Source organism: Glycine max, chromosome 8 (genome assembly GCF_000004515.6).
Source record: "Glycine max cultivar Williams 82 chromosome 8, Glycine_max_v4.0, whole genome shotgun sequence".
Lineage (NCBI taxonomy): Eukaryota > Viridiplantae > Streptophyta > Magnoliopsida > Fabales > Fabaceae > Glycine > Glycine max.
In genome coordinates, this window is record NC_038244.2 from 8,673,877 (window position 1) to 8,811,047 (window position 137,171).

The 137,171-nt window shown below is 32.5% G+C and overlaps 20 protein-coding genes, 9 non-coding genes and 1 pseudogene across 35 annotated transcripts in view; 18 read left to right on the forward strand and 12 right to left on the reverse strand.

Moving 5' to 3' along the window:
- Positions 1-2,071: 2,071 nt before the first annotated feature.
- On the reverse strand, positions 2,072-8,927 carry LOC100795756 (DEAD-box ATP-dependent RNA helicase 37). The gene is made up of 7 exons (XM_003531184.5): positions 8,768-8,927; positions 7,456-8,391; positions 7,275-7,358; positions 5,917-6,159; positions 5,276-5,443; positions 4,632-4,745; positions 2,072-3,064 (listed from the first exon to the last, which is right to left on the reverse strand). Exons 2-7 carry the CDS (start codon positions 8,212-8,214, stop codon positions 2,573-2,575), a joined length of 1,860 nt encoding a protein of 619 aa, XP_003531232.1. The 5' UTR covers positions 8,215-8,391; positions 8,768-8,927; the 3' UTR covers positions 2,072-2,572.
- Positions 8,928-10,931: 2,004 nt separating this feature from the next.
- Positions 10,932-15,075, forward strand: LOC100781261 (pentatricopeptide repeat-containing protein At4g32450, mitochondrial). 2 transcript variants are annotated; one of them, XR_003267856.2, is made up of 4 exons: positions 10,932-11,013; positions 11,490-13,516; positions 14,258-14,559; positions 14,679-15,075. XR_003267856.2 is itself a non-coding variant. In XM_003532698.4 (3 exons), exon 2 carries the CDS (start codon positions 11,510-11,512, stop codon positions 13,502-13,504), a length of 1,995 nt encoding a protein of 664 aa, XP_003532746.1. In that variant the 5' UTR covers positions 10,932-11,013; positions 11,490-11,509; the 3' UTR covers positions 13,505-13,516; positions 14,679-15,075. The 2 variants fall into 2 exon arrangements, 1 of the variants encoding a protein (XP_003532746.1); XM_003532698.4 differs by lacking the exon at positions 14,258-14,559.
- Positions 15,076-17,232: 2,157 nt separating this feature from the next.
- LOC100798408 (serine/threonine-protein phosphatase PP2A catalytic subunit) lies at positions 17,233-23,729 on the forward strand. Its single transcript, XM_003531189.5, has 11 exons — positions 17,233-17,539; positions 19,266-19,322; positions 19,604-19,687; positions 20,100-20,171; positions 20,853-20,924; positions 21,288-21,328; positions 21,542-21,608; positions 22,625-22,816; positions 22,905-22,994; positions 23,072-23,179; positions 23,276-23,729. Exons 1-11 carry the CDS (start codon positions 17,453-17,455, stop codon positions 23,339-23,341), a joined length of 936 nt encoding a protein of 311 aa, XP_003531237.1. The 5' UTR covers positions 17,233-17,452; the 3' UTR covers positions 23,342-23,729.
- Positions 23,730-25,489: 1,760 nt separating this feature from the next.
- Positions 25,490-28,945, reverse strand: LOC100781807 (uncharacterized). The gene is made up of 3 exons (XM_003532699.5): positions 28,578-28,945; positions 26,790-27,173; positions 25,490-26,242 (listed from the first exon to the last, which is right to left on the reverse strand). Exons 1-3 carry the CDS (start codon positions 28,747-28,749, stop codon positions 25,533-25,535), a joined length of 1,266 nt encoding a protein of 421 aa, XP_003532747.1. The 5' UTR covers positions 28,750-28,945; the 3' UTR covers positions 25,490-25,532.
- Positions 28,821-28,892, forward strand: TRNAG-UCC (transfer RNA glycine (anticodon UCC)). Its single transcript has one exon. It is a non-coding gene; the product is annotated as a tRNA-Gly (tRNA).
- Positions 28,946-32,276: 3,331 nt separating the features above from the next.
- LOC100798938 (probable polyamine transporter At3g13620) lies at positions 32,277-34,229 on the forward strand. Its single transcript, XM_006585096.4, has one exon. The coding sequence runs from the start codon at positions 32,624-32,626 to the stop codon at positions 34,073-34,075; it is 1,452 nt and encodes a 483-aa protein (XP_006585159.1). The 5' UTR covers positions 32,277-32,623; the 3' UTR covers positions 34,076-34,229.
- Positions 34,230-36,731: 2,502 nt separating this feature from the next.
- LOC100799460 (translation initiation factor eIF-2B subunit gamma) lies at positions 36,732-40,584 on the forward strand. Its single transcript, XM_003531191.4, has 13 exons — positions 36,732-36,990; positions 37,069-37,164; positions 37,246-37,323; positions 37,886-37,966; positions 38,049-38,268; positions 38,349-38,407; positions 38,732-38,781; positions 38,868-38,955; positions 39,048-39,308; positions 39,416-39,508; positions 39,610-39,714; positions 39,892-40,008; positions 40,087-40,584. The coding sequence occupies exons 1-13, from the start codon at positions 36,925-36,927 to the stop codon at positions 40,150-40,152; spliced, it is 1,380 nt and encodes a 459-aa protein (XP_003531239.1). The 5' UTR covers positions 36,732-36,924; the 3' UTR covers positions 40,153-40,584.
- A 2,192-nt stretch (positions 40,585-42,776) lies between these two features.
- Positions 42,777-51,273, reverse strand: LOC100799992 (probable acyl-activating enzyme 18, peroxisomal). The gene is made up of 14 exons (XM_003531192.5): positions 50,793-51,273; positions 50,586-50,715; positions 50,241-50,503; positions 49,639-49,840; positions 48,360-48,400; positions 47,371-47,499; positions 47,152-47,225; positions 46,855-47,075; positions 46,373-46,467; positions 46,085-46,301; positions 45,464-45,589; positions 44,874-44,972; positions 43,210-43,416; positions 42,777-43,015 (listed from the first exon to the last, which is right to left on the reverse strand). The coding sequence occupies exons 1-14, from the start codon at positions 51,059-51,061 to the stop codon at positions 42,902-42,904; spliced, it is 2,187 nt and encodes a 728-aa protein (XP_003531240.1). The 5' UTR covers positions 51,062-51,273; the 3' UTR covers positions 42,777-42,901.
- Positions 51,274-52,357: 1,084 nt separating this feature from the next.
- COP10 (constitutive photomorphogenesis protein 10) lies at positions 52,358-54,847 on the reverse strand. The gene is made up of 4 exons (NM_001249342.3): positions 54,591-54,847; positions 54,429-54,502; positions 53,430-53,577; positions 52,358-52,657 (listed from the first exon to the last, which is right to left on the reverse strand). The coding sequence occupies exons 1-4, from the start codon at positions 54,799-54,801 to the stop codon at positions 52,560-52,562; spliced, it is 531 nt and encodes a 176-aa protein (NP_001236271.2). The 5' UTR covers positions 54,802-54,847; the 3' UTR covers positions 52,358-52,559.
- A 2,477-nt stretch (positions 54,848-57,324) lies between these two features.
- LOC100804964 (uncharacterized) lies at positions 57,325-58,791 on the reverse strand. The gene is made up of 3 exons (XM_003531201.5): positions 58,604-58,791; positions 58,346-58,516; positions 57,325-57,766 (listed from the first exon to the last, which is right to left on the reverse strand). The coding sequence occupies exons 1-3, from the start codon at positions 58,715-58,717 to the stop codon at positions 57,683-57,685; spliced, it is 369 nt and encodes a 122-aa protein (XP_003531249.1). The 5' UTR covers positions 58,718-58,791; the 3' UTR covers positions 57,325-57,682.
- An 800-nt stretch (positions 58,792-59,591) lies between these two features.
- Positions 59,592-63,682, reverse strand: LOC100802135 (glucan endo-1,3-beta-glucosidase 4). Its single transcript, XM_003531195.5, has 5 exons — positions 63,297-63,682; positions 62,761-62,911; positions 60,656-61,903; positions 60,021-60,048; positions 59,592-59,920 (listed from the first exon to the last, which is right to left on the reverse strand). The coding sequence occupies exons 2-5, from the start codon at positions 62,825-62,827 to the stop codon at positions 59,773-59,775; spliced, it is 1,491 nt and encodes a 496-aa protein (XP_003531243.1). The 5' UTR covers positions 62,828-62,911; positions 63,297-63,682; the 3' UTR covers positions 59,592-59,772.
- Positions 63,683-66,574: 2,892 nt separating this feature from the next.
- Positions 66,575-68,823, forward strand: LOC100803186 (60S ribosomal protein L32-1). Its single transcript, XM_006585097.4, has 3 exons — positions 66,575-66,835; positions 68,208-68,389; positions 68,474-68,823. Exons 1-3 carry the CDS (start codon positions 66,746-66,748, stop codon positions 68,601-68,603), a joined length of 402 nt encoding a protein of 133 aa, XP_006585160.1. The 5' UTR covers positions 66,575-66,745; the 3' UTR covers positions 68,604-68,823.
- LOC113002479 (small nucleolar RNA U31b) lies at positions 67,024-67,106 on the forward strand. The gene has a single exon (XR_003268039.1). It is a non-coding gene; the product is annotated as a small nucleolar RNA U31b (small nucleolar RNA).
- Positions 67,218-67,294, forward strand: LOC113002481 (uncharacterized; annotated as a pseudogene).
- Positions 67,410-67,488, forward strand: LOC113002480 (small nucleolar RNA U31b). Its single transcript, XR_003268040.1, has one exon. It is a non-coding gene; the product is annotated as a small nucleolar RNA U31b (small nucleolar RNA).
- Positions 67,621-67,697, forward strand: LOC113002459 (small nucleolar RNA Z195/SNORD33/SNORD32 family). The gene has a single exon (XR_003268021.1). It is a non-coding gene; the product is annotated as a small nucleolar RNA Z195/SNORD33/SNORD32 family (small nucleolar RNA).
- Positions 68,024-68,107, forward strand: LOC113002462 (small nucleolar RNA Z196/R39/R59 family). The gene has a single exon (XR_003268023.1). It is a non-coding gene; the product is annotated as a small nucleolar RNA Z196/R39/R59 family (small nucleolar RNA).
- Positions 68,824-69,764: 941 nt separating the features above from the next.
- LOC100802667 (60S ribosomal protein L32-1-like) lies at positions 69,765-71,827 on the forward strand. Its single transcript, NM_001255379.2, is given in 3 exon segments — positions 69,765-69,883; positions 71,227-71,408; positions 71,495-71,827. Coding segments are annotated over 3 exon segments (402 nt in total). The 5' UTR covers positions 69,765-69,793; the 3' UTR covers positions 71,625-71,827.
- Positions 70,065-70,147, forward strand: LOC113002478 (small nucleolar RNA U31b). Its single transcript, XR_003268038.1, has one exon. It is a non-coding gene; the product is annotated as a small nucleolar RNA U31b (small nucleolar RNA).
- On the forward strand, positions 70,431-70,510 carry LOC113002482 (small nucleolar RNA U31b). Its single transcript, XR_003268041.1, has one exon. It is a non-coding gene; the product is annotated as a small nucleolar RNA U31b (small nucleolar RNA).
- LOC113002460 (small nucleolar RNA Z195/SNORD33/SNORD32 family) lies at positions 70,640-70,716 on the forward strand. The gene has a single exon (XR_003268022.1). It is a non-coding gene; the product is annotated as a small nucleolar RNA Z195/SNORD33/SNORD32 family (small nucleolar RNA).
- LOC113002463 (small nucleolar RNA Z196/R39/R59 family) lies at positions 71,043-71,126 on the forward strand. The gene has a single exon (XR_003268024.1). It is a non-coding gene; the product is annotated as a small nucleolar RNA Z196/R39/R59 family (small nucleolar RNA).
- Positions 71,828-72,487: 660 nt separating the features above from the next.
- On the reverse strand, positions 72,488-74,559 carry LOC100801063 (uncharacterized). Its single transcript, XM_003531194.5, has one exon. The coding sequence runs from the start codon at positions 74,370-74,372 to the stop codon at positions 72,645-72,647; it is 1,728 nt and encodes a 575-aa protein (XP_003531242.1). The 5' UTR covers positions 74,373-74,559; the 3' UTR covers positions 72,488-72,644.
- Positions 74,560-75,436: 877 nt separating this feature from the next.
- Positions 75,437-76,960, reverse strand: LOC102669508 (protochlorophyllide-dependent translocon component 52, chloroplastic). The gene is made up of 3 exons (XM_026129394.2): positions 76,940-76,960; positions 76,633-76,811; positions 75,437-75,835 (listed from the first exon to the last, which is right to left on the reverse strand). The coding sequence occupies exons 1-3, from the start codon at positions 76,958-76,960 to the stop codon at positions 75,580-75,582; spliced, it is 456 nt and encodes a 151-aa protein (XP_025985179.2). The 3' UTR covers positions 75,437-75,579.
- A 2,803-nt stretch (positions 76,961-79,763) lies between these two features.
- Positions 79,764-85,577, reverse strand: LOC100800521 (protochlorophyllide-dependent translocon component 52, chloroplastic). The gene is made up of 7 exons (XM_003531193.5): positions 84,948-85,577; positions 83,546-83,733; positions 83,137-83,222; positions 82,706-82,872; positions 82,424-82,612; positions 81,279-81,466; positions 79,764-80,225 (listed from the first exon to the last, which is right to left on the reverse strand). Exons 1-7 carry the CDS (start codon positions 85,467-85,469, stop codon positions 79,970-79,972), a joined length of 1,596 nt encoding a protein of 531 aa, XP_003531241.1. The 5' UTR covers positions 85,470-85,577; the 3' UTR covers positions 79,764-79,969.
- A 298-nt stretch (positions 85,578-85,875) lies between these two features.
- Positions 85,876-90,995, forward strand: LOC100801610 (probable hexosyltransferase MUCI70). Of its 2 annotated transcripts, XM_014778883.2 has the most exons (8): positions 85,876-86,352; positions 86,770-86,876; positions 87,026-87,205; positions 88,202-88,270; positions 88,365-88,564; positions 88,683-89,098; positions 89,986-90,170; positions 90,607-90,995. In XM_014778883.2, exons 2-8 carry the CDS (start codon positions 86,798-86,800, stop codon positions 90,972-90,974), a joined length of 1,497 nt encoding a protein of 498 aa, XP_014634369.2. In that variant the 5' UTR covers positions 85,876-86,352; positions 86,770-86,797; the 3' UTR covers positions 90,975-90,995. The 2 variants fall into 2 exon arrangements, with proteins under 2 accessions (XP_014634369.2, XP_014634370.2); XM_014778884.2 differs by lacking the exons at positions 85,876-86,352; positions 86,770-86,876 and adding an exon at positions 87,440-87,752 and having other exon boundaries at positions 87,064-87,205.
- A 1,567-nt stretch (positions 90,996-92,562) lies between these two features.
- LOC100804071 (uncharacterized) lies at positions 92,563-95,078 on the reverse strand. Of its 4 annotated transcripts, none has more exons than XM_041018106.1 (2): positions 94,916-95,078; positions 92,563-93,859 (listed from the first exon to the last, which is right to left on the reverse strand). In XM_041018106.1, exon 2 carries the CDS (start codon positions 93,808-93,810, stop codon positions 92,698-92,700), a length of 1,113 nt encoding a protein of 370 aa, XP_040874040.1. In that variant the 5' UTR covers positions 93,811-93,859; positions 94,916-95,078; the 3' UTR covers positions 92,563-92,697. The 4 variants fall into 4 exon arrangements, with proteins under 4 accessions (XP_040874040.1, XP_006585161.1, XP_014634371.1 ...); XM_006585098.4 differs by having other exon boundaries at positions 92,563-93,925; XM_014778885.3 differs by having other exon boundaries at positions 92,563-93,938.
- Positions 95,079-97,788: 2,710 nt separating this feature from the next.
- On the reverse strand, positions 97,789-102,017 carry LOC100782887 (IQ domain-containing protein IQM2). The gene is made up of 9 exons (XM_003532701.5): positions 101,702-102,017; positions 100,384-100,903; positions 100,183-100,297; positions 99,961-100,026; positions 99,769-99,857; positions 99,582-99,669; positions 99,242-99,478; positions 99,002-99,103; positions 97,789-98,873 (listed from the first exon to the last, which is right to left on the reverse strand). The coding sequence occupies exons 2-9, from the start codon at positions 100,857-100,859 to the stop codon at positions 98,061-98,063; spliced, it is 1,986 nt and encodes a 661-aa protein (XP_003532749.1). The 5' UTR covers positions 100,860-100,903; positions 101,702-102,017; the 3' UTR covers positions 97,789-98,060.
- Positions 102,018-121,845: 19,828 nt separating this feature from the next.
- On the reverse strand, positions 121,846-127,169 carry LOC100808506 (peptidyl-tRNA hydrolase, mitochondrial-like). 2 transcript variants are annotated; one of them, XM_006584533.4, is made up of 9 exons: positions 127,008-127,169; positions 126,809-126,924; positions 126,477-126,561; positions 126,312-126,379; positions 125,161-125,211; positions 124,994-125,067; positions 122,837-122,895; positions 122,674-122,750; positions 121,846-122,144 (listed from the first exon to the last, which is right to left on the reverse strand). In XM_006584533.4, exons 2-9 carry the CDS (start codon positions 126,914-126,916, stop codon positions 122,010-122,012), a joined length of 657 nt encoding a protein of 218 aa, XP_006584596.1. In that variant the 5' UTR covers positions 126,917-126,924; positions 127,008-127,169; the 3' UTR covers positions 121,846-122,009.
- A 1,786-nt stretch (positions 127,170-128,955) lies between these two features.
- LOC100805849 (importin-5) overlaps positions 128,956-137,171 on the forward strand; it is an 8,900-nt gene continuing 684 nt past the window's right edge. Inside the window, exons 1-19 of the mRNA XM_003531203.5 lie at positions 128,956-130,357; positions 130,544-130,747; positions 131,070-131,174; positions 131,290-131,355; positions 131,440-131,604; positions 131,701-131,775; positions 131,861-132,015; positions 132,345-132,480; positions 132,579-132,648; positions 132,769-132,896; positions 133,206-133,262; positions 134,155-134,340; positions 134,465-134,557; positions 135,419-135,504; positions 135,603-135,669; positions 135,752-135,818; positions 135,892-136,028; positions 136,182-136,273; positions 136,370-136,436. Of these exons, the coding sequence (XP_003531251.1) occupies positions 129,134-130,357; positions 130,544-130,747; positions 131,070-131,174; positions 131,290-131,355; positions 131,440-131,604; positions 131,701-131,775; positions 131,861-132,015; positions 132,345-132,480; positions 132,579-132,648; positions 132,769-132,896; positions 133,206-133,262; positions 134,155-134,340; positions 134,465-134,557; positions 135,419-135,504; positions 135,603-135,669; positions 135,752-135,818; positions 135,892-136,028; positions 136,182-136,273; positions 136,370-136,436 (3,180 nt within the window). The 5' untranslated portion in view covers positions 128,956-129,133. The remainder of the gene's footprint in view (positions 130,358-130,543; positions 130,748-131,069; positions 131,175-131,289; positions 131,356-131,439; positions 131,605-131,700; positions 131,776-131,860; positions 132,016-132,344; positions 132,481-132,578; positions 132,649-132,768; positions 132,897-133,205; positions 133,263-134,154; positions 134,341-134,464; positions 134,558-135,418; positions 135,505-135,602; positions 135,670-135,751; positions 135,819-135,891; positions 136,029-136,181; positions 136,274-136,369; positions 136,437-137,171) is intronic.

The window sequence follows — 137,171 nt, forward strand, 5'->3', positions numbered from 1 at the left end:
TTTTAATTAATTCACGCCCCTTAAAAATAATAATTATAACATTAAATATGTTAATTATTTGTACAATTATTTCAAAATTACCTTTTTATTCTCTTTCTATATCTATTTACTTATTTCTCATCAATGTTTTAAGAAAGAATAATTAAGTATGAATATGTAAGAAAAAAATAATTAACGCATTTAAAAATTAGAAAAAGATCTTATAAAAAGTAACAAACAATTTTTTTAAAAAGGAAAAAAAATATCTAAGTTTATCTGAATTTAGAATTTTAATTAAAGTTTACTATTAAGTGTATAGATTAATTAACATGCAACTTAATGAATTATCTCAACTTTAAATTTTGAATATAAATTTATGTTATTAAACACTCATTAAGAAATTTTACCTCTCATCATGATCTTACTCAATTCTAACAACACTATCTTCTGTAAAAAGTTTTAAGTTTGGTTAATTTAGTTTTGAAAAATAGGATAAATCTAAGAACTGAACTAATAAAGATATTTAGTTTATTCAGTTCAAGTTAGACCCAATTGCATAAGAATTCGAGCCAATGTAACTAATTACACACATATAATAAAAAAGGTTGTTTTAATTCTGGTTAATTCAGTTTCAAAAAATATAAGTCTAAGAATTGAACTAATTTAATCCATTCAGCTCCAGTTGGACCCAGCCGTGTAAAAAAGAGACAATTTTATATATTCGGACTGAGTCGTTAGGCTGACAAAATTTAATGAACACTCCTAATTGAGGGGGATTTGAATTTAAATTATCACTTCAAAAGGTTACAACATAAGTAGTAAATATCATGGTAGCTTCCCCCAAAGTGATTCTTGTTATCCCTATTCAATGTTTATAAAAATTTAAAAAATGATATTTTGATCAGTGTGTTGCATAGGATATATATTTATGTGTATATAATTATAGTTAAAATTTATAATAAATAAATATTTTGAATTTACAATAAATAATTTAAGTTATGGTATAAGTTTATTTATAAATTTAAATTGATATATGGTTGAGAAAATCAAATATACAAATAAAGATTAAAAAAATTGTAAAGTGCACCGCGTAAGAAAAAATGAAAGGGATCGTGGAAAATATTTGAGAAAGTGAAAAAAGTGAGTGTAACACTCTCCGAACTAGGGATTGTAATTTATAATGAGTATAAATATATGTTATCATAAAATTACTTGGATTAAGAGATGTATATTGAAATTGGGATAGAATTTCATGTGAACTTTTCTTTTCCACACGTCTAAGGTTCAATAAGGAAGACAAGCCCTGCCTTAGTAGACTTACTGACTTAGATTAGAATAGAACTTTCTACTTATGAAGAATTATTGACTATTATAGGTCTCCTATAGTAATCACATCCACAAGTCTATAAATAAGGGTCCCGTTCTATACGTAATTTTTCTCCACTCAAGTACCTTTCTATTTTAATCGGAATTATTGGCTTGATCATCAATTTTGGGATACATGGTCGGTCCACTTCTTTAACAACCTCAAGCTATCTAGAATAGACAAGACAAAACTAATCCGACTTTATAATAAATGTAGCCTTTGAAATACAAATAAATAGTTGGCCGAACACCTAAAATGAATTCATAATGTCAAACTGGAGGGAAAAGAACCTCTATTATTTGTTTTTGTTTGTATATAGAAAAATATTACACCGAGGGTGAATGATCAAACTTGGAAACCATTCGGAGCAAAGGTTCTTTAGTTAGAAATATCAAAAGCAAAATCTCGCGAAGAATACATAAAATTACCACAGATACACTCAGAGAACATAAGGAACTGTGCTACTATTAGTGACTACATTAGGTGTGGTGGGATACACACAAAAATAAAGACAGGCATATTCCTTTCTAAACTCGTATAATTAAGAAAAAAAGGGAAAGTATGAGTGAAAACATTATTTGATAATAATGTGGCACACGCCCTGTTGTGCAACGTAATAAGATAACCTTTGCCCTTGGTCTATGTTAATCTCTCACTAAATATATAGAATTCAAACATAATGAACATGTTTCCATACTAGTCACAAGGCATAAAAAGTCTGCTCAATTGAAATCATCGGCGGGAACCTTTTGTTCATTTCAGCCACCACTATAATATTACAAAAACCTTTGCCCAACAAAGTGGGGAAATATTAAATTTCAACATAAATTGGTTGAAACTGGAAAGAGCATGCTTTGAGAGAGAAGTCAGAAAACCATGATCGGCTATAACAAAAAGCTCGATTTCTCCCCTTGCACAATCTACAACCAGTCCCACCAAAATTATCACCCAAAATGAAGGGTATAAAAAGTTGTCGATAAGAAACTCCTAATATGTTAGTAATCACCAATACCTACCATCATTACACAACCTTTATTGATGTGGCTACTAGACCACATACACAAACCCATTCCCCACAATGATTAGCACTGTAAAATAGTACAAAATGATGTGGCTTGAAACACAAGTAAATTGAAGATCATAAAAACCCGAGGGGAGAAAAATCATCCTGTAGGCGTATCCACACCTATACCTAAGATGGTATGTAATGCTATGAAAAGAAGAAAGTCAATCCCAAGCACTAGTGACCCCAGGACCATACCCTCCACCAGCATACCCACCAGAGCCTCCATATCCACCACCACTGCTGTTTCCCGCACTGTAGTAATCAGAAGAACCTCTACTGAAAGAGCCCTCTCTTCGAAAGTCACGACTACCAAATCGACCGCCTGATCGCCGGTTCCTGCCTCCACCAAAAGAAGATCGAGCAGCATACCGTGAGAGCCAAGCAGGTACTTCTTGATTTGCTTCTTGCATCAGTTCTGATAAAGCTCTAGCTAGCGATGAATTGTTATCATTAAAGAATGCAGTTGCAAGACCTTTCTTTCCAGCTCGCCCTGTTCTTCCAATTCGGTGTACATAATCATCAATGTCATTTGGCAGGTCAAAGTTGACCACATGAGCAACATGGGGAATATCAAGACCACGTGCAGCAACATCGGTGGCAACCAATATGGGGGTGTTGCCACTTTTAAATGACCTCAAGGCTAATTCTCTTTCCTGCGGGTATTTCAGAATTGATGAGCACAGTAAGACAAACAAGTATATCCATAACCAATAATATTGGTGCAGTTCAAAACCAGCAAAAAAATTAGTAAATGCTATGAAGTAAAAGGGTTTAATATGAGGGTAGCAAGTTCAATAGCAATTTCTTAACACTAAACTACCAAGCAAAAATGATGCAAGAATCCAGGACCATGACCCTATTAATGAAAAAACCTGGGAAAAATAAATAATATATAAGAATATATGTAAGCTCCAGGTCCAAACAAACAAACCAATAATAAGTTAATAACATCAGAGAATGACCGCAAAAGATGTGCCCAAAAAAAGGATGCAGAAGAAAACAGTCATTTTAAACCTAATAATATTGCCTGTAACCAAAAACAATTCTTTTTTAGAAATAACCACTTGATAGCGGTTCTAGACTTCTAGTCCTGAAATGTTTGACTTGCAAATCTTGCAAGGCTCAAGATTCTGTGTTTTGTATTAGAGTGGTAGGAATGAAGTAAACAGAAAATTGGAATTCAATAAAATTGCAGCAGAACAATAACAAAATAGTTTCTTCCATTAATGCAATGGTGTTTCAAGTCATCTCTAAATAAAACCCAAATAAAATGCTCAATCCAACTTTATTAGCTATAGAAACTTCTTGTCCTCTGTTCAGGTAAAAGTAACTTCACATTCTAATCTTCTTTTTGTTCTGATTTCTCTCATTTTCTCTTGCTTCTCTGTTAATATAGTTTTCCTTCTCCACTATTATGCTAAGGGCGTTTTTTATTCTGTTGCTTAAAAATTTAAGGATTGGTTGCTAAAATAAATAATTACTTTAAAGACACTTTTTCTCCCTCAATTTTAAGCAACTGACGCTTAAATGAGGTAGGAGCCACTTAAGAACATACAATGGAGAGCACAAATACAAATGCTCTATAAGAGGCACAAAACATGCTCTTTTCTTGGCATAATATAACCACTGTTCATCCGTTACATTTTAATGAGAATTTTGTTTTTGTCAGATATATTAGCTCTTTTTTTAAGTGAGAGATTACAAATCTTAATTTGTGCAGAATTTGTTAAACCAAAGGTAACGGTTTGAGAGATGGCAGTTGTGAGAGTGAAAAGAATTATTAAAAAAAAGAGTCCATACTCATTCAGGGAATATGCAATTCATTTCAAATGGCAAAGAACTGTGACTACAAACTACAGTCAACGGCAATCCAGGAAAGTAAAATGTTGCATCGGTTTGAGAGATTGTGAGAGTAAAAAGAATTATTAAACAAAGAGTTCATACTCATTCAGGGAACATGCGATTCATTTCAAATGGCAAAGAATTGTGACTACAAACAAAAAGTCAATGGCAATATGGGAAAGAGATATGTGGTCAAAAAGGGGGAATTTGGGAGTCTATAAAATGTTTCATATTTTTAATTTAATTATTAACAATAATACACACAATTTTTCACATAGCACTATAGCACTCTTATGTTATACGTCAATCATCATAGACATATGACAACCCATTACAACAAGTGCTGTTTACTATTAAACATTTGTGCAATAGACTAACCTGCTGTGACCTGTCACCATGAATAGTAGTTGCTGGAAAACCATTAAGACACAACCAATGTTCCAGCGAATCAGCTCCCTTCTTAGTCTCCACAAAAACTAAAGTTAAAGCTTGCTGAAAAAAAAAATATACGCATGAAATAATTAAAACTAAATCAGCTCCCTTCTTAGTCTCCACAATATGAGAGAATAAAATACATTATCTACACTATAAATCCCCCATACAAACTGAAATTCCAATGTAACTATGCAAAGGCATTACCTGACAGAGTTCAAAATAATTAAAACACCATAATCCACACATTGACCTAAAATGTCAATACAAACAAGTGCATGCATGTTGCTCAGAATCAGTTTAGACTGTCCTGTAGATATTTCTTTACAAAAACTATGATTGGCAATTTTTGAGAGAGCTGGGTATTCCCTAAAGTCCTTGGACAAGTTTTCTTACTACTACCTTTGTTGGTTTTGGTAGAGGGTAAAGAAGCTAAATTTTTTGCCAATAAGCCATCTATGCTACACTTTGAGGTAGACTGTCAAAGCGTAATTCTCGTATCTATAAGGAGAATTCAATGGATGAGCAAATTCTTGACGTTCATTTAGTCTCTAATATCACTTGTAATAAGTTTTATGTAAGTGAAGTACCTTTCCTTGTACACCATTTGCCCTCTGTGCATGAAGAAGGTCCATTAGGTGACTTCTCTTGTCAGACTCTTGAACATACTCAACTCTTTGGACAATTAAATCAGTACTTGAACCCACTCTTCCAACAGCAAGGAAAATATAATTTGAAAGGAAATCAGAAGCCAATCTCTGCATATCAACCAGAAATCATAAGAGGTCTGAAAAGTTATAATATACACAACAATTAGGTATTCATGCATTGTTTGTTTATACCTCTCAAGGCACTTATCATCTCAAATAAAATTAAAAACAACCAAATTACATTATTCTAAAGGCACTCTTTCTGAAATAGAAGAGGAGGGAGATTAACAGCAAGACCCCTTAGATACAAGTATGTGATTCACAGATACACAAAGAAAATGCATATCAGAGCAATGAAAACCTATGCTATAAAGTAAAACACATCTCCCTAAGTGCATAGACTTCCAACCAGCACTAAAAGGAGTCCAAAATATATGCAGACCCTAGACAATGGGGCAACAAAGGAGGGGGGAAGCAAACCAAACTGCACCATGAAATAGGAAAAATAGCAAAATTAAGAAACACATTCTTAACTAAAATCATATGCCAGATGAAAGCATATTTTACAGACTATATCAAACCTGTATCTCTTTTGGAAATGTTGCACTGAACAACATAGTCTGTCTGGCACCTGGTGGAGGCATGTCCATTTGCTCTACAATCTTCCTTATTTGTGGCTCAAAACCCATATCCAGCATCCGATCTGCCTCATCTAATGCCAGATATCGAATCATCTGCAGTGAAACTCTAGCTCTCTCCAGCAAATCTACCAGTCTTCCAGGAGTTGCAACAAGAATGTCCACCCCTCTTTCAAGATCCCGCAGCTAGAGAAAATATAAGTTGTTAGGGTAAGGGTATATACCAAAACCTAAAAGTTCTTACTGATCATTTAAAGAAATTTGATGGGTCAATCTAGATTCCATATTCGACCCATTAAGTAAAATTTGCAACAGGATAGAATCTACAAGAGAATGAATCTACAGTGATAAGTTTGAGACTCATTAATTACAAGGTGCAGCACCTCCAGCAAATGTACTACAATATAATATATAACCACAAAGTTCTTGACCAACCAATACCCACACAGAAATGCAAAACTTCTCAAGTACAGAATTGCAGCATTATCGGAAGATTGAAATCATGAAAATCCAAACACTACTGAAGCTCGAAAAGGATGTAACAAAATTTCACACCATGGCTCATTATGAAACCATGAGACTATGTATGCTTCCAAACATGTGCATACATTATTTTTTTTTCTCCACTCGGACTACCCACACAACACATGCTTCACATATGCTGTGGTCCCTAGTATTTTCATGCTGCTTGCATTCATCATTCAAGGTGCGGCGGTTCCCTACCTCTTATTCTGGTATTTAATTGCCGTTGTTATATCTATATTTTGTTGTTTTGCCTTGCACGTTGACTCTGATGTGTGCTCTGGCTATGTGTGCTGAAAGAGTGAAAAATGAGTGCAACAAATAAAGAGGTTGTTACCTGAAGCCACTGTGTAAGTGTCCCTTGCATCTCCCTGCTTTATTTTGACTGTAATGTGTTGAATTGTTTATAGTTTCTTTACTTTCAATGCCAATATATATATATATGCTTATAATCTTCTGTCAAAATGCTTCTAAATCTATGTATTTTATGACTTTGTTAACTATATAAAACATTTCTAATTATTATCATGAATCTGACAATTAATTATACAGATCAGAAAACGAGTCTTCTGATTCAAATCCCTATTTGACAACCATAATTATCAAACTTGGATCTCAAATTGAACTAACTTTGTTTGGTAATTTGAAACAAGGTGTGTACACGCCAGAGAGAGAAAGAGCTATAAAATTGAAACATCTATCAAGAATATCATGCCATGGACTCATAAAAAGTTGTGGGAGAAACAAAGTAAAAAGAAACAAAGATAAAAGGAAAAAACCTGCTGGTTTATTGGTGCTCCACCATATGCAACAACTACCCTAACCCCAGTTTGGTATGAAAACTTCCTAGCCTCTTCATGTATCTGAAACCAAATTACAACATTTCAAATATATTTTCATTGCAGAACAACGTCCAATTAAAACCATACCATAAATACAAGGTTAATGTAACTAACTCACTTGCATTGATAACTCCCTCGTTGGAGAAAGAACAAGCGCAAGCGGATACACTGTACGCACCCCACGAGGTGGCCTCTGCACAGGTTGGCCCCTCATGATTCCACTGATAATCGGGAAGCAGAATGCAGCTGTCTTTCCAGAACCAGTCTGCGCACAAGCCATCAAATCCCGTCCAGCTAGAGATATCGGTATGGCATGCCGCTGAACAGGTGTTGGCTTCACATATTTGCACCTTCTTATATTCTGATTAAGTGCTTCACCCAAATCAATCTCTGCAAACGTATTCACAGGTGGGGGCACATTGTCACCACTGGTCTCCACTGGAATGTCTTCATATGCATCAAAATTTATTCCTGTATTCTCCTGCTCACTGAATGCCTCTTCAGCGTTATCCTCTTCTTCAAAGGGATTGACTTCCCGCTCCCTGCCACGATCCCATCCACCACTTTTGTTTCCCCATCCACCTGTACGTCCACCACCACCACCATACCCAGGACGATAATCATTTCTGGGTGCAGCATAACGGGATCCAGAATTACCAGCACCAGAACTAGAGCCAGCACCAGAAGAAGGGCCACTATATGCTGGAGCAGGGGCAGGGGATTCTGCTGCTGGCTGACGGTTCCTCAGATGAGGAGGTACATAAACAGGTCGCGTGGGAGCTAAAGTGCTACCAGTTCCCACATTGTCAGCAGAAGAACCAGGACCTGCATTTTCGGCTGCAGAATTTGCAGCCAAATCAGCCCATGAAGTTCGCATAGTCAATCACAAATTCTCGTAGTCAACAGTTGTCCGCAAAATTCAAAGGGAAAACCCCTCCTTTCCAGAATCAGGATAGCAGCTTTACAAGTAGCCTCCAATTAAAAAAATAAAACAAAAAAACTGCTGAAACAGATAAATACTCTTCAAAACGAACAAAATTGCTTAGAAGCAGCCCTGCAAAGCAACGAATTCCGATCAATAACCGTTGCAAACATATTTACATCACGATATCACATAAAGCAGAAGCCGATTAGCAGAACACATCAAACACAATCGACAAAGTCACAAAAATGCAAAAGCACAAACTTAACAAACGAGAAGAACAAAACAATGGATGAGTTAAAACGAAGTTCATTCTCCTCGAAATCTCAAATAGAATATAGCATAAGCAAAATGGCGAACCAAACACAATGTCTTTGAAAGACAAATACGAAAACAACCGAAACGAGCAAAAAACACCATAGCCGAAGCAACGAAGAAAGAATGATAGTAATAGTAATAAGGGCACGCAGATTGCAGATAGATAGAGAGAGAAGAGCGATGGATGCACCTGAGTCGTATTGGGAAGGTAAAACCCTAAAACGGTGAGAGCAGTGAGAAATGAAGAAGATCGAGAAACCCTAATTTTTGGTTTGGTTGCAGAAAGAGAAAGAGAGGAGAAGGCGCCTTCAAAGGTTAGAAACAACAAAATATCTTTTCTCTCTTTTGTAATGTTTTTCTTCCTCTTCTCAAAACTTGAAATTCAAAATAGAATAAATATATTTAATTTAAAAATAAATGGTATATAAACTCACATTGTAGAAAAAATAAAATTTAACATTATCCCTTTCTTTCAATTATCTATTAACATATAAATCTATATATCTATAACTATCTATACTAATATAATTACTAATAATAAACGAAATATCTCATTTTGGTGTTCATATTTTTTAAACAATTTTACCCTCCTTCAGTTTATTCTCTTCTTAACAGATGTCCCTCTGTAATTTTATCCTTTCTTTTCTTACTTTTTTTTTTATACTTCTGAACCTTTTTTTCTTCTTTTCCTTTTTTATTTATAAGACATGAGAGTCTTTTTTCTCCTACTCTGTAACTACTAATAATAAACTGATAAAGACAACTAATATTTTTGGTGTACGCATTTCTTATTCTTAAATTACCCTTCAAAATATATAATTGTTTTCATTTCCTTCATAAATCTCTATAACTATTAATAAAAATAATTATCCTTTTTTATGTAAATATTTCTTATTTCTAAATTATCCTTCAATATTTATAACTACTTTCAATTCCTTCCTTAGACCTTCAAAATGTAACTATTGTTATCAGTACATTCTTCAACTTCTTTTTTTTTTCTTTTCACTTGAAAAATACAGAGGCACAAAGTATCTTTTTTTCAACTAGTATATATAAAGGGGTTAAGATATTTTTTGTATCCACATTTATCTTCATATTTTATCGTTATAATTACCTTTTAAAATCTTTTTGGCTTAATTATAAATTTTATCATCAAAGTTTTTAATTTTTGTGTATTTTATCACCATTGACGAAAGATGAATGATTTTAACTTTTTGATATCGGTTGTAATTATAATTAATTTAGAAAAGTAATTTTTTGTAAAAATTTAGAAAAGTAACTTTTTACATCATTTTGTTACTAATGTGATGCTAAACTACACAAAAATAAAAAATATGAATGATAAAATTTGCAAAATGTCAAAAGTTTGATGGTAAAATTTGTGGGGAAAAAAAAAACTTGAGTGATAAAATCTACAAAATTACAAAAGTTGAGTGATAAAATTTGCAAAAAAAAATTACAAAATAATGAAAGTTTGGTAACAAAATTTATAATAACCCATATTTGTTTATAAGCACTTAGGAAAAGTGTGGCAGGAGTAATTACACTACATATTAATCCAAAATCTTAAGGCTTTTATGAATATTTCTTTCACCTATATAGTGTTCAACATACTTATTTCTATATGATGTGGGACCTCACATCATACTTCTACTCGAAGAATATGTCTTCGTTGGAAGTGCTACACAGTTATAACTTTTTCTACTCTCTTGACCCATGGATAACATGTCCTAAAATGATATAAAAGATCTTCACAATTCATTGAATTTGGGACATATTGATTATAGGTTTGAGTTAGTTGTTACTGTTTTGTTTCGATTTGAGGCATTGTATCTTTGTTGTTTTTGTGTCTATTTTTGTTATGTGTTAATTCTGATCTTGTAATGGCTTTAGTTGCTTGAGAAGATTTAGTCCCAACAAAATTGAGTGCGCCCTCTCATGGAAACGTTAATGAGATGCATGTTATAAGTTGTTCATATCTGGAACATAAAGGACAAATCATTTATAAAATGAAGGAATTATGAATAAGAGTAATTCAAATTCCTCATCCAAACACAAGGTAAAGGCTTTCAGATTAGGCAATCCATAATAGGCTAGAAAGGCTACCGGATTACTTAGTCTGGAAAAGCAAGCACACTTATGAATCACATGATCCAGAAGTCCAAAAATAAAGTTAAAATTTAAAAGCTCTAGACGGGGTATTTTTGGAAACGGGTAAATTTTAAAATCTAAGGGGGTGCAGGAAGCAACAGTCGAGTTTGTCAGTTGGGTTTTTTGGATCGGGTTGCGTGACCCAGTTTGGCCCAAAAGTGACTTAATCCAAATATTTTGCCCTAACACGATTACACGAGTCGTTTTCTGATTCTCCTACATCCTCACAAAGATGCAAACCGAGCACTCTTCTCTCGTTTCTCAGCTGCTCCCTTATTGTGATTTGTGAGTGCTCTGTATCTGTATCTGTAACTGTACCATACTGTTGCTGATAAGAATATAATATGATAGAACTTGGTATCTGACTATCTGCTAAGTTTTTGGTACTTTGTTCTTTAGTCAACTTAGACTTTTTGGTAATGAATTTGTTATGCTAGTAAAGTCCTAGAAGCTTTCTGTGGCATCATTTTGTGAAATAGAAAATTTATTTTGCTGCATCTTAGGGGGATAAATTTAGAGAGATAGACTTGTAGAGAAATTTTTGGAACAACTCTGATCTCCTGGTTTATAATCACAAGCATCAATTTGCATTCAGTGTGAACATTGCTTTTGTTTTGTTTGTTAAATTTAAACCCCTTTCTAACTTTCATCAGTTCAGAATAATGTTTTGCCCAAAATTGTTGTTTTCAGTTGATACCCTCCCCTCCAATGTCTTACATTTTTCGCTGATTTTATTTTATTTCCAATTTGTCTTTCCTCAGATTATGTTAAGTCCCAAATAATGTCTTCTAAGAGAGCCTCATCAGTTACAGTTAGTTGTCTTTTGAAGTTGTGCAAAGGATGTTGCTCACACAAAGGCCTTAGTACATTGAGTGCTGTTAGTACTGCTGCTGAAAGGACAGATTTACAGTTTTCTGGTGGTTATCAAAATGATGATTCTTCAGGTTACCAGCAAAATCGTGTTGGGTTTTATCTGGAAAGCCAAAATAAGGCTGATTCTTATGAGCTTTTGAACAAGCAAAGACCTGATTATGTTTCCCAAGCAAATGCAGGGCAAAATTCTTATGGAGCTGGTCAGATTGCAGATGGAGGTCATATAAATGTGACCCGAAATGTTCACAATAATTTGGTGGGTCACAATGGAAGTGTCAATGGGTACTTTGGTCAAGGCGACATGAAAATGCAACAAAAAGTTGGGGCAGGTGTTGATAATGCATGGGGCTCTGGGATGCATGCAAATCCATTTGTTGAGAAACATGATTGGACACAGGAACCTGGACAAGGGATGCAGTCTCCCAATGCATATAGTTCACCTGGGCCTTTAGAGTCACAGGGAAATCTTAGAGGGGACCTAAATCAAAACATTGATCATTTTCAGCAGCCACAAAATGTTCATTACAAAGGGAGTCATGAAATGCGTCCACAGTACCCAGGTTATGGACAGTCTCAGCAGAGTCTAAAAGATGGTCAATATTTGCCAAATTTGAATACTGCACAAAGATCAGTGGTTGGCTCTCATCTATCAAGTAATGCAAATCCTGATGGCGAATCAGCCAAAGCATCTAATGATAGTCCATATAGAGGTACACTTGAGGAATTAGATAATTTCTGCATTGAGGGTAACGTGAAGGAAGCAGTTGAAGTTTTGGAATTGCTGGAAAAACTAGATATTCCTGTGGATTTGCCCCGATATTTGCAATTAATGCACCAATGTGGGGAGAATAAGTCTCTTGAAGAGGCAAAAAATGTACACAGGCATGCTTTACAACATCTGTCACCTCTCCAAGTCAGCACATATAATAGAATTTTGGAGATGTATTTAGAATGTGGTTCTGTAGATGATGCTCTCAACATTTTCAACAATATGCCAGAGCGCAATTTGACTACTTGGGATACTATGATAACACAGCTTGCTAAGAATGGGTTTGCCGAAGATTCAATTGATCTATTTACTCAATTCAAAAACTTGGGACTGAAACCTGATGGGCAGATGTTCATTGGAGTTCTATTTGCATGTGGTATGCTGGGAGATATTGACGAGGGAATGCAGCACTTTGAATCCATGAACAAGGATTACGGCATTGTACCATCTATGACTCATTTTGTCAGTGTAGTAGACATGATTGGCAGCATTGGGCATCTGGATGAAGCCTTTGAGTTCATTGAAAAGATGCCAATGAAGCCAAGTGCTGATATATGGGAGACTTTGATGAATCTCTGTAGAGTTCATGGGAACACTGGGCTGGGGGATTGTTGTGCTGAACTAGTTGAGCAGCTAGATTCTTCTTGTTTAAATGAGCAATCAAAGGCTGGTCTTGTACCTGTAAAAGCCTCAGATTTGACAAAAGAGAAAGAAAAAAGGACTTTGACAAACAAAAATCTTCTTGAAGTAAGGAGTCGAGTCCGTGAATATCGAGCAGGAGATACTTTTCATCCTGAAAGTGATAAGATATATGCCCTGCTTAGAGGTTTAAAGTCACAAATGAAAGAAGCTGGCTATGTTCCGGAGACAAAATTTGTGTTGCATGACATAGATCAGGAAGGCAAAGAAGAAGCTCTTCTTGCCCACAGCGAGAGACTTGCTATTGCTTATGGTCTCCTTAACAGCCCTGCTCGCGCTCCGATGAGGGTAATTAAGAACCTCCGTGTTTGTGGTGATTGCCATACAGCACTGAAGATTATTTCTAAGCTTGTAGGCAGAGAACTCATTATTCGAGATGCGAAAAGGTTCCACCATTTTAACGATGGACTATGCTCCTGCAGGGATTATTGGTGAACATGAACTTAGGTACTTCCTGCCTCTTAATTTTTTATATTTCCCTTGTTATTTGATTGGTAGCTAATGAATTTATTGGAACTGAAATGTCTGCAATTTGTGTGAGCAAAATTTTATACTTCAGAAGTAGTTAAGCTCAACTTACATGAAACAAATCTTCCTTATTTGTTTGTTGTTCAATATAGTGTGCTTAGTTTTTAGAGTATGTACCATGTGCAAATACAATGAGTTTTGCCAGTAAAACTCCAGCCTAGAGGTACTTTATTGCAACTATACTTTTTCTAAGCTGACTAAATTGTTAGTCATAAGGAAGGCTATGATTTATTAATACAGAAGAGTGAAAGACTTAAAACTGTCAGTTTGTTAACATTACAACTCCTAATGCTTTAGTAAAAGCAGAGAGTGCATGACAGATACATCTCCAATTGGTGCTTAATATATCCTTATTCTAATGTTGCTTTCTAAAAGAGATGAAAATGGGATTTCCATTTTCACTTCTAGGAGTTGCAATTTCATATTTGGGCTTATGAATTTATGATAGAAAATTGAGCAGAGGCCAATGTGAATTGGTTTGAACAAATGTGAAGTATTGCGTCCTGATTCTGGATCCTTTCCCTTTTTTTTCTCTTAAGAATAGGGCAGTGTTATGATTTAAGAGAGAAATATACTAATAGTGTCTATGTATGACTGGTGGACTGTTGCATGGGTGATGGTCTGTCCCTTAACCATACAATTCCTGTCTCTCTCATATAGGACACTCTGTATCTTGGGGAAAATGAAAGAATATAAATCCTTGAATCCCTTGTGCGAAACACTTGTCAAAGGGACTGTTCAATTGGCCATAGGACATGGAATAATCATTCAGCCTCGTCCTGACCCATCATTTGAATTCCGGGCAAATGCTTGATAACTCCATATTGTTTTACCTGGGGTGAAACAAACCTTTCTGGTGTAATATACTTACAAAGTCTTGTTTGAGGGCATTGAAAGCTTTGTGCAATATTTGCGGCGTTGAGCATATTATCTGTTTGCCATTTTACAACATGAATATGATGGTAATGTGGATTTCTATGATGCTTTTTTTAACCTTTTATCTTATTTGGCCTTTGATATTTTTGTCAATTGTGTCATGAAGCAAAATTAAGGTAAGCCTCACAACAATCTTGTTATGCAGATGTATCCTGATTCCTGACTACCAGATGGATTGAATAGAATGGCTGTTGGTAAGTAACCCCTCAAGCCAGCAGATAGGGAAATTGTTCATATATCTCCCGGTCATTAAATTAAAATTGATCTTTATATCCACGAGGAGATTGGAATTTTGTTTAACCAGGCTCTTCCACACTAATAAATCAAGCAGTGGGACGTGCATTCAGGTTGCAGAGGCATTATTCATTGAGTAGTTTTATATAATTGGTTGTTGTAGCTTCCATATAAGATATAAATTATTATTGTCACTCCAGGCAAGGGAAAAGCTTATGTAGTTAATAGACAACATTTTTTTTGAAAGGCAGTTCATAGACAACATTGACATTCAATGGTATAATTTCAGACAACTTTTTTGGATGTCAGAACCTAGTCATTTACCACAATCTTAAAATCCAAATCATCTGAGTTATAGTCTAAACTTGTTTGCCTTTCATTCTTTCTTGCCTCTTCTGTGTCAAAGTTCTTGCTGGTGTTCATAATTGGACGTTTCCTTCTTGCATATATGTGTGTGTTGGCAGTTTGAGTTTTGATATGGCTTGCCAAGTGGGAGATAGCTGTCTTGTTGTTTTTGGTGCGTAGGGAACTAGGGATTTGTAGGTCAAAACTAGTACTTGGGTACTAGTCTACTTGCTGATTAAAAAAAGGGTACTTATCTACTCCTCTTTTTGGTGTTGAGCAAGAGATTCAGCTCCCTGCGGAAGCTTTGTTGGAGCATTTAGGATGCTTCGGTGGTGGGGTGCCCCTTTCGTAATAGTTAATGTTTGTGATAACGAATTGAATAGGTAATGGATAAGATGTACTTTAATGAGGACATTGACACAATCACGTGTGACTGTTGTCTTAGCAACATACAAACTCGCTTTAGGCATGGGAGCAGGGCCAGGAAATTATTTTAGGTCCAATGAAAGGCTTATGCTAGGCTTTTCAAGGGAGAGGGAGACGGGATAACAAGAAAATGGAAAAACAGTGAAGCGCGTATCAAGTGATTGAATTATTGTATTGGCAATTCATGTCTCACAACTCATACTAAGCTTTCCAAAAATACTGATATAGGAGAAGAAAAAAATAAAATTCATTTCTTCAAAAGTTAAAATTAACTTGTGCACAAGTTAATTAATTTGTAAAAACTTTTCGTATTAGTTCTTTCAAAAACTATCGTTTACTTGTGCATAGGCTGATGGTGGTGCGGAACACCTGATGGAAACCGATTTTGAGATCCAAGTTGGAATTGGAAGAGATGACAATTTTTTAGTGCTTTTTAAAAATAAAATATAGTGATGTTTTTCAATCATTATTATTTTAAAATTTAAAATTTTGACAATATTAACAAAACACTAACTTTGTTCACAGAGGAAGCAAATATGGTTTTAAAATTTAATGGATCAAAATGAAAAAATTATGACATTTAGCTTTAAAAAAAACAAGGTAAATATTACGAGTTCACTTTTGACTTTTTTTTATATCCCCATCTTATTTAAATAACTTAAAAATAGTAAAAAAATCCTTTTTATTTTTACAAATATCTTGTGTGTGACTTAAGTTTTCGATATAAATTTAAAAATTCATTTTTCATTTTTAAAATATAAATTTTAGTTACATGTTTTAAGTGTTCTCGGTGATTATTTTCCGTTAAAATAAAAATTATTTAATAATATACTTTTATATTATAAATTAGAATATAAACTCAAAGAGAAAATTTCTTATTAGTTTCACTCTCAATTAGATATTTTAATATTTCTTTATGTGTTTTTCATATGCTAACTACATAATTAGCCAAAATAATTGTATCTCAAATTTCAACTATTTTAAGTTATCCTCGTGTCATCTTTCCATGTATATTTGATCTTTTGTTGTCCATTTCAATTTATCTTTCACAAAAAAAATACTTTATTACAAAATTTAATAGTAAAATAATAACTTTATCATAATTTAAATTACTTATTATACATCTAAAATATAATTTACATATTTAAAAATATTTATTAATATAAATTTTAATTTAAAAACAAAAAAGTATAAAAAACCTGCTCCTAAAGTTACATTTTAAAACAACTTTACAATTTTGGCTTAATGACATTTTTTACCTTTAATTTTTTATTTTTTTATTTTATCCCAACAACAATTTGACATATTTTACCTCAAATTTTTAACAAATTTAGAGATTTTATCCTCATTTTTTTTACTTTTAATATAATTTCATTTTTTTAAAAAAAATTGGCCAATTTTGCATTTAGTTTTTTATTTTTTTGATAAATTTTACCTTCAATCTTTATGTTTATTAATAAAAAATGACTGACGATAAAATTTATAATTTTTTTAAAAGTTGGAATAAAATATACGAAATTAAAAAATTAGAAGTAAAATTTATCCAAAATAAAAAAAATGGAGGTTAAAAATGCAAAAGGCTACAATTTTTAAAATCCAAAGCTCAACACATCCACCTAGTCCCAATATCGTTGTTGAGCATGAGTGTTAATTGTTGGTAATTTCAATTTTGCCCCCGAAAAAGAAGTGGTTATCGAACAAAATGAGCATAGCGAAGCCTCCTAAACGCTTTGGTTTCTTCACCACCACCACCCTTCTTTCTCTCTCTCTCTTTCTAAAAACCAGAAACAACAAACACAAACCGAAAAGGCGAAAGGGGTTTTCCGAGTGAGATCTAGGGTTTCCATCGATTCGGAGAGAGGATATTGATCGAACGACCTCAGCGAGCAAGGACAGGAGGTGGAGTACTAGATCATGGATTCGGTGCCTTCGAATTCGCATGGAAACCTCGATGAGCAGATTTCTCAGCTCATGCAGTGCAAACCCTTGTCCGAGCAAGAGGTAACGTTGTTCCCGAAACCGCTTCATCTCGCTCCGTTTTATTCCTTTCGTTATTAAGAAATGCGATGCGCGGATCGGGAAAATCTCTTGTTATTTGTCATCGGTTTTGGCTTTTTGCTCCAACTGCTTCTCGCGCATCGATCCGTGGCTTGTTGTATCGAAAATTGAATCAGTTCCTCTTTTTTGTGAAATCTGGTTTCTCTCGGAATTGGAATGGCGACTGGAGTGCGCGTTTGTTCGAATATTCCGTTAGATTTGCGGAATTCGTGGTAGCGATTCTAGTTTTCTTTTTTTTTTTTAAATTATTTTACATTGATTCTGAGTATATCATGTTATTGTGGTTTTTTAGTTTTAGACCTATTTCAATTGGTCGCAATTAATTATGCTTTTCTGCATTTAAGGCGTGGATATTTTAGATTGTTAACATTGACCGAGGATTATTTGAGGAGGAGGAATATATTTCCTTCTCTATGCTTGAGTGTGGTGTGTTGGTAAGGGTTTTATGATGAATTATATGATTTGTACGTTAATTTTTTATACGATAACTTGTTACCTGCCTTATTTGGGAGGGCAGTAAGTACTATGGAATGGATACTCCCTGTTAAGTCTGCAAGTTAGGAGCTATTGTTTGCTATGGAGTGTTGTTTATGAGTTATGAGTCTATGCTTATTGCTTAAGGAGGGGTTAGTTTTCTTTTTTGTCCCTAGTTGGTTGGCATTGGTTTTTGAAGTAATTTAGGCAGAGTTTTCGGTCTTGAGTCAGGAATACAGCTCTGACATTACATACGTTGGATGATGTTTGTCTTATTTTGGTACTTACGAAAAGCGGTTATTTGCACGTGTTAATAATTAATAAGTAATAAGTAAGAATATGGAAGGAGTCAGCAAAGCTGAAGGGAAATATTAAAAACTTCCGGTTCCTTGAATGCACTTGTTAATAATTAATAAGTAATAAGTAAGAATTCCGTGCTACTTTCTCCTACTGCCTATCTTGTAAAGCATCTGTATTCGTCAAGTTAAACATTTCCAATTAGTTTCACTTTCTTTCTGTTATTTGCACGTGTCATCGTATTTGATCGGTGGGATTCAGGGAGTTCAAAGAAAGTTCTACCTAGGTTTTTGTGGGTTCAGATCAATTTTCCTTTTTAGCAGAGTAAGTTACTAGTGGCAACCTGCGCTGCTTTTGTGGTGATGTGGGGCAGAGGATCCTATGACCACTTTAATGCTGCTGTTTTTTGTTTATTGTTTCTCACAGATCACAGCTGAGGTAGCGGTCTTTCACAGAAAAAATCACACCTATAGAATTCACAACAATGAACAGGATAAATCCTTGTTTTTTCTCTACCCTTCTAATTATGGCCATTGATTTTTTTTATTTTAGTTTTTATTTATTTTACAGTTTAAACTCTTTGCTGAATCAGAGGGATTTATGGTTGAAAACTTTGAATCTCTACATCCATTAAAATAAAAAAACCCAGCATTCCCACCCTCCGTTCACAATTCAGTGTTCTTTTGATGCGTTTTCCAGGTTTCTAACTAACACTTAAAAGCCCAAACCATAGTTGTCAATAGTGTGTGATTATTGTGAGACATTGTGTCATGGCCCTTGGCCGCTACAGAAAAGAATTAGTCTTCTTTCTGGAAATAGCCTTGCCATTGAGATAGTGTTGTGATTCTTTTTGATTTAGCAATCCAACTCTGATTTCACTTTGCACTTGTGTGTACAGGTAAGGGTCTTGTGTGATAAGGCAAAAGAGATTTTGATGGAAGAGAGCAATGTACAGGTGAGTCTGTGTGTATTTTTTATCATTTATGTTAGCCTGTTTATATTTGTGCTTTTCAGTGTAGGATTTTTTTAAATTGGTTCATATTTCACCAACATTGTTTGCATCAAGCCCCTTTTCCCTCTCAATTTGTGGCCTTTATCTATTAAGGAGGTCTTATTATCCACCCTTTATATTGGTTTTTACTTTGTTTAATATGTTTATTTGTAGGGCTTTAACTCATGATGATTTTGAATGACTGAGAAAACTAAAGACATTATTTCATTTGCCAATAATTGCAGCCTGTGAAAAGTCCTGTTACAATTTGTGGTGATATTCATGGGCAATTCCATGATCTTGCAGAGCTTTTTCGCATTGGAGGGAAGGTATTCTTTATGATTGACGTTTTTACATTCAACATGTATTAATTAAATTTGTGACACGTTGACTACATAGATTTATATGTATGAAATATGTAGTACTTGGAAAACCAGGAAATTCCATGCTCCTTAGTGTTGTATTGTGAAATTAGGTTTGGCCTACTTCTTATTTCATAGCAGAAAGTCTAATTTTTAATTGAGAAACAAACTGCAGTGTTTATTGCCAATCAGTTACATAGTCTCTCATTGTCTTATTTCAAATTTGAGAACTAATGTGCTATGTGCTTATTTTATTCTTGATTGAAACCATTATTTTTTAGCATCTCATCCTTGCATATTTAAATATTTTTTTGCTTCTAGTTGAAATATGGAACCTCTTTGTTAAATACTGATTCTTGTTACCTTTTTTTGTTGGTAGTGTCCAGATACAAATTACTTGTTTATGGGAGATTATGTTGATCGTGGCTATTATTCTGTCGAAACTGTTACGGTAAATATGAAATATTTTACTTAATTATTTTTTTGGTATTCAACTTGGTTCTGAAAATGTTTTTATTTTATTTATTTTTTACAAGTCATCATGGGATTATTTGGTTTGGATGTTCTAGTGAAATCTTATAGGTCTTAGACTAATTGACCAAGCTTGAATTATATGTTTTTTTATCAGTGATTTAATATCTGTTTAGTGGATTAGAAAATTACTTAGTTTATCAGTAGTAGTTTTTTACCTCAAAATTTCTGTTTTCTGGACCATAATTCTAATATTCCTTTCTGTGTCATACTCCTACAGTGAGAATGATTCACTACTATTCATGCTATGTGCCATGTGGGGGTTATTGGAATTATTGGGTGCCACTATTAAACTTTTCGTGGTTGTGCACTGTGCTATCCAAAATAAAAAGCACCATGATTTTGTATGTGTAAATCATGCATTATGTCTGTAGTATAAGTGGGATACCATTGTAATACGCCGACATATAAGTAAACATTGCGGAGCAAAAAAAAATTAAATTAAACATTAACATGCAGAGATGTGTATGACATTCAAACTGAGTTTGAGGTACAAGTTGATAATGCTATTTTTTAATTGCGTATTTTAGATTGTGTATATTTTGCTTCCATATGGTATTTGTTTTGTAACATTTTTGGTGCTAATTAAGTCATAATGCAGCTTTTGGTTGCCCTTAAAGTGCGTTATCGTCAGCGTATTACTATTCTGAGGGGAAATCATGAAAGTCGCCAGGTCTGTTCTTTTTTAAATCATGACCTTCCTGTTAGTAGTGGATTATAGATTAGATTAGATTTAAAATCCTATTTTGGTAATCGGAGGCATGGTCATTTGGTCAGTATCAGTTGAGTTTTGACAGATTTTTTCTTATCAATATGCTACCCGTAAGTTCATATTGCTGCAATGTTGCCAATCAAATGCTTTCACACATCCAGATGAAAGAAATTCTGTAGTATTTTGGGAACCAAATAAGCTTGTATTAAAAAATGATACCATTGATTTGATAAAGTAGTTGGAGTTTGACTTAATTGTTTGTTCAGTTGTTTTTGTATGCTTTAGCTTTGAATGATAATGGCTGATCTTACCTATCTGTTGCAGATTACTCAAGTTTATGGGTTTTATGATGAGTGCCTGCGGAAGTAAGTACCTGCTAAGTTCATGGCTGAGGATAAGCAATTATAAATTGCAAAATGATACCAAATTAATTTTGACTGAAAGTTGATCTGGAATTCATATTATTTTGCTTTTCTTTTCCATTTTTAATCCTTTATATATATTTTGCTTCTTTTTATAACTTTCATTCTTGAAGTTGTGCAATCCTATATTGGTGAATATTTTTATTTCATTTGCAGGTATGGTAGTGCTAATGTTTGGAAGATCTTTACCGATTTGTTTGACTACTTTCCGTTGACAGCATTGGTTAGTATACTATTACATAATTTTTGGAAAGGATTGTGGGATATTTTGTTAGATTGTCATTTTTCTCAGGTCCAAGGTAGTTTGTTCAATTCAATGATCCTGGGCACCCTTATTATGCTGGCTTGCATTTAAGATTACACCATGGTGGAATTGGCTGCTATCGCTGTGCTGTATTGTGGAATCTGTTGGAGCAGATGACCCTATTTCCACCTGATTGGGAACCATTTCAGATGACCTGGTGAATGAAAAACTGAATGTTGCCAACTGAGATTCTAGGTCTAGTTGACCAATTTCGGAAAGAAAAAAACCTTGAAGTTTCATCTCATGTGACATCAATTCAATCCAATTTTTCTAACTATTCAATCTTGTTCAAACTCATCTAGTCCTGTCTGTTATTTGATCTCATTTCAAAGTCATGTCTTTATCTGTTTTGGAGCTTTCTTTTGAAGTTCTTTGCTCTGTTTGTGTTCTAGTTGGCTGGAGCATCCTTCTGATCTATTTGTGCTCTGCCTGCTATGTGGAAGCCATGGCTGTCTGAAGAAGCTTGCATTTTTTTGTTTCTGGAACCTAAGAAATGAGGATCTTTGGACTGAAATTTTATGTTCCGTCTCCTTCAGCATCTTATATTTTTATAATTACTATCAATATAAAAGTAGATTGAAACATTAATAATTTTTAATAACAGAAATATGAATTTATATGCTATTATGCTCTCACACATATATTAAGAATTTTGTATGATCTTATGATCCTTGCTAAGGTTCCATGATTTATGATCTTTAGCCCTTCCTGATCCTAAGCAGGATCTTGATTTAATGACCTTGTCTAGTTCCATGTGCATTTTGTCCTTGGTACTTCGAATTCAATATGCTTCTTTTTTAGCTGTGTCTAGTGTAATTGTGTCTCTTCTTTTTTATTAAGCTTCGTGATATGCTGCTCAATCAAATGCATTTCACTGGATTTCTAGTTTTTCAATAATTGAGTATTGCTAAAGTGTGATATGTTAACTTTCATAGGTTGAATCTGAAATATTTTGTCTTCATGGTGGGTTGTCGCCATCTATTGAAACCCTGGATAACATACGTAATTTTGATCGCGTACAAGAAGTTCCTCATGAGGGACCCATGTGTGATCTTCTATGGTCTGATCCAGATGATCGTTGTGGTTGGGGCATCTCTCCTAGAGGTGCTGGATATACCTTTGGCCAGGTAGTCCTGTTTGTTATGTATCAAGCTTGTATTGTTTTCATCTGTCACCATTACTTTTTTTTATTGCTTATGCAACTTGCTTTTGTAGGACATATCTGAGCAATTTAACCATACCAATAACTTGAAGCTGATTGCTAGAGCTCACCAGCTGGTTATGGAAGGATATAACTGGGGACATGTAAATACTTGATATCATTTTGTTTGTTCTTATATTCATTTGTTGTGGTAAATGGTTGATTTATAGTCCTGTTGCAGGATCAAAAGGTGGTTACTATATTTAGTGCACCTAACTATTGTTATCGTTGTGGGAATATGGCATCAATTCTTGAGGTTGATGACTGCAAAGGACACACATTCATTCAGGTTGAGCTTCCTTCTTTTCGTCATCTACTCAAGTAATATGTTGGATCTTAACTCTTTTCTAGTCTTTTGTACATATATTAATTTTTTTAATCTCAGTTTGAGCCAGCTCCAAGGAGGGGAGAGCCAGATGTAACCAGGAGAACGCCTGATTACTTCCTATGATACTATTTTGGTTGAGTTGCTGTTACCAGCACAGCAACCAATGCCATGCAGTAATGTGCAAGCTCATCTACTTGTCCAAATCAGAGCCATGAATCATATTGATACTTATATTTTTGAAGTTAGGCTTCGCTGGATGTGTTATTTAGTTGAATTATAACTGAATCTTTCCAAGAGGAAGCTGAGCAGCAGGCGATGCAATTGTGGGCATGTGTATCATTCCAGCTTGCAATGTATCAATTTAATGTTTTTTCCCCATTTTTTCCTTTTCTATTTTTTGCAACTCTCTTGACCTTTCTTTTCTCAATTTAGGATTATTGTTAAGGGGGTGGGTTTCTGTAGATGGATAATGCTTTTAACATATCTTTTAATGGTGTTTTATGATTTTTTACCCGTCTTGTGAGAATTATATTCTAATAGGTAGTCTTGTTTTTACATGAAATGTCGTTTCATTTTCCAATTATTTAGAGTGTGATGGAGGCATCTGTGATGAGTTTAAGGTAATATGATTGATAAGGATGTTCTTTCTCCGCTAACCTTAGTGAAAATTAAATGAGTTTTTCTAACTACTTAATGACTTGATAAATTTTATATTTAAGTTAATATGATCTGTTCTTAATTAACTAAATGCCGCCATTATCGTATTTTGGCAGATATTTCATATTTTCTACTCAGTCAATGAATAATAATTTGGGCCTTGCAATTTGTAACTGTTCAATTTCAGTATGGATCTCAGATGTATGTTGCTGTGATTTTGCAGATATATCATACTTCCTACTCGGTCAATAAATAATTATTTGCTGTCCTCTGCAACATTTTATTGACTTTTTTTGGTACACTGGGAAAAGTTTTTTATTCACTGTTCAATTTCAGAATGGATTTCTCATTGGTTGCAAGTCTATTTTCAGAAACTGTTGGAGAATGAGGTTGAGATGGGTGGACGCACTGTTATTGAATGATGAAATTGAATCCAGACACTGGTCATGTGGGAGATCTAGAATAAGCTAGAGATTACATCAGATGTTCGTCAAGTTGTCAGAATCGTTGTCTCGTATCGCATAGCACACATGCAAATCCTAAGCAGCTAACTATACGATCTTTACTGTTCATGAGATGATTCATTAATTGGTTTGAGAGAATGTAATGGGTAATACTCAATGCTCATCCCATTTTTTGGGTGGATGTGTGTAGTAAGAAAAGTGAGAGAAGAAAAACGAAAAGTGGAGAAAAAATAATAAATGGTGTGAAAATAATAAATGTAATAAATCCATTTTGGGATAGAATTGTGATCAGAGATAGAGATAGGAAGAAAAGAGATGGAAAGTGAGTATATATTTATGATAATTCCGTTGTTTCCTTCATTTAAGCTCCCATAAATATAATGCTGAAACAGGATTGATCGTCCACTAAAGCAGAAGACAGATCTTTAGTAGTCCTTGGTGAGCTCACTTGGGTCAATTGCTTGCTGATTTTGGGTTTCATGTTTCCGGCCACATACATTATTGCCTCAAAACCAGCTTTTCATGAGCGAATGAATCCCAGAACTTATTGCCATTTTGTTTGTAAAATTTAGATAGCAGCAGATGTTATTAAATTGGTTCATGTTCATACGCCTACACAGTTGGTTGATTTTCTAACCGAACCTTTGCCTTTATCGCTGTTATGAATTCATATCCACGATGGATCTTCAGAATCTCTTCTCCCCATCTTGAGTGGGAGTATTAGCATAACTGTAATCAGTTATCTACTTTCAGTCACTAGGAAGTTCGTTATATTAGCATAAGCTGCATTTTTAAAATTTGTCTCACCCACATGTAATGGTTGTACCCATATTTCATTTGTACTTGTGTTTCCTTAATTGTTATTGGTATTTAAACTGAAATTTAACCGACTTTTTTAAGAAAAGAGAAATGGAAGAAATAAAATTCTCCCTCCATTAGAGAAAAAAAAACTAATGGAAAGAGATTTCAAGACCTTCATTTCTCTTCTCCATCCCTTCAAACTCCTTAACCGAATAAAATAAACAATTTTTATCAAAATCTCATTCCCCTTTTCCATTCCTTTCCAGCCAAAGAGTACGTAAGAAACACTTAAAATGAGCACTATACAACTATAATGGTCACGGTATTGATAATTGTAAGTTACACCTGGTTTAAAAATTAAACCACTTCACAAACGACAAAAAAGTACAATGTTACATATCACTTGGTAACTTTGGACCTAGTGTAATAGGCTTAAATGCAGCTAACACCACAGAAACTTTACATGCAAGAAATCCCATCATTCCAACTATGAGATCTTTTGGTGTTAGCATCAGTTCAAGATCTCCAGAGCTATATCTTGATGCAATTACAGCCAAGCCTATAGCCAATGCCACACTTGCTATTGGACCCTTCACTCCTCTGAACAGTGCATCAGTTCTTCCCTTGTCATTGGTGATTAATTCTGAAGCTGGCAATTCATCCACAGATCTCTGCAATAGTAGCAGATACAAGAAGCCTCCAATCCCACCAATCAAGAAAGCAATCCCAGCATTTTCCCCAGCTGAGAGGGAAGCAACTGATGTACCGAATAGTGTCAACATAGCATCATAAAATAACAATGAGAACTTCAAATCTGCATATTCCTTCATGCTCTCTTCATTTGAGATCTTAGGACTTGAGAACAAGGTAGGGTCATTAAGTCCTTTGTTGAAGATGCTTATGGGATCAATCCCTTCCAGCTCAGTCACAAGGCTAGGTCTTAATTCCAACATGGACAGATCAGTTCCCTCACCAAGCAACACATCATCAATCTGAAAGTCATACTGGAAGCCAGTGTAACTTGTTACCCCATCTTCCAGTCCTGATGGTTTCCCTTCACAGCTAATAACCATTAAGGATACACTTCCTAGGCGCCACTGACCTGACCTTAGAGACAGAAGAAGGGTGTTGTTAGAAAGTCTAGGTTTAAACAGATAAATATGGGATGAACTCATGATTGTACCAACAATTAGTTCTTCATGTTTCACAGAGAGCATATATTGGTTGCATAATGGTTTTAAAAACTGGAATTTGAGTCTAAGAAGCCAGAAGAAATATAACAGTATACTGGCTTCCTAGCTAAGAATGCAGAAGGGATATTTTTTCCTCGGTACCTAAAAACAAGTTTGTCGGCAGGAGTGTTAATAACTCATTCTCTAATACACTTTATTCTACTGGTTAAAAATTATTAGAAACTACAAAATCACGAGTAAGACTTGTCAAATAAGAAGCCAAACCTACAAATTTTATGATTTCTAATAAATTTCAACTAATGATAGTGTATTAAAAAAAGTGTTAGGGAGTATATTGTTAGCATTTCACTTGTGGGTAGACAAGCTTGTTAATCAAGGCACTTCAAAATTGTAGGCCAGGGATGATGTCTATGAACATTTTAATCACTCGAAAACAAATAAACAATAATAATATACCTGATTCAACACTGACCCAAAGAGCCTCAAGTCGTGCAATTTTAGGACCCTCAAAAATGAATTCATCTAAAGAACCTCTTTGGAAATGAAGCATGTCAATATTAGTCATATCCCCTGATTCTGTAGAACGACCCATCATCAAACTCACAGGGATCCTTTGCAATATAGAATTTCCGTTTTCATCTATCAAGCATAGTAGAAGTCCAGCACTTAAGTCACTAATAGCTGAGCCATAAGCGTTGCTTGTAACTAACTTGACCCTAAATAAAGATTTGGATCCATCCTCCTTCAAAGATGACGAAATGTTTTCTACTGATGTATTTGTATACACTTTCACTTCAGAGGCTGGCAAGAGATGTGAAGGCCTAGCATAGCTCTGAAAATCTGTGGCAGGAACATCAGAGATTGATGAATAAACTAAAATATTATTCAACATCGATCACAAGTACTTCTTTAGAACATTAGTGACCAAATTGTCTACCTTAGTGGTCTTCATTGAAATGGTCTACAAGCTACACAATTAACAAATGATTTTCCTTATCGAAAGATGTGTTATTACATCATAACCCTTTCACTTACCCCCTTTCATCCCAAATTAAGGGTAAAAAAATAGAGAAACATTGCATGTGAAGAGAAAAGAAATTACTCGGGTCTACGTTTCAAATAAAGAAGTGCCTGACAAATAACATATATTAAAGTTAGTTGGCAGATAATCAATGGAACTACCTTTGAGGCTTTGATCAATCCCATAAATTAGAAAAGGGAAGTACTTTTTGGTCCAAAAAATGTGGAAAGCAATCCATGTTACTACTACCAGTCATTGGACACAACAAATACTAAACTGATTAGTTTTGCCAATTTAATAGAAGCTGGTTGAATCAAGCTTCATGTATGCATGACTCAATTTAAAGCTAAAAAAGAAATTAACTACAAAATTTTGAAATTTTACATAAATTACCATGTAGATACAGAAATCGGATGAAGCCAACACACTTACACAACCAAAAATCAACCAATTAGCTACATTGCCATAATCTTTTCCACTAAAATACCTTGCAAGTTGCAATGACAATTGCAGCATTAAAAATGTGAAGGATTTGATTAATAATACTTCACCCCACTAAAGCAAATGACGCAACTATATAATAATTGACTGTGAAGTCTGTGATCAAAAAATAATAATTGACTGTGAAGTCAGATCAAAATTAATAATTGATTGTGATCATTGATTCATTTAAAGTAGGGACTGCTGGCCAGATAGATGCATATCCATTTAAAGAGTAAACCGTATATTAACAACCAGCATGTACTTCATAACTGGAATAAATCCTCTCATTAGATTTTTGTACGACAAAACTATAAAAAAAATTACATTCGATTCTCCTAACTTTAGTGCAACAAGTCAATAGTTACAATCATCAATTGAGAAATTTAAAGATTAGATGATGATAAAATATTCAAATATATAATAAATAAGGAAATTATTTTAATCTTAACCGTTGATTTTCTAAGAGAAAATCATTGCTTTTGTCTATGCATGAAGTGAATCCACCAATTTAAAGGAGCAAAATCTTAAAAATTGTATTTCCATAAGTATTAAAACGATAAGATGCAATTAAAATCCGTTAAAAATTATATATATTATTAACAGAGAGGTACAGAGAATATCATCCCTTCCCATCATCTATCAATATCTAACCAAACCAAAATCGAAATTCATTTGGATGAAGCTAAAAGTTAAAAGTTTAGATTTTTAATAAATTTCTACAGAAATTGTTACGTGGGTACCTTGAAAATCAGAAGGAGAGAGTTTGGCTCGAACAGCAAAGCGTAAATTTCTGTTTTGGGTGGGAACCCTTCTTGTAGCTGAAGGTATCACAGTCCTCACAGGAATTCCCTCCATGCCTCTATACTCCAATTCAGGAATTGCAATGCAGTTTAGGCACGCAACTACAGACATTTGAATCCATGAGATAATCAAAGAGATAGTTATATTGTAATTATAAAATAAAGAGATCTCGTATGCAAGAAGCGTTTGTAGTCCAACGGTTAGGATAATTGCCTTCCAAGCAATAGACCCGGGTTCGACTCCCGGCAAACGCAATCTTTTTACTTGTTTATTTTCGTTCTTCCAAACAAGTATGAAATATATCTAATTGCATTTTTTTTTAAGTTTTAATGTTATATATTGATAAATTCAACAAAGCCACAACACCCCTACCCATAATTTGAATTCTCAAATAGCATTTCATTTGTTTACCCTCTTGTCAATTATCACTTATGTTATAGCACCTTGTGTGTGTTTGGTTAGGGGTGCATTCACTTAATAACTTACTTATGGAAGTCCTAAACGTTGGGAAAGTGCTAATGTGATGAACTTGGAATTGGAAATGGGAAGCATGTTACGTGTCTGAAAAGGGTATTAGGCACCGACTAAAGGCAATTATAGGTCAACTACTCTAAGAACCCAATAAAGGGATGGGGATGAAGTTGTACCTATCAATTAATTTGAGAAATAAGAAAACATTAATTGCCTCAAAGAAACTACGTGTATTGTATAAACCATTTTATTTAATTGTTTATGTCCAAATTATTTCAATTATACTATATTTTTTATTAGTATTAAATTTAATGTATAATACCTCCAAATAAAAATGTATAAATTAAACTTATATATAGAACACGTCTTGAATTTTCCTTTTAATTAAAATTATAATCAAAATATTTTTGATGAATTGTTGAACAATTTTAAATGTGAAATTAATCCATTCAAACATACTTTCAATTTTATTAAGTATGTTTGGAATGATTAATTTTACATTTAGTTGATAGATATCGTGTTTTTTTTATTAATATTATTGTGACTTTTTTTTTGTATTGACAATTGTATAATTAAAAAGCATAGTAAATAAGACTTTTAAATTAATTATTATGAAATTAAAAAATTTATCATCACAAATTATAATTAAATGTTAATGTATTTTTTAATTTATATATTAACATATGGACTATTTATTGTATTATTACTTCTTTTATTAATTCTAGCGTAACATATTTGATTAAGAATCTAAGATTGTGTTAGAAAAAAAGTAATACTTGTCTAAATTTTCTATAAAAAAATTAAAAATACATTCAAACCTTATTATCATACAATCAAATATATAAATTAATTGGTATGGGTTTTTTTTATTTGATAATGTATTTAAATTTAAATCCAAAATATACAGTCACATTAAATGTACATGTAATAGTAAAAAAATTATTATTATTATTATCATCATTATACCGTACGAACTAAGTTGTTATCGATCGAGATTATCTAGAATTAACAGAGATCTCATTCATTAATATTGCTTATTCGATGATAAAAAAATATTGTATGAATATAGTTCAATAAATTTGATGCATTATTTTTTATATAACAAAATTTGTTGCATTATGTAACAACACCACGCAGAGCTGCAGTATAATTTTAAACTCAAGATTTCGATCCGTCGCTATCACTATTCTGTATAGTTGCTATCACTCGTTATGATATTCCCTTCCTCAATCATATTAATATTACCCTCTTACACGTTAAGTTTTAAATATATTTTACACTTTTAACACAATAAATATTTTTCCCTCTTGTTTAATACTTATCATAAAAGATAATAAAATGATATAGTAAAAACATTTTCAACGTGAGTGCTTTGTAAGTTGTTTAACAAATTTTTATCATTGAAACAAATGACTTCATAATGTATTCCTGTAGTGAGTTATTTGTATAAGTAATTATTATTTAATTTATTCTTACCAAATAAATAATTATTTTTGATTAAAAAAATTAATCTGACTCAAGTTAAACATTTATTCTATCAACTTTAATATTGAAATAAATTTTTAAGTGAAAATTTTAAATCTATGTAACATTATAAGGTTCATAACTTTTAGATAAACAACTCATTTATCTAAAAGTTAGACAAATATTACTTAAAATAATTTATCTAAATAAGAGTACTTACATTAGTTATTTAACTTTAATTAATGTTGTGTAATTTTTTTTTCTCACGAGAATACATGATAAACATTGCTTATATGATCAACAATCATTATTTAACAAATTTATATCATAAATATAATATTTTTTAAACATTGTAAAAACTATAAAATTAAGTTAATTATTCATTTCAACTACCTTAGTATTAGAGTATATATCTTATAAAATGTTTAAATTTATGTAAAATTATAAAATTCATAAAATTATGATAAATAATTCATCTAAATAAATTATATATTATAGATATTCTAAGAGGATTTAACATTACTCTTTATCATCACGTACTCTACATTATCAACATATTTAAAATTATAAAATAATGTTAGTATTACAAGATAAAGTTTTTTTTTATGCTGTTACAAGATAAAGTTTATAAATATGTACATTGTAAACTTTTTATGATATGTTTTAAATTGTAACTCTATTTTTATTTGAATAATCATATAGTTTTTTATTATCCTGGTAGTAATTTTATTAATTAAATAAAAACAACTATTAAGATTATATATATATTTGAGACATTTAGTGTTTTATATTTTTATTGATACTTGCTTTATTAACTCGAAACAAATAAAAGAATAGCTTGACAAAAACCGTCGTGATCATTCTCATTAAATTAATAAAGTCTTTTGCGTCAAAAACCAAAACAAAACAAAAAAAATAATTATCCAAAGAAGTGGTGATATGTCTGCAAAGATTTGGATGACTTTTCCGTTAAGGGACAAGGTCTGTACGCAATAACCTTAAGGGCATATACTACATATTAAATTAATATATTTAGAGGGAAAATATTAACTCCATTACATTTGATTCAATGTTCAAACCTAAATATGAACGTAGTTTATTTTGAACTCGAATTCGTGGGTTCAACTAAAAAAATTAAATATTGGAAATTGATGTGATTTATAGAAATAAAATAAATGTTATATATGATTTTTTTTTTTACACATATGAAATTTTGTTATTAAATAATATTACTCTAAAGTCTTTATAACTTGAGTCCACAAACTATTTAATCTTGAAAAACTAAGGACAAACAAAGCACATGACGGAGAACATAACATGATAACATTATCATTGACAATCACATGAGAAGCTTCCTCAATTGGCACACTTGCTTTTCCTCCTCCCCCACTTAACCATTGTAAAGCACACACCAAACAAATTAGCCTAAAATCCGACAGATTTCAACAATGTGAATTCCCAAATTCAGTGGATTCACAATTAAACACTGAAATATTTAATTATAATGACATGAATCAAGCAAATCAGTTGACATACACCATCACATGATTCACGGTTGGGTGAATTTTAGGTGTTATTAAAAATTATAAAAAAAAAAGTATAGAAATATAGAATATAAAAAAAAAACATTGAAACATTTATCATTTAAACACAAAATAGAATTAAAATTATTTATCTTTAAACAATCAGAACAACTTGACAGAGAAAATCATTTCTTCGATTTTTATTTTTGATGAATATTTCTTCGGTTGTTACATAAAATTTTTTATTCAACAAAAATAAAAATGTTCAACGAAATGGAAGGCTATAATTAAGACTTCCCTACAAGTGCGGGACCAGCAATTAGAGTACACGTCAAGATATTATGTAGTTGGATCATTCTTACAAGCATAATATAAAAACGTGTTTGTGAGACATACGCAAAGGAAACAGCAGCATGTGACCTTTTAAAAAAATATATCATATTTTCTATTTCAACCCTTTGATTGGTATCTTCATCTTATAACTGTACTTTTCTTGTTGAATTCAATCATTCATTCAATAACCCAACATGGAGGATTCTCCTCTCTACTCTTCAACTCCAAGTTCCCAGCAACAACATCTTCTAAACCACCATAGAGAAGAGTCAGAGACAGAACAACAACATGGTTCCAACACCAAACAACACAAGAAGCTAGCTCTTCTCCCTTTGGTTTTTCTGATCTATTTTGAGGTTGCTGGAGGCCCCTATGGTGAAGAGGCTGCAGTGGGAGCTGCAGGCCCTCTAATAGCCATCCTTGGCTTTGTGATTTTCCCTTTCATTTGGAGCATTCCAGAGGCACTTCTCACTGCTGAATTGGCCACAACTTTCCCTGGCAATGGTGGGTTTGTGATATGGGCCAATGAAGCCTTTGGACCCTTCTGGGGCTCCCTCATGGGCTTCTGGAAGTTCTTCAGTGGAGTCATCAACTTAGCCTCATACCCGGTTCTATGCATAGATTATCTCAAACTGGTGATCCCAATTTTATCTTCTGGCTTCCCTCGTTTTGTGTCTATTTCTCTCTCCACTTGTGTCTTGTCCTTTTTGAACTATTCTGGTTTGGCTATAGTGGGTTATACTGCAGTTGTTCTTGGTGTTGTTTCACTTTTGCCTTTTGTGTTGTTGTCTTTGTTTTCCTTGCCCAAAATTGACCCCAGCAAATGGCTAAGTTTTGGTCAAGAGGGTGTGGAGAAGGATTGGACACTGTACTTCAACACCATCTTTTGGAACTTGAACTTTTGGGACAGTGCTAGTACTCTAGCTGGTGAAGTTGAGGAGCCACATAAGACTTTCCCAAAGGCCTTGTTATCTGCAGGGTTGCTTACTTGTTTGGGATACATAATTCCCTTGTTGGCTACCACTGGGGCTATGCCACTTGATCAACAAAGTTGGGTTGGTGGGTATTTTGCACATGTTGCTGGGGTCATTGCTGGGAATTGGTTGAAAATTTGGATGGAAATTGGTGCTGTTTTGTCAATAATTGGGTTGTTTGAAGCCCAACTAAGCAGTGCTGCATATCAGCTTCTTGGTATGGCTGATTTGGGATTCATACCAAGAATTTTTGGTGAAAGGTCTAAGTGGTTTAACACTCCTTGGATGGCCATTTTGATCTCAACAGTTGTAGCACTCGGCATGAGTTTCTTGACCTTCACAGAGATCATATCTACTGTGAATTTCTTGTACAGTTTGGGGATGCTTTTGGAGTTTGCAGCTTTCCTAAGGTTGAGGAGGAAATTCCCTGCTTTGAAAAGGCCATTTCAGGTTCCATTGGGGTTCTTTGGTTTAATCATAATGTGCTTGGTACCATCAATTCTTTTGGTGTATGTGATGACTGTTGCTTCCAAAATTGTGTATGTGGCTAGTGCCTTCTTGACCTTTCTTGGGATTGCTTTATATTATTTCATGAATCTTTCTAAGTCTAGGAAGTGGCTTGAATTCAGCCGTGTGGGAGATAAATTGGGTGAAGATGATTATGTTTTGTAGAAGTTGGGTATGGTTGCTATTTTTAATGGAATCTTTGTCAAACGTACTTGTTTGGGGAACAAGAATCTTGTTTTTATTTTTTCTGCTGGAGAAATTGGATTCTCCTCAGTCATTATGTTTTAAAGTATAAATTGTAATGCAAATGTCTTGATGACGATGTTGATTCCCTAAACAATTAGCAAAATATTGTCTTTTTCTTTGGGTAGCATAAAGCATTGTCTTTTAGTTGCAATTGCTATGCTTATTTTATTTCAAATTGGCATTTCTAGATCCAATCTTGTATGTTACGAAATTAAAAAGGTTAGGAATATCTGATTAAAGAATTGATGTCCCTTCCACTTTCAAGGGAATCAAATTCTTCCCCTGAGATCACTTCAAAGGGAAGATAAGAATCAATGGCTAAAGTGTGCGTATCTATATTATGTAGACCCCTTACTTCAAAAATAAATCTTGCAAATTTATATCATTTAATAATTTATTTAAATTTTTCTTTTAAAAAATACTTTATTTTAAATATAAATATAATAAAATTTACCATTAAATATTTCGTATTGGCTTAAGCATGAAAATTTTAAATTAAAATGAATATTTTATAATTGACATTTATTTATATTTTAAAAATATTATATATTAAATAAAAATAATTAATGAAGTATCAAATAATTCTTAAATTGCGTAAAAAAATGTAAACATAATTACATAATAATATACTTAATGCAATAATTTATTATTTGTGATAAATTAAACAATTCAGGATATACCAAAAAAGAAAAAACAAATGAGTCAGTCATTTTGTCCTTTTTTTGTTTTTTTTTTGTTTTATGGTGTACGCACGAAATGCCTATTTGTGACGCTTAACTGCTTCCTCAAGTGGGACCGGTGGTAGGGCCCCGGTACTGATGGTATTAACTGTTAAAGCGTAAATATATATAGAATGTGGACAATATCATTACACCACTAAAACGAACGTTGCGAAATATCTAACGTGTATATATATCTTTAATTTTTTTAGGCAAATATTTAAAGTTTTTTTTCATTATATCAACGATTTATAAAAACTTACACAACATATTTAATCTACCGAATTAGACTATTTTCATATTTAAAGTTATTAATATAATGTTTATATAAATATTGAATGTATTATTTATTGTATGAAATAAATACAATACATGATTAATTTTAATAATATTATGAAATATAATAAATTTAATTAAATTTAATAAATATAAATATACTTCTTAAATATATGTATCTGTATACAGTTCATATATCCTAAAAATATATTATTAAATAAAATTAATTATTACTAAATTTAATACATAAATATATATACTAAAATATAAATTATTTTTTTATTGATTTTTAAAAATTATAGTATAAATATAATTAAAAAAACTTAAATATGTTGTTATTCTTTTAAAAATGAATTAATTTTTTTTATCCTTCAAAGTTAAAATTAACATTTTTAATTCTTATAATTTGAAAATAAAATGTTTTAATCTCTATTTATATGAAACAAAAGTATTTTAATCAAACTATTTTATAAGTCAGAAAGTAGCTTATAAACCATTAAAATATGTTACCAAACATATTGAATAGAAAAATTGTAAAATAGGGAGAAGCACGACATATTATGTGTTGTCCCAAACAAATATGATTATAATTTACAATTCCTTCTGGTATCCAATTGAATTTGGAATATGGAATATCATAATAATGATAGAACTGGGATGCATTTTTTTATATTCTTTAAAATGAAAAAAATCTTGAAATCTGGGTCGAATTTTTCAATTCATTTCCATTTTGAGATTATAATTTAGATTCTATTTGTTTATTTTGTTGCAAATTCCTTCATTGGAAGTTGAATATAAAATTCTATTTTATTTATTCCTCTTTTCATAATAGGTATTTCATACACGAAATTAGTTAAAATTTCATGTAATTCAGTATTAAAGAATAGAAATTCCAATATTACTAAATTGATTCATGTGATTTGATGAAGAATGACAGCAAATCGGTGGAATATTTTTCAAGAAAATTCATTGGAAAAATTGAAAATGCTTATCCTGGAGACACATCGAATAAGTTGGACATTATCCTAAAGATCTATTTGTGACATGTAATAATTATTTTAAAGATAAGTTTAATAAAATTAATTGCATTTAATGATCATTTTAAAATTAGTATAACATAGGGTTATTTTTTCTCCACCATTCAATATTATTTATTTATTAAATTATAGTTAAAGTGGGTCAAATCATCAAATTTATAAGTCATTTTTATTTATTTTTTAAATAAATAATTATTATTTCAATTATATAATTCTAATTATTCTAAATTGTTGACACATCATTTAAACATGGATGAAATGAGAATTTTGAAAACTAGGAAGAGAAAGAGAACAACAACAATTATTGGTCCAATTATATATCACTATAATTATTCTATATTGTTGACACCAAACAAGAAAGAAATGAGAATTTTGAAAATTGGAAAGAGAAAGAAAACAACAGGAGATATCAATTTTTTTCTTAAAAATGATTTGAAAGAAGACAAATGATTTTTTATATTTTTCTTGTAATTTTATACTTTTCGCATATTTTATTTTTTAATCTAATTAAGTACTAAAACGAAAAAAAAAACTAAACAAAATGGAGCGACCCATAGTGTGTTCGTGATATAAACTAAAAGGAAGGTGAATCTCAGAGGCGTGTTTGGCTTTGGGGTTGGGGTTGCGAATGAAGGAGTGAGAGCGAGTGCTGTATAGAATCCCATATTTGATTAGGGAAATTAAAACAGAAAACAGAACCCTTCGAAAACCCAAAACCCTGTTTGGCGTCGCGGCCATGGATTTCCAAGTGGTCGTTCTCGGCGGTGGCCTTTCCAAGAAGCTCCTCCCTCTCGTTTCTCAGGTTTCGAACTCGAATGCTTCAAACCAAACAAATTTTGATGCTATTCTATTATTCTGAAGCGCTTATTTCTGTTTGCAGGAGCTTCCGAACGCGTTGCTTCCGGTGGCGAATCGCCCCGTTCTCTCCTACGTTCTCGAGTACTTGGAGCTTAGCAACCTCAAAGATCTCATTGTGGTAATTTCATTTTTTTGCAATCTTTTAGATGTTATTGGAGAGGGTAAATGGTGAATTAGTAAATGAATTTTTTAACTGTAGGTGGTTGAAGGCGAAGAAGCGGTTCTTCATGTTGGGGCTTGGATTTCGGGGGCTTATGCTGATCGCCTCCACGTTGAGGTAATCACTTTTTGGATATTAGAAAATTTAACAAACATGATTCCTTGCCTCTATATATGTCTCACTAGTGACCACAAGCATAAGGATATGTAGGTTTTATTTGGATACACTTAAGTAAGTTATAGGAGGAAAAAAAAAAGAATGAATTAGCATGGGTGGATAAACTTTTCAATAAGCACTTTTAGAGAAGAAAATAAGAAGGTAAAGTGAATTAAAAAAATGCTCATGCATAAATTAAAATAAGCTTTTAAAGAAGCAAAATGGGAGAGCTTCTGTAAATTAGCTTATGCATAAGAGGATTTTTTTAACTCATGCAAACAGGGTCTTAAACTTTTTCCATGAGTTAAAGTAAGCTTATGTACTTCAACTTTTATAGAAGCTCTCCCATCTAAATTCTTCAGAAGTTGAGATGCTTTAAGCTTATTTTAACTTGTGGAAGAAGTTTGATTCGTTTTGCTTTTTATTTTCTTCTAAAGTTGATTTAAAGGGTCTTATTTAGTTTGTACTTTAAAGTACTGATACTGTGTCCAAAGGTGATGATTTCTGTTTAAATTTTTTCCAGGTTGCTGCAGTTCCTGAGGATGTGGGGACAGCGGGTGCAATTCGGGCCATTTCGCATCACCTAACAGCTAAAGACATTTTGGTGGTTTATCCCCCCCTCCCCTGCTCCTGAACCCTGTGATTTAAATAATGTTGTTCTTTATGGTTGTGTTGATTTTCTGCAGGTTGTCAGTGGTGATCTTGTTACCGATGTTCCACTTGGTGCTGTTGCAGCTACTCATAGACGGCATGATGCAGTTGTCACTGCTATGCTTTGCTCTGCTCCTGTAAGTGGACCTTCGGAGTCAGTATCCTCTGGTGGGAAAGACAAAATCAAGAAACCTGGCCGTTATGATTTGATAGGGCTGGACCCCACAAAACAGTTTTTAGTTCACATAGCAACTGGTTAGTTATCTAGCTTTCCCTTGTATATGGCATTTTGTTGTTGTATGTGTGCTCATGTGGAATCTTTCAACTCTTTTCAGGAGCAGAAGTTGAAAAAGATCTTCGAATTCAGAAGAGCATGCTCCCTGCAGTTGGCCAGGTACTTTTTCTTTCATGTTTCTGAACCTTCCTAGTTTGTTCCTCCTGCCTATAATTTCTCTAATGTTACGAGTTTTCACACTTCTAGTGTGAGATATAAGTGTCTATACCAACTTTACTATTGGAGGTATTTTCTGTTTGTGATTTGTGTAGAGATGGAAATTGGTCATTGTGCTTTCAGTGTAAGAAAAATGTTTAATCTGTCAATCTTAAAGAAATAGCATTTTCTGTGAAAATATGAATTGTTCATCTGAATAATAGAAAATTAAATGCAAGACTTCTGCAATTTCTTATTTCTCTTTGTTGTTATTTGTCCTTCATGTAGATAGAAATAAGAGCTGATCTAATGGACGCCCACTTGTATGCATTCAAAAGGTACATTCATTTACTTTTTAACTTTCTCCTTTATTCGTAGTCTTGAATTACTCATGTTTGTATCCTGAAACAAACTTTTCTTGCAGATCAGTTCTACAAGAAGTTCTAGATCAGAAGAGTGCATTTCATAGCTTAAAGCATGATGTATTGCCATATCTAGTCCGGAGCCAACTGGTTAGTTGTTAAAGGTTTTTGCAGAGATAGGCTAGGGAATGTTATACTTTTAAGGATTCTAACCTTGTTCATATTTTCTAAATGAGAGTTAGAAATCAGAAGTATTATTAAATGGTATGCCACAAGCAGAAGAAAACGGAACTGAAAAGGTTATTTCTCAAAGCAATCAACAAATGCTATCTCAAATACTCGCTAATGCATCTGAACCAATCTTTCATCTACGAAATGCACTGGGTCCTCATGGTTCTACTTCTGATCGAAGAACCCACAAATGTTGTGTGTATATTGCTGGAAGCAGCAAGTACTGTGCTCGCTTAAATTCTATACAAGCATACAGTGACATAAACCGAGATGTGAGTTAGTTATTGTTATGGCCTTTATTAGGCACTTGCTATTGCCTTACAATTTTTCTTTGGGTATAGTTCTGGTTGCTTAGGCGATTTATTTTTTACTGTGACAGGTGACAGGAGAGGCTAGTCACTTATCAGGGTATTCCTTCTCTGCTCAAAACAACATTATCCATCCTTCTGCAGAGCTTGGGGCAAAAACAACTGTGAGTTACATAAGTTGTGCGGTCTGATATACAGTTTCGGGAGCATTATTTTAGTTCTTCCCATTTTTAAGTTTATATAAATAGTTGTGATTTGTTTTTAGGTTGGACCACATTGTATACTGGGGGAAGGTTCACAGATGGGTGACAAATGCAGTGTGAAACGATCTGTCATTGGCCGTCATTGTCGGATAGGTCCCAATGTTAAGGTGGGATGATATATTATTTTTACAATTTAACAGGAAGTTACTTTTTGGTCTTTTGATTTATCTGTAACACTATGATCTCCAAACCTCGATGATTGGTCAGCAACACTGACCTGAAGAGTTGTATTCAATAATGTTAATACTACCAAGTTTTCTTTTGACTTGCTTTTATGCATGCAGGTTGTCAATTCAGTAGTTATGAATCATGTTACTATTGGAGAATCTTGTTCAATCCAAGGTTCTATTATCTGCAGCAATGTACAGCTCCAAGAACGTGCCATCCTAAAAGATTGCCAAGTAATTTGTTTCACCTCTTTGTGGCAATTTTTCATGATTGTAATTTGAATTGGAATGTAACATTGCCTGTCTTGGCAGGTTGGAGCAGGTTTTGTGGTCACTGCTGGTAGTGAGTGCAAGGGGGAGGTCTTGGCTAAGAAATGAATCTGGAATGTGAAAATGGAGGCTGGGGAAATACATAGCAAAATGACTTCTATTCTGCTTGATCATTGCTTGGAGCAAATTTTGTGCTTTTTGCTGTCAGCAGTTACAATTTGGTGATGTTAGCAGAAGGAGCAACGAAGAAATTCTAATACTTCCAATTTATATGCATGCCCTTTGCAGTTTCTTGCAATTTGTTTGAAAATGGCTGCAATCGGTGTTGAATATTCATTTGTGTAAATGACTACCAATTGCTTCCCTTTCATCACAATTTTCTGCCATATGTTACAAGGGACTTTCGGTTGGTATCTTGCTGCTGTGCTAAAGCGGTATAATCCAGCGCCATCAGTTTTGTATTCGAGCAAATGTAGTACTATTGGCGTATCTCGTTTGGGCTTTTTGTTTGAGATCTAGTGATAATAATGTTTACTTGAATTTGATGCTTGCTTTGTAAGTAATTCGTTTAAGCTCACTTTTTTCCTCCCTATTTTTGCGAGGGAGGGGTAGTTCTCAAAGCTTGGTAGCGTCAACCAGTTGAGCATGTGATGTGTGCGAGTGTTGCAATTACAGAAAATTGTCTCTAGAGAATTGCGAGTCTCATTGAAGCCATTTTTACACACATTTTTTTATTAGTAAAAGTCGACATATACATTTTGGTTTTGCTAATATATATCTTCCTTTTCTTCAAGAGTACCCTTATAATACCTGTTTTAGATTGCTTTCACTGCAAACTGGAGCTTAGCAAAAGGGACAAATTGAATAAATTGTTATAACACGAAACAAATATTTTTAATTTTTTTTTACATTCGAATATAATTTTTAAAAAGGGATTTTTAGATAAAAGACTTAATTTTTCTATAGTAAAATTATATTAAAAAGATAAATTTATCTTTAGGAGTATTTAAAATATTCAATTGTTGGAGAAAAAAATAAAAAAAATACTAAGAATCCAGTAGAAAATAATAATTTATTAACTTTTAATCATAGGTTTTAATTGTTTTTGTGATGAAAAAGTTATTTTTTTAAAAAATAATTTCAGATTATAATCTAAATATCTTACCAAATTTCAATCACATAATACAGTACTTCTGTACTAGAACAAATTTTTACATGCAAAAAGGCGTTTATTCCCTTGAAAAGAAATCAGCATTTCTAAATACACAATTTTTTTTTTACTTTAACTTTAATTAAAAATTCTTAAAAATACATTACACTAGTTTAGGATGTGAGAAATTTTATACATAAGACACGCTCATCGTTACTTGGACACATCATAAATAAATAGACATTAGTAGCCAATCTTTATTTAGGAAAAAGAGTTAAATTAATTTATGAAATATATAGCATTGATCATTATTCTTTGACCGAATTAATTCCTAAGTCTAGAATTTGCGGAATTATTTTTAACCAATTTTTGATTGGGGTATAAAAATTTCGAAAAGAAAAGTCTTTTCATGATTGAGATTGACAATTAAAATCACTACCAATTCAAATTAAGGGACCGTGCTCCGATTCAAATTAACATCACCTCTGTCACCTTGGGCTGTGTTTTTTCTATGTTGGACTATCAGATTTGCTCTCTTCCTTTGGACTCTTTGTTGACGTTCATGGTTGTGGTTATCTTTGGTATTATTTTTGGCAATTCTATAATTCTTTTCGGTCTAGCATATCATGGGGCAAAAGACAATAGGTTGTAAGATGATTTCGACTTTTAATATCAGTTTTAGTTATAATTGAGATAAAGAGAAATGATTTTTATATCGGTTAGAATTATAACTAATATCAAAGTTAAAATCTTTCATTTCAGCGAATAATTTCGAACTACACTAGTTTGATATATAATTTTACAACAGTCCCTAGTTTGATAAATAGAAAGAAGTCTTTTTTAGGTCCTACCATGTGATGCAGCATTGTGCATATGGTCAGATGGTGGTTGCTTTACTCTCGAAAGTAAGGGTGCGCCTTTAATTTCTATTATAAAAAAACTGTTCTTAGCTTTCAAAATGCAACTAAACAAAGTTGCTCACAAAATTGGTGGAGGGTAGTGCAAGCACACAGCAAAGTGTGGAATGGGGAGAGACGTTAAACAAAATGAAAATTGAAGAAGACATGAAACATTTCTCAGCTATTTCTATTTTTTGGTTTTTAAAACACTTGTTTTGAAAACAAATTTCAAACTTTAATAGATTTTAAATAAGAAAAATATTAACGAGTAAAATGAGTAGTGCAAAATTGTTTTAGAAGAGAATCAAATATGTCCATGCCCTGAAGTTTCTAGTTTTCCGGAATGCATTTAATATACTGCAAAAAATAAAATTCAACGCATCTACCTAAATACTGGCTCGATCATCCCTCGATATTGTCAGTATATAGTCAAAACTCAAAATATCCATATCAACCTTCTTTCTAGTTTTTAAAATTTGTTAATTATTTTATTCTTTAGTTTTTTAAATCTTCTCTTTAACTCTTAATTTACAAAAATATATTCATTTTAGAATAAATAATGTATGTATTGATGGTATAAAGAATTTTATATTATCATTCAATCATGTAGTCATATTATAAATTTATTATTTTTTTAGCAAAAGTCATAATCAATCATAAATGATAATAAACAATGTTACGACTTCATAAAGTGAAGCATTTCCCACTAATATCAAATGTTCACCATTTGATTACACGCCAAAGAGGCAAAGACCTCACCCAGTATAAATGTATTATAGATATAGGGAATGGACTGAATTTATAGTTACTAAAGTCTGCTCTGAATTGATAGCTCACGCTTCATTTGATCTCTCAAAACTCTCCTTAGTAATTTGTTGGAAGCTGTTCGGGGAAAATCGGGCACAATTTTAACAAGGCTCACCTGTAAAGTAACAAAATGAGTTGTGAACATCAAACCAGTAACTTCCTCATCACAAGTCAGGTTAATTTTTGCATAAAAATTTCAATTTCCCTTCAAACTCTAAATTTCATGAATTTTTAAGTCACTAACTTATTGCTTTTGACAATGTATTCAATTCAAAATCGTAATTGCTTACAATGAACAAAGGGTCATACCTTAAACAAAGGATTAAGGTTGCTTTGAATGGCTTTACTGAATTTCCTCTTTAGAGTTTCTGCATTGGAATTGTATCCTTTCTTTAAAACTGCAAATATAACCAGTTGTTCCGGGCCTCCATTTGCAGGAGCAACACTGATTGCAGCTGTCTCCAAAATGCCTTCGTCGGCCCTATCACAGACACGCTCAATTTCTACAGAACTTGTCTGCATATCAGAAACAGAATTTTCAAAGTTAAAAGAACAGTGAGACCATAGATGTCAAGATAGAAATTTATGAATTTCTGATGAATCCATGACCAGTTACAAGTACCTTCCATTCTTATTAATTTATTCAGGACATTGACATGGAAAGATATAGAATTCTTACACCATGTTTATCTAGAAGAATAGCTTTTAGAAGCTTCATCTCCTATCAGAGTAGAACTGGGAGTGGGTTGAGGGGGTTTGGAAGTGGAATTTTAGGTGGTGTAGGGACTGGTTTGTATGGGAGAGGGAGGTGGTGGAGAGGCTGAGTTTGATGCTAGGTGAAGCTAGGTTGGTAGAGGGTGGGGAGGATTCTTGGATATGGAAGCAAGATCGAACCGGGAACTATCTTGTTAAATCTTCATATTTGGCTCTATGTGACAGTAATTTTTTTCCAAATTGTGACGATTCCATGCTCAATACTTTGGCTGACATTTGGCGGTTGAAAGTTCCTCCAAAATCTAACTTGTTTTTATGGAGGTTAATGCGAAATAGACTACCAAGTGGAGATAATTTGGCTAGGAGGAATATTGTTGTGGATGAAGGTGTATTGAAGTGTGTGTTACGTCAAAATTAAGATGAATCCTTGGAGCATTCTTTGATGTGGTGTCCGAAGGCAGAGGAAGTCTGGAAAAGTTGCTATTCATGGCTAGATATAAAACCTGCATTTCCTTCTTCTATGAGAACACACTACTGGCAGCATGTGTTGATGATTGGCAATAAAGAGAATCTGGAAAGGTGGAGGTTGGTTTGGTGTTGTATTGTTTGGGTTTTTTTGGAACAACAGAAACAATATAATGATGAATGGAGGACAATTTCAAAAAGAAAAAATAGTGCAGGAGATTATGTTTTATACTTGGTCGTGGATCAAGTCATTTGATAAATCATTTTCCTACTCTTTTGTCCAATGGAGCATCAGTCCAGGCACTATTGGGTAAGTGAAGGAGGTTATTAGGTGGAGAGGGGGTGCAGGTACGTGAGTGACGAAGTTAGGTGGTGTAGAATAACCTGAGATATGGCTTATGATGAGGAAGGGCTTTATGAAGGACCAATTTTTTATTTTGACCGAGAAGAGGTGGAATTGTTTGCTGCAACGGGAATATATGGTTAACAAAGGGAGCTGATATAGCTAGCATTTATGACTGGTTGTTGGGTAAAATGAGAATGGCTATATCTCATTTATGGTTATTTAATGCTATAAATGTTTTGTAACCATTTTGTACCTGACCTGGTATTTGAAAGTAGAGAAACAAGCTGTTTTATGTTGGTATATCTTGTATGAAACTTCACTGGTACTTCTGGTACCGTTTAGCTTTATATATATATATATATCAATCATTTTTTAGCTGATTAAAAAAAAGAGTAGAACTGGGAGATGGATGGAGCTATAAACATAAATATAGTGGATGATGCGATACCTTTATTCCACCAATATTCATTGTGTCATCAGCCCGCCCTTGTACAACAAAATGGCCTCCAACAGTTCTTTTGATTATATCTCCATGTCTCCTAAGAACCTGCTTATATCATGTTATAGAGGATAAATAAACCAGTTGAAAAGGTAGATGACAATAACAATAGAATGAGAGTAGTTAGCATTACAATGCAGTCTAATAAGTTATGTAATTTGCAAGGGATTATCTGAAAATCCTTGATGGAAGATCTGACTAATCTATGCTTCTAAGAAACATTTAGATATTGATCACTTACATAGGCACTAGCAGTATTTGATAAACATCCAAAGTTGAGAGTTAAAGAGTAATCCTATCCTCTCTAATTTCTTTGTGTTTTTTTATTATTATTTTTGGACTTTATAAGTGCAATTTGCTTAATTAGTGTGTACATGCAAATGTGCGCTTATGCAGTAGGACCTCAAACAAGCACTAAGATGTACCAAACCAATATATTCAGGACCTTTGAAAAGCCATTAGGAAGCAAGAAACTACAAAATACCTTCAGTTCTGAACTACTATTGCAAGATAGCTACAACTGAATGTGAAAATCATACCTTTCCTTTGTATATGGGCATTCCCTTAAAGTAAACCTCCTCATTATCCGCATTAAGCAATCTATCAGTTGCTCCCATATATATTGGAAACAAGCCCACTTCACCAACACAAGCAACATCCTCTGGCTGTCACATTGGTCAAAGGGATCAAACAAATTAGAAAGCCTAAAAAATAATTTGTTTATACCAAAAGAATTGTATTATATATCACAATGAACATTTATTGAAGATAGTTTGTTCATCTACTAAAGGAAATGTAACCCACTTGGGAAGAGTGAAAAATCACAAGAGAATTGAAGAGTGTAAGTTATAGGAGAAAATTGGTTGCCAAAGGGTCAGCATAAGAATTACACCATTCAGAAATAAATAGTGAAGGAGAATCCATATGGACATTCTAATTGATGACCATTAGAAGTTAGTCTTGAGATTTTGAGATTAGCATTTCCAATTAGCCATTATTGGTTCTGAGTCTAGATTATGTAATACACTTGACATCCATTATCCTTGCAGCAACAAAATTATATGTGGGTATTGGCATGATGGAAAGCAGTATCAAGTTGGTGGCAACATATATAGTATCACATGATCAAATAATAGAAATTATCGAGAAAAAGTTCTTACATAAGGAACTCCATTTTCGTCAAGGATGACCAAACCAGTTGTCATTGATGCTGTGCTAAATGCTCCAAAAGCTTGAGGTTGCAGTGGACTTCCGATGATGTAAGAAGATGCAAGCTCAGTGCCTCCACAACATTCAATGATTGGTTTGTAATAAGACTTTGAAGAAAGCCAGAGGTCATCATCAACATTTGAAGTTTCTCCTGTTGAACAAAATATTCTGCATATAACCACAGTTTAGTTCAGTTTTTCACATTAGTTACTTAATTATTCAAACTTACAAGAAATTACTTTATTTTTGTCCAATCCAACCCCTCCATGCATTGTGTACTCTTCCAAGTTTTTACTAAGCTTGGAACTGTTCCCAAAATAGTAACACCTGCATCCTGAACAATTGTAGTTGAATGGTGTTGGTTTGTGCAATGTATCAAATTCTATTGATGCAAAATACAACAAAATCTACAAAAATTAATATGACGCTTTTTATTTCTTGTTTCATTTTTGTTTGACTTTCGACCCTTCCAGACCTTATTTAACCTCTTTGTAGCTAAGTCAAGTTCTAGCAGTGAGAGTCTTATTTTCTTGTTTCCATGATTTTGCAGAAAAAAAAAACTAGTCTAGTTCCCACTCAGTTCTACTACTAGTCAGCACTTACTTTGTTTGATGTCTAAATTCTTAGGTGATTAAAATAATAATGACCATTTTGTAGAATAAGACATGTTATGTTAATCATAAATGCTATAAGGACTGAAATATTAGAGTTGGACAAATACCTGAACGAACTTTCCAAAACCATGGCCTAGAGGAGATCCATGATACAAAGCAAGAGTTGCACCTGACAGAAAGCATGAATATATAAGAGTTGGGCCCATCACCCATCCCAAATTTGTAGGCCAGCAATAGACATCTCCAGGTTGAATATCAATGAAAGCCCATGCATCTGCTGCACTTCGTATTGGTGAAAGTTGAGTCCAAGGAATTGCTTTTGGCTCCCCTGAAAAGTAAAAACGTAACCAGAAAATCATTACAATGTCAATTTCTGCCTGATGTATTTAAGGGAGAATATTTACCTGTGGTTCCAGATGAGAAAAGTATGTTAGTGACAGTATCAATTGATTGAATGATTGGAGAGTAGTGATGTGACCTGTAACAATTAAAATGTTAAGGTGAGACAAAACGCAAGAGAAACAAAGCAACTTCTCTCTCTCTCTCTTCTGTTTTTAGTTCACATAATTACAATTTATTAGGATGAATATATGGCTTAATAGACACATTTTGATGTACATTACCTGGGATGCTGTCTGCTAGAAGAAAGAAAAACCTTCCATGATATATCGCAATCTCTTAATTGCACACCTAGATCATCACCTATCACAGGCAGAACGATAACTTTACATGCAGCTGCTTCAATGACTCGACTGCAAGGAGAAATAAGCAGAATGAGGTCAGTGGTCTAGAAATTTTGCATGGTAAAATATTCTGAAAGTGGCATTCAAGTAAGCATTAGTTAGGAAATTAGCGTCTAGAATACAAAGTTTAGCCAATGAGAGGCAGTAATGCAGTTGTTCTAAGATAAGTTCTTTGTAAGATCAGTTGAGAGTTGACTAAACAGGTCTGGATACTCGTTTCTGGTCAGATTGCCAGTTCAATCTGGTTTTGACAACTAAGTTTGTTAGATTCCTGAGTTAGAATCAGAATAGGAAATACACAAAGAATACCAATAGTGGCTGAGAGTATGATATCATTTTTATAAGTGAAAAATATAATTTGTTGCAAAAATCATTCCTTTGTGATCCCATTAAATATCTATTACTAAATTCGCGTGTCATGCCTATATCAAATGCCATAAAACAAATTGAGGCAGAAAGGAGAAAAAGAAAACAGGGTTCTATAGAAAGCAGGTTCCAAAATAAAATGTGTTTGATGACACTATCTGTTCCATAATAGATTGAGTTTTCCAAAATAGCCCAACCATGTATATCTATGCTCAAACATGAAGACTTCTGACTATCACGTGGACCATGGCATTGAATATGAACCCAGGCAGCAATAAGACGAACATAATATTGAAAGATTTATCAAAGGATAAGTTAACAGATGATCATTAAATGACAATAACAAATATTAAGTTGGCAATAGTGCCAAAAGTTAAGGATGATGAGTGATGACAAATAAACTTGTAAAGCTTAAGATGCCAATTATGATCTTCTGAACAGATAACTAGGCAGTATGATTTTGATATTGCAACAAGTATAAATATAATGTTAAAAAAAATTACCTGTACAAAGGGAATTTCCTGCCACCTCTTGATATGAAATCCTGAAACAAATTTAAACTGAGTAAAATACAACAGTTTCAATTAGATACTTTGGAAGGTCATCATGTAAGTGCTTATATCAAAGACCTTAATGTGAGGGCAGCAAGGATCAAACTCTTTACCACTGGATCAGGAGACTTTTATACCATGTCAAGGACCAACTCTCCTAAAAGCTTAAGCTATATGTTTTTATATCTAAAGAAAACTCAAAGGGAACATCTACAACTTATTTTACAAAAACGTTTTTTCTCTCTCCCTCCTTGAAGAGGAGTATTATACATATGATACTTATTAGAATTTGGACTTGGGCCTAAGTCAATCCCAAAAAGCTAGTTCATATGGTAAGGGTTCTTCATCACTTATATATACTATTTTGACCATATTACTAGTCAATGTGGAATATTCAACACAATCCCTTTATGCTGAAGGCTAAACTTCTCGAGTGTGATGTTTGCAAGATTGGATATCTAAGGGTAATTTAATAACAGATGGCTCAAAAGACCTAACAACAGCTGCTAGGATAGGAAAATTTGGAGTTGGAGCTTAACGTCATTAAGATTTCATTCACTTGGTTTCCTAATTGATTTTTGCTTAACATCATTAAGATTTCATTCACCATGAAATCTAATTTCACCAGTACAGTTTTGAGCACTAAAACTGCTATCAATATGGTTGTTAATTTCTGTCAATTCCTTGCAAGCCACCCTTACTTTAACACATTACATACAATAAGCTTTCAATGCAGCTACTTTTCTACCTAATAAGTATTTATTAAAAACCTGATGTTTCTGAAGCTTATGAAGTCTTAATTGCATTATTGCAATGCACACCATTCACAAAGACTAATCAGCCAGAACAAGATCCAACTTTTGTTAATACTGAGGATCAAAGCTATATGATGTTGTCAGTACCCTCATCAAACAGGTATAAGCCTAAGTTAACTAAAATAAGGTCGAAGGAGTCAGAATTTTAACAAGTTCTCCAATAGTCAGATATCTTTGCACCGACTGTTGGTTGAATCTCATCAAACGGGAAACTAGATATTTAGACTCCAATGAAGATTAAATATTTTTTAGCCACTAACAATTTGGTAATTTTAGCATCCCTTCACACACTGAATAGTAGTACACACAAACTGGTAACTAAGAAAGAACAAAGTCAAAGATTGAATAGACTCACTTTGATCAACAATAGCTTTATTTTTAAAGTCATAAGCATAATACAAAATTTAAAAGATCACCTGAGTGAAAATACCCTTTGCTTTAGAAACACGCAGACGAGTTGCAATTTCTTTTGGTGCAAAGCTATCTGCTATTGATACCACTACACATCCTGCTAGAACAATGGCTAGATATATAATCACAGCATTGACTGTCATTTGCATGTCAATGGCAATTGCATCTCCTTTCGAGAATGTGGCATCTATTGCATTTGCTACCAACCTGGAAATAACCGGCAAAAACATGAAAAGATATAATTTTGCACACGAAGTAAAGAAAGATATTATAGAAACTGACGAATAAGAAACAAAATTCATTAGAATCAGAATTTTTTTGTTTATTGTATTCAATATACACATCAATATTCGTGGATCATACCTTTTATTCCAGTTCCTATGTTAATAGGAGTGGGATACAAACCAAAAAGTGAATACAAGATGGAAAAGTACGGTAACAAACTCACACAAATTGATCTCAATACAACGGTAACAAACATCAAAGCAGTGATGGAATTGAAAGAACGCACATCAAATTATTGAATGAACTGAATTAGCACAACTATGATGATGATGATGAGTAACATAACTTTGGTCGAAAAGAAAGAGTGAGTTGAAAAGCTTACATCACTTGGTGCCGGAGTTGTTTGAGAGTCATACCATTAACCTCGGAATCATCGAAACCTTCATCTCTCCAAACGACGGCTAAAGTGTCATCTGTTTTGTGGGGGTATGGAGTGGGTTGCAAACAGCAATCAGCAATGTTGAGGACAGAACCGGGAAGCCAAGTCCCTCCATGTTTGGAAGGGTCAGAAGAAGTATCTAAAATGCACTTTGGAGGCTCAACAAAGGAAACTGAAAGTTCCTTGAGAATAAGGGACCAATACACCTGCATTGACAATAAGAAACAAATGATGCGACAATTGAAAATACAGAATAGAAATGAAAGAAGGGACTTAGAGGTTGTTTGCCTGAGGGTGTTGAACGGAGAACTTGTGAAAGAGATGAAAACTGGTGATGGGGTCTTTGTAGGAAGCTCCTAAAAGTTTAGGGGCATGAGTTTCCATGAGACGGCCCAGGTTGGTGCGTTTGGATTGCTCTCTGAAATCAAAACATGAATGAGCGTTTGTATTGTAGTAGTGATAAGTGATAAGGAGAGTGTAGTAAGAGAGACATACATAGAAGGGAACCAATAGTGTGGGAGGGAAGCATGTTGAGAATGAAAAGCAGAGTGATAAACAGAGTAATAGAGAAGCTGATGCAAAGAGTGTGGGAAGGATGGTTTGAGCAATCTCCGAGTCACAATTTGGTGCCATATGTGTGAGGGAGACTGAGACTGAGACAGAATATCAGTCAAAACATGGTATAATTCATTGGCTTCTGCAAGTGTTAAACCTCCTGCATTCACCAAGTCCTGCACTCCCAACTCCCTCACGCTCTTCTCCATCTCTCTCTCTCTCTGTGTTATGTCTCCGCACTTACCAAAACTTGAAAGTTAAAGCTTTAGATGGGTGGTTGACTGGTTGTTGAGTTTGAGTTCCCAAAGTTGACCACGCTCACACCACCTAACTCTGCCTCACTCGGGTGGGTAGGTGAAGGTGACTCTACAGACACTCAAAAGCACATAGTTTTTAGTTTTTAGTGATGGAATTGAAAGAACGCACATCAAATTATTATTAAGAGAAATTTATTTAAAAAATACCACGAATTGACAATTTTAGAAAAGGAGTTGTCAATAATTTTATCTAATTAGGAAAAGTGTAGGAACTTTTTTTAGATGGGAAAAAATAAAGAACTTAAAGAATAATCTAAATCAGAATCGTATTCAGAGAGCTATTTGTATAGGAGGGATGATGGGAAATAAATCATTTCACTGTATCCCTTATACATGTACCCAAATTTAGTTATATAGGTGTTTGTCTCACATTACACAGTGATGTTTTCAAGCGACAAACTATCCATAGTTTGCTCAAGTCAGGAGGTACCTATACGCAAACCATAGTCGTGTGCTGAAAAGATAAGTCTATCTAGAAAAAAGAAAATCAACACAAATATTTAAATATATAATAAATAAGCTAGTTAATTGACATTTCCAAATGTTTGATGTGTAAGTTCAAACCCTAAAATCAAATAAATAAGTTTGAAATAATAATGTCGCAATTACAAAAATCAGTATCGCAACTTCTTGAATTCATGTCCATATAATCGAGTACATTTTTACTATTAAAATTTTATCAATTTCGTGCAAATTATTTCTGTATAAAAAAAATCTCGCAACTTTGCTTATGACATTAGCAAAAGATATGTTTTTTTCCTGTGAAAACAAATTTCTGAGAAACATTTTATTTTTCCAGCAGATTTATATCCACAAACGGGAAACTCGCTAAGTTTCCTATGGATTTTTCACAACTATTTGCAGAAAAATCCACTCAGGTGATATTTTCTAACGTAGTCCATTCAAATGTCATTGCATTCGTTAACGGTCATGTGATTCTAACATGTCCCCCAACCCACACCCAAGTGTCAATCCATTACCATTATCAATGCATGTCAAGGCTCTTTCAAAAATAGTTCTAAATTTCATACTTCTCAAATGCATGGTCATTCTTGCTATTCATAGATATCATCAAACTTTGTGAAATAACATCCTTTACTTCATATAATCCTAAAATCCTAAAAGTAAATTTAAGAGACGTGTTACCTCAAATTTGGTTAAATTTGATAAATAAATAAAAACAAGAACTAAGAAAATTATCAAAAGCATGTCATAATGATCATTATCCACTTACAACTACGAGGGATCAACTAAGGCACTCTCCGGAACGTGCAAGGAGGAGATAACCTTGTTACTGTGAACTACTATTAACTATCATTCTCATTTACATAAATGTTGTTGGAACATTATATATAAGATGTAAGCCAACCAAAGGGCACTTGTATCACATTCACTTGGCAAATCGGACAGTCCACTCTGCAGCAATATCATCATGTTTTGCTCTGTCTCCCGAATACAAATGAGCGATGCCAGGGACAACAGCATTATCTGCAATAATGATAACATCTTTACACTCCAAGATCATAAATGCGTACTTGGTATACTGCTTGAAAGTGTTGGCATCACTAATATTAAAGGAAAATTCTACTACCACAGCACCTTTTTACAAATTAGGAAAGAGATAGGAAGAGAAGTAAGAGAAGTATGGGATAAGATGAGTGGCATGATGAAGAAAGATAGAAGGAAAAAATGAGTTGTAAAAAGTATTGTAAGAAGTTGATGTAGGAATCATTTTGTTTGGAAATAACGGAGCTACTTGGTGTTTAAGAAAACGCCTTCGCTGTTTTCATTTTCTGTTTTGCAAAAATGTCTTAATGTTTAACCTTTTTTTGTTTGCACTGCAAAAAATATGATTGTCTTAATGTTTAACCTTAATTTCTTGTTTTCAAAGATTTCTATAGGAAACAATGAAAAAGTAAAAAAGTGTTGTTGTTTCCTATACAAATCTTTAAAAATAGGAAACCAAGCAATAACAAGGTAACATTTGTGTGATTATTTGTAAAAGCAAGAAATAAAGCAGAAAATGTATTCTCAAATCAAACAACCCCTTGAGTTAATTGAATCCAAAGCGTCAGACGACATAAAGCATTAGCTGGGTTTCCTGTTAAAACATGCTTCTATTCCAAAACAAGCACATAATAAGGTTTGCCTCTACTGCTGCATATGGAACAAAAGGAAGAAGAATAAAAATAACATGCAAACCATCATCAACCCCATTGACATAAACAAAATAGAAAATGAAGAGATTGGAAGAGCTTACAAGGATCAGGATTTGTCATAATTGATCTAACTTCTAGTAGCACCTTAGTAATTGTTAGTGCTGGACTCCAATCATCCTTCAATATTCCCATACTAACACGGCCATCAGGGTCTACATTGCAGTGGTAAATGCGTGTTTTGAATACTACCTGCAAACTCAATTAATTAATTCAAGACAGTAAAAAAACAATTAACTTACTTAGACCGCTCTATACATTTTCTGGTTTGTATGCATATTGCTTTGTTTTCAAAACCCTATACCAACCTACCTTGATTAGGGTAAGTTTATGAAAAATGAAAATCTGAAGGAGGATAATTTAGGGTCTTCAGAGGACATCTTGAACATTTCACAGAAGGTTTGTGCACGCTTTGAAAATAGAGGGGACTCAGGGAGGTACTTGGAAAACTACAAAAATAGAGGAGTAATAGTGATGTACTCAAAAAGGAAAAAAGAGCAAAAGTTTTTTTTGTTGGTGAGAAGAGAGCAAAAAGCATTTAACTGCTCCAAATTTCAATTTAACAAACTAGAACTGGAAAGCAGCTGGAAGTTCAGATTAATCCAGTCAGCTCCAATGACATATCTAAAACAGAACAGCCAGACAGTAAACTTTCCCTGTGCCTAATCGGAAGAAAAAAAATATTTGCATTCAAGTAAATGAACAACTTTTCCGTTAATATTTGTAAAATGGAATAAGTTTCAGAAGAGGAAGAGTGGACTCAAAATTAAGGATAAAAGGTTGTCAGTTTAAAACTGTTAAATACAATAACACGCCATCTAGTGGTGATATATCAATGAAAGTGCAAGTTATTATGACTAAATTGAGTCCCTACACTGAATGTGGAACATAACAATCAGACAAAGAAGTTCATCCCCTTTGCAAAACTAAGTAATAAGCTGATGGAGCAAGTCATATGTACTGTATGGTTGAATGACCTAGGTGCAAGACATGACATGGTCCAAAGTATGTGACTATGTGAGAGAAGGATATGAAGAATGTACCTCGGGAGGCTTGAAGGGATAATCAATTGGAAATTTGATGTCAAGGAAAAAGATGCCACCTTGGTAGGGTGTTTCTGCAAGCAAAGAAGAAATCTACCGTTGTTATTATTATTAAATGTTGGAAACATGATTATCATAGTAATAGTAATAAATAAGGTATACCTGGGGTTCCAATAATGGTGGCAATCCAGTGATAGAGGTTATCGCCCTTGGGGCCAGCAGAGCAATCAGGAGGAGGGTCGTTGTTGAGTTCAACCATTTCCCTCTGAATCCTCTTTCCAGATGCCGACACTGAGGTTGTGGGTACCCATGACGATGTTGATGAACTCCACGATGATTTCCCTCCACCACCTCCTCCTCCTGATATCATCATCACTCTCCTCTTCTCACAAAGGCAGGGACCAAGGTTTCATTTCATCCACTCATTTTGCTTTCCATTATTTCTACATCATTAAATTCCACTTTTGATTAGTTTATTACTTCATTGTTAATTAATCACCATGGCTAATGCAGAACAGAAATCTTACTTGTTTTTTCGACTGTGGGGGCCAGAGATTTTATTTAAAGGAATTCGATCTCGGATTAATATAATACTCTTATATTTTAATGCATTATTTCTAAATATTTAAAATTAATTTTTAAATAAATTTGTTAACAAATATGAATGATAATCTTTAGGGCCTTGAAAATGGGTCGAGCTTAATTAAAAAAAAAAAGTAGGTAGCTCAACCCGTGGATTAGTGGGTCAGCCCGTCGACCCATCAAATTAAATAATATATTATTTTATTTTATAATTATTAAGAAATTAAAATTTTATTTTGTAACTAACCCAATTATCAATTCACATTGACAAGCAAAACCCAATTGAACTAGCAATGGTTAATTTGTTAATGATAAACAAGGCAACTACACAAAGCCTGCCCCTTTCATAATTTCTTAAAAATATATTTTCTTAATCTTTTATTGGTATTTAATATTATTTAATATATATATATATATATATATATATATATATATATATATATATATATATATATATCAATAAATTTATCTTTTTTCTAAATATTTAGTATCATATTAAATATAATTACATTAAAATTGAGTAAAAAATTTAATTATATTTTTAATTAATCAGGTATTATCTTTAAACATGTCTAAGCCTATTGAAAATTTCCATGATTTACTCTTTATATGTATAAATTAAAAAGAAAATAGTAAATATAAATTTACAATTATTTAAATTTAAATTCATTAAACTTTTGCATTATAAAATATTTATAAAATAAATTTTTTATTATTTTATAATTTATTATAAATAATTCATTATAAATAAAATTTGTAAGTATTATAAATATCTTTTAAAATTAAACATATTGATGATCAATCTTTTCATGAAGTTATCATCATAAAATACAATATATCAAATATTATGATTTATTAAACTAACTTATCATATATTTCCTTATAACATGTATATTTCATATTTATTAATATTTAAATAAGTAAAAAGAGTAAAATATAAAATAATTAACTTAACTTTAAAATCATCAAAGATATGAGTATAGTTTTATAGCATATAATCATAATAATTGTTCTTAAAATAATCATAACAATAATGTGAGTAAATTTCACATTTATATAATTTCTTACTCACATAATCAATATGAAGGAATGGGTAAAAGCATAACAATAATTGTTCTTAAAATCATCATAACAATAATGTGTGTTGTTTTATTTATTTGACTTATTAATGATATTGTTTATTTTTTTTGTCTTTGTAGATGAAATTAATGATGATGTTAAAAAATAAGAGGAAGTTGTTATGGATTTCACAGTTTTAATGTTTAATTTCAATAGTTTAGAAGTTTATTTTTGATGATATTTAAATTTCAATTATCTTAATGTTGAATGTTTATTTTAAAAACTTCAATCACTTTAATATTAAATGTTTGAATTTGATTTAGTTTGATTTTTATATTGGATTTTATTTTAAGTTGTTTGGAATAATTTTATTTTTTTTTACAAAAAAAGACAAAAAAGTAGGTTAGTCCGCATAACCCACCAATCTATGATAGGCCGGGTCGAGCTGACATTTTGTTAGCCTACACAAAAGTGGGCTGAGTTGGGCTAACCCACTTTTAGTTCAACCCGTTGCAGGCCAATCCACGTGAGCTGGGCTGACCCGTTTTGACAGTTCTAGTAATTTTTTTGTACAATTATAAATTTTTTGGTTAAATAATCATGATAGTTTATTATAAACTAAACTAAAATTTTTGTCCTTAAATTCCTAAAATATCATCATAAAAGTTCGTAAAATTAAAAAAATGTCAAATGAATTCTTAAAATTGAAATTTGTTGGTCATATTTATCTTAACACTAGTTTCGTTATTAGAGACTGTAAGAAAGATTATTGTAAACTTTATAAAAGCAAGATATTACTCTAACACCTCTGAAGTTTCTTGAGATTGCACATAACTGCTTATTTTTTTAACGTTTATAGCCTTACAAAGATAAATAGTGTAATCTTTAATGTTTTACAAACAACCTTACAAAGATAAATAGTGTAATCTTTAATGTTTTACAAACAATTAAAGGATGTCAACGTGGGAATGATGATTTTTAAACAATTAAGGAATGATAGTTAAAAGAAAAGAAAAAAACAAAAAAATAGAGATATTGAAAGAAATTTGACGAAACCTTATAATTTTTGCCTTATTTGGACAGAATTTATTTTGAATCACCAGTAGCACTACTGTATCGCATGTCATGCTGAGTTATTGGATGGGCAGCAATACTCTCACATATGTAAAATCCTATTTACATTGTTACTGAAACGACTGAATTCATAGAAATGGAGAGGCAGGAGAGCTAGTTCGATCAGCAAGAAAACTTGTAGTTGCAAATCAATTTTGAACAACATTCATAAATATAGCAGATTGAACCTTGAGATCATAATACAAACAGAAATTTAAAACAGGAGCCATGGAATGATGGAACCAAAAGTTGCTTGTGGCTAATAACAATTCCTCAACCAGAATGACAAATACATAACAAGAGTTATTAAATCGGGGAAGGCAAGAAGTGATTTTTGTTGTGTTTGTTTTCATGTCAGTTGAACTGCCCTGGAAACTATCTAACTTTACTATTCCTGGTATTTCCAAGTTCTTGTCCAAAATATGCTTCCATGCAGCTGCAGATGCTTGCCTCCTTCTTGAACAAGCAAGCCTTAAAGGTATCGTGTTGAACTGTAACACCTAATCAGTGCTAACCTTCTTCTCAATACTTGAGTTGCTAAGTATTACTACACCAATTATTATAAGTATGGCACCTGCAAACCACTGTGGAAAAGTTTTTGCATCAGAAAATGCATGAATCAAGAAGCTGAATGCATAAAAGGCATGAGTTCTTTGGTGGTTTAGTAATTTAGCATTAGCACTGTCAGCACCAGGAATAAACAAAGAAAAACCAAGTGGTCCTCTACTCTGTTAGTGCTACAAAAGCAGAACAACATTATGGTTCATCAATTTGGTCCCCCTTGAAACTAAAATCCGAAGATAAACTTGATGTGAAAAATAGTATCAAAGAGAAAAACTCGTCCCTGAATCCTTCAGCTCAATTTAAGGTGACACCAAATTGATTATCCCCACAATTAAAATTCTCAAGCACTTGGGAAGTTAACCTGATTACTTCTTAATTCCATAAACAATTCCAGTTGATGGGAAGAGTGTTTGGTTTCCAAGATCAGATTACAGAAATTATAGTTAAAAAATGGTGAAAGTAAAAACATTGTTTTGGAGAAGGTGTGAGATGCAAATGGAGTAACCCCCAGCTAAGTTAAAATTATAAAAAGTGAAGCAAAGTTGAGAGAGGGTGTATTAATTGGGAAGGCAAAGTCATAAATTAGTGAGGGTGGGTACCTGGAAAGAGAGTGATTCGTGAAAGAAGAAGAAACCGGCTAAACCGGAAGAGATGAAATTGGTGGCGAAATTGGTGACAGTTGCCTGAAGAGAGGAGAGCGCTTTGAGGCTGTTCACATAACAAGCCCACATGGTCACATTGAACAATAACACCATCCCATACCTAACAAACTGATAAATATATATATAATCTAAGATTTAATTAAAGGAAAGAGAAGTAAATTAGAAGGGAAATCAGGGAAGAATGGGTAACCTAACCTGGTGAAGAGGGAGCTTAACGGAAATGGCTGCAAGAGCGGCGTTGAATCCAGCAGATAGTGCCCACGCGTACCCTTTTCTCTTCCCTCCCTCCATGCTCCGATTCGATCGCATCACAATCACAATCACAATAGTGTCTTGTTAATTTCGCATCAGCTTTTGAGCTTTTGACTGTTGCTGCACTATTCTTGTGAGAGATGCTTATAAACAAATATCAAAATAAAAATATTAAATTACTAATTTACCAAAAGAAAATTACTACACTTAATATATCGAGGTTTTATTTTTTCATTTAAATAATAGTATCTTTTATATATTAAAGAAAACAATAAGGTCTTACCTTACTTTTAGTTTAATTTTTTTATTTTTTTTATATCCAAATTAGGAGTGTTTGAGACATTCTCTTCTTAAGTATTTTATTTCTTTTTGCTTAATGTTTATTTTATATAACTAAATTTTAATTAAAATTTGTAATAAATAAATACATAGTGCATTAATAGGTAATTCACGACTGTTGTTCAGAAAGGAGAAGCAGCAAACAGAAGGGGAGAAAAGATGAATGAAAAAATAACCTACTAAAAAACATTGAGACTATGTATTTATTTATTCTGTAAGATGCCACCATTGAGTTAGAAAAAAAAATTGTCAAAACGAAATTTAAAAACTTTAAAGAAGACAACAACATTAATATCAATATATGGTAAAGAAAAATTATTCCCCCGTATTTTCGTCATATAAATATAGTATAATATAAGCTACTAAATAATTCACTGATCTCATGCTAATGTTTCTTAATAGTTCAACTGAACACACCTTTTCTTTCTAATAGTTCAAATAAATTGTATGTAAGTTTCATTAATACTAAGCTTAAGAAACCGATGGATGGCAAAATGCTACTATAATTTTTTAAGATCAAATGTGCATAATTTGTTAGTTCGAGGACGCTGGCAGTCATTTCTTAAGGGACCCGTATTCGGCTTGTCTCCTCTGGTTAAAGCACTAGATTAAATAACAATCTTAAGAGTGTGATAAATTACAATGACCCCAAATGCACAAGATGGGACGTATCTGAATAATAAATTGGACCCAAGAAAAGTTAGAAACAAAATCGACAGGACCACATTACACGAATCATTGAATTGAAATTTAAAGAGCATCGACCTTTGTGGTCATAACACCGCCAGAGCCAAAAATACACCAACAGCAGATATCAAATACTTAAGGCTAGACACTTGCAGGTTCATACTCGCACCAAAGGGGCCTGAAGGTCCAAGAGCCGTTGGAGGTAAACTCAATCCACCAGTGCTCGAGTTAGAACTGTTGTCAAAATATTCCATTATCATATAAGAAATTTAAAAAGTAATAATTACTTCTAAGTCTAATAAATCGAAGATGCACAAAGCTCAAGATTGTATACCTTCCGGCAAATATACAGGATGAAGAACCTGCAACACAGTACAGAGTTAATTGGTTAAGTAACTAAAAGATGTAATGTAACTAATATTTTTTTTTAATAAACAGGATCTTCAGGTTTAAATAAAAAAAAAAAAAAAAAATTGTCAATAGGAGGGGTTGGGGGATCAAATTGTAAAGTTCTCAAAAACAAATCGCAACTCTGCTTTCTTGCCCTACTAATATAACAAATACAGAATCCATAATTTTATCATCCAGCCATGTTTTGTGGATTAGGTGTATTTATTCAACTTCAGCCTTTAGTGAAGTCATGGATGTGTAGTCGTGTAATTTGAAAAGCACATTGGTATATGCTTATAACTTGAATAGTTATTATAACAATAATTGCTTCCTTGGTCATTGGTCATTCTCATAGATACAGAGACCAATGACTTTCAAATCTATGATTTACTCTCCAGGGGCTGCTTTCCTGTTTCTAACAAGGAGAGGTTGTGGCAAATTTCCTACAACTGTTAGTACACAAATTGAAAAAAAAAAGGTTATATGATAAACAGTCCAAAGAAATAACTTGAAGTGTTACCAGAGTACCATATAAGAATATCAGGATTACGACAGAAATAGGAAATCATATCGACTTACTAGGATCCTTGGTAGTAATTGTAGCGGTACCATCAAAGTCGCAAGTTCCACCACTACTATGCTTTCTCTGATAATAATCATTATAAGCATAAGATGCATGGCTTTTCACATTATTGGGGAGATAGCATGGCTGCCCCGGTTGAATTGCAGCACAATTTGCTCCTCCTTGTCCACATGCCCAGCTCAGGCCAGATTGCAGCTTATCAGTGTCTGCTCCATCTTTAGCCACACAAAATACTCCTGAAGAATTTCCAGTAATCTGGTCAGAAGCACCAAAACTCAATGGATAAACAGTACTTCCATTGGTATAAAAGATGCCCCAATTTTTTTCTGATACAGGCCCATTCCTCTTGTCTTCATTAAACAATTCATATATGTATGTATTAATGGCTATGTTTGGCTGACTAGGAGGACCTGAATCATTCATGACCCGCTGAATCATATTATTAATGTAAAGCTCGGCATTTTCTTCAGTAGCATCTGGTTCATTAGCTCCACCAAATGATGGCCAGCCAGTCTCTGTGACAACAATGGGTATATTATTGAAATTTAAGGCTTCTATAGAGTAGTAGGTAGCATCCACCATAGCATCAAACATACTGTTATAATGAAATAGAGTGTTCGGGTCAACAATTTGCTTCACGGAAGGAAGAGGTCGGAAAAGAGCATATTCAATAGGGAAAATACCATCTCCTTTAGTATATCCATAATAAGGGTAGGCATTTAACATGTAGGAGGAATTTGTATTCTTCAGAAACTGAAGGAGTTGATAGATAGTAGAGTTCCATGAAGAGTTAAAGGTGGCAGTGGAAGGAGGAAAAGGCTTAGGGATAATGTCCATAGACTGGGGAGTTGAAACTTTGACCCGGAAGTTAAGGTTTGCAGCAACCAGGGCTTTGTGAAGAGAATTCATGGCAGGAACCAGAACAGGGGCGACATTTGGGATAGTGGAAAGAACCTCACTACCAACTGCTATTCCTGTGATATTGGTGGAGGGAACATAAGCAACAACATTTTTATTAATCCAGGTTGCAGCTGCTGATGGAGATTCTCCAATCCTCAGTACCTCCTCATTGGTGACACCAACAATTACTTCAATACTAGTGTTTGAAAGGGCTTGTAGTAAGTGCGCGTTAGCATCATAAAGACGCACATGAGTAATTTGATTAGCTTGTAGAATGTCAACTATATTTGAAGCAGATGGCAGATCAGAAACATCAGTGCCAATGTTTACCCCCACGAATGCACCTACAAGTTAAACAATTTGATCTAGCATCAACTCAAAGAGATAATAGATGGTCAATGCCATACATCCACATCCCTGATCGCTACCCCTTGTGGTAATCATAACAGGGTTATTCAAATAAAAAAGCTGAACAATGTACAAGACATTAGACATATATGGTCATTATTTTATGTAAGAAAAGCAGTACTTTTGACTATAAAATCCTTGCTTGTGACCATCAATCTCATCAATTGTACTTAATAAATGATAGATAATACATGCACATGCAAGCATAGAAGGCTCAGCCCACTCTGCAGTCGGCTTGCAGAACTAACGACTTTACAGCCAGAATCTGATAAACAATGAAAAGTACCCAAGCAATTATGTTTCAAACAATTCAAAAATTGAACTGGGCCATAAGAGCCTGATCTATGGTCAGAGGCGAAGAAGGGGTCCAGGAGGAGGCCACATAAACTACATAAATCCAATCTCAGCCAATGCCAGGATAAGTTTCATTTTATTTAAGGGAAAATCTAGTAAGAATGCATGACTATTGGCTAGGCTGTCACCTATCACTCAATCAGCCATTTCTTTTTGACTTGAAAAAGATGGTTTAGATATATTTCTACGTACATAAAATTGTTGAGAAATGAAAAGCTCTAACATAAAGATCAACATGGAAACAATATTCCAAAAAAAAAAATCCAATATTAAAAATTCCTAGATGTTTTTTATCCTAAATTCAATTGACACACAGTGTGACTGCAAAAGCAGTCTGGACAATACAGTAAGGAGACTGATCATGAGAACAAAAAGAAAGCAGAAAAGTCAATTTGAGATATACACACCAAATATGGAAAAAAAAACAGGTACAAATTACCTAATGTAGCGGTAAGCATGGCAACAGTGAGCAACAGAACACTCGCAAGCCATGTTTTAAGCTTCATCACATCCAATAATATCACCTTTAACCTCAGTCAGTCAGCAAGCTCAGCCAAATATTGCTTCCCCGCAAAGACTTAGCTGTCAGACTTGAGCAATAAACACGAAATCACATTTTGAGCAATTTAAACCACCAGCATAACACAAACAGAAAATCAACAGATAATTAAACGAAGCACACTAGTTGGATGGAACATTAATGACCAATATCTACTCTTACATACACAAAAATCAAATCTAGTAAGAACAGTATCATATTCAACAGGCTTTCCAGATAGGTACATTGTACACCTCAAGGCCCAGTTAAAACAAAAAAAAAATACTAAAAAATTTGCCGTTTTTAGATATTATTCTTAAAATGGAGAAGAGAGAGAAGCGTGATTTCCTCTTTTAGTACAAAAAAATGCAAAATAACCTAACCCTCAAACAGGAGTTTAGAAAGAAAATAAAGCAAGAGAAGCGCGGAGTGTGCACCTGATCTTTCTTAAAAACCCTGTAAGAGCTTGTGTTGTGGGTGTAGTGAACACTGGCTGAGAGAGGTGGCACACGCAGAACAGAAAGGGCATTCACCACACCAACACGTAGCAGAAGCTAAAACCCTGAAACCGTTGTTGAATTGATATTTTTAGGTAGCAATGTGAAGGTGTAGCGATGAATCTAACTAGTTTTTGTTGTTGTTGTTGTGTGTGTTGGAATGGAAGGAGGAACAGTTGGCGAAGAAAGAGAAATGGGAGAGGGAAGAGACAACAAAGAAGAGTGTGCTAAGTCTCACTCACTTTACTGTCCGAAACACTGCCCACTAAGTTATTACAACCGGACAACATCACATCTGCATCATTGCCGTTCGTTTTGCCCTATGGTCTCCTTTTCTTCTCTCTCCTTTTTTCATTCTTTTATGTTTGCACATGCAACTTTCAATTTCTTTATTAATAATAATTCATAAATAATGCATGCGCCATAAAGTTTTTTCACTACTTTTATAATTTCAAAATAGTTTTTTGTTCATTAATAATACAAAAATTGATACTATATGTCTATTAAAAATATTTTATTATAATTTTATTTGAAATTCTAACTATTACCTCACATCAAGCCACTTAAGTGTAAAATAAGGTGATACTTCCGGTCATGATTTTAAATTCAAGTGAAAATAAAAACAAGGTTAAATCATTTGTCAACAAGTTTTAGTATTAAACTCTACATTTAGCAATAATATTAATTATATTTAATATTTAGTTGTACTTCAAATAATATTATTTCTGAAAGGAGATATATGTGAGAAGAAAAGATTAAATATGATTAATTTTGAATCTTCAAATACAATTAAGGTATATAGTTAAATTAACTCAATTATATAATTTACAATAAAATCACGTACGTGTATGATGGTATGGAAAATTGGTTTTATTGTAAAATAAACAAGTTACTTATTATTAAACATCTCATAAAAAAATTAAAATATTAACATTGCGATGTAAGATTTTATTATGTTCATATAAATGATAATAATATTTGATTTTTATTGTATGTAAATGAGATTAGTCTCTACATAATAGGTCGAGAACATTATGATATAAAATAGAAATAAAAATATTCAAAAAATTAAAGAAGAAAACTATTATTTAAAGGATAACTACTTAATATCTTCAAGAAAATTAGCAAATAATTATTAAAATTTAAATGTTTATTAAAATATTTTAGAAAAAAAAAATTATTTGAACATTAATTAAAAAAAACCTCACATTTTTCTAAGGTCTTCTTAGTCATTCAAAAAAGTTTTTTAAATAAACATTTTATCTCTTTTATATTTAATAATCGATACATGCAAATAGATCTAGCTCAATTAGTTAAGGAACAATAGTGTATGATTTATTGTAAATTTTTTGACACAGTCTTTGATTCCTATAAATAAATAAAAACCAATTCTCAAAAATTATAATTTTTGAACATGAACAAAATTATTATACTAGTTTATTAAGTGAAAACATTTTTTGAGCGAATATTCAAACTTTTGATTCTCCGTGTTTTGGAAAACCAACCCCTTCTTTGATGTTATCTAGGAAAGATAGGTAATTTTTATTTTAAAAAAACTAGGAATTCGTGAATACTACTTAGAAAAACCCTTGGGAAAGGTAAGCAACTTTTCCTAAATTAAAATCTTAATGTGAATTGATATGAAAATTATAAAACAAGTAAAACAGCCTTTTTAAAAATAAAATAAAAAAACGTATGTATAGATATTATCTTATTTTAAAATATTATAATGCAAATTTGTAATATAAGGTTAAACTGTGAAGGTAGGAGGAATATATAAAAATAAAAATTATAATATTATTTTAAGAAAACATAACTTCATTTAATAAAAAATGTTGTATTTGTAATGTTAGTATAAATTAAAATATAAAAAATTGTACTTGTTTAAAAAAATCTTAAAAACAATTTAATTTGTGGAAAAATATTTGTTTAAATATATTTTCCCCATTTAAATAGTACAAATATCCATTTTCACTTTCTAAAAGTTACTATTGCTTTCTCTAAAAAAAAAAAAGAAAAAGAAGTTACTATTACTATAGTTCTTATTAAGTGAATCCAAAACATGTCCTTGGTGAACAGCTAAGGACAAACCCCTTTCCACGTTAATGTAGTTCTCATAAATGTTCTTTAGGCTCCCCTTCGTATATAGAGAAAGTACTTTTTTAAATTCAAATAAACATATAGAATTTTTTTATACACAGAAACAGATATAATTTAATTCTTAAAAAATGAAACTTTAAAAGAAAATCGACAAACATATAAAAAAAACTGTTTGTATTATTGTAAAATTATTTCTTTATTTTAAAAAGAAGTTAAACTAATGACTCTATTATTTTTTCTTACCTTTTGATTTATTGGATGTCATAACTCCTAATAAAAGGATGGTCAAAATGAAAATTTGTAATTTTTAAAAGGTTCAAACAACTTTGAAAAAAGATGACATAGCAAAGTAAGTAATAAAAAAACTAACAAAAGAATTATATGAAAAATATCATAACTTTTAATAATAGGATTATCAAAATATAATATTTGTAATTTTAAAAAGTTCAAATAACTTTAAAAAACATTAAAAAAATAAAACAAAAAACTAACAAAAGAATAATATGAAAAGTGGACAAAGGTAAAAAAAACTACTTCTATAAATTATAATAATCAACACGGTTTGTGTTGTTTCTCACTCTCTTTAATAGACATTCTCACCACTGAGCGCTTGAAACAGCTTAGATTGTTCCATTAATTAGTGGATATCGATTTTAAGTCTTGGGTGTATAATTATATTTTTTTTAATGAGAAATGGAGCAAATCACCCAACTAAATTAAGATCTGCCAGGAAAAAAAATATATGTACAAAAAATGTCTTAATAGGACACACAAAAAAAGGACTAGAATCATAAAATCTATTTTGTTGCATCATCGAAAGGGTTTCCTTGATTAGAGCATCAACTGGTCAATTAGTCACTCAAAATACATGGACCCAACGTATATTGCTAAACTAAACTTTGAGATTCCTGATCTTAATAATGAGATAAACATCTAACATGTCTTCACTACACTCAATTCCAATAAGATATGGTTTCGGACATATATTTCTAAAATAGTTATGTGCTATTTTGAAAAAAATATTTCTAGAAATGAAAAAGGGGTGTACTTTTTTAGGAAAAAAATAATAACGGATAAGTAATAGGTTTTAATAAAAGGGTACGGAGTGCACTTAGAACAAACAGATGTAAATAGTAAGAGCTAACTTAGCACAGTTTACTTGGTTGCCCGGTTTGGCCCAACCCGTTTACACTTACCTCCATCAAATAGAAACCCTAGACGCAGCCGCTCTTATACAACTACTCTATTCTACCACATCTGAGTCTCTGTCCGAAGCCACTTGAGAGAAAATGGCGGTGCCTCTGCTCTCAAAGAAGATCGTGAAGAAGAGGGTAAAGAAGTTCAAGAGGCCTCAGAGTGACAGGAAAATTTCCGTCAAGGTAAACATTTTAGCTGCTTCATTCTGCTCAATCGACATGCACTGTTTTTATGTTTTCTTTATTCGAAGAAAGTTTAGATGTGTTCCTTGCATCAGTAATTTTGTGACACTACACAGTATTTCTACGGCATATGGATGTTTAACTGCATGAACTTGTATTTGTTTTCTATTTTTTTCGGCTTTAGTTAAGGATATGATGATAGTATTTTGTCGCCCCAGTCTTAATTTGCTCCACAAGGTGTAAATATGGTGATTGACACTATAACTGATCCTGCTGTTTTACATGTTCTATCTTGTATTTTTTTTTGTCAATTTTATTTGAATTTGCTAGTTTTTGGTTTTTAATTTCTTCTTGATGTCTCAATTATTTTTTTGGACCGATGGGATATGAGGATAAAGTTTTGACACCCAGTCTTACAATATGTTTTTAATACGTGGTGAAAGATCGACTATCTGATCCCATATATAATATAACAATGGCGTTTTCGTTGTTGTTTTCTTTTGTTTTAATGACGTTTGATTTGTTTCATGTTTTCCAGGGTTTTCCTTTCTTTTTTGTTTTGAATTTGAATATGGGATATGATGACAACCTTTTGACACCCAGTCTTACTTGCTCCATTGGGGTACTATGGTGAGAGTTTAATTGTCTGATCCTTTATAATTGTCCTGCCTAGTAATTTCTTGTCATTCCCCCATTGGTTTCTATGATTTGGAAAAAATGTTATTTATCTGAATAAATTTCCCCTTAAATTTGTTATTGGTACATTATGAAATGTGATTGCAATGAGAAGATATGATGATGTTTATCCATCAATTCTGCAATTGAATGATGATTACTAACATGCACTACCATCTGATCCCTTGCATCTTTTTTCATAAGTCATTGTTGTTGAGTAATCTTGTTTGACTAATTATTAGTGATTACTGCAATTTAGGTTTTCGTTTTTTAATTATTATCTGCCCATGGTATCTGATATCCTGAGTTCGGACTTTTGTCTTGTTATAGCTGGATATCTCGTTTTAAGGGCATATATAAAATTCTTACAGGCCTTGCGACACAGTTGGCTTTCTTTGCTATAAGCCTTCTGTTACTATTTTCCTGTTTAAATCTCTTCAATATATTGTTATTTGTCTTCTAAAACGTTTTCATCTAATAATACTTTTTACTATACCAGAAAATTGTTTGATCTGCAATCTGTGATGACATTTCAATAATGTGCTGATTTTCTGTGATTATTATCCTAAATATCACCATCTTTCGGCTGAGATTGCAGTTCAAATTGTTCTAGTTTATGAAATTATTAATCTGGTGCGGATAAACAAAGTTCATATTTTCGGACCTGACAACTTTTTGATAATACTATTTTGGACAGACTAACTGGCGCAGACCAAAGGGTATCGATTCTCGTGTTAGGAGAAAGTTCAAGGGATGCACTTTGATGCCAAACATTGGTTATGGTTCAGACAAGAAGACCCGCCACTATCTCCCTAATGGTTTCAAGAAATTTGTTGTTCACAATGTGAAGGATTTGGAACTGCTCATGATGCACAACAGGTGAACCATTTAGTCCAAATTAGATTTTCAGTTGATTGTTTTGCATCAAATGTTTCCTGATCACTTTATTTGTCTTTATTTTAGGACTTACTGTGCTGAGATTGCCCACAATATATCCACAAGAAAGAGAAAAGATATAGTCGAGAGAGCCGCGCAGCTTGATGTTGTTGTGACAAACAAAACGGCCAGATTACGCAGCCAGGAGGATGAATAGTCTAAATGACTGAAAAAGTCACTTATCTGTAGTGATTCTGTAGTTCAATATCGAAGTTGCAGTTTAATTTTAAATTGAATTTTGCTTCAGTGTATTTTGCTTCAGTGTATTTTGCTTATTGGGAACCAGGTTTTTGATGTGCCTCTTTCATGTAAGTCGTATCTTGATTTGTTTTTAGGAACAAAAATATACGAAACCTTAATCTTTGGCTGTGTGATAACGTTGATGAGTTTTTTTTGGGGGTCCTTTTGATAATTTTTCAAACACTTATGAGAAGAAAAGGTTAAACATGATTAATTTTGAATTTTTCAAACACATTTAAGATATATAGTTAAATTACCTCAATTACGTAATTTACAATATAATCACGTATATGGTATGGAAAATTTGTTTTTATTGTAAAATAATTTTTTTTTTCTTATTAATCATTTCTTGAATATCAAGAGGGTTTATTAAAATTATTTTATGGTATTTCGTGTATTTTTTTTTATCTGCTGAAAAGTTCAATTAATTGTTTTTTCAATTAATTATTTTTTAAATCGGTTTTTTTAGTAGTTTTAACGGTTTTTAAGTAGTACTTTAAGTAATGTTTTTTTATTAGTTTTTAGTTTTTTATATATTTTTTTATTTGTCTTTAATCATTTATTAAATTTCTGTTTATTTTTTTATAAATAGATTATAATTTAATTATTTTATATTTTTCAGTTTGATTTTATTAAATATTTATAATTTAATAAATTAATTTTTTAGTTTTTAGTTAACTTTTTAATTAGTTTTGTTGAATATAGCCTAAAAAATAATATCAAGAAAGTCTAGTCAAAGTGATTGAGACATGGGTTAAGGATAAAAAAAATCATGTTTTTACTGTGCTTTATTTTTTTCATCATGGAAATGCACTTGACTAACAAAATCATGTTTATGCTTTTACTGTGCTTTATTTTTGTCACGGAGTGTAGACAATGAAATCTATGTTTCTAATGAAAGAGTATTTTTGGAGTACTGTTAAAGGGCATTCAGGTGAATAGTACTAATAACAAAAGTGGTAGTTCCAATAGTAACTCCCCCGGTTTGGCCCAACCCATTTGCACTTGCCTCTATCCAAAAAAACCCTAGACGCAGCAGCGCTTATATATACTGCTACTCTATTTCCTCTCGGATCTCAGTCTCTACCTCAAACCACTCCAGAAAAAATGGCGGTGCCTCTTCTCTCGAAGAAGATCGTGAAGAAGAGGCTGAAGAAGTTCAAGAGGCCTCAAAGTGACAGGAAGATTTCTGTGAAGGTATCCATTCTACCTTTTTTCTTTCTGCTTAATTTACATGCACTTTTTTTTTTTATTCGAAGAAAGTTAAGATGTGTTGTTTGGATGAGTAATTTTGTAATATTACACTGTGTTTGTACGGCATATGGATGTTGAACTTCATGAACTTGTGTTTATTTTCTAATTTTTTGGCTTTAGTTAAGGATGTGATGATAGTATTTTGTCGCCCCAGTCTTAATTTGCACCACTAGGTGTAAATATGGTGATTGACACTATAACTGATCCTGCTATTTTATATGCTCTATCTTGTATTTTTTGTCAATTTTATTTGAATTGGGTAGTTTTTTGTTTTTAATTTCTTCTTGATGTCTCAATTATTATTTGGACCGATGGGATACAAGGTTAATGTTTTAACACCCATTATTACTATATATGTTTATACATGGTGAAAGACAGACTATCGGATCCCATATATCATACATGAATTAAAGTTGTGTCTTGTTTTATGATGTTTTAATTGTTGTGTTTGCTAGGGTTTTCCTTTTTTTTTAATTTTAATTTGAATATGGGATTTGATGACAACTTTTTGACACCCAGTCTTACTTGCTCCATTGGGGGTACTCTGGTGAGAGTTTAGTTGTCTGATCTCTTGAATGGCTGCCTAGCAATTTCTTGTCATTGTCCCATTGATTTCTATGACTTGGAAACAAAGCTATTTAACTGAACAAATTTCCCCTTAAATTTGTTATTTCTACATTATGAAATGTAATTGCAAAGACAAGATATGATGATGTTTATCCATCAATTCTGCAATTGAATGATGATTACTAACATGCACTACCATCTGATCCCTTGCATCTTTTTTCATATGTCATTGTTGTTGAGTAGTCTTGTTTGACTAATTATTAGTGATTACTGCAATTTAGGTTTTCGTTTTTTAATTATTATTTGCCCATGGTATCTGATATCCTGAGTTCGGACTTTTGTCTTGTTATAGCTGGATATCTCGTTTTAAGGGCATATATAAAATTCTTACAGGCCTTGCGACACAGATGGCTTTCTTTGCTATAAGCCTTCTGTTACTATTTTCCTGTTTAAATCTCTTCAATATATTGTTATTTGTCTTCTAAAACGTTTTCATCTAATAATACTTTTTACTATACCAGAAAATTGTTTGATCTGCAATCTGTGATGACATTTCAATAATGTGCTGAGTTTCTGTGATTATTATCCCAAATATCACCATCTTTCGGCTGAGATTGCAGTTCAAATTATTAATCTAGTTTATGAAATTATTAATCTGGTGTGGATAAACAAAGTTCATATTTTCTGACCTGAACTTTTTGATAATACTATTTCAACAGACAAACTGGCGCAGACCAAAGGGTATCGATTCCCGTGTTAGGAGAAAGTTCAAGGGATGCACTTTGATGCCGAACATTGGTTATGCTTCAGACAAGAAGACCCGCCACTATCTCCCGAATGGTTTCAAGAAATTTGTTGTTCACAATGTGAAGGATTTGGAACTGCTCATGATGCACAACAGGTGAATCATTTAGTCCGAATTAGATTTTTAATTCTGATTGTTTTGCATCAAATGTTTTCTGACCACTTGAGTTGTCTTTATTTTAGGACTTACTGTGCTGAGATTGCCCACAATATATCCACAAGAAAGAGAAAAGATATAGTCGAGAGAGCCGCGCAGCTTGATGTTGTTGTGACAAATAAAACGGCCAGATTACGTAGCCAGGAGGATGAATAGTCTAAATGACTGAAATTTACTTATTTGTAGTGAACCTGGTGACACTAGTTGTGACATTGTATTTTGATCATCTTTTATTCTCGTATAAATTGTAGGACTGAAATTTACTTGTTTGTAGTGAACCTGGTGACACTAGTTGTGACATTGTATTTTGATCATCTTTTATTCTCGTATTAATCGTATAAAAAATTGCATTTTGATCATCTTTTTCTCCCGTCGCTTGCCGTGTCAAATTCAATGGCTTCTGGATTTCGGTTTTGGATCTCATTGACCATTTAGATAATAGTATGTTATCAGATAAATATATAAAATTTGTGCCATTGTTATCCTTTAAACCTCACTTTATAAAATGATTCATGTAATTAAGCCAAACCATGTTCGATGATAAGTCAAAGTACGAGTGACTAAACCATGTTCAATGATGAAGTAAATTGTGTACTTAAGCTAAATTACGTGGCATGGAGTGAAGTGTCTACCCCAAAATGGGTATTCCTAGCAGTCAAAAGGATAAGTTATTCCAAATACATAAATACAAAAGTGAAGGAAATATAGATGGATTTGGGGTACACAAATTAGGGTTATGCAGAGCTTGTAGGATTTGAGGTCAAAAAGTTAAGTGGGAAGTTCATTGCATATATTTTAGTATTTCACTATACTACTATACTATATAACTTGGAAAATTTATAATGCAAAGCCACTACCCATCTTAATTTTCAAATAGAATCTTAAAAGGCTTCAGCAAAAACCCTTCTTAATTTTCAATTTGGTATTCTAATGAGAAAAGAGAATGGATTTAGCAGCTTGATTCAATAGAAAGGAAAGAGGGGAGAAAGGGATTCTATAGTATGTATACAAAATCATGGTAATCAACATAAATCATCAATACAATAAAAGAACAAGCAAGTACAACAACAAGCTCATATCTAACCCAATGGTATGAATCTGAAACTGAATCCAAAAGCAAGGCCCTAGTGTACCATGTATTCTGAATAAGCATCAAAATCAGTAGTGCCAACCTGATCAGCATGTATTAACTCCATCCTTGCAATCTTTAGTCAAATTATAGAACGTTTCCACGCGTGTCTTTCCACGGTAAAAGACCTCTGTATCCACTGCAACTCTCATGTACCCATCAAACTCAACAGGCTTTCCACTGTTGAGAAGCGTGGTCTCGTTATACCACTCGCTTGTATTTCCCCACAGCTCCTTATAATCATCAAGCAAATGCACCTTGTAATTTGACCTCAACTTATCAAAGTAATTATAATAAGGCTCATTGGTGGCAATATACAAATGCCTCCAAGGCTGAACCATCCATTTGAGCTTCTCAACAAGAACATCTGGTGACGTATCATAATCCAAATGAGGCCACAGCTCCTTGTTCTGAGCTTTCTCTCCCCGAACCACATGGACCGCATCAAAATCCCAGTCCAACCTTCCACTAATCTCAGTAACAATATTCATCAACCTCTTGGATTTCCACACAGCATGCCAAGGCCTCTGAACATACTGAGCAGCCTCACCTTCACAAACCCTATACCAATAATTCTCAGGCTCTGGCGCATCAAACTGCCTCCATATAATCGTACTCTTATCCTTCTTAAGCTGCATAGGAGTCACCTTGTGATTGACAACCTTCCTAACAGGAACCTTCTTCTTCTTCAAATGCGTTTTATCCCACTTCTTCCAATCCCTCAAGAACTCACCCTCCTCCACAATAGAAGCCGTCTCCTTCAAATGCTCGAAATCAAAGTAGTACCTGAAATCCTTCCCTTCCTCATCCTTGTTACTAGGGTTATAAGTTGAAGCCAAACAAACACTCAAATCCATAACAAAAGTCCTGTTCAAAAACATAGCTTCCCCCAATCCACACAAGAAACTCCACAAATAATGATTCATTCCCTTGCAGTAATCCCCACCTCTCGAGTAGTACAAATACTTCCCATTCCTAAAGTTAGTATCCGATCCCAAAGTCGGAATCGTGTCATTGATCTCATCGTCGCGGGCCGAAGCCCGCGGCGGCAGGGACTTACCACCCCTGCCGGCGCCGGTTCGCGTCACATTCCGGCGAGCATTGGCGCCGGAGTGCCAACCGCCAGCGTGGACCACCTTGTACCTGCAGTCGTCGGTGACGGCGATCTTGAAGCGGCGAAAGTCGCGGTACTTGCGCCAGGAGCGCTCGCGCTTGTTCCGGAAGCGCCATGCGACGTCGCACTCGCCGGGGACGGAGCCGTTCATCGGCGGCTGGTAGTCGAAGAAGGCAATGGACTTGAACGCGCGGAGGTTGAATCTCTGAACGGCAATAAGAACGCGAGGGTTAGAGCAGTTTAGGGTTTCATCGCAGGCAGGGAGAGAGGGAGGCTGCGCGTCGGTGGAGTAAGCGGTAGAGTCGGCGGTGGAATTAACGGTGGAATTGGCGATTTGCTGTTGGGTTATATCGATGAGGGGTTCGGAGGGGGGCGGTGGCGGGAGGGGAGGGTCTTGCGGGGAGGGGGAGAGGTCTTCGCCGGTTCTGAGGACGGAGGAGTCGATTCGGAAAGTGGCGTTTTCTGATTGGGTGAAGAGGTTGGTTAGGGCTGGGGTGGACTGGAGCCATGGGTCTGGGGGCTGGTAGGTTATGGCTATGACGGTGAAGATTAAGACAGAGAAGACGAAGAGGGAGAAGCAGAGGTTGCTAATGAGTTTGATGATGTTTTGGGCAATGGGTTCGGTTCTGTTGCTGCTACTGCTGGAGTTTGAGTCCTTCATTTTTTTCTTCTGAGATCTGAATGTCACAGAAAGGAAAAGAGTTGTTTGGGGTTATGGCTACGCTGGATCTGAATCTGGTGCCTAGTCATTCACTGCTGTGTTAATCTTTACTTACTTCAACTTCACTTCGCTTCTTTTGTTTCCCTTTCAAGCACCGCATTTTCTTCCTTCACACATCAACTTATAATCTACTGCACCAACTTTTATCAACCTTTATCAATTACTACTATAATTAATTATTTTGATTCCAGCTCCTTAGAGAAATTTATTTTAAAATTTTCATATTGCATATGATAAATATTTATTTTATATAATTTAATTTATAATAAATAAGCATTTTTAAATATATAAATTATATTTTAATTTAGAATAAATATACTAAATTATGACATAATTTTAACCAATAGGTTTGTTTCAAGAAATGTGTTAAAAAATATATGTTACTGATACTTCTCATTTAAAGTAGGGTTTTTATTTGGCCAACACACTAAGGATTTGATTAAAACGATAGTGTAAAAGTTTTTCTCACTATTATTTAATTATATATTATTTGTATAATAAATTTGTGAACTTTTAAAAGTCATATTTAAGATGGTTTCTAGTAATTGATTAACACTAATAATATATGAAATTAATCTTAAACTTAGTTTTAAAATATGTAAATCAATGTATTTTGTGTGTTTTATATTTAGAATTATAATTTTAAAAAAATGAATTTTCAATTATGAAGCTTTTTAAGATAATTTAGAATTATGAAGTTAATTTCTTATTGACAAATGCTAACATTGTCTTAGCAATGGGATTTAGGAATTGATTTTATGAAACACTTTATGTCTTGACTCTTGCTTGGGCCTTAAGTGCCATCCAAGGTGCCTCTGTTTTGTTGCCTACTATAAAAGGGGGGAAAATAATCACACACTTTAGGTTCATAATTAGTTACTATATTTCTACGATTCTACTCATTTTATGTCGAACTTGCAGCAAGGTGAGTCGGTGACCCTTCATGCCCAATCTATTTGTCCTCTGTATGAAGAGGTTGTGACTACTTGTGAGAGATGAATTGATTTCCATAGAGATAAATGACCCTTATAAGTTAAAAACTTTTAAAATTTAAAAAGTCAAACAAAGTGCAAGTGACTTTATTCTTGTAGAGCTTCACTATATTTTATACCAATATTCGGACATGAAGAACTATGGAAAACACATTTCAGTCAAAGGCATGATCGTAGTCATGATAACGGAAGTTTTTGTGTATGTAGTGAGCCAACCACCGAGACAGAGCAAATGATAGCACTGCTAGCACAACCATTGAATTTCTTTTTGCCACTGACATTGTACCATGCTTCATGATGGCAACAACCCCAATTGAAGCAACAGATGTGATCTGCAGCATTACTTCAACAACATTGAGGCTCTTATAAAGAGAATTGCAACTCTTGCAATTCACCACATGGGACCAGTACCTGTTCAAATTCATTTGTCATCAACAATGTCAGGACCAGGGAAAGAACATCTGAAGAGGGGCTAAAAAGTTTTTCAAATTTGTTTATTAGTATATATACAATTTATGTTCTTGAAAAGTTGTTAGATGCAGAAATGCACCCTAGAAACCCAGCTTACGACATATATTCGTTTTTGTGATTAATTGCCTTTGTTAACTACTTAGGGGGGGGGGGGGGGGGGGGGGGGGGGAACTTCCCCAAGGTATCAAGCTGATTTTGTGAAACACACATGAAATCACAAAATTTATCTCTTCTGCTTGTGTTCTAGTTACAGAACAACTTTTTTCCTTCTTCATTTGCATAATTATCGTTCTCGCCATTGGTTAAAAATTATTTGAACTAAGTTGTGTTGCTTTGTTTAGAATTTTAAATTGGAAAATTTCTTGATTATGCCGGACATCAGTAAAGATTTATTATAGTCGAGTTAGTATACAATTTGGTCTCTAGAAACAGCAGCTTACTTTGCTTTAGTCCTTGAAAGTTGAAAGTGCCTATCTATAAAAAAATAATCTTGAAAGAGTCAACTCGCTAACAAGTTTACCCTTTTAAGCAGTCAACTTGTAAATAATTTCATCCCCCAAAAGACTAATTTGTATGGACTTTTTCAAGGATCTAAGCAACACAAGTTGCCCCTTCCAAGGACCAAAACGTATTCTAACTCTTTATAACTTTTCCCTGAAAACATGTTAAAGGAAATATTTGAAATATAACTAAATTGAAACTTCCATGTTCAAGAGCAATCTTATATGAGTACCTACCTGTCCATAAGCTGTTCTCTTGGAGGTGTTGGAGGGAGAGCCCCACTATATTTTCCTCTCCAATCAACCTGACCACCTGCATACTTCTTTAACCAAGTTCTATAACCAATAACAAGGGCATCTGACTGTATTGGCACAAAACAGGCTTTGTGCCAATTGTTTTTGTATCGTTTTAATTGCTACATCAGGACCCTGATACTCCAAAGTAAAAGGCACACTAACTAATTATTAGCAGGCCACCCAAATCTGCTTACTAATTTATTTGCAATGAAGAAAACTACTAAATGTTAACAAAATATGGCTTGACCAGAGCATTGTTAGAAGCCATGTTGATGATGAATCGTAAAAAGAAATTAGTGTCAACATCATCCTTCTCAAGGACATCCTGTTGCAGGAAAAAAAAAACATAATCTGTAACATAATATTATTGTTATGTTAGCTTTTCATGCAAGAAGTTATACAATATTAAAGAAATCATTATACATCGATTTTATTTTACCAAGAGTCCATTGCAAAGGAGTTTAAGAAGATGACTTACTATCGGCGAGTCATCGGCGAGAATGGAGAAGAACTAGGAGGATTGGTAGCGAAGGACGTTGGCAAGAGCAATCGGGGAGAGGTGGTCGTTGGCAGCAAGGTAGGCATTAGGGACAGCGAGAATGGAGAGGGAGGAACAGTCCAAGAGATCCACGATGAGGGGCATGGCGAAGGCAATAGGAATAGTATTGTATTTTTACTTTTGTTAGACACTGGACAAAAAGTTTACTGAGGTTCAGTGAGTTACAAGTTTTTGAGTATTTGTTCAGTTTATTATTATTTATTTTGTACTATTCCTCGGTCATTTTTTAAATTAAACATTGAATAAATATTTTTGTCTTGTCCAATCCTTTGTTTATTAGCGAATCAAACGCACCATATGACTAATATTATGGTAAGACAAATGGATACGCCTTGGTATCACTTCATGCACTCAAAAAGCCATAAAAAAACTGTAGTTAGCAACAACGAAAAACTTTAATACATATCTTATCTATTACTCAAAAAACCATTTAAAAAAGATCAAACCTTTGATAGTACACATATCTTTCTCAATAAATTCTAGGATAATCCTGAATGAGGATATTTTAATCTTTCCACCAAAGCTGATAGTGCATAGCTGAAGATAAGAGATTTCAAAAAATTGCTGAACAACAGAAAATTTCAATCTTAAACCAAACTGAACACTGTTAAAGGCAACAATAAAAAAGAAAGTAGGATTTTTTTTTCTTCATATTACCAGTTCTATTTTCTTTTTTGAAACAACATATGTAACATACTTTATAGCTCAAACCAGATTTGGCAATGCAAACCTTGTATAAAAAAATATTGGGAAAAAAGGAGAATACATACCTATACCATAATAATCTAAGTTCTGAAACAAGGAAAAGCAGAACATAAATTCCATTATACAATATGAAAAGCATAAGACAAAACTCACAATGTATATATCCATGATATTGATTCTTGGTTCATACTTTGTAAAAATAAAATATTTAAACAGAAAATAAAAATCGAAACTTACCACCACAATAATCTTCTTACTTCTGTAAATAAAAAGATTTTAACGGAAACGGAAGCGAAAAAAAAGTAAGTCGCAATTTATGCACATATAAGACTGATTCTCAGTTGATACTTTGTAATAAAAAAAAAACATTTAAATGGAAAAAAGGAAAAAAAATCGAAACTTACCGATGCAATTGTCCACAACAAAGGTTTCTCGTGTGCGTAAAGGAGAAGCCGGAATAGAAAGGGGTGGGGGCAAGAAGGAGAAGCAGGAAGAAGAGGGGGAAGAAAGCCAAGGGGAGTGTGCAGTTATCAATTAGCAAAAAGATGAGTAGTGAGTAATTATTCAGTTTGGAAGGATGTTTCAACAAATTATAAATTTAGAATCACTCATAGAAAATATTATATAAATTTCTTATGACATTAGAGGATAAAAGTATAAAAAAAGAAGTAAAAATCAAACAGAAAGTATTCCCTTTTATGCATTGTTATACACATGGATTATAGATACTTGGACAGTTGCACGTATAAGAAAATTCAATTCAGTTAAATTTGCATAAATAAAATTTTGTTAAGATTGATAGGCAAGAAACATTTTCCTACCTCAAATATGGATAATCCCTTTATAGTCTGCAAGTTGGAAAACCAGCAGTATATGAGATGAAGTAGTTACAAATTTATCCACTCAGCCACTCCTGAGTCGTCAGGTGCTTTGAGTAAATCTAATTGATTGGGTGGAGCCGATACAAGTGAAGGACTCTTGGATTGGAAAACTAATAATCAAGGTATCTATTCTTCCCATTCGGCCTACAAAGGTTTCACTTTTCATATATGGATGGAGTTAGTGTTTTATTGATTGTTTTGGATATTGAGTACAGCCTGTTGTGCTTGGGGAGCTGGTTCGATCCATGATTGGGAATTGGTATAGTTGGAAAATGGTTTTATTTTTATGCTTTGGTGGTTCTATCTTAATTCTTAAAGGGATTATTTAGTATTTATCTACTCGTGTTAAATATATATATTTCATAACCCCTTTTATGATTAATGTATTTATCATGTGTACTGTTGTACTTCTGGTACCTCTTTCTAATATAAATGACAAAAAATAATGTGTAACCGATGAATTGTCCCAAAGCCACGTGGATGATTAAGAGTTTGGAACTATAAATGGACAAACAAACGAAGGACTATGTTTAATCACCTATATGTTTAAAACGTACAAATCAAATTTGGATTATTTACAAAGTACTATTTTCCCAATTTTAAATTACTTGCCATTTAGGCCCGTTGAAAAAGATTAACTAATCAATTCAAACACTTCAGTTTCATAATTAGTTACAACATTTTTATTTATCGTATTTTTTTTATCAATATTAATAAGGAGATTCTAACGTCCCTCCAACGGCTACTCTCTCCCAAGTCCCAACTGCCAAGCCCCCTGATGATTTTCCTACTTATTATATTTTTCTATTTAGTCCCTTATTTTATTTTATTTTTATGTATTTTAGTCTTTTATCTTTTAAAAAATTCATAGTAATCCTTTACTCTTTCTAACACGGTTAATAGTTTAAAATATGGACAGTTAAAAATAATCACAAAATCACAATAGATAGATTCCCTTTCTCACTTAACTCTTTGTATGGAGAGATTCTGACAGATTATTTCCATGGAGGTAAAAGACCATTTTAAATTAACTTCTAAAATTAAAGTAAAATAAAGTGCAAGTGACTTTATTCTAGTGGAGTTTCAGTATAGTCTATACATATATTTGGACTTGAACTATGGAAACCACATTTTAGCGGAAGGCATGCTCGTAGTCATGATAACGGAAGTTTTTGTATATGAAGTGAGCCAACCACCGAGACAGTGCTAATGATAGCACTGCTAACGCAACCATTGAATTTCTTTTTGCCACTGACATTGTACCATGCTTCATGATGGCAACAATCCCAATTGAAGCAACAGATATGATCTGCAACATTACTTCAATCACATTGAGGCTCTTATAAGCAGAATTGCAACTCTTGCAATTCACCACATGGGACCAGTACCTGTTCAAATTCATTTGTAATCAACAATGTCAGGACCAGGGAAAGAACATCTTAAGAGGGGCTAAAAAGTTTTTCAAATTTGTTTATTAGTATATATACAATTATGTTCTTGAAAAGTTGTTAGATGCAGAAATGCACCTTTGAAACCCAGCTTACGACATAACTTCATTTTTTTTGTGATTACTTGCCTTTGTTAGCTACTTAGGAAAAAAAAAACTTTTTAAGGTATCAAATTGATTTTGTGAAACACATGAAATTTCTCTCTCCTGCTTATGTTGTAGTTACCGTCTTACAGAACAAGTTTTTCTTTCTCCACTCATATACTTATATTATATGCCTCTAGTCATTGGCTAAAAATAATTTGTAACACTTGCCAATAAAAGTCATTTACTAAGCTGCATTGCTCTGTTTAGAATTTTAGACTTTAGATTGATAAAAATTCTTGATTATGATTTATGGTGGACTTCAGAAAAGATTTATACTCGATTTAATATACAATTTGGTCCCTTAAAGTGACAACTTGTGCTGCTTTAGTCCTTGAAAGTGCCTGTCTATACACTTTTGATCCTTGAAAGTGTCAACTCGCTAACAAGTTTATTTGCCCTTTTAAGATGTTAACTTGTAAATAATTCCACCCCTCAAAGGACTAATTGTATAGACCTTTTCTGAGACCAAAGCAACACAAGTTGCCACTTCCAAGTTCCAAGGACCAAAACGTTTTTAAGTTAGTTTTTATTTATTTATAGTTTAAAAGCTTCTTTAAACTTTTTGAGAGCAAGAGAAGTATCGCTGTGACAATCAAATCGTGAGCCTTTAAAAAAGCTCCGTGAAAGCTCAAAATAAGCTACACCTTATAGCTTTTACATAAGCTACTTTTACTAATAAGTGTTTGGCCTAACTTTTACTTATAAGTAGAAATTAAGCTCAAACTAAGCTGAGCCAAACATACCCTAACTTTACACTTAAAACATATTAAAGGAAATGGCCAATCTATTTGAAATATAACTAAAATGAAACTTCCATGTTCAAATGCAATCTTATATGAGTACCTACCTGTCCATAAGCTGTTCTCTTGGAGGTGTTGGAGGGAGAGCCCCACTATATTTTCCTCTCCAATCAACCTGACCACCTGCATACTTCTTTAACCAATTTCTATAACCAATAACAAGGGCATCTGACTTTGTTGGCACAAAACAGGCTTTGTGCCAATTCTTTGGACCAATATCAACTATTTTTTGTTCCTATAAAAAGAATTTGACAACCAGATGTGAGGAATCAAATTAAATTGTTTCCCAGGGAAATATTACTAAGAAAATAAAACAGGCCAGAAAAGAAGAAAGAAAGGCACCCAATTTTGGTTAAATGTAGAACATAATACCGGTGGCAACTGGTTGATTAAACATAAATTATTAAGACTTTGCATCATTGTTGAGTAAAAATGATTCACCCTTCTAAGAGATATTCAATCATAAAAGCTGAAGCAAGGGTGGAATTATATTGAAGCAGACTATATTGAAGAGTTATTTCGTAGCCCATTATTGGGACGCAATCCCTCAACAATTCGACCAACAGAAAAATAATTTAGGTAGGAAATATGGATATGCAGTTACAATTTACATTTAACTTGAAAAGTTCATCTGTTCACCCAAGGCTAAGAAAAATTGGTTTGAAACTATCTATTCAAGTTAGAAGAATATAAAGAATCTGTGATAATTAAAGAAACTAATATAAATAATCAATTACAAAAAATTAGAGAAAAAGATTTTATACATCAATAGCCTGAGTGCAAATGCAAGGATAAAGTCAACCTGGCAACTACTATGTATAATAGTAACAAGAATTTGTGGTGAAAATATCATCAACTAATATTTTGATCAAAATTTTCGTTGCAAATGGCCTTATAGGTTAATCAGGAAAAAGACAAGCTGAATAACCCAATCCATTAAAAAAAAATGGCAGTTATTGAATTTGATATTGTTATGATGCAATAATAACAACCAGTATCTTTCTTTTATTGATTTTTATGAGCAAAAGAGGGAGATGTAAATCATAAGGTTCAAGCAAGATGAATGAAATGAAAGAGTACCTCGGGTATTATTCAACAGAACTTATAATAATTTGAAGAGGAAAAAGTAGAGAAATGGAACCAAGTATTCAACAGGACAAATAGTTTATAAATGATAACTGATAGGAAATACCTCAACATGGAGAAGATATAAATCTGAATCTAGAATCCGGTTTTGTCCAACATGAAATATCCATCGTGGCACAATTTTGTCAATCCACACTCCAAAGTTTCTTGGGAAGCACCATATCAATCTGCTTTTACCAGGACTAACCGGAACACAAACAAAGATTAAAGCAAACTTCTTCTGAGCTGATGATTTCTGCATTATATTTAACACATTATGCAACACCCTTAACAAAAATTGCCTGCATATTGTTTCTGATCTAAAGATAATATCTACTCAGCATGTTACCTGAGTTTCAGCAGATGAGGCAGGTTGATCTGAATCAGTATATACATAAAAAATGCATGGTGGCATAAATTTACTTTTACTCCAACCCTGATTTGCAGTAAAACCATTGATATCTAACGTTTCAATAGACAATTCAAGTGGCCTGCCCCCTTCTCTATCAACTTTCACTGTTAATAAGCTCTACATATGTAAGTGTCATATATAAAGTAAACAGAAATTTACTGAAGATCTGAGAAAAAATATAGGAACACACTCTTTTAATCACACTCTCTACTATTGGCTAAAATTTAGTGAAAATCACAATTTTGTTAGTCCTGCTTCTTATGTAAGGAGTCTCACTTATAATTTTGTAGTTTCCAATAAATTTTAACCCATAGTAGAGTGTTAGAAGAAGTGTGTTGGTAGCACTCCTCTATATCTTATATGCCTACCTTTTGGTTTCGGAGTACGCATTAGTCCATAGTGTGCATATGGAACATGTGCAGGGTCCATAAGATTTTCTATCAGTACTTCATACCTGAAATTGCATGTTCATTTTGTGAGAAAGATACACTAAGTGGGGATTCTTGAGAATATGGTTTTCACCCCTAGCATGCAAATTATTTTCTTTTCTCTTGCGGAGATTACTACATTCATGTCAAAGAAGAAAGAGAGAAAAAACTGTTGGATATGCATATTGTAATGCTTGTGTTTTCATCTTCCAGAGTCAGATGAAATAATTATACCAATTACAAAAGGAAAGAAAAAACATTAGAGGTGCTTCAGTTAAAAGAAAGTGAGCCACATACAGATGTTTAGTTCTACAACACAGGAAAGATCATAATAGTCTTAAAATCATACCCATAAGAAATGTCTCTGTTTCCCATTAATTTAGTATACGATGGATCATCTAATTCTGGTATGTATGGGGGTCTTTTTCTTGTAATAATATCTTTGTATTGAGGATCAGTATTGGGCCAGAACCACAAGATATCATTCTGTACAGTACTTGGGTAAGCAGCTACACATGCTTTTTTGGACGTATGTACCTGCACATTTTTTTCAGCTAAATTTAATGAGCACTAGATTGTCCCATTTGTATGAATAAGAAGCTAGCATATAGAGCATTTTAGGCTGAGAGGAAGACAACAAACAATGGAAGAGTCAATCTACTGCTAGGTGCTACCCTTCTATATCCTTAGTTTTGGTTGATTGCTCAAGCGATTACAAGTTGAAGAAACTTAGAAGCATTTAAAATTTTTGAAAAGAAAAATGGTTAAACGAAACTCCAACTTTGGGTCATATGTGACTTAATTCCTGAGTTTCATATGGGTCACAGAACCTACTCATTCTTTACTAAATGTGCAAAAGACCTCATTCAACAAAGTATCAACATACATTCATCCGGCTAATGGATAAAGTGTAAAAAGGACTCAAATTTTGAGTTGTGTGTGATTTACCTGAGTTTTTAAGAGGGTAAAAAAATTAGGTGTAGGAGTCATGTACTGACTTAACCCAATTGGACCTTTCAAAGCACAAAACTGAACCATGTACATTTTTGCTTTTTTGAAACACTAGAAGTTTTGTGTTGTGTTAGTTGCTCACCTTTTGTATTCAGTAAGTTGACTATGTACTATAAACTGAAGTTGAATGGTGCACGTTGACTTTCAAAACTACAAGTCAACTTTCATGGTAAGTGGTTAAAGTAGACTTATGTAAGACTAAATTGTCACACATCAAGTAAAGAATAAACTGTTCTTTTAAACGTGGGGGGAATGTAACTCATACATTTTCAATTAAGAGGGAAATGAAAAACAAAGTACAAATCTACAGAAACATAACATTGTATCAACAAAAAGAGGAAGAAGAGGTGGCCATGAGTGACATGCCTAGTGGCCAAGGGTAGTTTGAAGCATTAGTGAGATGTACAACCAATGACCTAACTGAGAAAGTACACCATCAGTTCATTCACAAGTCACAAGCCACTACTTACGTTCCACGCATCAACATAATATGATCTCACCTTCAATATTGCACGTTTCAAAACATGAAATCATGACAAGCTAAAATTAATGGCCAGGAAATGAATAAATGGTACATGCAAATCCTAATCCTTTGATTGAAAAAACGGCTGAAAAGTATGCATTTTCATATGCGCTCTGGCTACTTACTACACAGGAAATGAAACATAAAAAAATATAGAATTTGGAAGCCATATTACAACAAAATACATTAACTACAAATTATGACCAAGAGGAATTACCGGAGGGCCATCAGGGGGTGCCTGGGGAATGAGCTTGCATTCTCCTTTGCCATTGAAACACCAACCATGGTACACACACTGCAACCTGCCCCATTGATCAATCCTTCCATCAGACAAGGGTGCTAATCTATGAGGACAAGCATCATCATGAACCTGCCAAACACCCTCATTCCTATCCCACCACACAACCACATCAATTCCCAACACCCTCTTCCCATGAGGCTTCCTCTTGTCAAGGTCACAAATTGGCATCAAAGGGTACCAGTGAGAGTACCAGTCAAATTTCTCTGCATGACTTTCAAATTCTGGCTCAGCCTCCTCAGGTTGGTTGTTGCTGGATTCTGTCAATGGAGGGGGTGACAAGGCAGTGAAAAGCTTGGATTTTGAAGCGCCCCTGAGAACCAATGAAACTGGTGAAGCCACTTGGTTGCTCAAGAATATAGATTTCCTAAATGAGTTTGGTGTTTCATGTGCTGTCGGGATGTGAAGTGTGCCAACAGAAAAAGCATACACAGCTTCCATGTTCCTTTCTGCAATCCAGAAGGAACAAGAGTGTACAAGAAGAGAGGAAAGTGGCAACACACAATGGACAATGCTTCGACTTAAAACTAGAGGTTCACGTTTTAATGTTTTATGTTCATTCTTATGTGATGCTGAAATTCAACGTGAAGTTCATGTGTTGCCAGTTGTCACCATCAACCAAGTGATTTTGGCTTGGTAATGACTTTGTAATAAGGACCATATCGCTTTGACTTTCTGGCATTTGATGAATTATCACGAAGCCACGTGGATGATTAAGAGCTTGGAGCCATGAATGGACAAGAACAAACGAAGGACTATAATCTTCTATATGGTTAAAACTTAAAAATCAACTGTACAATTCTGATTCTGATACGACTCTTCCCATTAGGCCCGTGGAAAAAGTTTTACTAACCAAAATGCTTTTGTTCTTTCGAATTTTATTTTGTTTTCTTTTATATTAATTTTTTTATTTAAATTTAAAAATATAGATAAAAGAAACCGGGCTCATCAGGGCTGGGACACTAGTTCCAGTTCCATACAGCCCATTCCAAATTGCTCCACCCTCTTAATTTGGGCCTTTGTTCCTCCTCAATCAATTCACAATAAAAATTAAAGCTGATAAAAGTAAAACAAGAGATTCTGCTTCTGCATCTTCCATGATCCTATTTCTGTGATGAACCCGGATGAGTGTTGATGAGAAAACAAAGGATAGAGGGAGATCTGTTTAAGTTTGAAAACATCTCTTCGTCACAGTCTTTGTTCTTTCTAGTTTTATCTCTTTTGTTGTTGTTGGAAGGAACCCGACACAACTTTACACAGTTTACACAGATCTGTTCCTTTTTGACACTGTCAACAGAACTATCCTTTCATTCACTGCCGCCAGGTACCGGTTTCTTCTCGTTTTCCCTCTACCACTTCATTCACAATTTACACCTGATCGTGATGCCCCAACTCGTGGCTCCTCTTCCCATTATTTTTTTGGTTATATGCATCTGCGCTCTCCTCACCGATACTATACTATTCTTAATATTCATTCGGGTCTTGCCCTCTTCTTTTTCTCCCTTTCTATCTCTCTTTTTTCGCTCAAAGTTTTGGTTTTTAAATTTGTTCTGGTTGAATATTTTCAAGGAACTTATGGGGTAATTAGTTGCTGTTGGATCAGTTTATTTTTCCGTTTTCGTTCTCTTTTTAGCTTTTAATAACTGTGTGTGCATCTTTTCTGATTTTTAGTCTCATGGGTTATGCCAAAATGTCATCTTTTTTTTTTGTTATATTCCTTCTTTTTGTTATGCAATGGCAGTGATGATAACTTGAAGAAAGAATCAGATATGGAGGGTGATCTTCAAAGGGCTCTATCTTTGCGCCTAAATCGTAGAGGAGACCGAAGTAATCAAAGTCCTGCTAAAGGTGAGGAAGGATTCTTGAAAACTGTTTTGGTTCTTTTATCTGTTGAGAAATCTCTCTTTTCTTTGTTTCTTTTCCAGATGATATGACAGTGAAGGACATAGTTACTTTGGCCCTGGCAAATAAACTTAGTTTGTTTGTTGGTGATGCAGATTTTGAGGTGGGCTTCTTTTCTTCAGGGAGGGTACCTCAGGATTACCCCATGAAGATTGTTTGGAAAAAAGGGTTTGTTCGGTTGGTTCTTGTAGCAGGGATCTTGTGGATGTTATTAATTCTTCTTGCATTATTGTTCCATATATGGTCTTGTCAAACTTCCGTCTCCTTTTTATCAGGTTAGTAAAGTTTTTAATAAATTTGGTTACTTTTTTGAAATCTTCTCAAGTTTACCTCTTGTTGATAACTACCACTTTATTATAATAAGTGATAACATAGACTCTTCATCCAACTGTCTATTCTCAATGTGATATTTTGAGAATTGGGTTTAAGGGAACATCACGTCGCTTTATATTTTAACTAGATCTTTGTAGCTGTCTGTGCCTGATGGTTTTAGTTGTTCCTGGTACTAGAAAACCAACGTGTACGTGAAGTTTCTTGCCATTCATAGATGTTGGCTTTTGAAAAGGACAGTTTGGAAATTCATTTTTCACTATAGATAAGTCTCCTCTCTCATATCCATAAGTTCAACTCACAGCTTAATTCTTTAGCAGTATTTACTGTGGAATTAGAAGGTTAGGAACTCTATAATTTCTAGTTGAAAATAAGAATAGTATAATATATCTAGGTACAGAGGGCAAGCTCTGGCGCAATGGAAAAGTTGCGCCTTGGTGACCGGTTGGTCATGGATTCAAATCCAGAAATAGCCTCTTTGCACATGGAAGGGTAAGGCTGCACACAATAGCCCTCTCCCATACTTTCGCCCAGGAGCCTTCTGGTATTGGGGTATATTAGTTGTTTTCTGTTACAGGGGTACATTAGTTAGTATAAAATATCTAGATACAGAAAATTGAATTTAATGTGATGTTTTCTTGTTACTTTTTGTCTCTCTTTGATGGTATTTGTAAGGGGAACTAGGACTGCACTTGTATTATATTTAGTTAATTGAAACTAACTTTGAAAATACAAATATCTACAATCTGATTGGCGAATTTAGATGCAAATTTGCTATGGGTAGAAATGTTGGATGATAACTTGATGGGAGGTTCTGTTAGGTTATTAGAAGACATACTTCAAGGAATGCTTGTTCAATATAAATATTCTGTCTTTTATTTTTTTTCCACCAAAGTTGACTACATTTCTGAAAATATAGCATTTTTCTGCTTGACCTGCAGCTATGTGTAACAAAGATAGCAAGGTTTTCAACATGTTAGACAATATGGGACTTGTATCAAAACCTCACAGTAAGATTTTGGCGGTTTTGCCTCCATCCCTTCTTTTTGGACTTCACCAAATGATAACTGTGTGTTTGATATTGATTCTGCCTATATTCATTAGGATGTCCAATTCCTCTTTCCAATGACCCTGATAAAATAGTTATCCCAACTGGAAGAACTCCCAACGAAACTGTCAAAAATCTGTCATATGTTATGGAAGATGAGGTTCCACATAGTGAAGCTCAGTCATCTCCTCTATTTGGAGGCCATCCAAGTTGGAAACAAAGGGAGGAAAGTTTTAAACTAAAGTCAAATATGAAGGTAAATTAATTAGCATGATTTGATCAAGTTCATTTTAATTGCAAATGCTTCACAATTTTGCAAGATTATAGTTGTCACAATTAACAAGTCATGTATTCCCATTTGCTCTGCCCATTAGGTGCATTGTGGATTCATCCAAGGTGGTGGTGCTGAAATGAATCGTGTAGACATCAAATATGTCAAGAAATGCAAATTTGTTGTTGCATCTGGAATTTTTGATGGCTATGATTTACCTCATCAACCATCAAATATAAGCCTTCGCTCAAAGGAGCTTTTTTGCTTCCTTATGGTTGTGGATGAGGTATCTCTAAAATTCATGAGGGAAAATGGTACGGTCAAAGAAGACAGAGCTGGTGGAAAATGGGTGGGAATATGGAGACTTGTTCTTCTTAAGCATCCTCCTTATGATGAACCAAGAAGGAATGGGAAGGTTCCCAAAATTTTAACCCACAGGTTGTTCCCTCAAGCACAGTATAGCATTTGGATTGATGGTAAAATGGAGCTGATAGTAGATCCATTGCTAATCCTTGAGAGGTACTTATAACCGTTTAAATATTTTATGCCTAATTTTTATGATAACATCAACACTTTAATCTTTTTTTTTTTTTCTGGATAGATATTTAAACTGCTATCCTTTCGTTACTTGAGAAATCTTAGAAGGATAAGGGGGGGGAAGCCATTTTATAATTTTGAATTTGATACATTTCATGTGCTTATCAGTTACCCAAAAAACATTATGCGGCACTCTGATTGAAGGGCTCAATCTAATGGATGTCTTTTGTGTTTCATTTTTCTCTTACATAAGCTTTGGATATTTACAATCATTAAGTTGTGCATTATACAAGCAAAATATTGGTTTGGTAGGGACTTCCTTGTCATGTGTTTCTGGATTTTCTTTTGGGATAGCAATTTATTGAATCATGATGTTAGGTTTTCTATGTTGCCCCTTGTGATTTAGTTTGACACTAACTCCCCTCCTCTCTTCCCAAATAAATGAAAATGGTACCTGAAACCGATAAGCTTAAAACTTTCTAGCAGAATGGATAGCTTTTTTCTTTATTCCTGGAGTTACTTCCCTTGCGTTTATTTGCACATGACACTTTGATAACCGGTGTTGTATAACGGCATATCTTATTCCTTTTGAAAGCACTAATTCATACAATTGTACATACCATGAAGGATATTAGTGTACAAAATACAAATATAATGCAGGGGATAACTTTGAATGTATATTTCTATTACAAGTTTCAACCAACAGGAGAAACCACACTGAAACTATTGTTATAAACTCTCCCATTGAAGTTTCATGTTAGAGCTTACTAACTACATCTGTATTGTTGAAAAACTCCTGATCATGTCTGCGCAAGCCTTTCTGTGACTTGTGATGACTGTAACCTTGTAAAACTACCATAATTATGCAGATACCTGTGGCGAGGCAAGCATACGTTTGCCATTGCTCAACACAAGCATCACCGTAGTATATATGAGGAGGCTGATTCAAACAAGAGGCGAAAGCGATATGCTCGACCCCTTATTGATCTCCACATGAAAATCTATTATTATGAGGGAATGAAGCCATGGAGCTCAAATAAAAAGACCAATAGTGGTAAGACAGGAAACGGGACCTGCTGGTTTTGTATTTTATGTTTACTGTTTGATATCAACAATTTCGGTAAGAGGAAACAGGATCACTTCTTCGATCCTTATACATATTGTTTTGTCACATTTCTGTTAATTTTCTAATATTGTTCAAATTTGTTCCATATACAACAATAACAACAATAGCCTTATCCCAATAGATGATGTTGACTACATATATCACATGATGTTATTGGGTTCATTTAAAAACCAATTTCTTAGGGATATTATGAGCTGTATAATTATGTAAGCGTTAACCATTGTATTTATGACTCTAATTATAAATGAAACTCTCTGTTGTATAGTTAATACACATGGATTCATTCAAATGTTCTCTTGTTCCTCTCTATCAACAATAATGTTTGGTGATGTCATATTGTTAACTACAATATATGATGTTTCAGATGTACCAGAGGGAGCCGTCATCATTCGGGAACACACTGCCATAAATAACTTATTTAGCTGCTTGTGGTTCAATGAGGTTCACCTCTTCACTCCCAGAGATCAACTGAGTTTTGGCTATGTTGCATACAGATTGGGGGACGCGTTCAAATTCTTCATGTTTCTCAACTGTGAATACAATTCACTGTTTGTGTTGCACCCTCACACAAGAGAGCACTCTTCTCCCATAGAATGGGTTAAACAGTTGGATGAACTTAAGAAAGGCAATTTAAAAGAAAGTAGGGGAGGACTAGGCTTGTTTACCCCTTATCCTGGGGATCTTGATTCTGTTGTTCTGCCAAATGTAACAAGAACATCAAAAGCAGGCTGACATTTTGTTTATTGTTTAACATATTCATTTTGTCATGTATTTTTTTTTCCAAGAATTTCTTGATCTTTATTTTGCTTAATCTTAATGAAAGTAAAGATAAGGCTCTTCAAATTTATTTGTTTTTTTAAAAGTAAAGAGCCTTTATAATATCCTTCCACGAGTCTTTGAGATATAACTTATGAGTTGTGTTTGGTAATAGTATTAGTATGGTAGAACACGTAGTATTTTGTGATTCCTTTTAAGGTTATGGATCAATTTGCATTATGTCCATAGTACTTCACTAATCTTCACATGACTTTATTATGAAAAATTCTTACGGGAGTTTGTTTCACGGAATCGTACTAGATTTTTGAGAATATGAAGATGGGAATATATTTTTTTTCATGTTTGTTAAAAAACTAATAGAAAAATATTCTCAGACATGTTCCATGAAAATGAGATTCTCATACTCATTTTATTTTTGTATTGATTTGATTCCCATGAAAGGAAGGTGGAAATGTGAATTCTTGTGTGGTAAAAATCTGATTTATCATGCAAAAATACTATTACATCCTTGTTACTAATATTCATTACTTCACTACTTTTTAACTTACCTATCAATTCTATTATTTATGCTATTAGATATTTCCCCCTATGTAAATCATAATTTTACTTTACATCTTTTATGATTTTTTTTAGTATGTTTTCTATCCTTTAAGTCAAAATTGTACAACATGTAAAATATCTTTAATTGTGTTTTAAGTTCAAATTTAATTTCATATATGTATGTTTGAATAAAGTATGAAGTTGGTGTCATGTAAGATCAATTCATGGTATAATTTTTTCTTTTTAACCACATATTTTCTACTAGAAATAATCTTGATAAAGTTATTTCTCTAAATATTTAATATAAGTGTGTACCCACTGATGCATCGGAAATAAAAATGCTAATGAAAAGGAAAAATGGACATCCATTAGTAATGGAAAGGAAGGGACATTAAATTAGTCAAATGAAATGTTTAAAGATAAAGGATGATATCATTCAAGAAATTTGCAAATGCTGTGGTACATTACCATTTAATTTGCTCGGATCTTAGGTTCAAATTGCTAATGTTAAAAAGAAAACTAATCTGGTAAAAATCCACTTTTAATCCAATGTTAAAAGATATTATTAATTAGATATTCGAAACCACTTACTTGTATATTGTATAGTTATTGATAACAAATTTTATATATATATATATATATATATATATATAACAGGTGAACAAGAGATGAGATTGCACTTTCATATGTGATGGTTAGACAAAAAGCACTTACTAATTTTTTTCTTATTAACAATTCAGGTGAAAATATTTTCTTAAAATCTATTGAAACTAATGATGTAATTAAAGGTATCAAGCAAATGTTTGAATTATAAGATTTGTGGTAAGAAAAAAATGTTTTTTTTAATGAAACAAAAAAAAATGTTAAAGAAGAGAACTAAATTAATTTTGGCCTTGTTAGGGCCAAAATAGTCCATCCTTAGAATTTAGATGAAAAACAAACAAAAATAGTTAGAAAAATATTTCGTAGTTGCTAACGATCTACTTTGAGCATGCAAGAATCATTAAATTCCAATAAAACGATTTCGTTGAAATAAAACGAAGTTAAGCGGTAGTTTGAAGTATCTTTCCATAACGGAAAGCAGAAGTAAACATCTGTAATTATATGAAACAGACTAGCTTGTATCCATTGCCATTCATCATTGGTGGTTGTTTGTCGACCAGCTTTGATCACGCCAGCGTAATTGACGACCAGGGAACCTTCCAGATGAAGAAATGTTGCTCTGGGGATTAGTCTGAGTACCTTGTGAGGCCCGAGGCATCCTTGTTGAAGATGTGACCTCTGCACTGAGGTCTCTATACTGATGCTCATTGCGAGGCGTTCTTAAAGATGATAAATTTGTTCTCCATCTAGCCGTACGATTTGCCTCTGCCTCAAGATCACGGGATGATAAATACGGAAAATTGCTTCTCACTCTACTTCTGGCAATTCTCTCCAGTTGATGCACTGAAGGTAAATTGGATCTCCATCTAGCTGATTGACTTGTCTGTGTATCATTTGATACCCTGTTTGTTGTTCCAGACCTTCTGTCATATAATGGAACTCTGTGTCTCGAATTAGTCAACAAACTAGCCATTCGGTTAACATCTTCAATAGAGATAAATATTTCATACAAGAATGAGGACATCAAGTCAGCAAGACCCCCAGTCAAAATGGTATCTCTATTGTAATCTGCACCAGAACTTGCATGGATTGAGCTAAAAAGATCTCCCAAACCCCTTTCTTGTTCCATCCTTAACCAATCACATTGTCGCGAGGGATCCACCTCTGATGGTCGAACAGAAGGATGCTCAGACCTAGCATGCTTCCTGAGTTCTGGATATGTCCCCTGGAATTCACATGTTTCGGAAGAACAACTCCTTAGTTTAGAATTCATATACCTTCGAGCAGGCTCCAAAACCATATATCCATATATTTCTCCACGGCAAAGAGGGCAAATGAGCTTTGGTTGTAACTGGCTCCCACATTGAGCAGGGTGCCAAGACTCTGACTGAATTTCTCTACTATGTGAGACTCTGCCTGTGACAGGAATTTCTTGCAGTACTTCTGATGAGAGATGAGAAGCAAAGGACTTACAAAACTGGTCAAGGCAGTTGGAGTGGCGGTAACTGGTATTGCACATGTAAGGAAGACAACCCTTCTCATAGGAAGAACATTTCAAAAGAACACCATTGTGAGGGGGTTCCATGCAAATAGGACATCTAGCTTCCTCCCATTCTTTCATTTCATCAGCCGATTCCAACAAATTCATAGGTTTATGCAGCTCAATGTTTTTGGAGTTGGATGGGTAAGGATACGGTCTATTACAATCAGTAGACAGGGACTTCAATCTTCTAACTTTAGGCATTTTGAAATTCAAGATGCTGCTAAAAACAAAATCTTCCTTATTTCAAACAACCAAAACAATAAACAGATTACGTAATGAAATAGTAATTAAATAATTAAAGTGTAACAGGTCTTTTATATTGATAAGATCCACTCTTGATATCATTAGAATTCTTTACCTCTTTATCCTGACACAATTTGTATACAAGAAAAGAGTAATTGATTCTTATATCTATTCATAAGTATTGAGGTTTTGAAAATTTCATCAACCTAGCCAACTCTAGTAGGAAAATTTGAACTTTGGATTCTGCTTACCCGTAAAATTATTTTTTTAACTTCAGACAATAGTCTCTTAACCCCCAAAAGTTCCCTCTTCAAAAATACAGATAGAAATTGATAACTCTCTCTAAGGTCAAGTCCTTTGTTTGGGGGCAACAATACTCAACAGGATTAATACAAATGATTTGCTGCATAAGTGGGAGGCATTGATAGCTCTTTATCCCGACATGCATGTTCTCTAAACAATTTACTCTTTCAACATAAGGTAACTTTCAACGAAACAACATTTTTTAAATTCTAGTGCCCTTGGCAATCACTGGGTGCGTCTATTCCTTCCACTTCCGAGTAGTTTTAGGTTTTTACTATAAAGAATTGGGCATAAAAAACAAAAAGTGCCGTGTTTTAAGAATCAGGCCCTAACAATCTAACACCTCCAAGAATAAAGTAACGGCTTAAAGATCTTGCCCGTAACAATGCAGTGTGCCTTACGAAGAAAAAGAATCTAACAAAAGTAAATCCAAAAGAAAATACGCCTTGAAAAAATGTTTCATGATTGCATGCGGTGTAGCAATTGAATTAATCACTAATCAGACAGTTTTTTAAAAAAAAAATCAAAGAACACAACAATCAAGCCAAGCGAATAATCTAATTTGTTTAGGCGGCATCACAAATGAATTGGATATTGAACAAGAATGCAATGAGGAAAAAGAATTAATAATTGAAAGAGGAAGAGTACAAGAATTAGGGTTAACCTGGAAAGTGGTGCAGTGGAGATTGCGACGAATAGGGATGAGATGAGGATTTGCGATCAACAGAACAGCCAAAATAAAAAGGGGGGGTTGGTTGGTTCGGTTTTGAAATTGAGAGTGGAGACCAGAACTTTCCAACTCCTGATTCGATTTAAATTGAGTTCAATCGTAGACTTTCATCGCTATATAAATATTCTTATTCAATTTAATTTGGTCTTTTGTCCTTATCTTTATCTTATTTTAAAAGAGAAATAAAACATGACAACATAATCTAGTCATAATCTTTTTTGACAAACTAATATAATGAAACTATAGTGCTTAATTACCGATTTTTGACATTAATATAATGATAAAAAATAATGTAATGAAATATTTTTAAATATCTTTTGCCTAAATTAATTAATTTTACTTATGTTTGAGATCTGAAAAAGTATCAAACTTAACATTTTATCCATAAAGAAAAAAAAAGTGTATAAATAAACATGTGCTGAGAAGAAGAAAAATTATTAAACCCCAAAATAATACATAACAAAAAAGCATACGTATAAACATGCATTAAACAATAAATAATAATAAATTAAAATTAATATACATATCAATATCAATATATAATAAGAAAAATTATAACTTTATATCAAATTTAGCATCTTACCCAAAAAAAATTAAAAAATGCAAACACAAAACAAAAGAAAAAAAAAATTAGGGTACTTGAGCACGGCTGAAACCACCATGTAACAGTGTATTCGCATTTTGTTTTCAAGATGCTAACTTTGATATATTACAAAAAAAATTCTTTTACTATATATTGTTGTGTCGATATGTTTACGTATGTTGCAACAACAGCAAAAAATGTTTACGTATGTACTGCATTAAAGTTGACATATTGTTACAATTTCTTTTTATCTGTTTATATTTTTGGGCAAGACATTAAGTATTATAATTTATTAATTTACTTTTACTCAATGTGTATTTTTCATTTTGCATAAACTAAAATTAACATATATATCAATTCATAGTAAGAATTTTTTTATAATATATTAAATTTAACTTAATAAAAATGCAAATACAAGCACATTAGTGTCTATGTTTTTGCTAGTATAATTAAAATTTATGATAAAATAAAAATTCACAAAGAAGATTATTTATTTGTTTTTTTTTTCTTATCAAATTTTCCTGGCTGGCCTTCCTCTTTTTCTCTTATGTTCTTAAAAAAAAAAAAAAAAAGGTTCAAGGACTCTTCTCGATTTTTCGTAGTCCGCAGGTCCCCTAAATTATTGTGCTTGTCTTGTCTGATCATGAAAAATACTTTTGGGCTAGGTGAGCTAATTTGAGCTATAGTTAAGTATCTCCTTTACTCTCTACATGTAATGCAATCAACTACCTATTATATTCTCTCTTTTTTTCACAATACTATATAGGTATATATGGGAAGTCTAATTTTGATACATTAGTAATGTAAGGATTTTTATATGTCAATTAATTAGTAACCTCTTTAGATATTACTTTTAAAATAATAGTTACAAAAATTATTAATCTTATTATATATATTCTAGGTAAATTTATATACATGTTTAATCATTGAATACCTCACTTTTATCTAAAATTAAGTGAAAAATTTTAATACAATACATCACACCAATATTGACAAATTAGGGGGAGCCAAATTTTGGTTCTCAATCACATAACACAATCATTAATACAGGGTTGCGAATTGAGTATGTTTATTAGATTTTATGTTAGCATAGAACTTGAACATATAAAGTAATTAATAATTGTTATTTTGGTTATATATTTGAAAATTTGTGCTCACGGAAAATCAAATACGCTTTGAATCCGTCATAACTATCTGGCATCTGCAATAGCATTATTTATCCACCACCATTGAAGTGAAGTTAGCTCACTCTATAAGATAGTAGTATTTCATTCAAATTTACTATAAATTTATCCTTATCTTCTGATTTATATACCTATTTTAAAAGAGACAAATCCAAATTTATTGATGACATCCTGAAACAGTGAAACTTTACCGGAAAAAGGCCACGAGATACCAAAAAATCAAAAAAGAAAACTTGAACTACTAGTTTTAATAGCTAATTAGGGAACCAGAGAAGACAATGTTCAGAGAATATGCACCACAAAAGGAGATTTCCACGAGTCTTAAATAAAATTCATTTTCATCATAATATTGCTATATATTCAATCTAATATATATTAATCAAAACTTACAGATCCGTCTACAACACGGGCTATCCTTACTAGTTAAGTTTGAACAGAAAGATTAACGTGTATCAAGCAATGCAAGGATAAAGATAGTTACTGCCAGCACTGAATGCGAAGCTTAATAAGCCCAACTAGACCAATTTAAACAATGAGTTTTATATAATTTTTTTTCAAAACATTATAATAAGCCAACCCTAAATATATAAATACTTCCCGGTGTCAATTACCATGTGAAGATTTTGGGACTTTTGTCAGCTAAATTGCTGAAAAAAATCGAAGATTAATGAAGTAAGTCATTAAGCACTTTGTAGTTTGTACATAAACTTTTGTGGTTAGTTTTCAGCCATTCTTCTGTTTCCAGGATAAGTTCTCCCTATTGTGCCTCATAAAAAGAACTAGTGGGTTGATGGATCATTATCTTATCTTCATAAAGATTTTGATAAGAATTTATCCTATATTGGTAAAGATCTTTCTTTATTCCCCAAACTAAGTACGAATAAAAAAACAAATTAGCAAAAATAATATTCATTAGAGAGACCTTTTGTTTCACCGAAAAAACATTGTAGATACTTTAAGTCCAAACATGCCCTTAGCCGCATAACAAAAAATAATGTGGATTAGACTTAAATTTCAGCGAGAAAAGGATAACATAAAACTTGCATCATCAAAAACCTTCAATATATTATAAATAGATTTGAATTGAACCCATGAACTTGTTGCATGGCGGAAGATCAAATGTTTCCTTTGTATTGGGAGGAAAAATAAATCCCAAAATAATTTTACACTTTTTGAGTTTTAATCCTATAGTACTATACATGAGTGAAAAAAGAATGCCTGTGTGAATCAATGGAAAGAATAACAAAAATACATATATTAATCGGTCACCTATTGACACAAAAAGAATAAAATAATGGAGAATCCTATTCACTCATGAACTATGAATAACTGGTATCACTGATGTTCCTCTGATCAAAGGGGAGCATTCTGATCTTGAACTATAGGACTCACCTCTTTGGGGCATGTGAAGTGGTTCTATTGTTAAGTCCCCACATAAACTTGCCACATTTGAAAGACTAGAGCTCAACAAAATGGTGCTTCTAAGAGCAAAAGATGATTTAGAGCGGGATCCACTTTTTGGAGACAGATTAACTTGCTCCAATGCTCGGAACTGAAGCTCACAAGGGTAGTCCCTCACACAGCCAATGCGCGGTCCCGCTCCGGTTGTCCATTTGCAAGACAACTGCTTCCCCAGTTGATATGATTTCATTTCTTTATGTGAGTTGATTCTTTTGAGTATGGACTCTTGTGGAATGGTTTCTACATCATTGTCATCAGATAAGTTTTTTTTCTCTGAAATGGTATGGTCTAGTTCTGGTACAAATGCTAGTGTTGTTTCTTGACTACCTGTGTGTGATTCCATAGGGAAACTCACACAACTTTGTTCAACACCTTCTATCTCATTTTCTAGTCCTTCAAACACATTACCCCTTTTTGGTATTTCAAGATTGCCCAGTTCTCTTCCAAGAATTTGAAATTGCCTTGGGCTAGGTGCCATCAATGCAGAAGGCCTCTCGGTTTCGATCAAATTGGCCTTCTCTACTGCAACTGAGTCTTCAGTAGTGGTCTCTTCAATCTCCAGGCCATTCATGTTCTCAGTGAAGTCCTCTTCAGATGAGTGGCTTCTAAGATGACCACTACTTCTCAGAGAAAGTAAGTCATCAACCTCATCAACTGGATCCATCTGTTGCATATAACAAAATGAATTTCCTCAGAATATATTCTTTCACATCTTGTAACTAAAGATCTAAATTATAAACCATTACAAACAATACTAAAGTAATGTAAGGCCATGGTTCTAAGTATCTATACCTTGACGTCTAAAAGGCTCACATTGTTCTCCTGAAGGAATGAAATAAATTCCTTAAAATTTTCTTCTGTCGGACGATAATGACCACTGTGAGGCCAAACAGCCTGTTGAAAAGAAACAACAAAGTCATTTTTCTGAGCACATAAAATAAAAACAAACAACTAAATAAAAAGTAGTCATCTATGGTGGTAAGAATCCAGTAAAAGAGTAATAAATTTATAAGCCTTATGCGAGATTTATACCTTCAAGACACCATTTTGAACCACTAGTCTCCCAGCAGAAGATGTAGCTCCTCCAGCCAAGAAGCTAGAATGCTGAAATGAACCTTTTGTCTTCTTGCCAACATACAATGTCTTAGATGTGCTAAGGACAAAAATCCACTTGGCATGTGCATCTTCTCCAGTGTTAAGGAGCTCTCCTGTCTGCTTGTAGAAGAACTTTCCGTCCTCCACAACAACTTCATAAGCCAGCCTTTCCATCTGTAAGAAAGAAGAATGAAAATAGTTAATAAAAATTGAAATCAAATAAAAATTAAAAAGTTTGTCTATCAAGAGATGTTCACATAAATGAAAGAAACCTTACCGGACCAAGATATTTAATACATTGCTGTTGAAGTTTGGAACGAGGGCATTTCTCAAGATTTACTTCCTTTCCTTCTCCTATATCTAGCCTGCAATTCCAAAGCAGCTTAATTTCAGACTCTGGTGACTTAAGATCTATATAGGAGAAATTAAGTTGTAACTCAAATATATTTTACAAAGAATGTTACCAGTAGAAGAAGGGTTCTCTGCTCTGACACTGAAGCCACCTATCGTAATAGAAGTGTAGATTATGTCCATAGCGATGGCGTGGGTCAATCTATTACACAGTAAAAAAACATTTCGGTAAGTAATAATTGATGAATGACTAACAGACCAATACATAAGCAAATAAAAAACTAGAGCAGCCATGTTTGACTAACCGCTTCAAGCCAGTGCTGTAAAGCAAGTTTTTGAGCTTTATCGTCTTTTAATAAACCTTTTCCAACCTGCAATGACAAAGAAAAGTTTAATTCAGTTTCTTGCAGCTTGAAAAATTGAACAAGCAGGTTAGAGCATAGTAGTTATTGATGGTATTAACCTTCAGTAATCACCATTACCCTTCCAATAAATAAAACTTTCAAAGCTGAATAATGTTAAAGTACCTTAGCAGCTCTAGTTCTAGCTCTGGACCAACGAGAAACAGCAGTTTCATGTTTCTCAATCTCAAAGAAAGATATGGAGCTGCGCTTGAGTTCAGCAAAATCCAAGAGTTTCCACCTATTCAAAGATTAGATAAAAACATGTTAGAAACACATGAAATTTTGTAATGAAGGAAAGAGAGTCTCAGGCCAATAAAAGAGTACCAGCTTTGTTCAACAAGAATTGCACAATCTGCTAGCTTTCTTCTCGTGCGAAAGCTCTTGTATACTTTCTGCAATTTAAGTGCAGCAATGTGTTTGGGGCTGTTTGGATTTAGAAGTGCGGACTGGATGGTTTCCACTTGACACTCTGACTTAAAAGGCAGATCATCCATTTCTTTGCTCTTCTTGCTAGTCCTTGAGATAGGCATGTTTTCCTCTTGGTCAAATGACAAAGTGTTGGTTGAGATAATGTTATCAATGTCCTTTCTTTTGAAGCTCACAGATGTCTCTACTGTCATCTTTCCAGAACCTAGAGATTTAAGGATGGTGGGTTCTAAATCATCATTCTTGAAACTGACCGATCGCATTGGAGTTTTGATTTCATCATTGCCAAAGTTGATGGATTTTACAACAACGGAGTCTAAGCCATCCTCCACATCATTGTACTTGGCAAATGGACATGAGAAGGAAATCCCCATATGACAGCAAGACCAATCTGCAGAAACTTATGCAATCCGTGGTCCTGAAAATTACAAAGTCAATATTAAAGTACAAGATGATGCATTTTTCATATGTCAAACTGGATGGAATGGGTACAACAATGTTATGAACAATAATACAAAATACAAAGGTTCCAAAGCCATTAAATTCAGACCGTACTCACATCACAAGAACCATTTTTTGTAACAAACTACACCACACATTTACATCAAGATAAATGAAGGTTGGAAATAAAAAAAAAATCGAAAAATAAAATTCTTAAGACCCATTTTTTAAAATGCATTATTCTATTTATTATTATCTAGGCAGGAACAGCAGTACTTGTAATCCTCATTGAACTGATCAACAAGAACTCAAATTCTATGCTGCAGCAAAACCATCAGAAACAAAAGGATCACGGATCCGCAAAACCCATTAGCTAAACTCCCATTTTTAAAAGAAAAATCCCAGAAAACAATCTCATATCCATGAAAGGAGAACCAGAAACATAGTACATAGAAAACCCGATTTCATTCTCTTAAACAGATTCCAAACAAACCAAACAACACAAACCAAAATAGCATAGATAAACCCAGTTAGAGAAGAGCAAGGATCTAAAAAAACCAAAAAACAAAACCTTTGACCGAAACATGAATAAAAAATCATTTTTTCCTTCACAGATATATAGTTAGATTGGGTAGAATAGCATAGCATTCAAACATTCAGCACAGTATGCAATATACAGAAATAATGGATATACATATCATTTATTCCATAAAAGAAACAAACATATTAAAATTGATTCTTAAAAGCAAAAGAAAAATGAAGGATGATAGAGTACCTGAAGATTCGAAAACCAGGAAGGAAAAAAGAGAAGAATCTGGAATGGGTTGATGAGATGAGAGAATCTTAATGGAACAATGTTACTTTAAGTTAATGGGGAATGTGATATGAAATGGTAAGAGATGATATGATATGATAGCGTTTGAAATGTTTATGCAGGAAAATTGAACTAGGTAGCTAGCTTGCACTTGTTAACAAAGTTAATGGGATCCTTTGCTATTAATCACTTAACATATTTATACATGTTAGGAGTAGAAGAATAAGATGCAGATGAAGAGAGAGAAAGAAACAGTGTTTCCACTTTCCAACCACGTGGAGTCGAACAAGTATGCTCAAATTCCTTTTATTTTATTTTCTTTTTCTTCTGTTTAGGTTTTGGGATTATTTTCCCTTTATTTTTGGAAAGACCATGGTTTGGTTTGTGGCTTCTTTACCAGCAGATCCATGACATGACATGTAACCTTATTTTAATTTATTTTCTTTTTTAGAAAACTCAAATTGTTGATTTTATTAGTTGAGGACTTGTACTCTGTTTTAATTTATCGTTCAAATTTGAAGTGAGATAATGGTAAAAAAAATTAATTTTTCAGTCCTTATTTATAAAATACCATAATTTCATTATACATATTACTAGATTCACTTGACACATGTGTATGTCCTTAAAATCCTTTCAACAGAAAGTTAGATTCATTTGTCGAAAAAGTTAACTAAAATAATATATTTATACAAAAATAAAAATTTCAAAATAAACTTTCACTCCAAATAAAACAAGAGCAGTGTTAATCTGCACTCCAAGAGCATATGTTAAGGAATAGGAAATATAAAAAGATTTGGTAAATTATGAATTTGAAAAAATATTTTCATTTTTTAAGTTTAACAAATGTTTAAGTATATTAGTTGATGCCTTCCAAAAAAAAAAAGTATTAGTTGATATTTATTGATTATTAATAAAATGAAACTGAGCTTGGTGAACTTTTTCTTTCACGCGTACGCGTAGCGCTTAAAATTGGGTTCTTTAAAATAAAAGAAAGAATTGGGCTAGTCAAATAGATAAAATTAGTAAATTTATAATAGAAATAATTGGGCTAGTCAAATAGATAGAATTAATTAGTAAATAAATCGTATTGTACAAAAGTACTTTGTATATCCTACGAGTTCAAGTGTCGATCCACTATCTTAAGGAATGCACTCTGTGTTTGGAACGTAGGTACGACTGTATGAGAAATGAGATAATTACATTCCATAAAAAAAAAAAAAAAAAAAACATGTGCACTAACTTGTACAAATCCTATCTACAACATTACTTGACTGTTTCCATAAATTGTCACTTTTAATATTTCGTTTTTTATATTTTCATTACTATTTAACTCTCATATTACTTTATAAAATGAAAATATTTTTTATCTGTATATAAAAATGAAAATAATAATATAAGTATAATAAATTAAATTTTTTTCTTCTATGTAATTAGATGTGAAAGATACGTTAAAAAATGAATTCATTTTTTTATTAAGGCTATCAAAATTAAATGATGTTAATTTATTTTCTTAATTTATTTCTGCTTACATTTCAGTCTATCATATTTAGACAATTTTTTCCAATTAAACGTACTCTTTATTGATTGTCCAATTAAGAAAAACAAGCTTCATAATGTTAGTAAATTTATATTTGAAGCATTCCGTGAACATTAATAATAAATTTTTAATAAAACGCATTCTTTAACAATGAACATTCAAGGAGAAATATTATAAATATGATTATTTTGTATGTGTCCATCATTTATTAGATTTGATTTGATCTATTTGAGTACGGATATGATTTAATTACTTTTTGTAAATTAAAAGGATATTGTATAAAATCAGAGTTTATTATTTAATTTTTGTTGTTATCTTTACTTTTAATATTTTTTCTCTACATTTTTCCTTCTAATTTATATACGTTTTGTCTTTTATTTGCATTATTTTATAACATTCACAGTTAATTTATTTATAAAATATTATTATTAATTATTGATATGTTTGTTAGTATTATATTATAATAATCAGTATGTCTATTTTATTTTTTAAAACGCATTTTATGAGTTAAGGTACATAAAAAAAAAGATTATTTTTATTTGACTTGCTGATATTTTCTTTTATTACGTATAAACCTCCAATGAAATTGTGATTTCTAGGAAATAATTCTCACTTTTTATTTCCTCCTTTCTATTAGGGGTCATTTTCCTGACCAAGTCTTGAAGTAAACTTCAATCTATTCCAAGTGAGAAAAAGATTGACTTTGGCAAAATCAACCATTAATTCCAAACTGCTTAGATCGTCTCAGATAATTCGTTCTTAACTCCCTCGAAGGGGTACCTTACGTAGTTTAAGTATTTAACCATCAGACACCTGTCGATTGTTCCGAAGCTAATCACTAATTTGAATATATCTAATTGAATTCGTGGCATATGAACTTTCTGCCTGTTGTGGCTGATTTGGTAATAATTAAAAGAGCATATAAGGAGCTCATTGCTGACGAAATTTGTTAGAATTTTTTTATATATATGTTCATTGCGTACTGTACCTTAAAAAGATTTTTAAGTTGAGGTACATACATAAAGTTATCAATTTGAAATTGTTTTTGGGATGTGAAAGCAAAAAAGTTGGAAATTTCCTTCTAATGTTCTCAGGATGTCCCACAGGCTCTAAACTTTTGAACTTTTGTATCGTATCATTGGCATATTAGTAGCAACAATTTTTTTAAAAAGTCTTTTTGCTAGCAGTCCAAATAGTCAAAAGTGATCAAACCTATGTTGGCTAGCTCTTTAAATACACAGCATATATTATCTGTAGGAGAAAATATTAAATGAACAAAAATTTATCCCACATGCATGGTGATGAATTATAAATTTTGCTATCCCTATTCCTCACTAAATTGGAAATTGTAAATATTGTTGCATTTTTATCTTCTCTAATTTAAGAGAGTGGAAGTTGAGAAAAATACTAAATTAATATGATCAACAGGAAATTAGTTATAGTTTTTTATTGCAATATCATCGTCATTTGTGAATATCGTTGACTGCAATATGGTCATATGATCGTAATTGAATTAAATTATAATTATATATATATGGCATATTTCCATTTAATGATTTTTTATCATAATAATAATAATAATAATAATAATAATAATAATAATAATAATAATAATAATAATAATATTTTACCGTAATTTTTTGTCTATAATATTCAGGTTTAATAATAACAATAGTCCATTTACACCGTTTGATTATCATTTGATGATTTTCCGTTTAAGACTTTGTCACGTATAGTCCTTTACGCTTCATTCGGTATTTAAAGCATGGGTACGTATGTGTGAAGCATGTATAATATAAAACAAATAAATTAAAAGTATGTGTAAGTTAAAAATCGTTAAAACAAATTTATATGATTACTTATGTTGCTTGCAATGGTAAATAGAACAAAAAATGAATTAAAATACGTTAAAATTAAAAGTATTTATTGAATAAGTTAAACTGACAATGATTGTTCATTTATTTAATAATTAATAACAATATTAATTTATTCCAATAAAAGTCTAACAAAAAAGTTATCTGTAAAAAAAATTATACTATGATTATAAGTTTAAATGTTTGGAATTTTTATATAATAAATAATTACTTTGTAGAGTTATTTAAGAAAAATAAGCCAAGTGTATTATCAATTTCCTGTCAAAATTGATTAACAGGCACCCGAAGAAATTAGACATTGACATTATAAAAATTGGCTATGCAAACGTACGGTGTCGGAAAGTGGTGTACAGCATATGAATAAGTTGGTGAGAAGATAATATATAAATATATACTTAAACTAACTCTTCCCTCTTCTGTTTTTTTTTTATATGAAATTTGAAAAGGACTGCTTTAGGTGGTAATTAAGGAAACATACGTTAGGAATCTACGTGTTTATGTTTCATCTTTCGGTCATTTGATTTATTCTTCAGCATGATACTTTTCCTATTTAAAAAATTTACAAGTATATCTATCAAGCCAGCAAATCTTACCCTTTCAGATTCAAGAAAGACTATGTGTGACGATAATTCAAACCACATGATCTATAAATGATCGAGGAACGTTCATATTCTGCACTGACATAATCTATTTTTGTTTAAAGTACTTTGAACGAATTTAAATTTAAAAAATTAAAATCGGTGCATTTTAAAAAATGAATTTAAATTATATATCTTTAGAATTGGTTCAATTTAATCCAAAATTTTATATTGTTTTACATAACATAACATGGATTATATTTGTATTTATATTATTTATTTTAAAATAAATATTGTAAAATATATTTTAAATTTAATTCATAGTCTAACTATATGTCTATATGTAATGTTGAATATAATACATTATATATACAAATTAAATTTTTAGATCCCGATCAAGACATGTATTAATTTAACACAAATAAATAATTCTATAAAAATAAATACTAATTTCTAGTTGAGATTCCATGCATAGCCTTGATGATTCAATTATACGAAATTAGTCAAGAATTCACCGCGTCATGCTCGCTATTGCGTTGTTCTCGATAAATCATGAATGCCTAGGCCTGTATTTAAAGGAAGAAAAGGGAAGAATAACTGTCTCTCACGAATGGGATATTTGATTTTAAATAAATGCATTTTATACCAAAAAAAAATCACAAACAAATATGTTTTAATTTTTATAAATTAGCATATTTAAAATAGATTTACAAAACAATCAATAGAGTATATAATGATGTTTTACGTTGATCGCTCTTTCTTTTTACTGCTATTTACCTTGATTGTTTTTTCTTACAAGTAACGAAAACCAAAAAAGCGTACTACATATTGTATATATTAATTTTATTAAAACTATATAAAAAACTTTTCGCATGTGAGAGAAAGAGAGAGAAACATTGTACACTATATATTATTTATATAAATTAAATATTTACACTTTTTTAAGAAGTAAATGCTGATAATTAAGAGGCAAAATAAATCTATAACTAACAGTTATTATATTTTAAAACTAATTAATGGGCATGCAATTGTGAAGCTAGCTAGCCTTAAAAAAATTTGATATATCCATTAGGATAAAATCTACCAGACGTTCTGAAGTCTGAACCATAACGAAGGATTTAATATCATTATAATTAGTTAGTTAGTATAATTAATTACTCCTAAATCCTAATTAAGCTGAATCAGCTTAGCTTTACAAAAAGAAGGCCATCGATTTGAATCCAATATATATAACTACAAGAATACTTCATACTTCCCTCATTCAGTCATTCTCTTCCAGACACCAAAATCTCAAAAATTCGTAGAAATGTGACATGCTTCAACGTGCATCACAACGGGGGAAAATTTATAAAATGGAAATTATCTATATATAGTTAAAAAGATTAAATTAAAAAACATAAAGAGAACTATGAATACACCTGTAAGTCAAACTGAAACCAAGGGAAACTACGCTAAGCCAGTAAGTCATTTCTGTGCACTTGTCTGTTCTTAAAAAGTAATGTTGAATATTTTAAGAATACACTTTATATAGAAATTCGTTTTTATTCAAATTGACTAAATTGAATATGAATGAAATCACAATTATTGTTTAATAGATACGATTATTTTTTATATAAAGAAAAATAGTGAAATGGTGATGATAGATGGACAAAACATTGTCACTTCCAACTGTCATATTTCAGAAATCCATGCATCGCGTACAAGAGGAGTACATGGATGTGCACGTGTCGGATGCAGAGAGGGCCACGCTGCGCTGCCACCATCACTTGGTAGCACCGTACCGTGCCCCCAGACCACAAAATCTCGTCGCCAGTTTCTGCTGCCCCTTTTACATTGTATCGGATGTTTTGCTTTGATGTAAAAAGGAAATTTTGCTTTACGTACACTGTATCGTAGTCTTGTATGCTACTACGTGCGTGTTTTGGAAATGTGGTGTAATACGTTTAAAAGATCTTATGTTTTGTTTGGTGGAAAAAAAAATAGAGTGAAAGGAAAAAAATAAATGAGAAATAAAAATATGGATGAATGTGCTTTTCTGTTTGTTGATTAAAGATTAATGCATTTAGTAGAGAAAAAATGAGAAAGAAGAAAAATTTAAAAGTGTAAGACCCACTAGTTATTTTAATCTTATTTTTTAGTAGTACCTATTTTTGTTCACCTATTGACATCTTCCTTATTTTTATTTTATTTTTTTTAAATCAAACATCTTTATTTTTACATTATTTTTTACTTATTTTCATTCATCCTATTTCTTTCTTTCTTTTTCTATTGGGCGAACCATCAAAGTTATTTCTTTTGTATGATGAAAAATCATTGTGAGACAACATGTTGCTAGCTAATCCAAACACATTGTATGTTTTTGTTTAGATATAAAGAAAAATAAGAAATTCTTTTTCAATATTAGTTTGACAAATGAAAGGAAAATATGTGCTTTAAATTTTATTTTTATTTAAGATTTTAATGTTTATACACTGCTAACTAATTATCAATTACAAATATATAATATAAAATCAAATAATTTCAATGTAATTGTATTTTAAATAAATTTTTAATATAATGATGATAATATATGTATGAATAGACAAATTAATCATCTTAGATGTTTTTTCCTCCAGGGAAGGAGAAAAAAATTATAAAAGTCTCTTTTGATTTGTATGGGTGAGAGAAAATAAAATAGAACAAAAATAAAACATGGGTAATTATTTTAGTTTTTGTTTAGTTAAAGAGAAAATAAGAGAGAGAGAGAGAGAGAGAGAGAGAGAGAGATATTTCTTTTGAAAATAAAATTGTAAAAAAAATATTTTTTATTTTCTCTTTAATTTAAATTTAACATTTTTTCTTTTCCCATATTTTCTTCACTTGGTATCGAACAAGGCTTTTCTTCATTTAAAAAAAAAAAAACAAGGCTTTTCTACTTGTTTTTTCTCCAAAAAAAATGAGAAAAGTGAATAAATACTTAATATTTATTTCTAAAGTACTACTCCAATTAAGAGTGTATATTTAAATCCCTTTAACTTGTACGTGCGCCAAATATGTGCAATAAGAAGTATGTATTAAAGTAGTTTGATTAGTGTCCATGCATAAGTAGTAGCCGATGATATATATATATATAGGTGCCATATCACATTCAGTAGATTAAAATTACCAAAAATCTAGTTGTGCGGAGTTGGGGTAACTTTGTAAATGTATAAGGACTTAATTAGGCTCGACTTTTTTTTGTCTTCATTATACACTAGAGAAACTTTAAATTCAATGCATGTTTAAATTATATATATTTAAATTTAAATTACTTATATAAAATAAAACATCCATAATACTAAAAAGTGATTTTCCAGTCTGGTCCATATATATGTTTTCAAATTATCATCATTAATTAATTAACAATGATATAAACATAGATAATTAAAAATGAAACTATTGATATACATTGCTCATTATTGGTTGTTTTTTATTCGATCTCATCTTACAAAAGACATAAAATAGATTGATACATACGTCGCACTTATTTTCTTAGCGAATAAATCAGGAGCACATACGGAATACTGATCAATATAGTAGTTACATAAGGAGTTGTTGCACATAAAAATTAAGAATATGAGGTAAGGAATGAGAACACGTAAAACAGTGACATCGTTAGAGGAGATGAGGAATAAACGCATGACATAAATTATCGGCCACCAAACGAGAACGTAGCTGTAGTGCATGCTTGTGAATTAAGTAATTAATGCCAGCTGGCCTGTAAAGTGTCATCGATTTTTCTTATGTTTTGGTCACTTTTCTACTGATTCAGTGGTCACTTCTAGCCATGCCACTGATGTGAACTCTGAAAAGGAAAGAAAAGAAGAATAAAATAAAACCCTAACGCGCAAACCAAAAGAAAGGGCCACCATAACACCGACTCAAACGTTTGTAGGTGAGTTTTTTTCTTTTTTTTGTACGTGTTTTCGAGTGTTTTGACCGTTTGGGAAGTGTTGTGGCTGTGGAACTAGTCGCAACAAACTCACTCCCCAAAATTCCAAACACCATAAATTACGCAAAAGTCAAACACTATCCATCCCCCATAGTCATTCATTAATTCATTTGTTTGACGTTGGTTGGATTTGCTTCGTTTTCCTTCTGATTCCATTCTACGTTATCTTTATCTTCTACCGCCAACTAAATCATACTTCTATTTTTTATCTTCGGAACTACCCATGTCTAACGCAATTTATATGCATGAGCAGGACATGTGAAAGGGTAAAGGAACTAAAACTCACCAATAAAAAGTTATTTGTTATTAATTTTTTAAAGTAAAAAAAAAATCATATGACTGACTAAAAGATCTTGCATCTTGATTTTATCTTTAAAATTAAAAAAGTTTCTCTCATTTTTATTTTAGATCTCTTTTTTTGTTAGGTCAGTCCTATGCACAAGATCAAATCAAATACTAGTATATATGATCAATGAAACCTAACTCAATTGATTAAGTAAGTTGTTGTAAATTCTTTTGGTATCTATCTTTAGATTTTTTTTTAAAAAAAAGAAGAAAAAAAAAAGAGTATATATATCTCAGTTTTCTCTAGTAATTAGTACTCCTTACATTGAATTTCTTCCCAACCATTTCAACGACTCATAACAGAAATAAATAACTAAAGAACACCTACCTAATTATTAACTAAGTTATGAAACTAGACTATTAACATAGTAAAATTATCCCTCTAATAAAAACATAATAAAATTATTGTATAACAATGACTTGGTAGGGTTGCTTTTTAGTGTTAAACAATTGGAATAATTAGATACGGATGAGTAGAACCAAATGGAATAGTAAATGGATGTCATTGAAATAGGATAAAATATATATATATATATATATATATATATATATATATATATATATATATTTAAAATATTTTTTAATTAACATGCTGCTTTTACAAAAAAAAATTACATTGAAAGCATAAATTAATTAACATAGAATTGTTCCAATTTTATCGAAGATCTTGAATTTAATTTTTGGATATATAACTGCGTTAAATATTTGGAAAAAAAATTACGACCCATGATAATCCTAAGTGGCTATGATAAGATTGCTTCTAAAAAAATACTTTTACAAAAAGCAAGTTCTCTTTCTGACTCTATAAGATCATTTTTTTAAAATACTTATCCTTTATTATAAGATTATTTTTTTACTTGTTTGTTGCATCAATATTTTTCCCTAAAATATCCTTAATTAATTAAAAAAAATTCAGCCAAGGAATAATAAATGATAGGAATTATTGAGATAAAGTTTCACTCTCATTAGAATGGGAAAAAAATAAACAACCCTTCATTCCAAAATAAATATCGCATTTGAAAATAATATCTCAAAATAAGTGTCATATTTGAGAAGAAAAAATTATCTTAAAATAAGTGTCATATTTATTTTTTAATGTAATATTAATTATTTTTCATTAATACTCCTAATAAGTATCACTTTATCTTTTGAATGCAATACTCCTTGAGATTAAGAAACTAAAAGGATACTCCCTCCATTTCTTTTTAGCTGTTTTTTAAGGTTATTATGTAGAATCCAAGAAATGCAATAAGTTTTCTTGATTTTAATAAAATTATTGTGAAATTTTCTATTTTTACCCCTTTCTCGTTTCACTTCACAATAAAATGCATGAGTAAATTAATTAAAAATTATGAGACAAGTGAGGGTATAATTGGTAAAATAACAATTAATGTGATCTTGAATTTAGAAAGCAACAAATATGTAGGGAAAAAAATCTCCCAAAATCCAACAATTAAAAAGGAATAGAGGTAGTAAAAGTTTTTATCAGGACGCTTTAAAATTTTGTTATCCAGACCTTTCTTTATATTCTCTTATAATTCTCATAATAAATATTTTTTATTTTAATTTTTTAATAGGCTTAGAACATGGTTTAACAAGATCCTCAATAATAAGATTAATTTTATAACATTATTATTCTCTTTTTTTTCTATTTATTAGTTTATTAGTTTTTTATTTGTATTTAATACTACCTCTATTCTTATTTATAATATCAAATTACTTAATTCATAAAGATCAAGGAAAGTGGTTAATATAGCTGATTGTAATAAATTTGTGTTAAATTTATAACTTTTTCTAAAATTATCATTATTATTAATATTTTTATTTTTTAATTATTTATCAATATATTCTCTTTGTTATTTTAATTAGGAATATTTTTAGTCTAAAAATAACTAATGTAAAAAACATTATAGATTGGATCTTATTAAAAAAAATATTAATTTAAAGATAAATATTATAAATAAGAACAAAGGAAATAAGACAAGAAAATAGTACTTATTTTGGAACAAAGAGTATCATTAATTGAAAAACAATAAAGAGAAAATAGAGATAATTAATGTAAAAATAATAATAATTTTAAAATAAAATAAAATTATTCACAGATTTATTAATTTAATATCTTTACCTAAATTTTTGTAAAAGAAATACATGAATTAATTAAATGGATAGCTGCTTGCCTCGAAATGTGTGACACCTTTTCTTTTTTCGTTTCTCAGAATATGGTAAAAGAAGCAAAACCTCACTCCGATTTAAAAAATGCTTCGAGATTTGATGTAATCTACGACAAAATATTAATGTTGAATATAATGCGAAGAAGAAATAGTAACAACGGCGGCAGGTAAAGGAAGAACAAAAGTTTATTAATTACTTCCTCTAACTTTTTTTAAACATTTGTTTTTTTTTCTTTTTATAACATTATTTTTTAATTTTTAAATATAATAACAATTTTTTTCTACATATTTTTATTTAATTATTTTTTTTCAAAAATTAATTAAAAACAATTAAATACATAGAAAATAAAAATAATAATATAAATAATTAATATGATTAACTAAATCAACTATTAATTTTTAAGCGTAAATATATTAAAAGAATATTCTTACAAATAAAAACAAAAACAGTTTCAATATACACACACGTTATATCTTTGTTGCCCGTTGGCGATATTATTAATTGTATGAATAAAATCAAGAGTTAAATGTTTAGAAGTAGATGTTTACAACTACTACGTACTCCTATTGACTTTTTTGCACAAATTTAAATACATTAAAACCAATCATAACTTGTTTATACTTTTTATCATCATGATATACAATCCTGATTAACGGATATAAAATAAATTATATTAAAGAAGAAAATATTAATGTGTGGTTGTTGATGAAAATTAATCACTATTTTTAACAAAATTTATTTCATATCAATATCATAATTAAAAGAAAAAAATATAATAAATCAATTTATATGATATTCAGAATTTAATTAAATATATATTCAGACATATTTTATCAACAGAACTATGGAGTATATCAAAATTAATTAGATCATAAATGCATTTTCATTCATAACTATGATCTAGAGATAATTATGCCCATAAATATATTTTAATTATATGTCTAGTGCTTATTTTATTTATAAAAAAAAAAACCGGTACTTCATAGGCGAAATAATGTATGGAGTTTTATTTTTTGCTGGATAATGTATGGAGTAATATTAACGTAAATGTATAACTAACTTTTCCCCATCATAACAAAATGTATAACTAACTATTTTCTGTATTGGTGCATAGGTTTTTATAAAGAGTTTAATATCATAATGTGCAAAATAATTTTATATTATCGTATAATCATAAATTATTATTGATATGATTTTGAGAGTAATTAATATAAAATTTAATAATCTTATTATATATAATAGATTAATATAAAACTTTTTACACTTTTAATATATAATCTTTTTTCTATTTTATAAATTTGAATGAAACTAAAAGATAAAAATATCAACACTAAACTATGATATAATAATGTATTTTTTGAAATAATTAGCATTCTATTTATCATAAAGAATTAAATAAAAGAGATAGAATTATTCAAATTAAGATACATAATCATTATGTTTATGTTTTTTTTGGGTGCATAATCATTACCTTTGTGAATTTAATATAGGAAGTCGATATTTAAAACTTAAAATTCAATACTACATATTTAAATTATATTTCAATTAAATTTCAATAATAATTTTTGAAAAAAAAAACAGTATCCTTAATATAAAAGGAGTTACGTAGTTTAATAAAAAAAATAATTTTTAAAAAATTATTCAATTAAAAAAATCAAATCATATTTTCTTTTCTTATATATTATTATCCACACATTTCCTTCTTTTACATTAATGGCCATTAATGGCTTTATCTAAAATACCATTTCAGTATATAATACATTTACCTTCTCTCATATAAGAATTTGTGTGAAAAATAAATCACTCACTCACTTTTTAGCATAATAATCATAAATTATATAAAGGGAATTGATAAAAGCCAACTTATTATTATTATATTAATTAATTAATTGTATAGAAGTAATGTAATTTATGGCGAGGCAGCATACTACTAGTTTATAAACTGTTATTTTAGCCCAATCGAAGAAATTGTAAGGGGATAAAACAATTGTTTTCACCTACAAATGTTTGGAGGGACAAATGATCAAAAGTTGAAGCTGGATCAGAAAAGACAGTTTTAATTAGTCCCAATCTCAATTCTCAACCACCAGCCACAAAGAATCTCAAGCTGTTTTCATAATCGACTATGTTTGTTTAGTATTTCGCAGTCAAAGGGCTCGTTTATATTTTGTTAATTCGGAATGAGTTCATTAATTTAATTTTGTTTATGTGAATATATAAATTACAGAGTGCATACTCTCTCTCTCTCTCTCTTATGTAACAAATTTAAATAATCTCATGATTAAATTAAAAACAAGTAAATATCGATTATAAAATTACCTAATTATAAATCTTCATTTTTTTTAAAAATTTGAGGGAAAGTAATATCAAATTATTCAATGCTTGAATTATTAAAATTAATATATACATATATAAATAAATAAATAATTGTTGAACAGATTAATCTTAAGAAAAGTTACTGTTTTTTTAATATTCTGCGTTTAGTTTTATGTCCAATATTTTTGCCTCTTACACTAAATATGTCCTAAATAATTTATAGGGCATATCTAACACACATTGTGACATCTTTAAACGGTCATGTCATCATTAACTTTTAATTTTAGACATATATTTATTCAATTTTGTAATTTTCACATTTTTTTTAAAAATTCCACTTTTTTTATATTTTACTCATTTAGTTTTTTTTTTATCCTTTTCATCCTACGCTTTTATACTTTGTCTAGGTGGAAAGTGAGAGAAAAATGTGTTATTTTGAATGGTTAGGTTGAATGAAAAGGATGAAGGTTTTTTTTAAAAAAATCGTGGGGTCGACAATTAAACATTTCCTCTCTCAATTCAGTGAAAGTGTAAGATTGATATTGTGCATTTTGCTTTTCTAATTTAGGCTGTATTTGGTTTTGAAAAAAAAAAATTACCAAAGAAGAAAACGGAGTAAGTATGTTTGGTTCGTTTTATTTTGATTAAAATAAAGATACAAAATGGTTGGTGAGATTTTAGAGAGAATAAAAATATAAAATTTTCTCTTCCTAGTTATAGTAAATTTTTTTTTAAAAATTTGTTAGAACAAAAATCGATTTTCTTTGGTTTTCAGAGAGAAAAAATGATCTTTTAACGAAAAGAATCAATATTTTAGATAAAAAATCAATTTTCTTTGATAAAAAAAAATTATTTCTCACATATTTTTCTTAAACCAAACAATATATCATATCATTTATTTATATTTTATTTCTCTATTTTCATATTATTTCTATTTTTCAAAACCAAACGCACACTTAACATATGATACCTCGGGGAAATCGTGGGTGTTGCTCTTGTTCCAGCTGCAACTCTTCCTTCGTTTTTCTGTTGGCACAATTGTTCCACATGCTCATCTTTGGTCTCTTTTTCTGTTACTAGTATTTTTTGCTTGTACGAGTCCTCTTCTGCTGCACATGAGAAAAACAAAGTGAATTTTTATGGCTTTCATGATTCATGTCTCCAAGTTTTTAAATTCATGGTCAAATAATCGATTACGGATCTCACATAATTGATTAATCCTTTTTTTCTATACCTAATTATAAAATTCTTCAATTAATTTACGTTTCATGAAAAAATAATTAATTTAGTTGATCTTATTAAATATTTCAATTATGATTTTTAATAATTATTATACATCATAAAATTGTTATTTTTTATAATAATTATTTTTTAAAAGTTATATGTTGAATGATTTTTAATTATATAACCATGTAATAGTAAAATCTTTATATATGAAAATTAAATTCTTTAGTAAATATATTTATCTTCTTAATTCGTATTATTTTAGAAAAAAAAAATAAAGTAGTAATTTTTTTTATATCTAACTATAATAGTTTTCTTATTCTCAATATCTTAATATTTTTAAAATTTTACATCTCTTTAAATGCTGTCTTATTTTTATTTTTAATAAACTGTATGATATTTTAAAATGATAAATTTTAAAATTAACTACAAAATTAAGATTATAAATACTTAAAAATAAATTTTCATCTACAAAATAAAAAAAAATTATGGAAGTAATTTGTTATGTTATGTTACTTTTATTAACTAATTCATTGCCTATTTTCGTTAAATATAACTTAAAGTTAGTACTATAATAGATTATATATACAAATAATAGTTGTAATAAATATTTTTTGAATTTCTTAAGCCAATTATGAGATGATACAAAATGCTAACTATTTCCATTATGAGTTAATTTTTTGTATATCTTTAATATGATTTTTTATATCATCTATTAAACATAAATTATAATAAAATATGGTTTTTAAAGTAATTATTATGCAAATCAACATACTTATCATTCATAATATCTATGATTAGATGATTTATACTATTAATACAAATACTATTTTCTCTTTCACTAAACTAAATTTAAATCAAACTTATTCTTATGAATATAATTCAGGAGCAGACATGATTCTAGAAGGGAAAATAATTTGTCAGGAATCAAAACTAGTTAATGGACCAGTTTTTAAAAAATAATTTGTCTAAACTTAAAAAATAAAAAATATTTTTTATAAAAATATTGTTTAGTAGTATTTTTTAAATACATAGAGAATTTATTTCTTAAATAAATACTCTATTTTTTTTAAAAAAAAGTTTAGATAATCACATTAAAAAATAAAATAAATATTTAATTTATTAAAAAACATTTAAAAAATAAAGTTAAGGAAACATAGTCGTGACCATTGAAGTATTATGAACCAGTTTTTTAAGCTTAAAAAAATAATTTTAATTTTTTATGGAAATACTTTTTTTAATAAGCAATTAAGCATATAAGATTTGTTTTTCTTAAAAAAAAGTAAAAAAATTACTTACTTTAAATAAAATAATTTAGACAAAAACATAAGAAAACTGAAAAATTATTTATTTAATTTTATTTAAAAAAATAATTATTTAAAAAAAATAAACTTAAACAAACCCACCCTCTATCTCTTTTACTCTTAATTGGGTCCTACATTTGTTTTAACTAAATGACAAATGTCAATTAGAAACTACATTACATATAAAAAAGTTGAAAGTTTACATAGTTGTAGGTACAGCGGTTTGCTAATATTCGTCTGTACTTGAATATTTGTTATTTAACCGTAACAGGTTTATATAGTTATGTACACACAAAGTGGCTTTACAATTTTCTCAATTAAGTATAGTTTTTTTTATTGTTATCCAGTGTTTTTAGAATATTAATTAAGAAACTAAAAAAAATTACTGTGTAAATAATAGAAAAACGAAAAAAAATCACAAATAATATAATTTTCTATCTTTCAATAAAAACATTTCATTTTAAATTTCTTAATTAATATTCTTTGAGCATTGATTAGAATTTATCTTTTCATTATATGATTCAATAAAGTATACTTTAGATTTGGGTTACACGAGCCACTTTTAAGAATATACTTTAGTACTTTAATTAGAATTAGTAGAGACAATATAAATGAGTAAATGACCTACCGTATTATCTTGCTGCGAAGTTGTTGGCAGTGGCACCACCATTTTTCAACTCTCATTTTCGTGTCACTTGTTATTACTTATTAGTGAAGCAAATTTTCAAATCTGATCCATGCCCTGCTCCCTATGGTGTATACTTGTCAAGGAAGAATTTTTGGGTCAATTGTCAACACTGTTGAACAAGAAGTATATAATTTAACAAGTAACAACCTCTCTGTAATCTCTCTTTCTCTCTAGGTCCACGTCTTTTTGTTTTTTTGACCAAACAATTCGTTTTATGTCTGGTCATTTTTAACACTTTTGAGCATTAATCTTGACCAAGCTGACAACATTGCATTCTTGAATCCGTCAAATATTCAGAAAAGTAACTTACCAAAATTCAACATAATGATAATAAAATAATATTTTAATTTTTAAGGAAATCAAATTATGTTTGCCCATCCCAGTATTTTTTTTAACCTAGGATATTTCTCTAACGAAAAGTCGGAGGCTAATTTCTCAACGTACTAAATAGTCTTTATTATACAGAACAAAATTGATGATCTAACTTTTGAACGTATGTTTATAAAATAATTATGTATTAATTATATCACACAACATTGATATTTTTGTCCCAAATATTAATCTACTTAATTTTAGAATTAAACTTTTGTTTTTATTTAAATCGGGTTTACAAAATTGATTTTGAAATGATATGATTTATATTTAAATATTTTTCCTATAAAATAAGTTAAGAGTAAAACTTGATATCCAATATAAAAGTTATCCATAATTTTTTAACTTGGAATTAATTTTGAATTATTCTTTCACATGAAATGAAATACATTTAATCTAAAAATTTGCATCATTTGTCTGAATAGATTGTCTTATTTTATGCTTTCAATGAAATATCCAAGTTTTAATCAAGGAATTCCAATTCTTCTCTTTTCTCTCGTTTTTTTCAAGTTCCTTCTGCCTGTCACCAAATCATATCTGTGTATAGTCGGTCCATGATCCTTGTGAGACAAGTCGGTGACTTGGTCTTTTATGCGATTTGGCACTTTCGCAAAAAAATTGAACCAAGTTTTAAATGAAAATGAGGAAGCAGCCACGAAGTTGCTTGAAATGTGTATCCATGTTTGACTTGTTTGATCTGATCTGTGTGTCACAGCTAGAAATAAGGATCTAGATCACTGATTATGATACTGGCATAGTGAGATATCTATACACGTATATATATAAACCTCTTTGTATTTTTCCCCCATTTGTTTGAGAGTGGAGTTGACAAGTGCACAATGCAAAAATTTAAGGTCAACCACTAATTAAACAATTACAAGTTACTTACTGAACAAGAATTTTGACATAGCGCGTCTTAGTGTGTGTGACCTTGTATAATAAGGTGCTTTCGATGATTGACATGTAGAAGTAGAAGTAGAAGTAGAAGTCAACATGCGATGCTACTTGCTATTTGCTGAATTTCAAGTTGCAACAGTGCTTCAAGTCTATATGTAATTAATTCCATATGTAAGGAATTTCTGTGTGTGGGAGAGGAACAGAACATATGCATGTGACATAAAAGAAAATTAAGAGCATAAGAATTATTGCTTAAGCAAATTATCTATTTACGTACTTAAAATTTTAATTAATTAGATTTGACATCACAAAGGGACACGATCAACGAGAAAATAAGACATGAAATTATAATAGCACGCCATGCATGCTTGCTGATCGTGTAAGTCATGCGTGGAGGCGAAATAGCAAACTAAGGAGCAGGTTAATTATATGATTTTGCAAACACCTACAGCTAAAGCAAGCAGAACCATGTCACTATGTCAGTGGTTGAATTAAATAAGTATTGAGCCAATTATATGCTCTTCAATAATTCTCCAATGATATTTGTAACCATAATTAACGAATGCCCAACCCAATCAAATCCCGAGTTACATATATAACAATGCTTATAATTAAACTATGAATGCGTATAACAATTAACAACTTAAAGGTTAAAAAATGGCTGTAGGCGATCAACTTTAGCTAGGCGCAGATGATTTCCTCACTAGATTAATATTGCAGGCAGCATGTGATTTTTTATAGCATTTGCTTGTAGTAATGAGCTATTTGTAACCAAGTCCAATGCCACCAAAGAACCATAACATTTGACCAAACTATAACATTACTTTAATCCTAGATCCCAAAACGAGTTGGTTGTTTAACACTTATAACGTGTAATTATCTCGAAAAGGTTGTTAGAAAATCACAAGGAGCTAGGATTTAGGAAGTGATTTCCGCTAGCTAGAGGCCAAAGGCTAAAACTCGATCGCAAGTCACAAGATAGGGTCAACTATAAATAAACCACACCAAATGAACAAGCTGGCATATATATATGATTCATGCACAAAACAAACCACCACCTACCAATTGTACCATCCCCAATTTGCTATCGGATAACACTAGGCATTAATTAAGCTTGCATGATTGCATGGGCTGGATCAACATACACAGCTTGACAATACAATGACGCGAGTTAGTTGTTTCAATCAAAATTAATATTTTTCGTACGCTCATCACCCCCATAATGGATCCCATGTGACTAATTTTCACTCAAAACATCGTTGTTTGGTTTGATTATTTTTACTTTTTAATGTTGGTTTCACAATTTTTATACTAATTTTTGAATAAAAATAGTGATATTTTTTTTTTATATTTACTAGTGAATACAATGAGTTTAAGTAATGTTTGGTTTATTTGTAGTTTTCATTTTCAGTTGATACACATGTTTTCGTTAATGATTATAAAAAAATTCCACTTTATCGTTTGTTCCTATGATTTTGTAACAAAAATGATGAAAATAAAGTTTCATAAAATCCTAAAAACAAGAAATAAAATAAGTCAACAAACTTAGTATATCCAATAGTTTGTGATTAAATGAGAGAGTAAAACTATTTTTATACCATTAGTATATAATCTTTTATTTCTTATTAATAACAATGTATAAGTTGAAAATAAAAATAAATAAAAAATCACAAATTTTCTTTTGAAAAGAACCAAAGAAAAAGTACAAAATGGCTCATAAAACATGTTGTGCCATCTATTTTTTTAAAAAAGAAAAAAAATGACGGTGCGTACTCATTGATTTTGCCTGTGGCTGTAGCATTTCATCATAAATGAACCATTACTGCTGAGGAATCCTAAACATAAATGCATTAAATATGAAGTTTGAATACTAGCAAAGCAACCTGCAAAAAGTACAAGGCAAGCATATGGTACTACGGAAAATCAAATCTGTCAATTAGTATTCTTTTTATAAGGTCCCTTTGGGACGTGGAGCACATGGAAACACTTTCTACTCGACACATTGTTGAAAACCTGTTTCTGAATTTTCCAGCATGATGGTTGGATCTTTGAACAGCTGCCTACTGTAAATCCTTTACTATCTTATTCGGCCCATAACATTATGATGCGTGATACGCGGAGCGTATGAAACCAATTGGAACAAATTTTAGGGACGCAAAGTTCAATTTTAATGTATGTTTAGCCTGTTAAAAATTAACTATGATTAAACAAATTTATTGTTATTTCATATGATAATAAATTCAATTAACTAAGGGGGTCTTTGAGTAGACGTACCATTCAATTTCTACGGATAAAAAAAAGACTTGAATATGTCAAGGTGACACATTTTTAAGTCAAACAAAAGATAATAAATTCAATTAATATTTAGCAATGTAGTTTATTATTTTAAATTTGAACTAGCTATATATATACTAAAAATCAAACTCAAGTTCAAGACAAAATGTTCAGTCCTGAAAGTCAAGATAAAAGAATCAGAAGAAATTAGTTAAAGACAATTAATAAATCAAGTAGCACGAGTGATGGTTTACCAACCAAATTATTTAACACCGGCCCAAGGCTTTAAAACTCAAATATGATGATGATAGTGGTTCAATCCTTCTAAATCATTTATTTTCCTGTCCTTATACAAGTATTTGTACCTCCTAGCTACCCTCCATATCAAGACACATACATAGCTAGTATAATTTAAGTCCCTAATCTTCATTTTCTAGTAACACCCAAGTCGAATATCCAAATGCTTAAATGCGTGATCAGTTATCCCAACCGTGTGCACTCGAGTGTGAAAAATGCACATTACAGAGACAGTATCCAATTAAAACAAATCAAGATGGAAAAAACTTGGTCATAAACCATTTTAAAAGCTATATCAAGCTCTGGAATGTTACAAAATTAAGCCAATTTCCTATCGCTAAGTTTTACACATGTATTGCAACCTAAAAAGTGAAGAATTAATCATAATCATACTTATAATGCAACATGCTATCATGGAATCCTATGAAACTGGTAAATTCTGCACTCTTAAGTGCTTATACTTTTGTTCTTTATTGAATCTTTTTGCACTCTCTGTCAAACCTTTAGATAAAAGGAGCTTCAAGGCATCAATCCCCTCTTGCAAAGCCTCATCAATCTGTCCAAAAAGAAAAACAAGCATCACTGAGATGAAGATTTTGGTAACTTGGCCAGTTTTCAATATAGTGCATGTAGCACAATGTAAAAATGGTTGTTATACTATAGAAGTAGGGTAGTGTGCCTCTACACATATCGTATGGTATTAATAACTATGGCTCCACTGTAAAAAAACATGCCCTTAAATTTTCTAGATCAGTATATTCATTTTCAATCATTAGAAAGCCACCCAAATGGAGACTATTAGCATATATTTATGACATTGCACTAACGTGACAAGTAACTGCAATCATATTTGACATTTTTCACACCCGAGTGCAGCCACACACCATCCTTTCTTGGCACCACATCACCACAATGCAACTCATTTTTCCCATTATAACTGCCATTAATAATTGGATTCAAATTGTACTGAGTAGAAAACTTGAGAAGCATCATTGCAATTTGAACCATTGGAACCAAATTGAAACTTTCATTACACAAGGAACCAAAACTCCAAAAATGAATTTAACAGTAAACCAAGAACTTACTCGTTGCCTAGCTGTTACATTAAACTTTTGAAGCAAAAATGCTTTAGGATCCATTTGCCCAGGAGGACTCCCAATCCCTAACAACAAAGCAAATTGAAAATAAAGATGACAACAATAATCTAAACTAGGGAAAGAATAAGGGATTTGCAACATGAGTACCAACCAATTCTCAGCCTAGGAAATTCTCTATTTCCTCTGAAGTTATAGATCACACTCTTCAGCCTGATTCAGTGAGAAGCGAGGACAATGTAGAAGATAAGTAGTGGTACTCGAGAAGCACTTCACAAGAAAAAATCAGGGCTAAAAACATTTCATGAACTCATTTTCCATCACCACTTATCCTCTTGTTTTCAGCCACTTCATAAAAATGATTTTCCTTTTTACCTAAAACAGTGAAGCATTACAGAAATGACAACATATAGCCTCTAGAAAAGTGAAAATGTAATGAATAACGGTGAAGCTATACATCCATCATGAATAGATAAAGAAAAACTATGAAGAATGACTATATGATTAGGTTTCCATACAAAGTACTTATAGATGTTTACAACCCTAAATATTAAGACCAGAACCAAAACTTTTGCAGTGTCAACTGTTATCCCTACATTCAAATGCATGCGTTAAATAAGTAACTTTCATGATTGACTCATTTGTAACTGGTTTCTCTTCTTTCTATAGTATATACCCACTCACTGTAATGCAGATAACCTAGTAAAAATAATAAAATAGTTTTGAACAAAGGATGAGAATCCAAAAAAAGCCACGAGCTAAAATGGTAATACCGGAGGAAAAGACCTCAATCTGAAGTGCAGAACAAAAAAAAAAGAGAAGACTTGGATAACACGTTAATGTTGCTGAAAGACAATTAGATTTAGAAGAAAACAAGGATTGCAAATGCTTGATTGGGCAACAAAATATATAATCAACATGTTACAGCAGTACAAGCACAAGATGCTGTTCATTGTGAGAAACAAAACAAAATTTCAGGAAAGAATAAATGAAAAAGATGAGCTATTAAAACTAAGAGGTGAAACACAATCTGGAATATGTATGAATTATGATAGGCCCATTGTGCAAGTATATAGGAGGAGTGAGAAGGTGAAGGAAAAGGAAACTGATCCCGAGAATCAAAGCCTGTGGGTATATGAGAGGAGAAGGAAAAAATGAACAATGTGACACGAGAGGTTGGAAGGAGGAGAGAGGGGGATAACAGAATAAACATGTGGCATAGAGAGAATGGAGGAGGGAATGCGGGAAGCAGGGAATCGGGCAAGGAGAGAGAGAATGATTATTTAGTGGAGGTGCAACCAACTAGAGGGAATGAGAGAAGTTCCGAAGGGTTATGTTGGGGTTTGTTAGTCTGAGCAGAGGAACTTGTCATTTCTCAATCCCTGGGTGTTACCATTGCTTTTATTTTATCTAAATTCATATTTGCCATCTTGTAAGGATGTTAGGATATAAGGATAAGTGTGAGTTAGTTAAGATAGTTAGACTATTAATGAGTTAGTCAGTTAGTTAGAGGGGTTTATTAGATATAAATAGGAGAAGAAGAATAGGAGAGAGGGAGATTTTTTGTCATTGTAAATTGAGCATTAGCTCTTTGTGAAAGGAGAAATCATTTGTGAAGGGGAAACCCTTGGAGGAGAGTTTTCTCTCCTATTTTTCAGTTCTTTTCTTACTAGTCAATAAAATCCTTTCTTTTCTTTCTCTATTCAATTCTTGGTTCCTAAAAAAGGAGCTTGCTCCATTCATTGTCATTTGTTTTCTATAGTTTCTGCTAAAATACTGTAACAGAGGATTCCTCCTCTGGTTGTAAGGGGATCCTTCAATATATATCAGTTCTTTTCTTTCCTTTTTCAATCTATACCTATTAAGTAATGGGATTTTCCCCCTCAAACCACAAATCAAGATACAACCTAATCAGGACACTAAAATATCCACTTAATTTTATGAGATTGCAAAGTCATTCGTGCTAAAGCATAGGCTATCTGCATCACAATGTTAACTAATTTGGCTTACTACATCTGCTTAGTCTGTCCGCATCTTCTCATTATAACAAAAGATACAATTGACTTCCAAAATGATGGTTATTTGATCAGGACTCCAATAACATCTACATGTTAATTTCAAGATAGATATTTATTGGGTTCTGGAATAAGTGAATTACATAATCTAATTATGTGTAATAAGCATCATAAATCTCTAGAGGAGTAGATACTTGATTAGCAACAAGTTTCTTATGATCAGTCATCAATGTCAAAAAATCTTAAGGATGGAGATAATATTAATTTTGCTTCACAATTATCATGTAGTGTTGTACCCTTTGTGACTTCCATGACCCCCTTTGTCGTGAAGACGAAGCACCCCACAGGGCAAGTTCATGTCATCATGGAACTGCAACCAAAAATACATGATTAAATAAAGTAACAGCACACCTTTCATTGATTAGATACTTAAAAGAAAATCTATGGATGTGAAATAACTCACCACAAGCACTTGATTAAGAGGTAGCTTATAATAAGCAGCCAGTGGTCCTGTCTGCAGTAAAATAAAGAGTCATAGAATAACATAAATTGATAATAAGCTCAAGACTTCATATGTAAGCTAAACATCAACAAACAAGCAAATGAAACCATTTGCATGCTACCTCAAAAACAGAAACCTTCCACAAAATCCATATTAGTATATTACCTTACCCCAACAAAAAGTCAGCACTTCAAATAAAATCAAACCAGTAAAAGCAGAAATGAAAGATGTAAGCAATCAGCCATGATGGCCATCTTTCAATCCTCTTCTCCTTTGGTTTTGTGTGAAAAAGGGGAAGGAGATTAATGGTATTCAATAAGGACCTCTATTTGACAAAAGAATTATCAATCCACAGGAGATTTGTAAGAAGCTACTTTTCCCTACTTCCTAGAACTTTCTTATTCCCTTCATTATTCTCCAATCTGAATGATACTACCAAAACCATGAATTCTTAATTTACTATTTTCCACAATGACTATAACCTTACTCTACCGTGTATGAAAAGATTTTCTAGGAAGAAGAAAAAAAACACACAGAAAACCACAAAAAGTAAAATCCCATGTAGGAAACCACAAAAACTTGTGGAGAAACACACAGAAAACCATCACAACTGCCCCCCAAGACTCTCCCAGGAAATTCCATGCACAAAACACCCAAAACACCTTATAGAAAATTTTGATAAGCTTCACCTTGAAGCTAATTGAAATAAGCTAAAAAAAGTCATAACTTTAAAATAAGCTCTTACAAACACCTCATATATTCAAAACGAGAAGAACTGTGGAATTAAACATCATCCACTCTATGTCAGACTGGTAATTCCGTAATTGCTGCAAATACTAAGTTATTCCTCTAGCATCCATTGTCGATTTCAAGATTTTCCTATCATAGTGATCACATTATCTGATTGTAGTTATCATTGGTACACTTTAACCTCATAACAAAGTCAATCAATAAGAGTCGATTTCAATTTGCAGATCAGAAAAGCTACCCCTCAAATTAGGTTATTGACTTAAGCAGCTGAATGCATAATCAAAAGGAATTTGTAGAAACTAAAGCAAAATATATAGATGGATAATAGAAAAAGGAAAAGGCTGCACATCTCAATTCCTTACCGATTCACCACTGAGATTCATGTAAGTTTGAGGCTTTGCAAGGAAAACAGGAACTTCACCAACAAAACCTGTAACAAACGACCACAGTGCCTAAGATTCACAAATTACAACAAGCATTGAAAGATAAACAGAAAACAGGAATATCAAATGAGGCAGACAAAAAACCTTTTCCAAAAATAGCTTTGGAGTGAACAGTGTCCATAGGAATCCCCTGTGACTCCGCAAATGCATCAATCATCTCAAAGCCAACCTGATTGGGACAAAAAACATGTTCTCATATTTCATCACAAAATTGCTAATTCACACACCAACTATGCCCCCTATACACTACAGAACACTTTTTATGCAATTTGATGGTTGATAACTAAAACCTGTAACCACCGAAACTAACTCCTAACAAACAAAGCGGTAACTGAAATGAACAACAAGACGCTAACATATGTTGAATAAGCAGAAGCAGAAATAAAAGTAAAAAAAGAAAAAAGAAAGAAAGGTACATTGTGTCTGGTTCCTTTGAACTTGTCGCCAGGGTTGCCCAAGCCCACGAAAAGCCAAGGGCGTGGAGTAAAGGTGCAAAAGCAGCGTCTGCTTAACCTATGAAGCATGTCCTCTGCTGCCAAAGTAGGAGAAAAAACTAAAATAAAAGAGTTTCATTCATTCACCGGAGAAGAATATGCATTGGTAATTACTAATTACCTAGCTATCAGCGTTGCCTCTCCGCATCGTTGGGTTTCAATGAGTCATAAAACCAAACTGCTTCAACAACCACTTCTAGTCGATATCTGATTTTTAAGTGTATACCCAAAAAATATATATGTTCACACTCTATATGCTTGGTAACTCTCAAAGGTTGATGGAATGGAGTAAAGTATGGGCTCGTTTTCGATGATTTTAATAAACAAAAGTTATATATGTAAAATAATTTATATTATATTATATTTTGTGTTTATCTCTTTTCTTCCTTCTATTATTTATTATATTCTAAATTTATTTATTTTCTCTTTATATATTGTTGTACAATTTACTTAATTGTATATCTTGCTGTACAACTTATTGTAAGAGTTTAATTTCTCAAATGTAAATACTTTTCATAAATTACACTTTTTTTATAACATTTGCAATAACCCCTTTTTAGGAAGTACAATGTATTGTTTCTTCAAACAATTAAAAAATGTTTGTATAATGTATAAGGGGAGGGGATATCAATGTATAATGAAAAGGACATAGTGTAGGAATAAAATAAAAAGGCAGTGTAATTTTATGAAATTTCAAAAGTAGTTATTGTAGTTTATTAAAAAAATTATATTATTAGTTCATAAATTTTAAAATCTATCATTTTTTTGTACTTATTTTCCTGTAGAATTTCATGAATAATGCAAATTATTATACGAGGTTTGTTTGTCACAATTTATTATTGTAAAAGATTCACTTGTTGTTTTAAAAATTAATCATTTTTCTTTTTGGTTTTTTAGGTATTTGTTTCACCTTTTAAAAATAATTAGAGTTTTAAAATAATCTGAAATTTAATTAAAATTAAAAAACTTTTTGAATAATTTTTTGATAATCCATTTTTATGTTCTTATCTAGTCATGCTTTGTTGTCACATCTAATCATATATTGTTTTTTTCGTGAATTAATTAAGAAGATGTGGTATGATGAGAATAATCCTTAGAGTCAGACAAAAAAAAAAGATTAATCCTTAAAGATTACTATAAAATCTAAGCTAGACCGTGAGAAAAATATGATATAATAAGATAACTTCTAGCTTAAATTTATTTATTTATTTATTTCATCTTTTAATGTTAATGGAGGAAGTCCATCAGAACAAAAATTCTATCGAAATATTTTTTTTGTTAGCATTGAAATATATTTTAAATCTATAATGACTAGTGGAATAAGGTTTTGTTGTTATCGTTGTAATAAATTATAAAATTAATTCCAAAAAATTTAAAAATTTAAAAATATAATTTAGTTCTAAAAGTTTTGAAAAATATTTTTTTTGAAAAAATGTTTATATCATATCATTTCATTTAAAATAGAGGTAGGAACAAACTAAAACACATAAAAAAATCTTTTAAAAACACCCATTTATGGTAAGAACAGGATTGAATTAGTTGTAGGTTGAGAATGTTTTTGTAGATTTGGAATTGTAGACTTGTTCACTATCTTGCCACACGTACCAGGTCTTATATATAGCATATATCTGGTAGAACGAGATAAGATGATTTACTTATTTTTTTGTGACATGATGGTTTACAAGTATGTCTTTATATATGTATATATGTATAATGTATGTATTTCTCGCCATTTTATTCTTCTAAAAAACATTTCGTACACAAGATACTTAAAATCTACATTAATCCGCTAAATAATTCCATTAATTAACAAACAAGAAACAATCATAGACGCATTTTAAATTGATTTCCAGAGTGTCCCCTAATTTTCGTATACATAAATTTTAATTTTAATTGCCATAAGGGGAAAAAAGAAGTAAGGAAAGCGTAGGCTAACGATGAACCATGACCTAGAAAACAAAACAGCTAATAAAAATCATGTGGTTGCCCTAATTAGCCCCACTCCTCTGCACGGTAACCTAACCATTTTCCCACTTATATTATGACCAACAAATAAACCACATCACACAAGCTCCAAAACCCGCACATATAAAAAGGACACACAAAACACACACATTCCCAGAGAGAAGAGTGGCGACGCAAGTCAGTCTCTCATCACATCATCATCAAAAACCAAAAACCCTAACCCCCCGGTGTGTTTTCTCGTCGTCGCTCTTCTTCTTCTCTGTCGTCGCCGCCGCCGCCGCCATGGATCCTGAGGTGCAGCAATCGCAGGTCGCCGCCATTCTTGGCGCCGATCCCTCCCCCTTCCAGACACTGATCTCGCACCTCATGTCCTCCTCCAACGAGCAACGCTCCCACGCAGAGACTCTTTTCAACCTCTGCAAGCAAACCGATCCCGATAACCTCTCCTTAAAGCTTGCACATCTCCTTCACTCCTCGCCGCACCAGGAGGCACGGGCCATGTCCGCCATCCTCCTCCGGAAACAGCTCACCCGCGACGACTCTTACCTCTGGCCGCGCCTCTCCCCTCAGACGCAGTCTTCCCTCAAATCGCTCCTCCTCTCCTCGATTCAATCGGAAAACATCAAATCCATCTCCAAGAAGCTCTGCGACACCATCTCTGAACTCGCCTCTGGTATTTTACCCGACAACGCCTGGCCGGAGCTTCTTCCTTTCATGTTCCAGTGTGTTTCCTCCGATTCCCCTAAGCTTCAGGAATCCGCGTTTTTAATCTTCGCGCAGTTGTCGCAGTACATCGGCGATTCCCTCACTCCTCACATCAAGCACCTCCACGATATCTTTTTACAGTGCCTCACGAACGCTACCGTTAACCCTGACGTCCGAATTGCGGCGCTTAACGCCGTTATCAATTTCATCCAGTGCTTATCCGGTTCCGCCGATCGCGACCGCTTCCAGGACCTGCTGCCCGCGATGATGCGGACGTTGACCGAGGCGCTTAATTCCGGCCAGGAGGCCACCGCTCAGGAGGCGCTCGAGCTTCTCATCGAGCTCGCCGGGACCGAGCCGAGGTTTCTGCGGAGGCAGCTTGTGGATGTCGTTGGTGCTATGTTGCAGATTGCTGAGGCCGAGTCGCTTGAGGAAGGGACTCGGCATTTGGCGATTGAGTTTGTGATTACCCTCGCGGAGGCGAGGGAGCGCGCCCCCGGGATGATGAGGAAGTTGCCGCAGTTTATTAGTAGGTTGTTCACCATACTCATGAAAATGCTTCTTGATATCGAGGATGATCCTGCGTGGCACAGTGCTGAGACTGAGGATGAGGATGCTGGTGAAACCAGTAATTATAGTGTGGGACAAGAGTGCTTGGATAGGCTCTCTATATCTTTGGGTGGAAACACCATTGTTCCTGTTGCGTCTGAACAGTTGCCTGCTTACTTGGCTGCTCCCGAATGGCAGAAACGCCATGCTGCACTTATTGCACTTGCTCAGATAGCTGAGGGCTGCTCAAAGGTATTGTGTTGATTGGAGATGTCTACTTTTCTTGTGGCATGTTTTGCTTTTTATATAAGTAAATTACAGTTAGAATATTTGTGGTAGTTATAGTTGGTTTAATTGTGATTGATTGTTTCTTGTTCGGCAATAACTTGTGTATGCCACTTGTGATTTTGATTTTCTACCTACTTTTAATTGGTGCAGGTCATGATAAAGAATTTGGAGCAAGTGGTGGCTATGGTCCTGACTTCCTTCCCTGACCAACACCCCCGTGTAAGGTGGGCAGCTATTAATGCAATTGGGCAGCTGTCTACTGATTTGGGTCCTGATTTGCAAGTTAAATATCATCAAGGAGTGTTGCCAGCACTAGCTGGTGCCATGGATGATTTTCAGAACCCTCGTGTGCAGGTTAGCTGTGCTTTTATTGAAGTGATATTCTTAATTCTTGAACATGGATTTTTGCTCATGATTTGAAATGCAAGTTTGAAATGAAAGTTTTGTGATTCTTTTAATGAGCTTTGTATTTCATTAAAGACATCAATAATGCAAACAGTAACTGCAATGTTACTTTATTATACAAATGCGAAGCATTGTGATATACTTCAATTTTATGAAGTGTGTATCATTTTTCTTTTATTCTTTGTAGTCATTATGATTTATGATTGAAGTCATGCTATTTAAATTAAATAAGCTTTCTATTGTAATTATTTTCAAAATATTGTCTACACAGGCACATGCTGCTTCAGCAGTTCTCAACTTCAGCGAGAACTGCACACCTGATATCTTAACGCCATACTTGGATGGAATAGTTAGCAAACTACTTGTACTTCTTCAGGTATATTTAATAGAGTATTATTCTCAAGAATAATGTTATTATGGTCATTTTGCTGAATTATCATATGATTGAATTATTCTTTCACCTAATTTTGGATATTCTATACATTTTTTAGAATGGTAAGCAGATGGTGCAAGAAGGTGCCTTAACTGCTTTGGCATCAGTTGCTGATTCTTCTCAGGTATTTTGTGAACTTCTTTGTTCAATCAACATATGCAATTTATTTTCTTTTGATCACTCATTTAATTATTATGTTCTTTCTTAGGAACACTTCCAAAAATATTATGATGCTGTAATGCCATATCTGAAAGCTATATTGGTTAATGCAACCGACAAGTCTAACCGTATGCTTCGTGCTAAGTCCATGGAGTGTATAAGTTTAGTTGGAATGGCTGTTGGGAAGGAGAAGTTTAGGGCTGATGCTAAGCAGGTAGGTGTTTCTTGTTTATTTTTATACTTTGTCAAACAAGAATGCATGTCTGTCTCGTATGATTTTAATATTCTATGTGTGTTGGTTCTTCAATAGGTTATGGAAGTTCTTATGTCCCTTCAAGTATCTCAAATGGAGACAGATGATCCAACAACAAGTTACATGCTACAGGTATGTTTTTAGTATATTATTTAAAGCATATGCATAAAGCTCCAGTTGGACTATGTTTTAGTCTAACGACTTTAATTTGTTACAGGCATGGGCTAGACTCTGCAAATGTCTGGGACAAGATTTTCTTCCTTACATGGAGTTTGTCATGCCTCCACTACTTCAATCTGCTGCACTTAAGCCCGATGTAACCATTACATCAGCAGATTCAGACAATGATATTGAGGATTCTGATGATGAAAGGTCTCAACTTTAATCCCTTTTCTACGTAATAATTTAAACAATTACCAAATTACGAATGCACAATGTATCGCTTTTATCACACGTCTCTTGTCATTTTGGTCTTGTATGTTCACTAATAGTTTAAGCCTTTAGGAGTTAAAGCGCATTTATTGCATTACTAATCTTTATATTATGACACCCACCCTTGTGTTCTTGCACACACACAAAACCCTAACGCACATTCTTATTGACTAATAACGATTTCATTCTTCTGGAGAATTAGAAGCATATGTCAAAACATTTTTGTTTAAGCAGGACAAATCCAACTAAGTTTTATTTATCCATTGTAGTATGGAGACTATTACTCTTGGGGACAAGCGAATTGGAATCAAGACTAGTGTTCTAGAGGAAAAAGCTACAGCATGTAACATGCTTTGTTGCTATGCTGATGAGCTGAAGGAAGGATTCTTTCCATGGATTGATCAGGTTAGACATAGGCCTTCATTGAATCCCTTTGCACATTAATGTTTGTTTAAGTGTTTCTTTACATATTATTTCTTGTTAATAATTTGTATGCAACACAGGTTGCTGGAACTTTAGTTCCACTCCTTAAATTTTATTTCCACGAGGAGGTTAGAAAAGCAGCTGTTTCAGGTATGAAAAGTTATTGCTGCTTTGCATCTTTTTTTGGTCTGATTTTTCCTTGCACAGTAAATGTGCTTTATAACATTACCCTATCTGTTTTAATGTTTATCATTTCCAATATTGTTATAGCAATGCCGGAGCTATTACGATCTGCAAAATTAGCTATTGAGAAGGGACAATCTCAAGGTCGGGACGTAACCTATTTGAAATTTTTGACTGACAGTATCATCCCAGCTTTGGTGGAAGCATTGCACAAGGTAAATTGATATTCAAGTTTATCCTTTCTTAGTTGTGTTGTTATGGAGTTTATATATTTGAACTTTAGAATTGAATATTTTTATCTTTTGATTTGAAATTGTCTTGAAAATAGTTTGTGTTCTGAATATTTATAAAAACCAAAGCAACCCTTTGTTAGTGCAGCATGTTCTTTTTTGTTGGTTTAGGATACCCAGTTCTGGCATGAGTTTGAGGACTAAGATTACTCTAGGTGATATTCGTGGTGAATGTTGCCCGACTTGCCCTTGGCATTTTTTTGCTGAGATTTTCCCATTTCTGTTTACTTGCAGGAACCTGACACAGAGATTTGTGCAAGCATGTTGGATTCATTAAATGAATGCTTACAGGTTTGGTTCATGAGATAACATTGTTATATATTTTGTCTTTTTTTTTCCTGGATGAATATCTATTCTTTGTTATATAAAGCCATGGCTGTTGAATATACCTTGTGGCATAGTTGATGTTATATCTTATAATTTGAATTTTGATGCTTATTATTACAATTCAATCAAGAGCCTCACTGGCACTGCTATTATTTATTCTTCTAACTGATGTCTATCCCTGCTAGGTTTTGTGATTAATTGGCAAATAAAAACTAAATTTTACAGTTTAATTACTTCCTTTTTCACGATTGGCTTGTTGAGGATTTAAATTGTTATTTAGTTGACTTGGTTACAAAATCTGTCTTTTGCACTTATCAACTGCTAGCCTCATTAAAGTTGATACTAGGTGCACATTACTTTTTACTAATATAGATGTAGATCTTGTAGTATTTGTTTTATTAAGAGTGAGGTATGCCATGCAAAAAATTGGTGTGCCTTCCTGTGAAGCTGACTGCATATGTTTATTTACTTCTGCGCAGTCTTTTCTGATGTCACTTTGTAACTATTTAATTTCTCTAGGAGGCCCTAGTAAGTAGAGCCCGAAAGATGTCGATTAGTATTACCACTGGAGGTAGAGTGAGACTTAATAAATATTATAGGCTAAACTATTAAAATTTAGAGGTCAATGTTTTATCTATAATTAACAGAGAATGCTTGGTTGTTGTTTATTTTCTTCAATTTCACAATTCATGCTTTTGTTTGTGCATGAGTGTTAAGTAGTTGTTCCTGTGCTGCTTGCGTGATGATTGACCCTTTTCTTGTTTTTTGTCTGTCTTTTTTATCTTTCCGTTGAGTGCGTATGGTGCAATATAAATATGTTTTGGATGTGTTCCAATTTTTTTGTTTTCTCTTTTAGATATCTGGAATGCTTTTGGACGAAAGCCAGGTCAGATCCATCGTGGATGAGATAAAACAGGTGATCACAGCTAGTTCAAGTAGAAAACGAGAGAGAGCAGAGAGGACCCAAGCTGAAGATTTTGATGCTGAAGAGGGGGACCTGATTAAAGAGGAAAATGAACAAGAGGAAGAAGTTTTTGATCAAGTTAGTTGTTTAATCTAAAAATAATTTAAAACACCATAAGTACTGGACTACTATCTTTGTATTTTTAAGTTTATGCAGATCAGTTTCCTGGTCTTCCTTCTAATGTATGATTACATTGTCCCAGGTGGGTGAGATATTAGGAACTTTAATCAAAACCTTCAAAGCCAACTTCTTGCCTTTCTTTGATGAACTATCATCATATCTGACACCTATGTGGGTATGTTCTTTGAGAAAGCTAGCAACTCAAATATTAATTATATTTTCTATTTCCATTTATTCATTCAGCTTGCCTTTAAGTGTTATCTTTTGTATTTTGTTTTGGTGCAATGTCTAAATTTTTCTGTTTTCTCAGTTTAGCTAGTAAACTGTAAATACGATTTCAAAATGTAGATCTGTGTGATATTGCTAATTTTGAACTTGGGCCTATTCAAAAGTGTGAAGATTACTCTGTAAGTTATGCCAGTAAATTTTTTAGCTCAATTCAAAGATGAATATTTATTTTTTCCGAGACTGTGAATTGAGTGGTGGTTGCGTGCAACATTAGGTATAGATTTAGTCATTTAGAGATAAACTTGCAAACCACACACTGGCATAGATCAATGTTTGATTTCTAATTCTGATCTTCACATCTATCATCATCTTACCAGTTTACGCTATTTTATCACACGTCATCTTGGAGCTCACATTCATTTTCATTCTCCAATGCACATTAGCTTGCAAGATTTTTTCCCTATGAAATGTATCATTCTACCATGTTTAAGCTGTTAGATTGACTTTAACCATGTTTGGTTCTGCAATTTGAGTGGTCTACTTTATGTTATGCTAGCAGATTTCTTACAGGTTGTGCCTGCTGATTAGTTTTAACTTTTAAACTCAATTTTCAAAGAACTAATGTTTGGTTGCACGTTAGTTTAGACCATAGTACGTGTTGATTCTTGCGTCTAACATTGAAACTAGTATTTAGAGCTTCTGGTTTTCACGTATCAGATGCACTTTTTGGCTTTCTGATGTGGTACCAAACACAACCTAAGACATGTAGGTCATTATTTTGACTCTTAGTTTAATGTTTTGGATATAGGGAAGGGACAAGACTCCTGAAGAGAGAAGAATTGCAATTTGTATTTTTGATGATGTTGCAGAGCAGTGTCGTGAAGCTGCTATTAAGTAAGCACTCTTTGTTTTGCTAGGTTACCATTTTATTGTGCAGTGATTATTATGAAGGCATGTCATCAACTTCATTCTTTTATATACCAATTGAGCAGGTATTATGATACCTATCTCCCATTCCTGTTGGAGGCTTGTAATGATGAGACTCCTGATGTCAGACAGGTAAGCATTAGGGCACCTGTGTATGATCTCAGTGTTTAAGCTGATTGATTGTTGATTTTGGTATTGCTTCATATTTCTGCAGGCAGCTGTGTATGGTCTCGGTGTTTGTGCAGAGTTTGGTGGATCTGTGTTCAAACCTCTGGTTGGAGGTACTGCTTGATCCGTTAATAAACTAGGAAAAAGCTGTATTATATTGAGTAACAAGTTGTTGGCTTACTGCAGAGGCTCTTTTGAGGTTAAATGCTGTGATCCAGCATCCTAATGCTCTTCATTCAGATAATGTAATGGCATATGACAATGCCGTTTCCGCTCTGGGAAAAATTTGCCAATTTCATCGTGACAGTATTGATTCTGCCCAGGTCAGTACATATTTTCCCTGTTTATAACTTGCTTTTGTGGTTTTGATTCTTCATTATGTTTGTCATTATTATGATCAATTCTTTGAGTCTGTTTTGTTGTTTTTAGGTTGAGATGATAGTTAATATTTTTGTAATGTTCTGTTATGTTTGCAGGTAGTTCCTGCATGGCTAAACTGTTTGCCAATCAAAGGTGATTTGATTGAGGCCAAAGTTGTGCATGATCAACTTTGTTCAATGGCTGAGAGGTTAGGGGTCCTACCCTGCTTTTCTCAATCTTCTGATATGTTCATGCTGTCATGCATATCTTTTCCACTGTACTAATTGTCTGTTTATCTGCACAGATCTGACAGTGAGCTGTTGGGTCCAAACAATCAATACCTTCCAAAAATAGTTTCAGTGTTTGCTGAGGTTAGTGTTTGGTTGCAACTTTGCCAATTTGTAATCTGTGTGACTGTCTGCTTTGCCTGAAATTTAGGGTCTTTTGCTTAATATTTTTGGGTTGTAGGATTGAATCTGAAATATCAGTAGACCTTTTGTTTTTGATGAAAGGATTTAAATAGAAAGCTAGCTATATTCAAGAGTAAGGAGAATAAGATTGCTTCTCCAAATAGAATAGAAAGAATACATTAATGTATAGAACTCCCCAATAGCGGCTTGTTAACCTAGGCAATTTCCTCAATGAAGTGTGTTTTTCACATAGGCCATAATGTCCAAGGTTCAAATTATTTTATTGGAAATTTGATCAATTTGGTAAGTTTTGGAGACCAGGAAAGTGTAAAAATTGGTTGTAGCACCCTGTCATGTTGAAATGTCTAGGAACTTTTGGAATCGAGTAAAATGTCATTTCATAATTGATTGCTACTGTAAGCTATTTGCATGGAGAATATATACCAGAAAGCAATGAATTATTTGTTTGTAATTGTAGCTATTAGGTTTTTTTTATTATAAACTTCCATAATTTAAGTTGATGAAATGCAATTATTTAAATAGTTCATTTGCGTAGTTGATTTTGGTGTTTATATGACAATGTGCATGCATACATAGTTAATTGATATTTTTGCCTCATGCATTAGTCCCATGAAACAAGGGACACATTTAGTGAATGCTTTGTTTTTGGTAATATGTAATTATATTGAATTTGTT

Excerpts from the sequence above, each read along its gene's own strand:
- LOC100795756 (XM_003531184.5), bottom strand. The coding sequence starts at position 8,214 with ATGCGAACTTCATGGGCTGATTTGGCTGCAAATTCTGCAGCCGAAAAT. Across the intron at positions 5,444-5,916 it reads CATTTCCAAAAGAGATACAG|AGATTGGCTTCTGATTTCCT; the intron begins GTTTGATATAGT and ends GTTGATATGCAG. Across the intron at positions 4,746-5,275 it reads CAAATGGTGTACAAGGAAAG|CAAGCTTTAACTTTAGTTTT; the intron begins GTACTTCACTTA and ends TTTTTTTTTCAG.
- LOC100781261 (XM_003532698.4), top strand. The coding sequence starts at position 11,510 with ATGTCTTCTAAGAGAGCCTCATCAGTTACAGTTAGTTGTCTTTTGAAG.
- LOC100798408 (XM_003531189.5), top strand. The coding sequence starts at position 17,453 with ATGGATTCGGTGCCTTCGAATTCGCATGGAAACCTCGATGAGCAGATT. Across the intron at positions 19,323-19,603 it reads TGGAAGAGAGCAATGTACAG|CCTGTGAAAAGTCCTGTTAC; the intron begins GTGAGTCTGTGT and ends CAATAATTGCAG. Across the intron at positions 22,817-22,904 it reads CTGGATATACCTTTGGCCAG|GACATATCTGAGCAATTTAA; the intron begins GTAGTCCTGTTT and ends TTGCTTTTGTAG.
- LOC100781807 (XM_003532699.5), bottom strand. The coding sequence starts at position 28,749 with ATGTCTGTAGTTGCGTGCCTAAACTGCATTGCAATTCCTGAATTGGAG. Across the intron at positions 27,174-28,577 it reads CTCTCCTTCTGATTTTCAAG|ATTTTCAGAGCTATGCTAGG; the intron begins GTACCCACGTAA and ends TTCCTGCCACAG. Across the intron at positions 26,243-26,789 it reads TTGGGTCAGTGTTGAATCAG|GTCAGTGGCGCCTAGGAAGT; the intron begins GTATATTATTAT and ends CTCTAAGGTCAG.
- LOC100798938 (XM_006585096.4), top strand. The coding sequence starts at position 32,624 with ATGGAGGATTCTCCTCTCTACTCTTCAACTCCAAGTTCCCAGCAACAA.
- LOC100799460 (XM_003531191.4), top strand. The coding sequence starts at position 36,925 with ATGGATTTCCAAGTGGTCGTTCTCGGCGGTGGCCTTTCCAAGAAGCTC. Across the intron at positions 37,324-37,885 it reads CTGATCGCCTCCACGTTGAG|GTTGCTGCAGTTCCTGAGGA; the intron begins GTAATCACTTTT and ends AATTTTTTCCAG. Across the intron at positions 40,009-40,086 it reads CCATCCTAAAAGATTGCCAA|GTTGGAGCAGGTTTTGTGGT; the intron begins GTAATTTGTTTC and ends CTGTCTTGGCAG.
- LOC100799992 (XM_003531192.5), bottom strand. The coding sequence starts at position 51,061 with ATGGAGAAGAGCGTGAGGGAGTTGGGAGTGCAGGACTTGGTGAATGCA. Across the intron at positions 47,076-47,151 it reads TTTCTCATCTGGAACCACAG|GGGAGCCAAAAGCAATTCCT; the intron begins GTAAATATTCTC and ends TTTACTTTTCAG. Across the intron at positions 44,973-45,463 it reads TGCCCATATACAAAGGAAAG|GTTCTTAGGAGACATGGAGA; the intron begins GTATGATTTTCA and ends TGATATAAGCAG.
- COP10 (NM_001249342.3), bottom strand. The coding sequence starts at position 54,801 with ATGATGATATCAGGAGGAGGAGGTGGTGGAGGGAAATCATCGTGGAGT. Across the intron at positions 53,578-54,428 it reads ATCCCTTCAAGCCTCCCGAG|GTAGTATTCAAAACACGCAT; the intron begins GTACATTCTTCA and ends TTGAGTTTGCAG. Across the intron at positions 52,658-53,429 it reads TATGACAAATCCTGATCCTT|ATAATGCTGTTGTCCCTGGC; the intron begins GTAAGCTCTTCC and ends TCATTATTGCAG.
- LOC100804964 (XM_003531201.5), bottom strand. The coding sequence starts at position 58,717 with ATGCGATCGAATCGGAGCATGGAGGGAGGGAAGAGAAAAGGGTACGCG. Across the intron at positions 58,517-58,603 it reads TTAAGCTCCCTCTTCACCAG|TTTGTTAGGTATGGGATGGT; the intron begins GTTAGGTTACCC and ends TATATTTATCAG. Across the intron at positions 57,767-58,345 it reads ACGAATCACTCTCTTTCCAG|TGGTTTGCAGGTGCCATACT; the intron begins GTACCCACCCTC and ends ACTTTTCCACAG.
- LOC100802135 (XM_003531195.5), bottom strand. The coding sequence starts at position 62,827 with ATGAAGCTTAAAACATGGCTTGCGAGTGTTCTGTTGCTCACTGTTGCC. Across the intron at positions 61,904-62,760 it reads CATGCTTACCGCTACATTAG|GTGCATTCGTGGGGGTAAAC; the intron begins GTAATTTGTACC and ends TTTAACTTGTAG. Across the intron at positions 60,049-60,655 it reads AATTACTACCAAGGATCCTA|GTTCTTCATCCTGTATATTT; the intron begins GTAAGTCGATAT and ends ACTGTGTTGCAG.
- LOC100803186 (XM_006585097.4), top strand. The coding sequence starts at position 66,746 with ATGGCGGTGCCTCTGCTCTCAAAGAAGATCGTGAAGAAGAGGGTAAAG. Across the intron at positions 66,836-68,207 it reads ACAGGAAAATTTCCGTCAAG|ACTAACTGGCGCAGACCAAA; the intron begins GTAAACATTTTA and ends TATTTTGGACAG. Across the intron at positions 68,390-68,473 it reads CTGCTCATGATGCACAACAG|GACTTACTGTGCTGAGATTG; the intron begins GTGAACCATTTA and ends TCTTTATTTTAG.
- LOC100801063 (XM_003531194.5), bottom strand. The coding sequence starts at position 74,372 with ATGAAGGACTCAAACTCCAGCAGTAGCAGCAACAGAACCGAACCCATT.
- LOC102669508 (XM_026129394.2), bottom strand. The coding sequence starts at position 76,960 with ATGGCTTCTAACAATGCTCTG. Across the intron at positions 76,812-76,939 it reads TGGCTTCTAACAATGCTCTG|CAATTAAAACGATACAAAAA; the intron begins GTCAAGCCATAT and ends GTCCTGATGTAG. Across the intron at positions 75,836-76,632 it reads AGAGAACAGCTTATGGACAG|GTACTGGTCCCATGTGGTGA; the intron begins GTAGGTACTCAT and ends GAATTTGAACAG.
- LOC100800521 (XM_003531193.5), bottom strand. The coding sequence starts at position 85,469 with ATGGAAGCTGTGTATGCTTTTTCTGTTGGCACACTTCACATCCCGACA. Across the intron at positions 83,734-84,947 it reads CACCCCCTGATGGCCCTCCG|GTACATACGTCCAAAAAAGC; the intron begins GTAATTCCTCTT and ends AAAAATGTGCAG. Across the intron at positions 83,223-83,545 it reads AACAGAGACATTTCTTATGG|GTATGAAGTACTGATAGAAA; the intron begins GTATGATTTTAA and ends ATGCAATTTCAG.
- LOC100801610 (XM_014778883.2), top strand. The coding sequence starts at position 86,798 with ATGGAGGGTGATCTTCAAAGGGCTCTATCTTTGCGCCTAAATCGTAGA. Across the intron at positions 87,206-88,201 it reads TTCCGTCTCCTTTTTATCAG|CTATGTGTAACAAAGATAGC; the intron begins GTTAGTAAAGTT and ends CTTGACCTGCAG. Across the intron at positions 89,099-89,985 it reads CCATTGCTAATCCTTGAGAG|ATACCTGTGGCGAGGCAAGC; the intron begins GTACTTATAACC and ends ATAATTATGCAG.
- LOC100804071 (XM_006585098.4), bottom strand. The coding sequence starts at position 93,906 with ATGCCTAAAGTTAGAAGATTGAAGTCCCTGTCTACTGATTGTAATAGA.
- LOC100782887 (XM_003532701.5), bottom strand. The coding sequence starts at position 100,859 with ATGGGGATTTCCTTCTCATGTCCATTTGCCAAGTACAATGATGTGGAG. Across the intron at positions 99,858-99,960 it reads TACAGCACTGGCTTGAAGCG|ATTGACCCACGCCATCGCTA; the intron begins GTTAGTCAAACA and ends ACTGTGTAATAG. Across the intron at positions 99,104-99,241 it reads TTCAAAATGGTGTCTTGAAG|GCTGTTTGGCCTCACAGTGG; the intron begins GTATAAATCTCG and ends TCTTTTCAACAG.
- LOC100808506 (XM_006584533.4), bottom strand. The coding sequence starts at position 126,916 with ATGCTTCATAGGTTAAGCAGACGCTGCTTTTGCACCTTTACTCCACGC. Across the intron at positions 126,562-126,808 it reads TCAAAGGAACCAGACACAAT|GTTGGCTTTGAGATGATTGA; the intron begins GTACCTTTCTTT and ends TGTCCCAATCAG. Across the intron at positions 126,380-126,476 it reads CAAAGCTATTTTTGGAAAAG|GTTTTGTTGGTGAAGTTCCT; the intron begins GTTTTTTGTCTG and ends CGTTTGTTACAG.